At 42.1% G+C, this 130,023-nt stretch overlaps 3 long non-coding RNA genes across 7 annotated transcripts; 2 read left to right on the top strand and 1 right to left on the bottom strand.

Moving 5' to 3' along the window:
• Positions 1–9,732: 9,732 nt before the first annotated feature.
• On the bottom strand, positions 9,733–117,959 carry LOC140458557 (uncharacterized). 2 transcript variants are annotated; one of them, XR_011953534.1, is made up of 5 exons: positions 117,853–117,959; positions 111,998–112,104; positions 106,370–106,495; positions 99,863–99,978; positions 92,621–93,345 (listed from the first exon to the last, which is right to left on the bottom strand). It is a non-coding gene; the product is annotated as an uncharacterized lncRNA (long non-coding RNA). The 2 variants fall into 2 exon arrangements; XR_011953535.1 differs by lacking the exons at positions 92,621–93,345; positions 99,863–99,978; positions 106,370–106,495 and adding exons at positions 9,733–10,199; positions 15,669–15,762.
• Positions 25,894–43,740, top strand: LOC140458556 (uncharacterized). Of its 2 annotated transcripts, XR_011953533.1 has the most exons (7): positions 25,894–26,016; positions 26,968–27,085; positions 33,018–33,102; positions 33,185–33,319; positions 40,448–40,540; positions 41,605–41,703; positions 42,255–43,740. It is a non-coding gene; the product is annotated as an uncharacterized lncRNA (long non-coding RNA). The 2 variants fall into 2 exon arrangements; XR_011953532.1 differs by lacking the exons at positions 40,448–40,540; positions 41,605–41,703; positions 42,255–43,740 and having other exon boundaries at positions 33,185–34,943.
• A 571-nt stretch (positions 117,960–118,530) lies between the features above and the next one.
• Positions 118,531–127,574, top strand: LOC140458555 (uncharacterized). Of its 3 annotated transcripts, none has more exons than XR_011953529.1 (4): positions 118,531–118,648; positions 119,598–119,715; positions 125,649–125,733; positions 125,816–127,574. It is a non-coding gene; the product is annotated as an uncharacterized lncRNA (long non-coding RNA). The 3 variants fall into 3 exon arrangements; XR_011953531.1 differs by having other exon boundaries at positions 118,547–118,601; XR_011953530.1 differs by having other exon boundaries at positions 118,550–118,614.
• The last annotated feature ends 2,449 nt before the right edge of the window (positions 127,575–130,023 follow it).

Genomic DNA, 130,023 nt, shown 5'->3' with positions numbered 1-130,023 from the left:
AAATAGCAAATGCACTTAGAGTTATAGAATCCTACAGCAGAGACAGGCCATTTGGCCCAAACTGGCCCATGCCGACCAGAATGTTCATCCACGCTAACCCCATTTCCCTGCATTTGGCCCATTTGCTTCTGACCCTCTCCTATCCATGTATTTGTCCAAATGTCTTTTACCTGTTGAGAGTGTTCCTGCCTGAACCACTTCCACTGCCAGCTCATTCCATATACATACCACCTTTCTGTAGAACAGTTGCCCCTCAGTTTCCCATGTATTCTTTCTCCTCTAACTTTAATCTGATGCCCTCCAATCCTCGAGTCCCTGGGAAAAAGACCGAGTGCATTCACCTTACCCATGCCTCTCATGGTTTTATACACTTCTATAAAATATTCCCCCTCGGTTTCCTCTGCTCTAAACAAAAAAGTCCTCGCTTGTCCAACCTCTCCCTGTACCTCAGACCCCTGAGACCTGGCATCATCCTTGTAAATTTCTTCTTCACCTTTCCAGTTGAATAACTTAAACTGACACTGCATTCATCACATTTCCCGTGTTTCCCTACGGCGCTGGAACCGATGTGACAACACCAATGGATTACAATCAATGATTGATAATTCACTCCATTACAACAATCCCATTTTCATAGCTTTTTCCATGATGTAGGAATCCTTTTGTCTTTCTGGTTTCATGGTTAATTGTCTTCATACAAAACCAATCTGTGGCTTACCTGTTCCAGGGAGATGTGCCATGATTGTTTATACTTACAAAAACCAATGAAATCTCTCTCCACAGTCCCCACGCTAACAGTACTTTTTTCCAGTCACACGGACATTTGAAATATTCGCCCATGGACAGAATGAACACCTTTCCATCCAGATGATAAGGCCAATGATATTCAGATCGGCACGGATCCAGTAACATGAAGGTCAATTTGAATTTCTCAATCCTCTATAACAGAGAAAACAGAAAGTGCTGGAGATCCTCAGCAGGTCTGGCAGCATCTGAAATGGTGACAGATGCAGGAAACATTGCAGCCTTGAAGAAGTGTTGAGATGATCACACCAGGCAACTGTGCTTGATGACCGGTATGGATAAGGTGGGGACAGGGATCCCTTTCTGGAAGGGCCTTGGTGAGACCACAGCTGGAGTACTGTATACACCTTTGTTCCCCTTTTCCAAGGAAGGATCTCTCAATAACCAGGAGAGTGTAAAGGAGGATCACCAGATGAGTCCTGGGATGTGAAGATAGTTAAGGACTGCAGATGCTGGAAGTCAGAGTCTGTACAATGTGGACCTGGGGAGGTGCAGCAGGTCAGGCAGCATCAGAGGAGCAGGAAGGTTGATGTTTTGGATCCGGACCCTTTGTCAGTCTTGATAAATAGCCCTGACCCGAAACGTCACCTTTCCAGCCCCATCGTATTCATGCTGGTCATCAAGCACCTATTTATGCTTGTCCCACGTTCTGGGACTCAGCGTGTAACTGATATTGTCCTGCTTGGTGTGATCATCTAAACACTTCTTCAAGGCTGCAATGTTTCCTGCATCTGTCACCATTTCAGATGCTGCCTGACCTGCTGAGGATCTCCAGCACTTTTTGTTATTTTTGCAGATTTCCACCATTTTGCTGAAGCACAGAGTCATAGACATGTATACAGCTCCATATTTTGTTGACTCACATTCCCGGGATGTCAGGACTGATGGCTGAAGAGGGACTCAATCTTCGTTTAATCCTCCTTTCCTTTGGCTTTCTGAGCCACTAACTACATCACTAATATTCTACCCCCCATTCCCTGTCCTGAATCTGACCCATCTAAGCCTACACTTTCGTTCCCATCCCCCTGCCAGACTAGTTACAAACTCACCAATAGAACTGGCAAAAGCCCCCACCAGATTTGTCTCAGCTCTGCCCAGGGGTAACCGGTCAGGCTGGTATAGGTCCCACTCAGAAACAGTCCCAGTGCCTGAAGAATCAAAACCCTTCTCTGGTACACCATTTCCCCAGCCACACATCCAGCTGATCTACCTTCTCATTCCTGCTCTCATTAGCACATGGCACTGGGAGTAAGTCTGACATTATTACATTTCAGGAGCTACATTTTAATGCATCTCTGCTCTCCCTATGTCCAGCTTTCAGGCCCTCATCCCTCTGTTTAGCGATGTCCTTGGTATCTGTGTGTTGCACGACCACGGCCTGTTTACCCTCCAGCTCCAGAATATCCTGCAGCTGCTCCATGATATCACGGATCTTGGCACCAGGGAGATTACATACCATCCTCGATTCATGTCTGTGGGCACAGAAGTGCCTGGCTGTACCCCTGATTATTGAATCCCCTGTCACTATAGCCCTGCCACTCTCATGCCTCTTGTTCTGATCAGCAGAGCTCTCTGTGGTGTCATGAACCTGGCTGATGCTGATTTCCCGAGAAGCCACCCCACCCATTCCCGCCCTTACAGAATCCCAAGTGGTATACAGTAACTGTATGAGAAGGGGATAACAACGGGGGACTCCTGTACTCACTTCCTGAGCCTTTCTGCCTGTGTAACCCCCACCTGCAGGGTGACTAACTCACTAAACGTGCTGTCCATAACATTCTCAGTATTGCAGATGCTCCACATTGAGTCCACTCTCAGCTCCAGCTCTGAAAAGCAGTTTCCCAGTAGCTGCAGATGGGAACCTTTCCTGCACAAATAGCCATCAGGGACACTGGAAGCGGCCCTTATTTCCCACATTGTGCAAGAGGAGCACACCACAGGTCTGAGGGCTCCTGTCACAACGTCTCTCTACATTTATCTAGTTACTCCTATTAAGAGAATTTAAATGAGTGAGTAACCTTCCTTCACTTCAAACATGTCCATTATAATAACAAAAAAACATCTTTACTTCAGCTGATATGTCATACTTTAAAAACTTAAATACTCCACAGGTATCACTGACAAATTGGCTATTCCCATTGGGACTGTGAATTTCTGAAAGGCCTGAACTAAAACTCAGTTTCAGCTTCACCTTCTCCCTGTCTCACCTCACTATTTACACCCAACTCCAAAACACTCTCATTGAGCCAAGCAGCACTAACAGTGCAGCCCTGTCATTTTCATTGTCTGCTCACACTTACTCTTCTCTCAGCCTCCTGTACTGTTCTAATGCTTCTCAATGGGAGCTCAGGACCAGCACGGCATCTTTCAATTCAGCCCTTTGTAACCCTAGAGTCAAAATGGACTTTAGCAGTTTCTAAACGATCAGACAGTTGTCAGAATCTGGAACGTTCCACCTGAAATGGTGCTGGAATTTGAGTCCACGAGAAATTTGCAGAGAATTGGAAGTAGGGAGTTTACAGATTAACATTACAAAGTGGATAATTGAGACGAAATCTGACAGTTCCTGCAAAAAGATGAGGTGTAATTTGGATAAATCTGTGCTCTCTCTCAGGCCAATACCTCCTTCCACAGCTACAGGGCCAAGAATTGAACACATACCCCAAGGGTGATCCAACCATGAACTTGAACATCGTTCTGCTTGTGGTTGACAAAAATATTGAGGATATTTTCCCACAGACAGAACAAACTTTTCCCACAGTTAAATCCCAATGATATTCAGATCCTGATGACTCCGCTGACTGTAGAAACTTGTTTATTGAGATCCCTGTCTCAATTATCCTCAATTAATATCGTATAAACTGAATTCACAAAACAAAGCTCACAGTCACTGCAAGCTGAATAGTGAAGACAAACACTTCTCTTGCTATGTGTTTGATGTGTAAATGCTCCTCTTCAAATCACCCCGCCCCCACCCAGGAAGAGGACACGTGCATGCTCCTTGCTGTACCTTGCCCCAAATAAAGATGGTGGCTATAACCCAGGGCCTCTCACTGCCTGAGGCCCAAGCCATCTTCCCCTTTGCTGCAAACGTGGGACCAAGAGTTTCTAATTCAGACTAACGACCTGCCCAGAGTGGAACTAAACCCTCCCAGTCTACACTGATACATTTCATCTGGTTTCTGCTGCCACTCTCCCCTTTCCACCTCCTGCACACACCATGGGTTATCGCGGGTCCAGTGACCCTTCCTCAGAACCGATGACAGCTGGGAAAATTAGAATCCCTTCAGGAAACAGGCCCTTTGGCCCAACAATTCCACACCCACCCTCCGAAGTTTATCCCACCCAGACCCATTCTCCTTTTCTATTACTCTCCATTTCCCCGAACTAATACACATCCCTGAACACTACGGGAAACTTAGCTGGGCCAATTCACCTCACCTACAGATCTTTGGACTAAAGGAGATAGGGGTTAAAGAGTAAATAATAGGTGGGGACAGAGCCCAAAGAGACACAGGAACATTTGGAAAGATAAAGGAGTGGGAAGGTGGAAAGCTGTTAATGGAGGAGACAGGAACCTTCTAGCATCTCAGTGACGGTGGTGGAAATGGTGGCTGATGATCTACATTGTGCCTGCAAAAAAGACCTTGAGCTTCCAGTTGCCTGCTCTTTAACACACAAGACTGTTCCCTGTCCAACATCTCTGTCTCATGCTTACTGCAGTCCTCCAGTGAAGTTTGATGCAAGCTGGAAGAACACTTCAGAACATACCAAATGGCTTCCTATTTCAAGCACTGCAATTTCCCCTCACATGTGGTCAACAATGCCCTCCAGTGTATCTCCTCCACTTCCCACACCACTGCCCTTGAACCCCACCCCTCCAAATGCAACAAAGATGGAATCCCACCATCCTCACCTTCCATCCATATACAACACATCATCCTCTGCTTTTTCCACCATCAGATCCAACCACCTGAGATATATTTCCCTCCCCAACCCTTTCAGCATTCCACAGAGACCATACCTTCTGTGACTTCCACGTTAGATCCACGGTCCCCACCAACCCACCCTCCACTCCAAGCACCTTCGCTTGCCACTGCAAGAGGTGGAAAACCTGTGCCCACACCTTCCCCTCACCTCCATCCAAGGCACCACTTGATCCTCCTACATCCAGCAGAGATTTCCCTGCCCACCCAAACACCTCACCTATTGTGTCCCTTGCTCTCAGGACGCCAAATTGTGGAATATTTCAGGGAACATTTCTGGGACACATGCACCAACCAACCCCACTGCCCTGTGGCCGACCACTTCGGCTACCCCCCACCCCATCCGCCACCACCCTGCCAAGGACATGCAAGCCCTCCATCCCAAATCCGAGCCACCCGACACCTGGAGGAAGAACACCTCATCTTCCACCTTGGGAACTTTCAACCACACAGCATCAAGGTTTCCTCATCTCCCACTCCCCCAACTTATCTCAGATTAAATCCTCCAACTCGGCACTGGCCTCTTGAACAGTCCCACCTTCCCATCTTCCTTCCCAATTTTCCATTCCACCCTCTCACCACGACCCTCCATCTACAACCAACTATTGCCTCTCTAGCTCCCTTCCCCCCAACCCCAAACACCCCTCCCTATTTATCTCTCAGCCGTATTCCACCACCCACATTTCTGATGAAGTGCTGACATGCCCAATACGTCAACTCTCCTGCTCCTTGGATGCTGCCTGATCTGCTGTGCTTTTCCAGAGCCACACTGTAACACAAGCTGGAAGAACAACACCTCATCTCCCACTCAGGGACCCTGCAACCCTCTGGCTTCAACATCAAATTCAATAATTTTAGGTCCTGAACTCTCCCATATCCTAGTGTCTTTGCCCCCTACCCCACATACCTGGCCTTGTTATTACGTAGCCTGCCATTACACACTACCTATGGTTAGCCACTAACAGTCCCCATAAACATCTATTCACCCTCCCCCCGTCAGATCGTTATTCACTCCTTTGTCCAAATGCTCTTATCTCTCTCTTTGGCCTCTATCCCCACTTATCATTTACTCCTTAACCCCTACCTTCTGCATAAAAACAGACTTTTTTTTCTCAGTAACATCAGTTCCTGAGGAAGTATCACTGGATCGAAAATGCGAACTGATTTCTTTTCACAGATACTGCCAGATCTGCTGAGCTTTTCCAGCACCTTCTGGTAGTTGTGGGTGATTTACAGCATCCGCAGTTCTTTTGGTTCTAATTTACCCGGAGTATCTAATTCAGGTCCAGCAGACTGAAACAGTGTTTATCAACCTTCCCAGTCCACACTAACTCCATCTCTCTCCCAGTATCTGCTGTCTCTCCCACTCCTTCACATTCAGTCCCCCCTCACAGTGACACTGCGCCTGCAAAGCTGATGGTCATGTGTTGGCCTGCTGGACCCACCCCTCATTCACTCCCATTGGCTGGAGGATCATGACACCTCTCCTATTGGTCTGAAGCTGTGACAATCAGCCAGGCCCCATTGTGACCTGAGTGGTGGGATCCTCCCAGGTGCATCAGAGGCTGAGGGGTGACCTCATAGAGGTTTATAAAACCATGAGGGGCCTGGGTAGGATAAATAGACAAGGTCATTTCCCTGGGGTCGGGGAGTCCAGACTGAGAGGGTGTAGGTTTAAGATGAGAGGGGAAGAATTTAAAATGGATCGGATGTGCAATTTTCTTTCCCCCACTGAGGTTGGTGCGTGTATGGAATCTTCTGCCGGGAAGTGGAGGATGTTGGTACAATTAAACCATTTGGCATTTGGATGGGTATATGAATAGGAAGGGTGTAGACTGATATGTGCCAAGTGTTGGCAAATGGGTATAGATTAGGTTGGCATATTGGTCAGCATGGACCAGTTTAAACAAAGGGTTTATTTTCATGCTGTACATCCCTACGGCTCTGCCCTGTGATGAGCTTCATCATTCACAGTGAATGAGTCAGTATCACAGAGCACAGGGACTGGAGGCTATTCAGCCCATTGGGGCTGTACTCTCTCCCTCTGGAGATGGTCCCAGTCAGTCCCAACTCACCTCCCATTTGGACAGAGCCCTCCAAATCCTTCCTTAAAAATGTTAAATTTCAAATTTGTTTTGACAATAACTACGGAATCTGCATCCAGCTGTCGGTCAAACTGTTCCAGATGCTCAGAACTTACTGAGTAAAATAATCTTCACATTTTTCTTTGCATTATTTGCCAGTTACCTGAAAATAGTTACTCAAAATTGTGACGTTAAAAATTTCTCACTCTGTCTCTCTGTAAATGAAATACCCTGGAATCAAATCAACTCCTGGTCGAAATCACTGCTTATCCTTCTCAGCTCCAAGGAGAATTGTCTGACCTGCTAACTCTCCATAAAAGAGAAATCTAAATTTTAATTTATTAGTGCCAGAGATGTACAGCACAGAAACAGACCCTTCAGTCCAACTTGTCCATGCCGACTAGATATCCTAAATTAATCTCGTCCCATAATCCAGCACTTGGCCCATAGCCTTCTAAACCTTTCCCAATCACATATCCAATGAGATTCCTTTTAAATGTTGTAACTGTACTGGCCTCCACACTTTCTCTGGCAGCTCATTCCATACACATACTACATTCAGCTTGAAACTTTGCCCTTAATATCCCTTTTCAATCTTTTCCCTCACGCCTGTGTTTTCTAGTTTTGGACTCACCTAAACAGGAATAAGACCCTGGCTGTTTACCCTATCCATGCCCCTAACGATTTTATCAATCTCTATGGTCACCTCTCAGCATCCGATTCTCCAGTGAAAACAGCCTCAGTCTATTCAGCCTCTCCCTATAGCTCAATCCCTCAACCCTGGCAACATCTTTGCATCTTTTCTGAATCCTTTCAAGTTTCACAATATCATTCCGAGAGCGGGAGACCAGGACTGAAAGCAGAATTCCAGAAGTGGCTGAATGAGTGTCCTGTACAGCCGCAAAATGGTGTCACAACTCCTGTACTCAATGCACAGACCAATAAAGGCAAGTACACCAAACACTTTCTTCACTACCCTGCCTATCTATGATTCCACTTTCAAGGAACTATGAACCTGCACTCCAAGATCTCTTTGTTCAGCAACACTCCCCAGGACCTTCCCATTACGTGTAAAAATCCTGCCCTGATTTGCTTTTCCAAAATGAAGAGCCTCACATTTATCTAAATTAAGCTGCATCTTCCACCCCTCAGCCCATTTGATCGGAGTCTCATTGTACTCTCAGGTAACTCTGCTGTCCATTGCACCTCCAATTTTGGTGTCTATTGTAAGCCTGCTAACCATAGCTCCTATATTCACATAGAAATCATTTATATAAGTGGCAAAAAGCAGTGGACCCACTACCCAGCCTGACAGCATATTGCTCATCACAGGCTTCCAGTACAAAAAGCACCCTCCACTATGACACTGACTGCTCAGCAAGGTTAGAGCTCATGGCATACAGGGAGATCTAATCATTTGGATACAGAACTGGCTCAAAGGCAGAAGACAGAGGGTGGTGATGGAGGGTTGCTTTTTAGACTGGAGGTCTGTGAGTAGTGGAGTGTCACAAGGATCAGTGCTGGATCCACTACATTTCGTCATTTATATCAATTACTTGGATGTGAACATCGGAGGTATTGTTAATGAGAAGACACCAAACCTGGAGGTGTAGTGGACAGTGAAAAAGATTACCTCAGAGTACAATGGGATCTTGATCAGATGGGTAAATGGGTTGAGGAGTGGCATTTTGGGAAAGCAAATCTTAGCAGGACTTATACACTGAATGGTAAGGTCCTGAGGGATGTGACTGAACAAAGAGACCTTGGAGTGTAGGTAGATAGGATAGCGAAGGCGACATTTGGTATGCTTTCCTTTATTGGACAAAATATTGAGTACAGGAGTTGTGAGGTCATGTTGCGGCTGTACAGGACATTGGTTAGGCCACTTTTGGAACGTTGCGTACAAATCTGGTCTCCTTCCTATTGGAAGGATGTTGTGAAACTTGAAAGGGTTCAGAAAAAATTTACAAGAACGATGCCAGGGTTGGAGGATTTGAGCTAGGCTGGGGGTTGAATAGAGGTTGAATAGATTGGGGCTGTTTTCCCTGCAGCGTCAGAGGCTGAGAAGTGATCTTATCTATGTATATAAAAACATGAGGTGGATGGATAGGATAAATAGACAAAGTCTTTTCCCTGGCATCGGGGATCCCAGCACTAGAGGGCATAGGTTTATGGTATGAGGGGAAAGACTTTAAAAGAGAATTGAGAGGCAACGTTTTCACACAGAGGGTGGTACGTGTATGGAATGCGCTGCCAGAGGAAGTGGTGGAGGCCATTACGATTACAACATTTAAAAGGCACCTTCATGTGTATATGAATAGGAAGGATATGGGCCGGGTGCTGACAGGGGGGACTAGATTGCATTGGGATATCTGATCAGCATGTACTGGTCGGACTGACGGGTCTCTGTTTCTGTGTTGACCTTCCAGCCAATTCTGTATCCAAACAGCTAGTTCCGCCAGAATTCTATGGTATTGAACCTGCTAACCAGTGTGTTGTGTGAAACCTTGTGTCTTTCTCAAGTCCAAGTTACTGATTTCAATGCACAAAGCCATGCTGACTCTCCCTAATTATTTCTTGCTTTTTCAATGACATGTAAATCCTGTCCCGGAGAATCCTTCCAACAACTTCTCTGCCACTGACTTCAGGCTCACCGGTCTATAGTTCCCTGGCTTTTCCTTACCACCTTTCTCAAATAATGGCACCCATCTTCCAGCACCTCACCTGTGGCGATCGATGATACAACTATTGCAGTGAGGGGCCCAGCAAAAGCTTCCCTATTTACCCACAAAGTTCTGGGATAAACCTGATCAGATTCAGGGATTTATCCACCCTTATGCATTTTAAGACATCCAGTACCACCTCCTCTGTAATATGTACACTTGCCAAGTTATCACTATTTATTTCTCCAACTTCTCTAACTTTCATATCCTCTTTCAGTAAAAACTGACATGAAAGAATTACAGAATCTCTCCCACCTCCTGCTGTTCCATAGACAGACTTGTTGATCTTTGAGGGTCGCTATTCTCTGCCTAGTTATTCTTTTGTCTTTAGTGTGTTTGTAGAATCTCTTTGGATTCTCCTTAAACCTATTTCCCAAAGCTATCTCATGTCCCCTTTTTTGCCTCCTGGTTTTCCGCAAGTATACTCCTACTGCCCTTGTAGTCCTCTAGGGATTCACACAAACACAGTGGGGTCTGTACCTGCCATATCCTTCATTTTCTTGACCAGAGCCTCAATCTTACAGGTCATGCAGCATTCTCGACGCCTACCAGCCTTGGCCTTAACAGGAACATACTGTCTGTGTAGTCTCATTGTCGCAGGCCTATGGAGGCAATGGCAGATGAGGACAGAGAAACAATCATTATCAGTAAAGAGGGAGTGTTGGGAAAGCTAACAACTCATCCTTATCTTTATAATTCCTCTCTAGCCTCAGAACTATCACTATCTCTGGTATCAAAGACATCTCAATCTCTGCAACATCCTCCAATCTCTAATCTCCTGCAGTCTCAACACACTATCTTTAATCTTGTCCACCCTCACAAATCTCTGTGATGTGCCTTTCTTTAATTCCAGCCTTCAGGATAACCCATTTTTATTTCAGATTCCTGCACCCAGAGCTCCACAATGTCCCGCTTAACCTCTGTCACATTTTCCTCCAAAAAACATTAATCAATCACGTATCATCTATTCTCATATCACCTTCTCTGACCTGGTTTCTATTGTGGCTTGTCATATTCCTATATTACGCGTCTGTGGTCTACAGGACGGAAAACGGTTTTGTGGTCCATTGGGTTTATGCTGTAAAGAAATCTCCCAGATGACTATTTTAATCCCATTTTCCAGCACAGAGCACATAGACCTGTCAGCCTTGGCCTTGCATGTGTGTTCCTAAATAGATTTTAAATGCCTTCAGGATTTCTGTCTCTCACTCTTCCAGACAGTGAGGTTTAGTGCAACTGTTGCTCTATGCTATCACCCACAGGGTTCAGAGCAGCTAAGTCTGTGCGAACCACAGATCGCCCACACATTGTGAAGGATGGCAGGGTCCCTGAGACAGGGCACAGGAGATTGACCAGGATGGTTCAAGGAATGGGGGATTTTAGTTGCAGAATTTGTGGGGCTTTTTTAACATTAATTGTTCACGTGACATGTGTGTTGCTAATGCACATCAAGAACAACCATCCGTAATTAATGGACTCTCCTTTTCAACTTCTCCCCTTGGCTGTGCTGTGGTAATATTCAGGTTAACCACTACCAGACATCTCTCTCTAATGAGAGAGCAGTCCTGTGGTCGGGTAGGACAATGCTGACTTGATCTTTTACACAGCGATGCCACTGTGCCTCGAGGGTGGGGAAAGGGAATGCTGAAGGTGGTGGATGGGAAACCACTCAGGTACAGTACTTTATCCTGGAGGATGTTCACTTTCTTTAATATTGTTGGGGGGGGGGGGTGCACTGATGCAGGCAAGTGGAGAATGTTCCAACACAATCCTGATGTGTACCTGATAGAGAGCAAACAGACATTGGGAAATCAGCGGTTTGGAAAGACTGAATGTGTTCTCCTTGTAGCAAAGGAAATTTGGGGAGCTGTGACAAAAGTTTACAAAAGTTACATATTATAATAATAAACCTTACACCCATCAGCTCATTATACAAGGATTACAGGACACATGTTGAAGATATGGGAAGATCTATTGAGAGGATGGTTTGATTCAAAGGAGAACTTTTATTCAGCAAATGGTATTGATCTGGAACACAATACTCTCACACAATATGAATATCCAGGGCCTGATGTATTGAGTAATTCTGTCAGTTTGGCGTTACAATGACTGAGATTACCATCTGAATATCTGCCCGTAATACAAATTTATAAAATCCGTCACTGTCAGTTCAAGTTTGAAACGCATACACTCCCCTCCTCCTGGCCCAGGAGGACTGTACACATTACCCCTGGTGGAGGTCAGCAGGCACTTCAAGGGCAAATCTATGTGGGTTTCCATGAGTTTCCACCTTGGGACTTCATGTGACTGAACATGGGATAGAATGTCCCAAGATTCAATGAGTTATAGAGAGCAGGATTTGCTTCCTTTTCTTTCCTTTCCTTCCATTCTGCCGCTGTGTCTCCTCAATAAGACGTGGGGTGTGAAAGGCTCATGCACCTTGATGGGCAAGATGTCTCCATTCTCACCAATGGGCAACAAGCTCCTCCCAGTCATGAAACAGAGTATCCCTGAAAGATAGCAACTGTGTATGCTTCCCACTGCCCAGTGCTCACAGTACATGTTTCGAATAATGAGGGGGGAAATCTCCTAGAAAAGGCATAACAGGAAAGTTCCAAAAGGATTATAAACAGTTTACAGAGAGATATTCACAGGAAACCTGGGCAACAAGTTGGCAAATAGAGTATAACTTGGGATAAACTGTAGAAAGCTGCACCAAAGGGACTGGGGGAAAATGAGCAGGAAACACAGAAAGCGAGCACACAATTACAACAGGGAATCAGGAAAGGGAATGGAATGCTGTCCCTTATTTCAAAGTGTTTGCAATATAAGAGTTTGGAGTATATACCTTAGGGCAACTAAACAAATGGCAAGTGAGACCACATCTGGAGTAACGTGAACAGATTTGGTCACTTTAGTTCATGAAATAGTGCAGTTTATTGGAGGCATTTCAGAGAAGATCCATTGGGATGATCCCTGTTTTGAAGGGATTATCCTGTAAGCAAAGGCTGAATAAGTTGGGAATATACTCACTGGACTTTGGAAGAATGAGAGGTGATCTCTTTGAAACATACAGGATTCTGTCAAGGTTTGACAGGGTAAATATGGAGAGGATGTGTCCCATTACGGGTGAGTCTTGAACCAGATTCTGGGTCAGTCGTGGAATCAAGGGTTCTCTTTCAGATTTGTCAAGTTAAAGGCAACACCGACACAGGTTAGGGTTTCAGTAGCAATGGAGCTGGGGTGAGAAGGAGACAAGCAACGTTTGAGATTGAAATTCCTGGTGTTTGTGATTGTGTGGATGTCTGATCAGAAGGTCACCTTGGGGTCAGATATGAAAGCAATATTGTGAAGAATGTAGTTCTGCCTCAGACACTTCCCAGTGAGAGGGAGGGACACAGCAGGAAGGGAAATGAATTTGGAATAACAACTGAAGGCAATGGGTTTAACAATTGCAGTGTTTCATTGGAGTGAATTGCAGCTAATCGAAGCGTGGTAAGCAGTTTGATAACTGAGTAATAGTGGAGTAATGGAGAGGGATGATGGGGAGGGAGAGCCGGGCATTGCCAGTGTACATGTGAAACCTAACAGTGCTTTTGGGCGATGTTACCTCCTGGCAGTATGTAGATGAGAAACAGGATGAACCAAGGACAGATCCTGGAGGGACACCAAATACAATTAATTCAGAAAGGAAAGAGAGAGAGTGGAGACGGAGCAGGATTTTCCAATGATGGTGAGGTCAAATATTAGGTTTTAGCAGAATGGGAGAGAAGGACATAACCAGAAAAGACAGACAGACAGATCATGGAACAAGATCTGTGAATTGCAAGGTTGGATTGGGGGGGGGGGGGGGGGCGGTGACAAGCAGGAGGATCAGACAGATTTGGAATGTCCATAATTTAGCTACACTAGGGTAAATGGTCAAGATGACCTCTAATAAGGCTTGACAAGAGACTCGAGGAAATGCAAGTTTAGGACTAAAATGAGGAGCATCCTTGTGAGGCAGTTTGGCTCGGTGGGCTAGTGGAGAGGGAGGGAAGAAGCAGAGGCAGCTGATCGGATTGTCTCAATATTATGGACAGAGAAACTCCATGTGCTCCTCACTCGTTGTTGGAAGGGAGGATGGAGGAGACAGGATAATGGACAGTGTTTTTATTTCCAAAACAATAAACAAAGCCTGTGATAGTGATTCTAAAAATAAGTGAACAAACCTGTCGTATTTATCATTTATCAAGAATATTAAAATATACAACTGAAGTTCAGGTTTGAATCCCAAATTGGTAGAGGGTGGCTCTGAATTCAAGAAAAAAATACCTGGAATGAAGAAACTACTGTTTGCCATGGAACCATTGTCAATGGCAGAAAAACATCCCCAATGTCCTTGAGGGAAAGAAACCCGATAGTAGGCCCATCAAATCACTCATTGTATTAATCACTGCACAGTCTCAGCAAAGGAATGAAACTGGATGGACCACATTACATCTACCAATGCACTTGCAAATACAACCACACAATCAGCCCTCTTGACCCTGCAACTTCTGCCTCACTGTGGGCCAACAACAGCAGCAGAACTGTACTCCAGCCCAATCTGAAATCTCATGGCCTGATATCCCACACTTGACCATTAACATCAAGCCAGGGGAATCAACCCTGGTTCAATGGTGAATGCAGGAGGGCATGCCAGGAGCAGTACCAGGCATACCTAAAAATGAGGTGCCAACCTGGTGCAGCTACCAAACCTGCAAGCCAAACAGCACAAGCAACACCAAATAGAACCAACAGATTAGATCGGAGTTCTGCAGTTCTGCCACACCTAGTCAAGAATAGTGATGGACAATAAAACAACTCACTGGAGGAAGCATCACAGATATCCCCACCCTTACCGATGGAGGGGTCTCACACATTCATGCAACAGATAAGAGGACAGCATTAGCAGCGATTTTCAGCCAGCAGTGCCAAGTGGATGAGCCTTCTCCATTGGTCCCTGACATCACAGATATGGATCGACTTGGTTGAAAACTCATTTCAAATCAGATCAAGAAATGGATGAGTAATGTAAAGGCTAGGGGCCCTGCCAATATTCTGGCAATAATACTGTTGGCTGTGCTCCAGAACCTGCTGCCCAACAAGACAAGTACTGCTCCAGCACTGGCACCTACCGACTTTGTGGAATATTGCTCAGGGATGTTCAACACAACAACACAGGGCAGATCCAACTCAGCCAATTCCCCTCCATCAGTCCACACTCGCTCAGCAGTGAGGTGATGGAAGGTGTCATCAACAGTGCTGTCAAGCACCTGCTCAGCAATAACCTGCTCAGTGATGCCCAGTTTGGGTTCTGCCAGGGCAACTCAGTTCCTGAGCTTGTTACAGACTTGATTCACAAACTGACAAACAGCTGAATGAGGTGAGGATGACAGGCCAGACCCCCTCCAAGTCCACTATTTCGACTTCAGTGATATCACCTGACCTCACCACAGTCTCAGCTCATTTGCTGAAACTCTCATTCATTCCTTTTGTTAACTCAAGATCTCATTGTCTAAACCCACTCCTGGCCAGCATCCCACATTCACCCTCCCGATAATCTCAAGAATATTGAAAACTCTACTGCCAAAGTGCTCACTTGTACCAAAACCTGCTGATCAATCAAAATACTCCCATTTATAAGCAACAACAATTTACTTTCGCACCTTTGAATTAATTCCTGGCTGTAATCATTCCTATCTCCCTGCACCACACACCTTTTCATATCTCAATAACTCATTTTAGTTCAGACTCTCAATGATGTGTTTATTTTTGAGTTCACCTGTGTGACTGTTTCTATAGACTCCAAGGGAACATGGTCTGGAATCCCCACTCTAACCCACTAAGATCTACTTTCTTCCTTTAAGGCATTCTTGAAAAACTGCTTATTTGGCAATGGTTGTGGTCACTGGACACAATATTCTCCATCTGTAGCCTTATGTCAAAACTTCTCAATAATATTTTTGTGAAATTAAAACTATGATGATTTGTACAGATATCTTCTACTCTTCAATATCACTGAGTGAATAATCTGTAATGTCTCTTACCCAACCACCTTCACCATACAAACTGCAGCAGTACAAGGAAGTCAAACATCACCCTCTCCACAGGCAACAAGGCTTTGGCATTGATCACTGGCTTCTGTGGAAGGAGAAATACACAGTTGATGTTTCATGGAGTGCAATATGAATTACAGGGAATGAAAATGGTGCAGAACTTGACTGTCAGAAATTGAAGGAAAATGCACTCGCTTATTGGAAAAAAGAATTCTTGACTGTCTAAGATATTGTGGAAAAAATAACCTGATAATGGAACAGCATACGATCAGGAACCGGCAGCAGTGGACAATTCATTTACATTCCTGAAGAAGGGCTTATGCCCGAAACGTTGATACTCCTGCTCCTCGGATGCTGCCTGGCCTGCTGTGTTTTTCCAGCTCTACATTTTTCAATTCATTTACAAAACAGCTGTGAAAGTAATAGTAAAATACTATACAGAGCAAAACTACACCCATGAGAGACTGAGGAAGCTAGATAAGGAACAAGTGGACAGAGAACCCAGAGGTGAATCAGAGCAGAGTTCACTTTTATGATCCCACAGTCAAAGATGTCGAGCACAGAAACAGACTTCTTCGGTCCAACCTATGCCAACCAGATATCCAAATCTAATCTACCTAAATTAAATCCTTTTTGCCACTCCTCAGCCCATTGGCCCCATCTGATCAATATCCCACTGTACTCTGAGATAACCTTCTTCATTGCCCACAATACCTCCAATTTTGGTGTCACCTGCAAGCTTATTAATTATACGGCCTCTATTCACATCCAAATCATTTAAAAGAATGATGAAACAAATCCAGAAAAAAGTCCATTTCTCTGGGTTTGAATGTGCTCTGTGTAAATCCTGCCCTATGACTCAGGGAAAGCTGCACGTACATCCCTCTGAACTTTGCCCCCTACAAAGCTGGCGGCCGCGCACGTGTCCAGTGAATCATTGCCCCGAATAAAGATGGCGGCGCTCACTCGGGCCGATTACTCAACGAGGCATATTCCCGTTTGCTGCAAAAACTGGACTGTAAGGTTCAAAGTTGTATCTTCCGATGTGTACCAAATGATTGTAAAACCTCTCAGACCACACCAACACCATTTCCCTCCCGCTTCCTGCTGTTTATTTCTTTCCTTACCGACATCCCCAACATTTGCGCCCACCGCGAGGATGATCACGTGGTATAGTCTAGTCCCGCCCTCATTCACTGATTGGCCGGAGGACCAACTGCCGCCAAGTCCTCCAGGTCCGCCCCTGCCTTTTCATTGGTCCACCACTGACACCAATCACTTCGGTCCAACCGGTTTTTGCCAACCAGTTATCCTAACCTAATCTATCTAAATTAAATCCTATCTGCCTGTCCTCAGCCCATTGGCCCATCTGATCAATATCCCATTGTATTCTGAGATAACCTTCTTCATTGTCCTCAATACCAACTGTTGGCTGGAGCTTGCGCACTGCTTCGTGGCTTTTGTTGCTGTTTCTCAGTTACAAGAGTGAGGGACAAAGTTAAAAATCACACAACCACCTGATGAAGGACCAGCAAAGTAGTGCTTCCAAATAAACCTGTTGGACTATAACCTGGTGTTCTGTGAATTTTAATTTTGTCCATCCTAATCCAACACCAGCATCTACAAGTCACGAGTGAGGGAGGAATGCATAACATAAGAACAAAAGATCTTGGAAAAGGAGAAGGCCGTCCTGCGCTTCGAGCCTGCTCTAACATTTGATAAGATTATGGCTGATCATTTTGTGGATGCAGAACCATTTACCCACGTTCTCACCATATTCCTTAATTAGTTATTTCCTTTTTAAAAAAAACTAACTTAGCTTTAAAAACGTTCATTGAACTAGCATCAACTACTTCCCTGGGCAATGCACTCCATCGAGGTCAAGACATTCCTTCTCAATTCACTCCTAAATTTGCTGCCTCTAATCTTATGCTGATGCCCTCTTGTCCTGGCTTCATCTGCCAGTGGAAACATCCTCTCTACTTCTATTTTATGCATTCCATTCATTATTTTATATATTTCCCATTCTTCTGAATTCCAATGAATATAATCCCAATCTACTCCGTCTCTGTTAAACCGAACCCCTCACCTCCGGAATCAACATAGTTAATCTCCTCTGCACCCCATCTAGTGCCAGTACATCCTTGAGCACGTAAGGAGGTAAAAACTGCATGCAGTACTCCAGGTGTGGCCTCACCAGCACCCATTATAGCGAGAACATAACCTCTGCTTTTAAACACAATCCCTTCAGCAATGAAGGACAAAATTCCATTTGCCTTCTGAATTGATTGTTACACCTGGTGACCCACCCTCCTGCAGAAGAATATTCAGGTGCCTCTGCATAGCAAATAATGTAACTTTTTTTAAAATTCAAGTAATCATCTTTTTATTAATGTTACTCCAACCAAAGAGTATGACTTTACATTTATAAAAATAATATTCCACTTACCAAACCATTGCCCACTAACTCAATGTATCTATGTTCCTCTGCAAAGTTTCCCAGTCCTCTGCACACTTTCTCCTGCTACTCTTCTTAGTCTCATATGCAAACTTTGACACCCGACATGTGGTCCCCAACTCCAAATCATCTGTATCAATTCTAAATAATTGCAGTCCCAACACTGATCCTAGAGGCACACTACTAGTTACTGATTGCCAGCCAGAATAAGGCTTATTTATCCCCACTCTTTGCTTCCTGTTAGTCAACCAAATCTTCTATCCATGCTAATACTCTATCCCATGCACCCTTATATAATGCAACAGCCACTTGCATGGCACCTTGTTGAAGGCCTTTTGGAAATCAAGGTACACCGCGTCCACTGGGTCCCCGTTGTCCACCTTGCTTGAAATGTCTTCTTAGAATTCCAAACGATTTGTCAAGCATGACCTGCCCTTCATGAATCCATGCTCTGTCTGCCCAATGGGACAATTTCTATCGAGATTCCCTGCTATTTCTTCCCTGATAATAGATCAACGCATCTTTCCAACTGCAGAGAATAAGGTAACTGGCGTAGAATTCCCTATCTTTTGTCCACCGCCTTTTCTTATAGTCCTTCCTTTTCACTGAAATATGCCTTTGCTGAGCACTTCCTAAAATGTCTTTGAAAATCTTTCACTGCTCATCAACTGTCCCACCATAAAATCTTTGTTTTCAGTCTACTTTATCCAGGTTCTCCCTCATTCTATTTTCCCCGTGTTCAAACACAGGACCAAGATATTAAATTTTATCTTCACACTTTCCAGATGTACTCTAAATTCAACCATACAGTGATCACTTCTTGCAAGAGGATCCCTAGCTCTGAGGTCATTAATTATTCCTGTCTCATTGCACGGGGGCCAGATCTTGGATAGCTTGCTCCTTGTCGGTTACATTTCATACTGTTCAAAAAACTATCATGGATACACTTAATGTATTCCTCAAGGCTACCCTGACTGAGCTGGTTTGACCAATCTACATGTAGATTAAAATCACCCATGATAATAGCCGTACCATTTTTACAGGCATTAGTTATTTCTTTGTATATTGCCCATCCCATTGTGATGTTATTATTTAGCCTACACACTGTGCCTATCAGTGACTTTCTTGTTAGAATTTTGAAAGCATCATTCCTGTTTCTCCTAATGTACAGCAATAACAACAACTACTTGCTTTATATGGAATCTTTCATAATGGCAAATCTCCTAAGGTGTTTCATGGATGATCAAAACATTGATTAAGGAGGATGATTTTAAAATACATCTTAACGGAGGATAGAGACGGTTAGGGAGGGTTTTCCACAGACTTCTGCCCTTGACAGCTCCAATTGTGGAGTGATGCAGGTGGGGTGGGATGGGATGGGTTGAAAAGGGAACGTGCAAAGGGGAAATGGAGGAGCGTAGGCAGTGCATAAGGTCTTAAGGATAGAGGAGGTTCCAGACTGAGTCTGTCTGTCATAGAAAGTATGGCTGCCTCATGGAATTTGAAGCACCGCAATGGGCCCATGCATGTCATGTTAGTCAAGGATAGTATAACGGTGGCTGAGAGAACATTTGGGGAGGACTTGTCTACTGAATTAGTGTGGGCTGAGATTAGAAACAGGAGAGGGGAGGTCACACTGCTTGGAGTTTTTATAGGCCACCACAGAGTTCCAGGGAGGGGGAAGAGAGGATTAGCAAAATTACTCTGGGTCAGAGTGAAAGTAACATGGTGGTCATTATGGGGGACTTTAACTTCCCCAACATTGACTGGAAATTCTATAATTCTAGTACGTCGGATGGATCAGTTTTTGTCCAATGTGTACAGGAGGGTTTCCTGACACAGTATGTCAAAGGGCCGACAAGAGGGAATGCCACATTGGATCTGGTGCTTGGTCATGAACCGGACTAGGTGTTTGATTTAGTTGTAGGTGAGCACTTTGGAGAGAGTGATCATAATTCAGTTATGTTTAGTTTAGCGATGAAAAGGGATAGGTATATGCCACAGGTGAAGACTTATCAATGGGGCAGTGGCAATTATAATGCGATTCTGCAAGAATTAGGATGCAGAGGATGGAGTCGCGAAATGCAGTGGATGCAGACAATGGAAATGTGGAGCTGGTTTAAGGAACAGATATTACGTGTCCTTGATAGGTATGTCCCTGTCAGGCAGGGAGGAAGGGATAAGGTAAGGGAACCGTGGTTTACCACAGAAATTGCATCTCTTGTTACGAAGAAGTAGGAGGCTTATGTGTTGATGACACAAATGGTACAGATGAGGCGATGGAGACTTACAGATCAGATAGGAAGGATTTCAAGAGAGTTAAGAAGAGCAAAGAGAGGACACGAGCAGTCTTTTGCGAATAGAATAAAGGAGTACCCTAAAGCTTTCTATAGGTATTTGAGGAATAAAGGATAGGGTAGGAATAAGGCCAATCAAAGACAGAAGTGGGAAGTGGAGTGTGGACACTGTGGAAATCGGAGAGGTGCTAAACAAACATATCTCATTGGTTTTCACTCAGGAAAATTAGAATATTGTAGATAATAATGAGGTAGAAGATGTGAGACTAGAAAGGACCGAGGTTAGTTACGAACATGTGTTATCAATTCTAGAAGGATTAAAGTAGACAAGTCCCCTGGGCTGGATGGGATTTATCCGTAGATTGTCTGGGAAACTAGGGAGAAGATAGCAAAGGCTTCGGCTTTGATATTGATTTGTCATTGCCTACAAGTTCAGTACCAGAGGACTGGGTGATTGCAAATGTTATGCCCTTGATCAAGAAGGGCAGTAGAGATGACCCAGGTAATTATATACCAGTGAGCCTTACTTCTGTTGTAGGAATGGTTTTGGAAAGGATTATAAGAGACACTATTTGTAATCATCTGGCAAACAACAATATGATTTCAGATCATCAATATGGTTTCGTCAAGGGCAGGTCGTGTCTCACAAACCTTATTGAGTTTTTCGAGAAGCACAGAGTCATAGACATGTAAACAGCTCCATATTTTGTTGACTCACATTCCTGGGATGTCAGGACTGATGGCTGAACAGGGACTCAATCTTTGTTTAATCCTCCTTTCCTTTGGCTTTCTGAGCCGCTGACTACATCACAAATATTATACCTCCCATTCCCAGTCCTGAATCTGACCCATATAAGCCTACACTTTAGTTCCCATTCCCCTGCCAGACTAGTTACAAACTCACCAACAGAACTGGTAAAATCCCCCATCAAATTTGTCTCAGCTCTGCCCGGGGTGACCGGTCAGGCTGGTACAGGTCCCACCCCGAAACAGTCCCAGTGCCTGAAGAATCAAAACCCTTCTCTAATACACCATTTCCCCAGCCACACATCCAGCTGATCTACTTTCTCATTCCTGCTCTCATTAGCACATGGCACTGGGAGTACGTCTGACATTATTACATTTCAGGAGCTACATTTTAATGCATCTCTGCTCTCCCCATGTCCAGCTTTCAGGCCCTCATCCCTCTGTTTAGCGATATCGTTGGTATCTGTGTGTTGCACCACCACGGCCTGTTTACCCTCCAGCTCCAGAATGTCCTGCAGCCACTCCATGATATCATGGATCTTGGCACCAGGGAGATTACATACCATCCTGGATTCATGTCTGTGGGCACAGAAGTGCCTGGCTGTACCCCTGATTATTGAATCCCCTGTCACTATAGCCCTGCCACTCTCATTCCTCTTGTTCTGAGCAGAGCTCTCTGTGGTGTCATGAACCTGGCTGATGCTGATTTCCCGAGAAGCCACCCCACCCATTCCCGCCCTTCCAGAATCCCAAGTGGTAGACAGTATCTGTATGAGAAGGGGATAACAACGGGGGACTCTTGTACTCACTTCCTGAGCCTTTTACTCGATCTGATGGTCACCCATTCCCTTTCTGCCTGTGTAACCCCCATCTGCAGTGTGACTAACTCACTAAACGTGCTGTCCATAACATTCTCAGTATTGCAGATGCTCCACAGTGAGTCCACTCTCAGCTCCAGCTCTGAAAAGCAGTTTCCCAGTAGCTGCAGATGGGAACCCTTGCTGCACAAATAGCCGTCAGGGACACAGGAAGCGGCCCTTATTTCCCACATTGTGCAAGAGGAGCACACCACAGGTCTGAGGGCTCCTGTCACAACATCTCTCTACATTCATCTAGTTACTCCCATTAAGAGAATTTAAATGAGTGAGTAACCTTCCTTCACTTCAAACATGTCCATTCTAATAACAAAAAAACATCTTTACTTAAGCTGATATGTCATTCTTTAAAAACTTAAATACTCCACAGGTATCACTGACAAATTGGCTATTCCCATTGGGACTGTGAATTTCTGAAAGGCCTGAACTAAAACAGAGTTTCAGCTTCACCTTCTCCCTGTCTCACCTCACTATTTACACCCAACTCCAAAACACACTCATTGAGCCAAGCAGCACTCACAGTGCAGCCCTGTCATTTTCATTGTCTGCTCACACCTACACTGTACTGTTCCAATGCACCTCAATGGGAGCTCAGGACCAGCATTGCATCTATCAATTCAGCCCTTTGTAACCCCAGAGTCAAAATGGACTTCAGCAGTTTCTGAATGAACAGAAAGTTGTCAGAATCTGGAACGTTCCACCTGAAATGGTGCTGGAATTTGAGTCCACGAAAAATTTACAGAAAATTGGAAGTAGGGAGTTTACAGATTAACATTACAAAGTGGATGATTGAGACTAAATCTGACAGTTCCTGCAAAAAGACGAGGTGTAATTTGGATTAATCTGTGCTCTCTCTCAGGCCAATACCTCCTTCCACAGCTGCAGGGCCAAGAATTGAACACATACCCCAAGGGTGATCCAACCATGAACTTGAACATCTTTCTGCTTTTGGCTTGACAAAAATATTGAAGATATTTTCCCACACAGAACAGACAAACCTTTCTCGTTCCACAGTGAAATGCCAATGATATTCAGATCCCGATGACTCCGCTGACTGTAGAAACTTGTTTATTGAGATCCCTGTCTCAATTATTCTCAATTAATATCCTATAAAATGAATTCACAAAACAAAGCTCACAGTCAGTGCAAGATGAATAGTGAAGGCAAACACTTCTCTTGGTATGTGTTTGATGTGTAAATGCTCCTCTTCAAATCACCCCGCCCCCACCCAGGAAGAGGACACGTGCATGCTCCTTGCTGTACCTTGCCCCAAATAAAGATGGTGGCTATAACCCAGGACCTCTCACTGCCTGAGGCCCAAGCCATCTTCCCCTTTGCTGCAAACGTGGGACCAAGAGTTTCTAATTCAGACTAACGACCTGCCCAGAGTGGAACTAAACCCTCCCAGTCAACACTGATACATTTCATCTGGTTTCTGCTGCCACTCTCCCCTTTCCGCCTCCTGCACACACCATGGGTTATCGCGGGTCCAGTGACCCTTCCTCAGAACCGATGACAGCTGGGAAAATTAGAATCCCTTCAGGAAACAGGCCCTTTGGCCCAACAATTCCACACCCACTCTCCGAAGTTTATCCCACCCAGACCCATTCTCCTATTCTATTACTCTCCATTTCCCCCGAACTAATGCACATCCCCGAACACTACGGGAAACTTAGCTGGGCCAATTCACCTCACCTACAGATCATTGGACTACAGGAGATAAGGGTTAAAGAGTAAATAATAGGTGGGGACAGAGCCCAAAGAGACACAGGAACATTTGGAAAGATAAAGGAGTGGGAAGGTGGAAAGCTGTTAATGGAGGAGACAGGAACCTTCTCGCATCTCAGTGGCGGTGGTGGAAATGGTGGCTGATGATCTACATTGTGCCTGCAAAAAAGACCCTGAGCTTCCAGTTGCCTGCTCTTTAACACACAAGACAGTTCCCTGTCCAACATCTCTGTCTCATGCTTACTGCAGTGTTCCAGTTAAGCTTGATGCAAGCTGGAAGAACACTTCAGAACATACCAAGTGGCTTCCTATTTCAAGGACTGCAATTTCCCCTCACATGTGGTCAACAATGCCCTCCAGTGTATCTCCTCCACTTCCCACAGCACTGCCCTTGAACCCCACCCCTCCAAATGCAACAAAGATGGAATCCCACCATCCTCACCTTCCACCCATATACAATGCATCATCCTCTGCTCTGTCCACCATCAGATCCAACCACCTGAGATATATTTCCCTCCCCACCCCTTTCAGCATTCCACAGAGACCATACCTTCTGTGACTTCCACGTTAGATCCACGGTCCCCACCAACCCACCCTCCACTCCTAGGGTGAAGACATTAGTGTGTATAAGGGGGCATATCTACAAATTGAGGGATGATAGATTTAAGACAGATGTCAGAGGCAGGTTCTTTACTCAGAGTGGTTAGGACATGGAATCCACTACCTACTAATGTAGTTAACTCAGCCACGTTAGTGAGATTTAAACAATCCTTTAGATAAGCACATGGGTGATTTCAGGATAGTGTAGGGGGATGAGCTGAGAATAGTTCATAGGTTGGCGCAACATCAAGGACCAAAGGGCCTATTCTGCACTGTATTGTTCTCTGACTATTGTGCTACAAGAGATTTTTACTGTCTTAAACAGAGTGATGGATCTTGTATTGTGGGCTTACGAAGTGTCACTGATCTCTACCAAACATGTACGAGGTAGAGAATGCTACCTGACCTGCTGCGCTTTTCCAGCAACACATTTTTCAGCTCTGATCTCCAGCATCTGCAGTCCTCACTTTCTCCATGTACGAAGTAGAGCCACGACAATAATAAGAGGCTGCAACAGGAGGGGGACAGGTAGCTCCATACAAAACCCGACTCCTTCTCAACAGTTTTCACCACAAAAACTGAGCGCCTTCCAGAAAAGCACCTCTATAGCCCACAACATTTTGCCCCCACAATCGTGGTATCTGGCTGTGCACTAAGAGGCGTGCAAGAGTCTGTACTGGGACCCTGATACGCTTGGTAAAGAGTCAAATCATCTGAGCATTGAGAGCCCCACCACATTGCATGCATTTTCTATTGTTTTCTCTCTGTTCCTGACTTCCCTTGTTTTTCTTAATGAACCTGGTAAAAGTTGTTATTACACACACCTGCACAAGCTGTGAATTGAACCCAGGCCCCTCGGTCCAAGATTCGGGATATTTTCACCGCGTCACAAAACATCGACTCGAACTTCCTTTGTCCCTTGCCTGCTAAGTCACGCCTGAATCAACTCTGCAATTGGGAGGAAGGGGCGGAACAGGAAGACCGAGTAGCGGCTGGTTCTCCAACCAGAGTGAGTGAGGAGAGGGGCCAAAGCATTCTCGGGAGTGAACGCTTCAAGATTGGTCAGAGAGCAAACTATTTTGCAGGATTGATCATTCTCACAACATAGTGGAGCATTAAACCTCTCTTATAAATCAATGTGAGATTTTAAGAAATACTGTAGTTGAAATGTAAATCTGATAACGTACATATTTCCAATCGATTTACATAACTCGAGTAAGAAACTTCTTTTCAAGCTCCCAGAACGACTGGTAATTTGCATACCTGGCCGTTATGGTTGATTTGGACCGGACAATCTATTTGACTGTTAGACATCTCCATGACTATAACTCGACAAAACAATTGTTAATGAATAATATTTTACCCATCAGTCTGTGCAGTTATGAATATTCTCTCTCAATTCAATGATAACCTCAGACGCACGCGTGGTTTGGTGTCTATGCAGAGCATGCGCAGTATCACATTGGTCAGGACAGAGAGAAATGGAGCTGCTTTCTCCGGCAGCGGCTGCGATCGGCTCCAGAGAGCGGTGCTCAGAGCCGGTGTGTGGGAGCATCGCCGGGAGAAAGGAGCGGAGAGAATTCACAAGTCCCGGATAAAGGTTAAAAAAATCGAAAAAGTCCCTCCAGGCCCAGGTAAAGAGGTGGCGGTCTCTGATCAGAGAAGTGGTCCAGGGTCACGGCCGCCATTTGTTTGAGGGAAGAGTGAGGATGGTCAGGGCCGCCATCTTGAGAAGGTCAGGGTGCAGGAGGGCGGGGTTATCGGGGTCTGTAGAACAATCAGAGGAAAGGGAAGGCCCATTGTTATTGATTAATTCCACGAACACAGCTTCACTGGGCGGTCCCACAGGAATATCCTCTCTCAGTCCTGCTGGGATGTTTCACCCAATCAGAACCAGCAGCTCTCCTCCTCTCTCAGCTCCCCTTCTGTCCTTCCTGCAGCATCTGTCCCCTGGAACATTGAGCTGCCTGTCCTGTCCCTCCCTCAGCTGTTGTTTCTGTAATACCTGTGATATCCCAGTCCCATCTTAGATTACTTCACTAAAGACAGGAATGCACCCGATGGATTTTTCTTATCATCAGCAATTGTTTAATACTCACTTACCTGTTTTTAATTAAATCTTTTTTGAAGCATTTCATTCACATTCAATCATTTGCAATGGCGGGATTTAAAACTGTCCAGAGAACTTTTGCTGAGTTTCTGGATAAATTGCTTCACAATAATGCCCCTAGGCCATAACTTCGTCTGCTCACAGTTTGCACATCCCAGTACAACATGAATCAAAACCCTTTCTTTGTGCACAATTATTTGATGCTGAACTCTGGTGATGTCACTCAGTATCTCTCCTTGTGCGGTCCCTCACTGTGTGGGTCTAATTGCTGCCTCTGTCAGCGTCTCTCACTCTCGCAGCTACTCCAGATCCTGAGCCAACAGAATTCTCCACTCCAGAGAGATGAGGCAGTACAGGCCAGGAATGGAGACTGGGATTTTCCAGATCTCTGTGGGGCTCAGTGCCATTTTACATGTGTAACCCTCACAAGCATCAGTCTAATTTCCCATTCTGCCTATTTCTGTGTCTTCTACAGGTACTTGAAGGAGTTATTGACTCAATAGACCTGCCAACTGCTGGTTGGGAAGATGTTTGGTCAGCCAGAGAGAAAAAGGTCAGGGAGGTCAGGAGCCTTATATAAATCCTGCCACCAGGTAAGATTACACACAGTGCACAGAGCAAAGAGCAATGAGAGGGCTCCAAACATCAGCTAACAGGCCATGACATCGATATAGTGCTGGAGGGGGAGCAGACTCGCCTCAGGCTCAATCACCACTTCTACTTTAAGTTTTATTGTACTGAGATCGCATCGGGAGTTCCCAGTTTTCAATCCAGGCGTGTGCTGTTTTGTTGAGCACCAGGACAACAGAGGGGAAAACAGGCCTGCAATGAGAGAGTGGTAATGCTGCCTGGGATCTTTCTGTTAACTATTCCCACTCCAACATTGTATCTATGGCTCATCTTGTGGACCAATGTCTTCAATCATTCTAACTCCTATAACAGTTCCTATCTCTGTCTTCTCCTCCCCTCTCACCAATTATTTCACATATTTGAAACCTCCAGTCCAGATGACCATCCGTATCGCTGTAACTTGCTTCAGTCTCTACAACATGCCTTGTCTCGATAGTCTCCTCCTCCAACAACTGAAGACATTGGGTCTGTTTCTGTGCTGCATTACTCTTTGTTTGATGTTTCCTAAATGGAATGAGTTGCATTTGCCTGTGTTTGGCCCATACCCCTTCCAGTCTTCTCCTCTCCATGTACCTGACCAAGTGTCATTTCCATGTTGTAATTGTACTTGATTTCACCATTTCCTCTGGCAGTCCGCTCCATCTATGCACCGTCCTCTGTGGAAAATGTTGCCCCTCAGCTCCCTCTTTAAATCCTTGCTCTCTCACCACATGTTTATGGCTCTAGATTTGGACTCACCTACCCTTCGCAATGCACCTTACTTAAGCCCTACATTGTTTCATACACCTTTATAAGGTCAACCCGTGGCCTCCTCTGCCCAGGAGAAATACTGACGACAATGTTACAAATATCTCCAACTCATGTACTCAATGTTCTGGCCACTGATGACAAGTGTGCCAAATGCTGCTTTCCCCTCCCTGTCCCCCTGTGATGCCACTTCCAAGGAACAATGTAACTGCACCCCTTGATCTCCCTCTGTTCGACAACACTGCGCAGGTCCCTACCATTAACTGCTTTAATCCTCCCTGGTTTGTCTGAACTAAATCGAACGCCTGAATTAAATTTCATCTTTCATTCCTTGGCCCACTGGCCCAGTTGATTAACATCCCCTTCGATAACTATATTGCCTGCCCACTCTTCCACTAATCTTGGTATCCACAAACATACTAACAGGGACTCCTATATTTTCACTCAGATTGTTTATGTAAGTGGTGCACAACAGTGGCCCCAGCACCAATCCTTAGAGCACACTGCTGGTCAGAGGCCCCAGTCTGAACAACAACCCTCTCCCCCCACCCTCTGTCTCCCACTTTCATCCCATTTTGTATCCAGTTGGCTAGCTCTCCCTGATCCCTTGTGACTTAACCTTACTAACCAATGTATCATGCTACACCCTGACCAAGGGTTGCTGAAGCCAGAAACAACGTCTGTTGCTCTGCCTTCATCTATCTTCAAGTCAAATTTGTGAGGCATGTTTTCCTATGCACAAAGCCATACTGGCTGCCGTAATCAGTCCTTGTCGTTCCAAATACCACCTACCTCTCAGAATGACCTCCAACAACTGACGCACCCTGATGTCTGGCTCATCAGTCTGTAGTTTCCTGGCTTCCTCTTGCAGCCTTTGTTAATTAATGACACAACATTATAATCATAGTCAGAGAGTCAGACCACACTGTTCGGTCAATGCTAACCATACTCGAAAACTGATCTTGTCCCACCTGCCTGTACCTTGATCCTATCCCTTCAAACCTTTCCTATTCATGTATTAATCCTAATGTCTTTTAAACATTGTAATTGTCCCCACATTCACCCCTTCCTTGGGAAGTTCAGTCCACACACAATCTACTCTCTGTGTAACAATGTGACCCTCATGACTTTTTTTTTAAATGTCTCTCCTCTTACACTTAAAAATGTAGCTTCTAGTCTTGAAACTCCCCTGTCCTTGGGAAAAAACCAGCTCCCATTAACTCTATCTATTCCCCTCATTATTTTATAAACTTCTACGAGGTCATCTGTCAACATTCAGGTTTCAATGAAAAAAATATCAACCTATTCAGCCTTTCTTTAGAACTGAAAACTTCCATAACCAGCCACATTCCAGTAAATCTCATCTGAACCCTTTCGAGCTTAATAATATCCTTCTGATAACTGGGCGACCTGAACTGAACACAGTATTCCAGAAGAGGACTCACCAATGGCCTGTATAATCTCAATGAGACTTCCCAACTCCTATATCCAAAGTAATGAAAGCAAGTGTGGCAAGTCCCTTTTTAACCATCCTGTCTCCATGTTGCAAACTTCAAAGAATTATGTACCTATACCTCGAGGTCCCTCTGTTCTACAACACGACTGAAGGTCCTACCATTAATTGTATAGGCCCTGCCTGTGTTTGTTGTACCAAATGCATTCCCTCGCATTATACAGATTGAACTCCATCGACAGTTTTTCAGCCATTCACGCATTTCATCAGGATCCCTTTGTAATCTCAGAAAACCTTCTTCACTGTCCACAATGCCACCCTCCAGTCTACCTGCCTATCACACATGGTACAAATATCTCTGCTAGGGGCCCTACAATTTCTTCACCAGCTTCCCATAATGTCCTGAGATACATTTAATCAGGGCCTGGGGATTTATCTACCTTTGTGGTTTAAAACCTCCAGCACCTCCTCTTCGATAATGTGGACTCATTTCAAGATATTGAGTTATAGAGATGTACAGCACGGAAACAGGCCCTTCAGACCAACTCCTGCATGATGTATCTAGTCACATTTGCCAGAATTTTGCCAATATCCCTCTAAATCCTTTTTATTCATATACCCATCATATAAAATGTATTTCTATCAGCCTCCACTATTTCCACTGGCAGTTTATTCCATAGACTCTGCCGGAACCAGTTTTCCTTTAGGTCCCTTCGAAACGTTCCCCTCGCACTTTAAAGCTATGCCCTGTCGGTTTGGAAACCCCCAGCCTGGGAAAAAGACCTTGTCTATTGACCCTATCGATGACCATCATGATTTTAAATACCTTTATCGGTTAACTCCTCAACCTCCCATGTTCAAGTGAAAACAGCCCCAGCTTATTCAGGCTTTTCCCTGAAGAGCAAACCCTTCAACCCTGGCAGCATCCTTGTTCATTTCTTCCGAACCTTTCATGTTCCATAACATCCTCCCGATGGCATTGAGACCAGAATTGCACACAGTATTCTAATAGTAGTTCAGACAAACATGGTTTAGTCCCCCGAGCGCCCCAGTCTTTATTCACACTAAGTTCCAAAGTGAAATATTTGTTTCGGATCCTGTAGTTGACTACATTGTTGGCTTCATTGATCATTATGGATAACTGTTTTGTCCCTCACTCTTCTTTTGCTCTTAATACACTTATAGAATCTCTTTCAATTCTCCTTAACTTTCTCTGCCGAAGCTATCTTATGTTCCGTCTTTACGTTCCTGATTTCCATCCTAAGAGTATTTCTACAGCCCCGATGCTCCTGAAGGGATTCACTTGAGTCAGCCAGTTATGTGTCCCCCTGTTTTCTTGACCAGAGCCTCGAAACTCAGCCAGTATTTCTTAATTCAGTCAGCATTGAGCTGCACACTAACAGGAACACGCTGGTGCTGAACGCTCCTTTTATCTTGATTGTAAAATATTCCTATTTGCCAGACTTGCCTTTACCTGCAAATAGCCTCCCAGATCTACTTTTAAAATTTATGTCTAATACTATCTTGCTCCATGGTATAACTTGAACTTGTGGACCAAGCCTGTCCTTTTCCATTGCTATTTTCAAACTAATACAATTGTGGTGACTTTCCAAAGTGCTCCCCCACTAACACCTCAGTCCCATTCCCGACCTTGTTTCCCAAGGGGAGGTCAGGTTTAGCCCCATTCTCCAGTTGGGCCACTTACATAATGACTGTGTACCTGTGCTGACATCTTCAGACATCCAGGGACTTGCCCACCAAGGTCCCTGTGTTCCTCAGTTCTCCAGGAGGACCTACCATTCATGACGTATACTGTTCGCTTACGAGACTCCCCACAGTGCATTACCTCACAGTGATCAGAAGTAAACACTGTCTGCCATTACTCTGCTCAGTTTATCACCTGATCGATATCAGACTGCAGCCTGAGACCATCCCCCTCACTGTGGACAACACCCTCACTTTTCATGTCATCGATAAACCTACTAATGATTCCTTCTGCTTTCATATCCGAGATATTAATCCGAGATGGTTCCTGCACAGATCCCTGTTGTACATCCACTGGACAAAGGCTTCCAATCGTAAAAACAATCCTCCACCCATTGTGGATACAATTTATCAACTTGCCTTGGATCCCATGGGATCTTCCCTTTTGGACCAGCCTTCCATGTGGGACCTTGTCAAAGACCTTAATGAACTCCATGTAAACCACATCATCTGCATTGCCCTCATCAAAATCAGAGGACAGTCCTCAAGCAAATCCATACAGACAATTCCTAATATATTCCTGTCCTTTCGAATGTTGATTCATCATGTTCCTCAGAATTGTTTCCAATAATTTCCCTCCCCCTCCTATCAGACTATCTGCTGTGTAATTACCTGGCCTATCCCTGCTGCTCTTGATCAAAGGAATCACATTAGCGATCCTCCAGTCATTCAGCACTTCAGCTGTGGCCAGTAAAGTATTAAATATATCCGCCAGGGCCCCAGCAATCTGCTCCATTACCTCCCATAGCAGCTTGGGATATATTTGATTGTTACTGGGGATTTCTCCACCTTTTTGCCTGTGAAAATATTTAATGCCTCCTCCTCATTGATCTTAACATGTTCCTGAACCTCACCATCCCTGGCTTCAATGTCTTTCTCCTGTGTGAATACAGATAGGAAGGATTCATTGAAGACCTCACCTTCTTCCTCTGGCTCCATGCACTGATTGCCCATTTGGTTTCTAACAGGCCCCACTGCTTCGTTGGGAATTCTCTTACTCTAACTGTACTTATTAAGTACCTTGTGGCTTATCCTTAACATTATTAGCTAAGGATATTTTGTGACCGTTGTTTGCCTGTTCATTTTTAAGGACTACAACCACCACCCCCAGCATCCACCCCATTCCCCCTGCCCCACACACTCTAGACTTTTGAATGGCTTCGTCTGTTTTTATTGCTCTGTATTTTCTTTCTCAAACTCACAATATCACTTGATCAGTATTTGCTAAATGTGCTGTTTAAGCCATTCACTCCTCGCAAAACACATTTGCTCTGAATTCTCACTGCATCACATTTAACATCTCCCGTGTTCCAAATAGAGACTCCAACAAGTGTAGTTCCTTGCAGTCGAGGCTTGCCAGTCTAATGATAACGTTGAATGACAGTGATAATCTAATGATTAATGGCCTCCCCAAGTTTAGATACTTAGCTTCTGCATTACCCTTATCTTTTTCCATAATGTCTTTGAAGCTAACAGTTATGGTCTCTGTGCTCAAAAAAGCTCCTCATCTCTGTCATCTTGTCCAGAACCTACAGCCCACCCTGTCTCTAGCATTCTCGAGTCCTTACCAACCTCCCCATCTGTGCACCTTCCTCCAGCCTGGAGAGCACATGATATCACTGTAACCCTCTCCAGTCTTCACACCACTCATTCATTCACCTGTTTACAATAGTGGAATTTGAACATGGCTGAGTTTCTGGATAAATAGCACAGCGATAATACCACCAGACCATCACTTCACCTTCTCACAGGTTTCCCATCCCTGAGCACTGACACCAGAAGCAAAATGAATCAAAACCCCTTCTTTCTACACAATGGTTTGTTATGAAATCTTCCTGCGCTCTGCTGATATCACTGAGTATCTCTCCATTTGGTATTCCTCACTGTGAGGGTTTAATTGCTGCCTCTGTCAGTGTCTCTCACTCTTCCAGCTACTCCAGATCCTGAGCCAACAGAATCCATCTCTCCAGAGAGATGAAGCAGCACAGACCAGAGATGGAGATTGGGATTTTTCAGGTCAGTATGGCAATTATTACCATTCTGCATGTGTTTCCATCACCCTAATTTCAGAGACTGTCTATTTCTCTGTCTCCTGTAGGTATTTAGGAAGTTCCCGACTCAATAGACTTCCCAATTGCTGGGTGTCTCATCCATCACCTCATTGAAGATGGTTGGTCAGCCAGAGCGACAAAGGGCAGGGAGATCTGGAGCATTCAATAAATCCTGCAGTGAGGTAAGATCACTCACAGTGCACAGAGCAGAGAGCAATGAGATATCTCCAAACATCGGCTAACAAGACATGACACAGATACAGTGCTGGAGGGAGAGCACAGTACAGACACACCTCAGGCTCAATCACCACCCCCACTGTATGTTTTGTTGCACTGAGACAGCATCGAGAGTTCCCAGTTTTCAATCCAGGCCTGTGCTGCCTTGGTGAGCATCTGGACAACAGAGGGGAAAGCAGGCCTCCCACGAGAGGCTTGTAACCGTGACCAGTTGAAAGAGTCCTTGCTAACTCTACAACCCTCAATATTGCTAACTTCATCCAGTCTCGACAACCGAGCAGAAAGCAATGAGAAGGCTCCAAACCTCTGTTAACAAGACATGACATCGATACAGTTCTGGAGGGGGAGTACAGAATATCCCCACCTCATGCACAATCACCACCCTGGCTTTAAGTTCTGTTGTACTAAGACTTGCTACTCTCCAACGCTGCATCTACGGCATGTCTTGTGGACCAGTGTCTTCAATAATTTGTAACTCCTATAACAGATCCTATGTCTGTAACCTCCTCCTATCCCAATCGTCCCTCCACATATTTGAAATGTACTGCATTCCAGACTACCATCCCTGTCGCTGTAACTTGCTTCAGTGTCTACAACATGCCTTATCTAAGTAATCTCCTCCTCCAATCACTGGAGACAGAGTCATACAGCACGGAAACCGTTCCTTTGATTCAAATAGTCCATAATGACCAGAGACCCTGAACGATTCAAGTTTCCCTGCATTTGACCCAAATCCCTTCAAAGCTTCTCCTCTCCATGTACCTGCCCAAATGTCTTTTGCATGTTGTTATTGTACTTTGCTCTACCACTTCTTCTGGAAGCTCATTCCATACCTGCACCATCCTATGTGTGGAAAATGTTCTCCTCCAATCCCTTTTACGTCTTTCTTCGCTCCTTTCATATTTATTCCCTCTAGAACATAGAATGTGGCAGCGCAGTACAGGCTCTTTGACTCTCGATGTTGCGCCAAGCTGTGGAACAAATTTGAAGCCCAAGTAGCTGACACTATTCCATTCTCATCCATATGACTATCCAATGACTATTTAACTGCCTTTCAGGTTAGCAGATCTACTCCTGTAGCTGGCAGACCTGAGGAGAGTCAATACAGTGTGTGAATAATCCTGGGACCTGAGAATGGTCAGTACAGTGTGTGAATACTCACGTGGCCTGAGAATATCAATACTGTGTTGCCTGTGATTGCCCCAATGATGTGTGAACAATCCAGTGGCCTGAGGATGGTCAATAATGTGTGAATACCCCTGTGGCCTGAGGATAGTCAATGCTGAGTGTTAGTTATCCTTTGGCCTGAGGATTGTGAACATAGATTGTGAAAAATCCTGCGGCCTGAGAATTTCAGTACTGTGTGTAAATAATCCCGTCTCCTGAGAATGGCTAATATTGTGTTTGAATGATTCTTTCCTGAGGATGGTCAATACTGTGTGCGAATAATCCTGGGAACTGAGAATGCACAATACTGTGTGTGAATATTACTGTGGCCTGAGGATGGTCAATGCTGTTTGTAAATAATCCTATGGTCTGAGAATGGTCAATATAGCGTGTGAAAAATCCTGCGGCCTGAGAACTTCAATACTGTGTGTAAATAATCCTGTAGGCTCAGGATACTTAATACTGTGTGTGAATTAATCTTATTGAGTGAAGATGGTCAATACTGTGTTTGAATAATTCTCTCTTGAGGATGGTCAATACTGTATGTGAATAATCCTGGGAACTGAGGTTCGTCAGTACTATGTGTGAATATTATAGTGGCTGAGGACAGTCAATGCTGTTCGTGAGTAATCCTGTGGCCTGAGGAAGGTCAATACTGTGCGTGAATAATCCTGAGGCCTGAGAATGTTCTATTCTGTGTGTAAATAAACCTGTGGCCTGAGGATGGTAAATACTGTGTGCTAATAATCCGGTGTCCTGAGGATGATCAATACTATTAGTGGGCAGCACATTGGCACAGTGGTTAGCACCAGAGACCCAGGTTCAATTCCCACCTCAGGCGACTGACAGTATGGAGTTTGCACTTTCTCCCCGTGTCTGCGTGGGTTTCCTCCGGATGCTCCGGTTTCCTCTCACAGTCCAAGGATGTGCAGGTCAGGTGAATTGGCCATGCTAAATTGTTCATTGGTGTTAGGTGTAGGGGTATGGGTGGGTTGCGCTTCGGCGGGTCGGTGTGGACCTGTTGGACCGAAGGGCCTGTTTCCACACTGTAATGTAATCGAATCTAAATGTTTATGAATAATTCTTTGGCCTGAGAATATTCAATACTGTGTGTGATTAATGCTGCAGCCTGAAAATGGTAGGTACTGGTGTGTGAATAATCCTGTGGCCAGAGGATTGGAAATACTATATGAATATTCCTGTGGCCTGAGGACAGTCAATACTGTGTGTGAATAGTCCAGTGATCTGGGAATGGGAAATAATATGTGTGAATAATCCTATATCCTGAGGATGGTCAATACTGTGTTTGAATAATTCTCTCTTGAGGATGGTCAATACTGTATGTGAATCATCCTGGGAACTGAGGTTCGTCAGTACTATGTGTGAATATTATAGTGGCTGAGGACGGTCAATGCTGTTCGTGAATAATCCTGTGGCCTGAGGATGGTCAATACTGTGTCTGACTAATCCTGTAGTCACTGAAGTGTTGTTTTTTTGATTAGCAACTGGTTGATCCTCTCCCTCATATGTCCCTCCACATTGCTGCAAACCCCTCCAGCTGCAGCAATCCGTACTGGCTTTGTAACACTGTTCAGGCCCTGATGACTCTCTGTAACACTCTCAGCACATTCGTCTCTCCCTGATCGTGTCATGTCATTAAACGCTGACAATGATTCCCCTTCCCACAGCCCTCCCCCTGCTTGCAGACCCTTTGCAATCTCTTTAAAACTTACTCCTAAAACACACTCTCACTTTAGGATTTTAAGTACTTTTTGGTGACCTTCTCCACCTCATAATCTAATATGATCCATTTTGTTCTGAGTGAGGGACCGGTGGGAATTTCTTGCTGAGGATTTGTCTGTTTCAATGAAATGTTCTTTTGTTGAGTGTTTTACACTGTTCTTTCAAACGTTTTCCACTGTCCATTTACAGACACATATTTCAGTCTGTTGAGTCTGTTAACCTTGGTCAGTTCTACTGTCAAACTTATGTGATTGGCTATTTTTGTTTCTAGTTGTAGCTTGGCCTTTCTGTGATTCACTGAAATGCTTTAAATTAATTTAAATTGCACTTTATCGCAATTTCCCAGAGGATCTCTCCAGGTGACTTGACTCATTCACTAAGTTTCATCTCACAACTATTTACCTGAGATAGTTACATCCCTAGCCAGTTGCACAGTGTGTTATTCAAAGAAACACTGAAAAAAATCTCTTTACTCCCCTTCCAATATCACACTTATCTGTGTGATTGTCCCAGATGATGCGAATATTGAACTTTCCCAAAATTATCACAATACATTTGTTTAAAAAATTCCAATGAATTCATGTGCAATGCAGTGATGAGCAATGAAATGCTGTTCTGTGGCTAAAACTGTTCTGCTGCTTGTGTCCTTGGCAAGTACTGGCCAGAATTTGACTACTGGCTGACTCTACTTCATGATCTGAGGCCAAATGATTTCTCTGTAATGCCGTTGTTATCCATTATTGTTAGGATTGCCCATTTCGCCTGAGTTTCTGCAAGGTTGTGGATCATTGAATATTTATGTTCCATCTTTTGTTCGCCCGGAAACCATGTCTCCCTGGTGTCGAAATCTCTTTTAACTTTGGGTCACAAATCCATCGACCTTATTGATGAGACTTTGTCCATTCCAAAACGAAATTGCTCTTTCCCACAACTTTCTGTCAAAAACCGATTCACTGTTGTGCGACTTGAGTTAAACTTTGTCACATCCTGTCCCTTTCTGCTTGTCTTCAGCCACATTCCCATGCTGTTCCTATGCGTCACCTTTTCTCTTTGGATTTGGAAAGCTCCTTTCACCTGAACCCTGCATCCTCTCTGTCAGTTTAAAGCCCTGTCCATAAACCTACCAACATTATTGGCCAGGACACTGGTCCCAGCACAGTTCCAGTGGGACCATCCTAATGGATTATTTATTAAATCAGGTATGGGATGTGGGTGTCTCTGGCTGACCAGCCTTTCTTGCCCAATCCTAGCTGCCCTTGAACTGAGTAGCTTGCTCAGCCATTTCAGAGGGTAATCGAGAGGCAAACACTTTGCTGTGAGTATGTCGTGCAGACCACGAGAGGATGGGCAGATGTCTTTCTAAAAGGACAAATGTTTGGATATTTTGTACATCAGCAATGGTTTTATACTTATTTATGGATTATTATTATTTCAAAAACTATTGATTTCAAATGTCTCCATTTCAGATGGTGGGATTCAAATCGATAGAGACGGCTCAGTGGTTAGCACTGCTGCCTCACAGCACCAGGTACCCGGGTTCGATTCCAGCCATGGGCGACTGTGTGGAGTTTGTGCATTCTCCCCGTGTCTGAGCGGGTTTCCTCCACAATCCAAAGATGTGCAGGGCAGGTGAATTGGCCATTCGAAATTGTCCATAATATTAGTTACATTAGTTAGGGGGAATAGGTCTGTGTAAGTTACTCTTTGGAGGGTCAGTATGGACTTGTTTGGCCGAAGGGCCTGTTTCCGTACTGTAGGGATTCTGATATATTGGGCAGCAGCTGCTGTCAATCACCCAGACTCCTGTATGATCGGGAGCAAGTGCTGTAGGAGGGGAGACCAGTGCACGGGTGCAGTGCTGACCAATTGTAGGAGTATGCACAGTATAGGTCAGTGCCTGGGAAGGAGGCTGCGGGTGTGAGGGATTAATCTGTCATTAATCTGTCATAGGAGTGGGGGGATTGGTTTGGATTTCAGTTCACAGAAGAGAGAAATTGTGAGACTGAGGTTTAAAGCTTTGGGGGAAACAAGGAAACTACAGTTTAATACTACAATTGTCTTATGAATTTCCATTCTGTATTAACAGTAGTAACTTGTGTGCTCTGTTGTATGGTACTGAAAGGGTGGATTTGTGAATGAGAAATTCAAATTGAACTTCATGTTCAGATCTGATAGTTACTTGATCCGTGCCGATCTGAATATCATTGGCCTTTTCATCTGGAAGGAAAGGTGTGCATTCTGTCCGTGGGCGAATATTTCAAATCTCAATGTGACTGGGAAAGTACTGAGACACAGCCAAGTCCGTGTCAGTGTGGTGAGTGTGGAGAGAGATTTCATTTGTTTTTGGAAGTCTGGAAAATCATGGCACATTTCCCAGGAACAATGAAGCCACAACTTTGCTTTTAGAAGGACAAGTCTTTAATTAACCATACAACCAGAAAGACACAAGGATACCTGCACCATGGGAAACACTATGAAAACGGGATTGTTGTAAAGGAGTTCATTCTCGATCATGGATTGTAATCCATTGGCATTGTCACGTCGGTTCCAGCGCCGCGGGGAAATACTGGAAATATGATGAATGTAATGTAGGTTTCAGTTATTAAACTGTAAAAAGTGCAGAACAATTTACAAGAATGTTGCCAGGGCTCAGGGGTCTGAGTTACAGAGAGAGGTTGGACAAGTGAGGATTTTATGTTAAGAGCAGAGGAAACTGAGGGGGTTCTTTTCTAGAAGTGTATAAGACCATGAGAGGCATGGATAAGGTGAATGCACTCAGTCTTTTTCCCAGGAACTCAAGGATTGGACGGCTTGATTGGATCAGTTTAAGGTTAGAGGAGAAAGAATTAAAGGGAAGCTGAGGGGCAACTGTTTTACACAGAGGGTGGTATATATTTGGAATGAGCTGCCAGGGGAAGTGGTTCAGGCAGGAACACTCACAACAGGTAAAAGACATTTGGACAAATACATGGATAGGAAAGGGTCAGAAGCAAATGGGCCAAGTGCAGGGAAATGGGGTTAGTGTGGATGGACATTCTGGTCGGCATGGGCCAAAGGGCCTGTCTCTGCTGTAGGATTCTATAACTCTAAGTGCATTTGCTATTTCTCCCACTAACTCTGTTGGTGTCCTGGGATATATTCCATCAGGGCAATGAGACTTGTGTACCTTTAACTCCATTAGCTTGTTTCTTTCATGATAATGGTTATTATCTAGGTCTTCACCCTCCTTAGTCTCCTTATCAATTACTGGCATGTTCTACGTTTCCTCCACTGTGAAGTCTGACTGCTGAACCCTGCAGGATAGGAATAACGAGGCACAGAAGTCTGAGGGGTCTTCTTTGAGTCTTTATTGATGAAACATGGCAGTAACAAAGATAGTGTACATGCAAAACACCTCCAGGCAGCATCAGGTAACTCCCCGCCTGTCCGATGTAAAGCTCCCATTCTTATACCTTTGTGGTTTGGGACTTTGAATAGAGACTGTCTCTCAGTATTCTCTCCATGGCAACAGCAGTTAGAAAGACCCCCCCCCCTCCCTGTGGCTCCCTCAATTATCTGACAGGCACTTCAGTTTCAGTGGGGCTGTCTGTCAGGATTCTGATGTGGAGGAGCCGGTATTGGGGTGGGGTGGACAAAGTTATAAATCACACAACAGGTTATAATCCAACAGGTTTATTTGGCAGTACAAGCTTTTGGAATGTGCTGTGATTTTTAACTTGATCAGGATAATCTCTATGGTAACAGTTAAGTGCTTCAACAACTACAGAGGCCATATGTTCCCCACATAATAGGTTCCCCTCTAGCAGTGTAAACAGCTATTCCAGCCCTGGGGATAGCTACTCATCGCTTTTCTCCCCCAATCCCATCTCGCTTTCTGTTGATCTTTAAAGGTTTTCTAATCTCCTAGTTTCTCCTTGGTCTTTGCCAAATTTGTATGCTTTCTATTTCAGTTTGATAGACTCCCTTATTTCCTGAGCCACCCACGGCAGATTACTCCTTTTCCTACAGTCCTTCCTTTTCCCTGATATATACTTTTGCTGAGCACTTCGAAAAATTGCTTTATATTCCCCCACTGTGCGTCAACTTTCCCACCATAAAGTCTTTGTTTCCAGTCTACATTAGCCAACTCCTGCCTCATCCTATTGTCGTCTCCTTTGTTTAAGCACTGGATCTTGGGATTGGATCTAATCTTCCAGCTTTCCATCTGTGTTCTAAGTTCAACCAGACTGATCAGAAGTCTTTTATCAGATTACGAGGTGAGACGATGTTTCCTGGGTGTTTTGGTTTTCATTGTCAGAGACCTTGGCTTTGTAATAAAGTCCAGAATAGATATTCACAACAGAGTATTCTGGACGCTGTGAATGTACGACACAGTATAAAACCATAAATCACTGTCTCCCCTCAGTTTAAAATTCCAAAATCATTATCTTCTACACGCTTACTCACTACCTAAGTTTGGAACGCTAAACCACCTGACTATCCTGCTGTTTCTGAAAATCTCCTTTGGTGAAGGTGGTGATTTTTGGATTCAGCTTTCCAGTTATTACCGTAAGAAGATAAGCCCTGGACACAGGAGAGGCAATGCAGCCCTTCGAACCAGCTCCACCATTTAATACGGTGATGATTGAGCTCACCTCGGTCTCAGCTGGATTTTCACGCCTGCTCTGTCTCACCCTTCAACCCATTGCAAATTCAACATCTGTATCTCTTCATTAAATTGGGTCACTGTCCTGGCATCCACCGCATTTTCAATAGGAAATTCCACAGATTCACAACACATTGAGATAGGTACATTCTTCCTCATGAGATTAGAATAGAGTCCCTATAGTGCAGAAACAGGGTATTCATCCATCGATTCCACACCAACCCTATGATGAGCATCCCATTCAGACCCACCCATTCCCTGTAACACTGCATTTCCCATGGCTAATTGTCTCACCAGCACGTGCATAGCCACTGTCAGCAATTTAGCATAGGCAATCCATCTAACCTGCGCATCTTTGGACTGTGTGAGGAAACTGGAGAACTGGACAAAACCATGTAAACATGGGGAGAATGTGTAAACTCCACACAGTCGCCTAAGGTCCCTGACACTGTGAGGCAGTAGCGCTCGCCACTGAACCACCTCTGCTTAAAACCTACTGGGCCTTATTAACCTCCCTATCCCCCAATTGGCTGAATCTATGTTCCTTACGTCAGAAATCAGGTTGTCTAATCGGATGTCTCAGTAAATCCCAGTGACAGCCCACATGTCCCGTGTGTCTGAATGGGGATCCGATACACAACATCCTCCACCCCACCCTTTTCATTCACATTCCAGAGACAGGGCTCCAGTGGCTGCATGAGGACTGCAACTCCCAAATTCCGAGGCAGGGACCACACGTGGGGAAACCTGGCACTGCACAAGTACAGAATGTGGGTGAGTTTTGGAGTATGTGCTTTGGGGTAACTAGTGGAAAGTATTTCACATTCTGTGTGGAGGAGGAACGTATTTGCTTGTAGTATTGATCTGTTGGAGGGTCAAAGTGTCACCACACCCACAGGGACCAAGTTCCATCCCCAACTTGTCATAACACTGGAATCGACCAATGAGAAACAAAGAAGGATCTGACCCATTCTCCCAGACTGAAGGTTCCTCTTCTGTCCAGGATCTGCCACCTCCCTTTCTGTTTCCTTTTGTTTCATTCTGCTGTTACATTATTGACTTGCAGCAACTGAAGGGAAAGAAAGTGAACCTAGAAAGGGTGCAGAGTCTAACCAGGGACAGGAAGTGGTGGCATAGACCTGTTTATCAACAACTCCATGAGAATGGGGAGGGTGTACATTAGGGGTAGTAGAGTCAGAATGGTGAGAGAGAGTAAGTGGGCTGGAGGGTTACAGCTTTGGGGGAAGGAAGAGGAAAAAGATATTCCCAGAGAAACTAGAATTGTCTGTTCTGAATTTCTAATCTGTACATATTCCTTTATACAGGGTGCTAGATGGTGAAGATTTGCAGACTGAAATCTCAAAATCATGTGCAGATCATGATTAAGTTAAACAACATTTTGAAGAACTAAAGATAGAGAATCACTGGGCTAAAATCCTGCAACACTCTCCCTCCCAGCATTGTCGGTCTCTCTGCGCCAAATGGACTGTGAATGGTACAAGACAGCAGCTCACTACCATCTTCTCAAGGGGAGCGAGAGATGGGGAATAAATGCTGACTGAGCCAGTGATGCCCATATCCTGGAAACGGTTTCTATCTCTAGTTGCTGAAACCCAGTTGATGTTACTGCAGGATGATGAGGGATGCTGAGTGCATCCTCTAGGAGGCAGCACCATCACATTACCCCACCGACACCCACACAGTAACACAACAACATCACTGGAACAAAAGGCAGTGAAGCCCAAGGAAGACTTAGATATAGTTCTTTGAGGTAAAATCATGAAAGGGGATTGGAACACAGCAGGAACAGGAGACTGAGCTGGATGGTCAGCTGTTTCCCATTGAATGGTGGAGCAGGATTGAAAGGCCGAATGGCCTCCTGCTGCTATCTCCCAGGTATGTAAATAGCCATGGAGCCCGGGTAGGAAGAAGTGGGCAGGGATTCTCCAGGAGATTGCACTTCCACATCAGTTTTCAGTGAGGGATGGTTTGATGGATTTTATTTAACATTTGTCTTTAACACAAGGTTTGTGAATTTGGTTTTAAAATATTGCAGCTATTTATTCCACAATAAATAAAACTAAAAGAAAAGAAATGAAACTAACAGTTTTTTAAAATTTCAAACTCCTTGTAAAACAAAATCCCGTCTATTCCCGGACACCATCACTTTCCAGTTACTCAAACTGCAGGGAAATATTCCCTCCCTGTTTGAACCTGTTGGTTTGATTTAACTGCTTTTCAGTTCTCCTTCTGTGAGCTGTGAAGTGGTTCCCCCCCATTTCTCCTACCCAGAAGTGTTATCTCTCACAGCTGAGCAACCTTCCCATGTTCATCATTACACCATTTTGGGTTTTTGTTAATATATAATCACCAGCAGTGAACCACCCGTGTAACCAATTGAATATTTACAAACAAGGCCCATTACGGGCAAAGCAAACCCTTACAAATGACAGAATGGGAAGGGACCAAATCAAAGTAGAGTTAGGGGTGAGGGGACAGCAGTGGAGGTAAAGCACTGTATCCCCTGCGGTGCCCACCTCTATCTAAAGACATCGAGAACATTGATACATACCACATGCTCCTTCTCCAAGGACACCCTGCTTTAACACCCTGGCAGGAGAGCATTGGCCCATCAAACCCCACCAACCATCCAAAGAGGATCCCACCTGGAGCACTCCATCCCTGTTACACTGCATTTCCCATGGCTGATCCACTGAGTCTGCACAATCCTGGACACTGTGGACAATTTCGCACAATTGATCCACCGAACCCACAAATATTTGAACTGTGGGGGGAAACCAGAGCACCTGGAGGGGGCCCACACTATCGTGGGGAGAATGTGGGAACTGCACACAGGCTGTTGAACAAGGATGGTCTCCAACTTTGTACCTGATGCTGTGAAGCAGCCGTGCTACAGTCACAATTTAAATCAAAACAGAATGATCCCTGCTCATTGTCACATTGCTGTTTGCGGAGACTTACTGCCCAGACAGACATTCTGAGATTCAGAAAGAGATAATATAACTTGTCAACTCCAGCCGAGTTAGTATGATTGACAACAACATCAATACTCCAACAGTGTCATCAGACCTCGTACCTACTCTATCATTTACGATTTTTAACCCATGGGAAGTTTGTTACCACCTTCGATGACAGCCATAATGCTCTGACCATTTTGACGGAGCCAGTGAAAGTCAGTTCTAATAGTTATCAATGGATTCAATCTAAACAGGATGCCCCACATCAGGAAGTGCTCTGACACTCAATGCCTGTAAGTCAAGGTCATTTTCCTAAAACCACTCACGTCTGGTAATACCATTGAAGATATTTTATACAGTAACCTTTCAGTGTCAATTGCCAGTTCCAGTCCATGAAGCAGCCAGGAACATGCACCAGTGAATTGAATTCTAACAGCAGCATTGCCCTGGCAGGAGAGATTGAGGAGCTTGAAGCTGTCTTCTCTGGAGTATCGAAACATGAAACACTTCAATTGAACAAAAATCTTCAAGAGCTTGATAGGATAGGTACAGGAAGGATGTGCTCCTAGGCTGGTGTGCCTGGAATAAAATAAACACTAACTGCAGTTTCTTTATCCAATATCCCCTTTAGCTGCATAAATGTTTAATATTTATTTGCTGCTCTAATTACACTCCCAGTTTTAACTGCTGTCATGTTGATGACTATGCAAATGTATAAAATATAGTTTAATCCAGCCCAAAACCCCTCTCTGTACCTGTATTTCACTTGTGCTCACCGAGACACTCATTCAAACTGACCTCTTTATAAACCCTGCCCTGACATTTCCTTAGAGGGCTCAGAATGAAATATTCACTGAATTGTTACTGTGCAAAAGGAGGCTAATTGGCTGATCAGCTCTCCAAAGGATCGCCTCACTGAATGCCATTCTTCTCCCTTTACCCCATAAACCTTCCCATTCGTCCCCTTCCAATAACACCAGCGAGTTCCCAAGTAACCACGGAGATTGGATTTGTTTTGTTTGTTCATGGGATCATGGCATCACTTGCTGGGGCAGCATTTGTCATTCATTCTAACTGCCCAGGAGATGGTTCAGAGTCAACCACGTTATTCAGTGTCTCGATTCACATGTAGGCTGGACCAGGTCAGAATTAACAGTTTCTCAGACCCAATGACATGAAGAGTTTATTTATGGCCTATTATCTTATTTCTGAAATGATAATGAATAATTTTTGCAGTTCAATTAAAAGTGAAAGACCAAAATGTGTTTTATTCTGATTGAGCACTTCCTCCTATTTTCTCAGTTGTTAGTGACAGTCTCATTCCCCTCGCACCAGAACCTGTTCCAGAGAGTGTTACAGAAAAGGCAGAATGATCAGCTGCAGCTGGTCACCTGACCCATCACTGGATCCAAAGGTTCACTCTCCACAGACGCTGCCAGATCTGCTGATTTTTTTTCCCAGCAATTTCTATTTTTATTCCTGATTTCCCAGCATTTGCAGATGTTTCGTTTTTGAATATTGATCTTGTCTGTTGCAGAGGAGTTTATTGATGAGTTTGAAGAGTTTTGAACATTGCAACTTAAGGCACAAATCAGCCATAATCTATTGAATGGCAGAGCAGGATTGAAGGGCTGAATGGCCACCTCCTGTTCCAATGAAAGTGATCCATCTGCAGCTTGTGGTAACATTTCCCCTCAATGCTCACTTCACAGCCATGTCTAACACACTGTTACTGACTGAACAAACCTCCTGTGTTTGAACTAAACCTGCTCATGTTCAGTGGCTCCCTCTCCTGTCACCCGGGTTTAACTCTCATCATGGAATGCTGTCTTGTGTTACTGCGGGAATGCCCACAAGGACTCATCCTGGAGTCTGTTTCCCGTGGGATCCAAAAATCCCATTTATTTCCTTCTTCCTATTTCATTCTGGCATTGAACTCTCCGTTTCAATCCATTCTCCTGTCATGCTCTTCAACATGCCCATGGGGGTGGACTAGAGGCAGCTGGCATCTGAGATTGTGGGGGAGGCAGATTCAATCAGGGATTTGGGAAAACACTCAGACAATGACACATCCATCTGATTGTTGACTCAGACAGATAGGCAGAAAGAAAGATGCACATTTAGATAGCACCTTTGCCCCAGGTTATCAATGAAACATGCTTCAAACCCAATGATTTCAACCTCAAATCTCTGAAAACAGACACAAAGCTTCCTACTTGTACCAGGTTGTCTCTCAGCCTCCTCTTTTCGTAAGAAAAGAGTTTTAAGCTGTTAAGCCTTTCCTGGTGATTATAACCACTGTGTTTCTGTCAGATTTGTGACTGAACCTTTATTTTCCTGTTGTGAGTGATGCTAGTAACAGAAACAGTTCCTGACTTGTGACGGCTTTCAGTTGGAGTATTTATATTTACACATTCATTCCCACCCTCACATACAGCGTGAAATTGATGTAAAACAGAAGGAAAGGATTGCGTGAGCACCCACAGAAACACAAAGGCAGCATGTGTACCTGAGTTGAATGAACCTGGACTTAGGAAAATGTGACAATAATCACAACTAGTTAGAATTACAGAATCCCTTAGGCGCACAAAGAGACCATTCGGTCCATCGAGTCTGCAATGACCTGCTGTCCCACCCTACCTCCATAACCCCACATTTAGCATGGCTAACCTAACCTGCACACTCCAGGCCATGTTAGCACGGCCAATCCATCAAAACTGCACATCTGTGGGAGGGTCTCAATTTATGTCTAAGTGCTCAGAATTGTGGATGAAGGCTCAAAATACTTGACTCTAACGCAAATCCTCTTTTATTTCAAAATAAAATCTAGGGGAAACTGCAGCCAGAAACATTTCTGATTATCTCATGAGGAAGAGAATTCAAAACTCGTGCCACTGACTCAGGGGGCGCAATGCAGTCACAGAGGTCTGGGAATCATAAATGTAACAGGTTGTGGACAAGGTGGGGGTGAGACAAGGACAAAAAGACAGTCTGACGCATAGGGGAAGGCAGGAGAGATTAAACTGCAGAAATGGTCGTCCCTCAAGGCCACAGGGAATAAAGTTAGGGTTGGGAAAGAAACAAGGAAACAAGGTGTGCAGCTGTGAAAGATATACATTATAAAAACAGATTATAACAACATAGAGGGCAGAGTACACAGTCTGAAATTGTTGCTCTCATTGGTGAGTACAGAACGCTGTAAAGCCTGGGTAGTTCTATCACAGCCAACACATGCAGGATGGGCCACGTGGCCTCAATCTGTGCTGTAACTTGTTGATAAATTTATTCTGACATTTGGAATTCAGGTCGGATGATGTTCATAAATTCTCAAATTGGACCTGACTTTAATATTCTCGAGAAATGTCAAATAAATCGCAATGATCCCATTCTGCAAACGTTAGTCCATAGCCCTGCATGTTCCAGCATCTCAGTTACATCCATGTTCTTTTATTCTAATGTGATGCTGGTTACTGCCTCTGCCACCCCATCAATGAGTTCCTGCTCCCCACCATCTCCGAGTGAAATGAATTCTCCTCTATCCTTCTTTCTGAGAATTAGTTTCAATCTAAATCCCCCAGTTTCTGACCTCTCAGTTAATGAATAGCTCCTTCCTATCCACTTGATCTGGATTCCTCAGCATTTTATCACTTCAATTAAATCTCAGCACATCCTCCTTGGAAATCATCCCCAGCCTATCCAACCTTTCCTCACAGCAGAAATTTTCCAATTGTAGAAACATTCTGATCAATCTCCTCTGTAACCTCTCTGGTGAGATCACATTAACCCTGGAATAAGGGGATCAGAAGTGTGTGCAGTACTTTAACCGCAGTCAAACGAGTGTTCCTGACATTTCCTGTGTCACCTCAGTTTTCTTGTGGTTGTCGCTCACACATGAGTGTCCTGGTTTTCCACGTGGAACTGGATGTGCACTCCATGGGGCTGGGATTCCCTACCATGTGTTTATTTGTTAACTAATCCTAAATTAATTTCAGATTAAAACAAGATTAGCAGCTACCTACCAATCAACTTCTTCCATTATACTCAAGTCACCTTACTTTTTAAAATCTCTTTAAAAATATTACTATCTAAACATAACAGGCTTTAAGTTGCTGATAAAGTATTCAGATGTCTCCACTGTTATAATCACTTGAAGATTATCTTTACCTTCAGCTACATTTGGTGAATTGAAAACTGATTGTCAATATATGAATATCAAACGGACTTGAGTTTTATGATAATTCATCCAGTCTGATATTCTTGTTCGTTAATATCTTGAAGAGAACTATCCTCAGAACTCCAGCTGTGCTCTGACTTCATTCACAACTGGATGTGGCTGGACTGCAGATCTTAGATCTGTTCTGTTGTTTCCCGGATTGTTTTGCCTGTCTATCACTTGCTGCTTATGCTGTTTGGAACACAAGTAGTCCTCTTTGGGAACTTCATCAGGTTAACACCTCATTTTTTGGTATTCATGCTGCTGTTACTGGCATGCCCTCCTGAATTCTCTCAGTTGAATGAGGATTGATACTCTGGTTTGATGGTAAGAGGCAATTAGGGGAATATGCTGGGCCGTGATTCTGTAAATTTTGTTTGAGTACAATTCTACTGTTGTTGTTGGAATGAAAGAGGTAAACTCTTGCACTGTAAGCCATATATGCAAGAAGCTACATGCAGTATCATGAACACTGATAGGCCAAGACATGAAATACGAGCAACACTGTACAATGATGCAGGATCACAACTGCAGCAAGGGGAGATTAAGAGCCAACTTGACATAGGAGTTGGGAAAGAAGCAGCTGATCAGATTGTCTCATTCATAGTCACAAAGAGACTCTGTGAGATTATTGTACTGTTGGAGGTGTGGATGGAGGAGGTCGGGGAGATGGAGAGTCCTTCAAAAGAAACTAATCTGCCTGAGAGTTATGGAATCGACTTGATTGCCATGCATTTAATAGAAAGCTAATTGAAACTGTTTTTATCCCCAAAAGATAACAAGACAATAGAAACAAACCCCAGAATACATGGTTCAGAGATGGATGTCAATAGCCCATCAACATCCAACTCCTGCAATTATTCAGCAAACGTATGTGTGATTACCCTGTCCTGATGAACCAGAAAACCGCTGTTCACTCTGTGCAGATGGACAGTGATGTGGGGAAGGATTGGCCGAGCGGTATTGTCACGAGACAGTTAATCCAAAGCCCCAGATAACGTTCTGGAGACCTGGGTTCAAAGCCTGCTGCAGCACTTGGGGGAATTTGAATTCAATAAAAAAAGCTCTGGAATTTAAGAATCTAATGATGACCATTAATCGATTTTCAGAAAAAACCCATTTGGTTCAGTAATGCCCTTTCAGGAAGGAAGCTGCCATCCTTACCTGGTCTGGCCTACATTGTGACTTCAATGTGGCTGACTCTTACCTGCCCTCTGGGCAATTAGGGATGGGCAGTAAATGTTGCCGGGCCAGCGACACCCTCATCCTTTGAATGGATAAAGGAAAATAAAAGTCTCTACCCAGTGTGAATCTGTACATGTTCAACGATGTTGTGAACATTTCCAAAACTAAGTTCTCTATATGCAAAACTTTATGAACTGCCAAAACTATTATTCATTACTTGGTGTGAACAAGAGAAAAAAAATCCTTCAACTTGTGGTTATGAGTAAATTCACTGGTGTCTCAGCAGGATGGATGCCTGAGTGAATCCCTCCCCACCTCCCCCCACCCTTCCCCCCACACACACAGCAGGTGAACAGCTTCTCCCCAATCTGACTGGTTTGGCCAGTTTCCAGGTGGGATGGGTAAAGAATTCCCTTCTGGTATTCCCCACATTTCCAGAGTCGATCCCTGGTCGGGCTGCACTGGTGTTTTGCCATTTCAGATAAATACTGGCAGACTGTTACACACACCGTTAGTAACCGCCCCCCCCCCCCACCCCCCACCACCCCCAGAACCCAGTATAAAGCAGTAAACATTATCTCTTGCTGTGGAGGGACAGCCTGTATTGGTCTGAGTAGGAACACTGAGCAGATTTACCTCAATGACAATTTAATTGGTGACCAGAGCAAGTTAAGCAAGTCCAAATAAAATGCATTGTAGCACAGAAAGAGGCCCATTAAATCCAAACTGTCTCTCTGTAGCAGAATCCAACATTCTCATTCCCCATCCATCCCCCAGACTCTGCAATTTTATTTCCCTCAGATCTGGTATAATTGTTTTTATCAATCATTCATCTTCTCTGCCTGCACCACCATAATAGGCAGCATGTTCTGCATATTTCCAGCCAATACAGTCATCAGAAACACTTACTCATCTCCCACTGTCTCAAAACCTTACATCTGGTCTTAATTCTTGTGCTATCACCTATCAAATACAGATATTTTTGTCTGCTATATCTAGGTCTGTTATAATCTTATACAGCTTTATCAAAAATATATTCTACTTCTTCACTTCAAAGAAAATAGCAATTTCTTCAAATCAATCCAGTGACTGCATTTTCTTCATCAGTGAACTACTCCAGTAAGTCTGTACTCCACACCCTGAAGATCTCATATCCTTCCTTGTTAATGTCTGTTTTGTTCCACAAATCCAGATGACACAAGTTTTCTATACAACAGCAGCAGCTTTATTATCGGACAGCTGGCAAGAGTTTCAAAGCATCTCTAAAGTAGCCGAGTGTCTACTTGAACAGACTCACCTTCACGAATCTCTGCCTTACCCACAGAGACAGTATATTTAATAAGAATTAGACAAAGGCATATCAGTCACATGGGCGATTGCCATTACATAGTTTAAAGCTGGCAATTATGAACTTACAAAGCTTGATGAATGCCAATGTCCTGTGATAATGTGTGTTGAATTACAGAAACTGATTATCGTATTGTCCATGATTATGTGTTGATGGGAAGAGATTAAGGCAGAAGGGTTCTTCCTTCAGTAAATGGGGGATTCACTTACCTATGCTCATATGGAGGGGAGGTAAGACAATGGGAGCAGGAGGCTGTTTAACAGGGTTGTGCCCAGGACTCTCAGTCTTGTCTGGAAAGGGCAAATTGCTCTCTCTGGGGTTATGGTGGAATCCACATGTGTGGCTCCAAGAGGTTCTATTTCGCAGATACGGTCTGCCTCACCCCTACTGAGGTGTTCAGTCTGTATTGGAAGAGTACAGGCCTTGTACTCTTACAATACGGCAGGAAGACCTTTGGCAGGAGAATGTTTAACCCTTGAGTCACCAATGCATCCTGAAAGACAAGCAAAGTATGGAACTGGCCCCTTTGTGGTATTTTAACTTCCTCATCCTGACCAGGAATCTGTTGACCACAATTGGATGCAATGACTGACTGTGACCTAACTAGAACTTTGTCAATGATCAGCATCTTTTCCATGAGTATGTTATCATTCCCTCTATTAATGAAGCCCAGCATCCTATACGTTTACTCAAAACACTTTATGTTCTCTCTCCTTTAAGGATTTGTACACATTGTCCCCCATTCCTGCTGTCCTGCTCTCTGTGTCTGTGCCATTCAAATATATATTCCCTTTCTACATTGCTTCTCTCAAAATGCATCAACTTACTGTGTGTTCTAAAGAAGAGACATATTATACTCAAAATATTATCTCTCGCTCCACACATTCTCCCCCCTGGAAAACAGAACAGGACAGCACCGGAATAATCAGCTCACCATGTCTGTGTGAATCATGATGCCATTCCAAACTGATTCCATCTGCCTGTACATGATCCATATCCCTGCCAACCCTTGCCTGTTTATCTGACTGTCCAAATGTGTCTTAAACATTGTGATTGTTTCTACTTTTACCATCTCTCAAGCAAGTACATTCTAGTCACTGACCACCTCCTGCATAAGAAACTTGTCTGACACAATTCCCTTTTAACTTGCACAGATGCTGTTGAAAGTGCTCAGCAGGTCATGCAGCATCTGTGAAGAAAAATCCATTAAAGTTTCGGGTCCGGTCCCCCTTCCTCAGAAATGTTAACTAATTTCTCTTCACAGATGCTGCTAGAACTGCTGAGCTTTTTCAGAAACTTCTGTTTTTCTTTCTGGTTTACAACATCTGCTGTTCTTTCGGTTTTCATTTCCTTGAAACTTGCCCCCTCTCCCCTTAAATCTATGGCCTGTGGAATTGATAATTTCCACTTGGAAAAAGATTCAGATTATTCACTCTCTCTGTGCCTCTCGGATCACTCCACAGCCACTGACTTTCCAAAGACAACAATCCGAGATTTTCCAACCTCTCCCAATCCAGGCAACATCCTGGTAAACCCATTTCCACCCTCTCCAAAGCCTTCACATCCTCCTTATAATGCGGTGCTCAACACAGCACACAATACACAAAGGTGGCCTAATGACAGTTTTATATTCACTCCCCTGACAGAAGAAGGCAAGCCTGCCATCCACCTCCTTCACCACATTCAGGGAGCTGTGAACTTGCACCTGAAGATCCCTATGTATATCAATGCTGCTCAGGGCACTTCCTTTTAGTGTATACATTCCTCTTACAATGAGCTGCCCAAAACATCACGTCACACTTGTCTGAATTAAAATCTGTCTGCAATTTCTCTGCATAACCTTCAAACTGATCTCGTCCTTGATGTTTCCTTTGACAACATTCTTCACAATTCACAACTTCTTCACTTTGTGCCATCTACAAACTTGCTAATTAAATCGTTTACATTTTCAGGCTAATCATTTCTATGTATTACAAACACTAGATGTCCCAGCTCTGACCCTTGTGGAACAGAGGCACTGGTCACAGACCTCCAGCCACCAACATACCCCTGCACAACTGTTACTAGGAGAAATATCAAAGAGGAGCCTTGAGTTCTGTGCTGAGCAGCACGACCAATGTTTATTCAGAGCTCCTTACTAATGCAGGATGGAAGAGTTCCCTCTCTGGAATTCTGTGGCTCCCCCAGCCAGGTCCAGCATTTAGATGTGTTTCTTTCATACGTTCCACGAATATTTCCCCCCTGACCCGTTCTCCTGGGTTCGGGATGTCAGCTCGGATGTTTATGAGCTCCCTTTCCCAGTCTCTGATTCTCTGTCCGTCTGCAACTTCCCCTCTCAGCTCATGCAGTTGCTTTGTCAGTTCTTTCACAAATTGTTTCACTCTATCCCTGCCATTGTACATCTCCTGCCCTCCCACTACCATACCCTCTGGCAGCTGCATAGTCCAAATTCAAAGGGGGATTGCTCAGTTCCCTTTGCTGGGGTTGATGTCAGTTTCATTAGGATTGTGGGGAGTACCCTAACCCATCCCGGCCTGTCTCTGTCAGGGCCTTAGTCAGACTAGCTTTCAGTGTCTGCTTCATTCCTTCTACTGTCCCTGAGCTCTGGGGGTGGTATGTGAGATGGGATTTCTGCTCAGTACCAAACAGGCCACAGAGGTGCTTAACGTCATTTCCTGGAGCATGTGTCCCTTAGTCAGAATCTGCAGGGAAATGCTTCCGCCCACTGAGTAAACCTGTTTATTAAGAGCCAGCAGGATTTCCTTCCCTGGGATTGGGATGGGGGTGTATGTAAAATCCATCTGTAATTGTTCCCATGGGCCCCTGGATCCCTGCGACTGCCTCCATTTTATCCTGATTGTTTTCCCTGGCTCACACTGTGTACAGACTACACCCCTGTGACAAAATCTTCTTGTTCTAGAACACCCCTGTAGTTGATCATCCGATATTGCATTTTATCCTGCTCAATATGGGCCAGCACATGATATGTTTTTAATCATGTTTGTCTTATACAGTGGCACTGCTGGATCATCCTATGTCCTATTACTGCCCCACCCTTTTCCCATTCCTGTTTCTCCTGCTGTGGGACTGTTTCTGGAAATGTCTTCAAACTTTCCTTTCTCGCTTCTGTAGCTCCTGCCACTGCATCCTCCTCAAATGTCTGCCCTGTTTCAGTAAGTGTGCTCACCCATGCTCACCAACTACCCCGTTGGTGTGGGGTTTCTACTTTCCTGTGAGCTCTATTCTTCATTACTGCTGCTTCACTGGGAAAGTTGGCTGCTTCCACTAACTCTCTGACCTGTTCTTCATGCTCAATGTGGCCCCCAGACAGGGTGATATACCTTCACCGAGCCCAGTCATGAACTATACCAAAGGCATGCTGACTGTGTGCATTTTGCCTCCCTCACCCCTGGTTAATGTCTGCGCTTCTGCCAGGGCTCGTGATGGTTCTCTATTTCTGAATATTCCTCACAAAATTCCCACAAAAATTAAACAATCCTAAAGTTTGCCTGATCCCTTTACGGTGTGTGGGTAGATAATTTTATAATCATAGTTTTTGTTCCCGCTGGGACTGTTCCCTCTCCCTTCCTGATTTGATCTCCCCAATATGATGTCCCAGTTCCGTCTCTCCCTACCTTCCCAGTTGCACTCTCTGTGTGTTAATTTTAAGCCTGGCCTGGCTAACCTGATCCAATACTCTGTCTAATATCTGGGTATGTTCTTTCTCACTGCTTGAGGTGATGAGGTGTTGGTAAGATCAGTGTGACGAAATCCATCAAACACATATCAGTGGGATATGCTGGAATATTGTGGGATCCCTGAGGTAATAGTATCCTGGAGGCCTGTTCTCCTCGGTCTGTATACACCACTCTCTTCTGCCATTCCATGTCCACAGGTATTGACCCAGACTATTTCCAGCTTCTGTCAATCAATCACTGTCACAATTACTGCCTCCTTAGCCCCAGCTTTGATGAGATCCCGTTTGTGTGGGGAGTGAGAGGACCCTCGATCTCTACAGGGTCGATAGATAACAACCCACTTTCCTGTTTGATTTACGCACACCACTGAGTGGGTCCGAGCTATAACCCACCAGATTCTCTGACTGTCCCAGTCTCCCTCCAATGTAGCTACTCCGGAGAGGTTGTCTCTCCTTTTCTTTCTGTCCCAGTCCTGGCCGGAACATCCCCATGTTTAAATTCGGGTGTTGATGTCAATAGTTGCCATTTTAGAAAAAATAGGAGCAACTCCCAGAATGGTCCCTTCTTGAGTGTCACACCTCCATATCTGAATATATTTGGCATACTCCCGGTCTACATCGGGGCAGGTTTGCTTCATCCAGCTTCCTAGGTAACGTCTCCGACTGCTCTCATTTTAGTAATTGAGGGGGTGAGGGGTAAATCCTTATCGGTAACTGACAAAGATGCTCCGATGTTAGAATCATGTGAGTGTTGGCCCCTTAACAGCACGTCAATGAATATTCATGGGCTATGCATATACCTACGTGAACACAGGCCACTCACAATATGAACACCTATCTCCCTCTCTCTGCCTATGTTCCTTGTCTATGTGCCCTTTCCTGCTTCCCTTGTAACATTGTGGGTCTGATTACCCTCCCTGTACTGCAGCTATTCCCCTGTGTTTCTGTGTTTGCCTCAGCTCTCATGGCCCAGTTCAGAATGTGGTTAGAATTATCTCCCACTGAGAGTCCCATGTTTATAATTACAGTTAAATAGGGTCCCATGTCATCTTTTAAATGCATCAAACCGATTTCATCATCACATGTTAGGGTTTGGTAATTCCCCGTGGTCCTTACACACCTCAGACTTCCTCTCTGTATGATCCTCGATATTACCCTTGGGTCCCTGAGTCACCAAGGTTATTTTAGCCCATTCAGCCTGTCCCCTCCCCAGTGTGTCCCTGCAATATCTGTAAATGCCTGGCGCCATGGATCAGCTGTACTCTGGGGGGAACTGGCTCGCACCCCATCGTCTCATTGCAGGCACAGTTTCTGCTGTACACGTCAGGGCATCTTGGGCTGAGGGAGGGTCCGTACATCATCTTCGGTGAGACTGTGTACCTCTACTAATTCATCCATATTCTCCCAATAAGGCCCATTATTACCATTTCTCTATCAGGCTGGGTCTTCATTCACCAACATCTGTTATTCAGCGGGTGAACGGTTCAGGTTTGGTTTCTGTCAGTTCCCTTTGTTGCTCCCTGCTGTCTGCCAAATTGAGCTTTGATGCCCAGTGGTGCCATAGACACGGCCTTCTGGGCCTTATAGGGTGGTGGGTCATCCTACCCATTGTCGTCCCTCTGTCCATACGTGGGCGCTTTGTCATCTGACCCGTTCCAGTCAGTGTCACCATCCTCACTGCCTTCTGAGGAGAGCGGGGCACTCGGTACCTCCCCCTACTGTAACTACCACCTGGCCCTTTGGCTTTAAGGCCTCACGTCTGAGAGCCACCACCTTCACTTGTTCCTGTTTATCATAATAATGTAACACATCCTGTCATTCCTGGAATAAAACAGAACAAAATGTGAATTTGGTTTTACTTGAAATATTAATAATTTGACATTCACTTTACATATCTATCAAGGTGAAAATTCTACTGTGATTATTTAAGTGAATTTAACGTGATCATACAATGAAAACAACAGATAATCAACGACAATGAATGAACTGAATAATATGTGATATTTTGTACAAGTTCTTGCAATGAAAATTCAATTTTACTTAATGTTTGTCACCCATTACACCATGGGTACTTTTATTAGGGAATAAAGTAATAGAAGGATATCAGAGAAAATAAATAGACTTTAATTTTAGCTTCACTGCAATAATGAACCAAAACAATATTTGGAAATATGGTTGAACTACATAACAAAGTTTCCAGTGTCATTATTGACATGAAAACTATTTTAGTTTGCAAGTTGTTTTGCTCTAAGAATAATTGGAAATGAATTGTGATTTGGAATACACCATTTAAAATATATTTTGAAGAGAATAATCAGATACATTTTTTGGAGGAAATTAGGAATGGAAATAAATATATATTCATTGATATTAATAGTTTTAAAATGTTGAGAAGTTGACTGGGATTACTTTAATTGAGAGAAGGCTGCATGATTATAAAGACTAATTCACCATTTTCATTGCACTGTTGGTTTCACTAGAATCTGTTGTGGTCTAAGCTCTTGTTGTGTGCAATGGTCTGTCACTAATAGCTTAATTAACCTGGGAGTTCCTGATCAGGTTATCTTTGTCTGTAAGTCAGTCTGTAAGTGAGCAACACACCTCCTTTTGTGAGGGGAAATAAGTGGCAGTTCACACTGAGAATGGTTTCTCGCACACACCGTCTGCAGGGAAGGGTTTTTTCCAAAGATTTCCAATCTCTATCTACAAATCTGATTTGTCAGTTTGTGGAGGATTCAGCCCCTTTGTTCTGAGCTGTTTTTGTACAAGCAGTTGGTTCATTCTGGCTTTGGCAAGAATGTTGTTTACTCTTCCCTTTTACTGTGATTCTGCAGGTTCGCATATTCTGTGAGTCAATAATGTTCAGTAACTGAACATTGATTGATTTTGACTCTAACAGAGCAGTGGTCTTGTTTTCAGCTAAGTATTCACTTTCCATTTCCTGGTTGTATTGAATGTTCCAGAACCAGACTCTGAGCAATGTTTCCATTCACTTGTGTTGGATTCACTGACAGCCACGTGGTCAGTCAGTTTCAGCAGTTTGTATTCAATAATCATCTAGAATTATGAGTCTATTGATGAAATTATTCTCGATTGTCAGGAAACATCCAACTCGGTCACTGATGTCCTTTAGGGAATGAAGCTGCCATCCTTACCTGATCTAGTCTACATGTGACCCCTGACCCACAGCAATGTGGTTGACTCTTACCTGCCCTCTGGGTAATAAATGCTGCCCATAGCCAGTGGCACCGACATCCAGTGAATGAATTTTCAACAAAGCTCTTAGTCCTGTGTCATGTGAGAAAGAAGCAGAAGGTGAAGTTTCAGCCCCTCAAGTCCACTCCATCATTCAATAAGGCCAGGCCTGATCTATTAGTGATTTGTGTTCCATCTTCCCCCAACGTCCCTTAACAAGAACCTATCAACCTGTATCTTAAAATACTCAGTGAGCCCACCTTCTGGGGCAGAGAGTTCCAAAGTTGCACAGGCCTCTGAGAGGAAATAAATCTCCTCATCTCTGTCCTGAAAGGGTGAATCTAATTTTAAAGCAGTTCTCTCGAGAGTTCACGTATGACCCACAAGAGGAAACATCCTTTCCACCTCCTCCTTAACAAACCATTCAGGATCTTAGACACTTCAGTCATGTCACCCCTCACTCTCCCAAACTCCGTCTGAAACAAACCCAGCCTGTCCAACCGATCCACATTTTATTACTGTCACACCGGGTTGAAATGTTGTGTTGTGTTTATTATGCAGTGAATGTGTTGTCCCACTGTGTGGGGTCTAAGAGTCAACGTGAGTCATACTAGCTTTCCTGTCTCACTGTGTTACATATATCTTACATCACTGTGGTGATCCAATCCCTCCCTACCTCATATAACCAAAAAGAATGGCAGAGACAGATCAAGAAAAGTTGCTAGAAAATTTGTTGTCGCCGAAAAGGTACTTGGTCTGTTTGTAGAGATTGCATTGTAATTGAAGTAACCAGTTAATGAAAAGTTACTGACAAAATATTTTAAGCGGAGTTGCTGCTGGTGATGGAAATGCTTCTGGTTGGTATAAAAGAGGGCTGGGGTGAATACTGTACTGATGAGAAAGTTGAGCAAGGTAACCTTTTATCTTTGTCAATAAGAAGAGGCAGAGATTGCAGCTAGGACAGAGTTGGAGCTGTTTTGATCTTGCAGACATTATTTTAATATTTATTTGATGTGATTTGGTTGTCACTGGCTGGGCCCAGAATTTATTGCCTGTCCCTAGTTACCCTTGAGAAATTGGTGCTGAGCTGTCTTCTTGAACCGCTGCAGTCTACCTGCTGTGGGTTGACCCACAATACCATTGGGGTGGGGATTTCCAGGACATTCACCCACCCACAGTGAAGGAATGGCAATATATTCCCAAGTCAGTGTGGGTTAGTACCTTGGAGGGGAACTTGAAGGTAGTTGTATTTCCATCTAGCTGCTGTCTTTGTCCTTCGAGATGGAAGTGGCCATGGGTTCCTTGAATGTTGTTAGGGTTGCACTAATCCAGGCAAGTGGGGAGTATTCCATCACACTCCTGACTTGTGCCTGGTAGCTGTTGGGCAGGCTTTCAGGAGCCAGGAGTTGAATTACTCTTGTAGCCACTGTGTTTGTGTGGTGAGACCAATTCAGTTTCTGATCAATGATTATCCCCAGGATAATGTTGATAGTGGGTGTTCAGTAATGGTAACAGCATTGAATGTCAAGTGATGGTGGTTAGGTCATTTCTTATACGTGATGGTCGCAGCCTGCATTTGTGTGGGATGTATGTTACTTGCCCCTTGTCAACCCAAACCTGGATATTGTCCAGATCTTGTTGTTCTTGGGGTTGGACTGCTTCAGTACCTGAGGAGTTAATTGGTTAACAATGTTCAATAATTACAAAATTATTCAAATTCCTTTTTCTATCAAATGTCATGGACTGTATCTTGTGGCCACTCTGATATTAACTTTCATTGTCTCATAATTTTCTTCCTAATTCAGACGCAGATGTTTGAACATCGATCAGGATAAAATTAAATAATTTAAAAACATACGTTTCTACCTGTAAACTAATTGAATGAAATACATTACTTCTGTGTTTTCTGCATTTTGAGTAAAAGTCATTTCTTTTCAATCATTACTGGATGGCTCATTTATTGTCCTCAATCCATCAATCCAGCTGTTATATTTTAGTCTTCAGTTTACAGATCTTACTGATGTCTAATCAACATCAGAGCAAAGTGTTTTTAAAATGTTGAGTCAACTTATTTATTCTGATTACAACATTTATTATGAATTCATTATCCTTATAATAATTACAGAATAATTTGTTTGTCTTTTTAACATGTATAGTCAGATCCATATTTTAATTTAATCCATTGTTTCATTTAATCCATTGTAACAATACTATTGTATTCAGGTCAAGTATCCCACAATGGAACCAATGATTTTGCATCCAGCATGCTTTGAAAACTGACTTTTGCTCATTTGAATAATCACAGTAATCTCAGCCCTATAAATTCAGAGAACTGTAATTACTTTTCACTGCAATGATTGCTGTTCATGTCTACACACGGCACAGTCACATAGCAACATTAAATATCTCCTTCTTTTAAGTGCACTGATATATTTTCAAAAATCTGTGTGTTGCTAATATGTAACTATTGTTCAGTAAGGGGTATAAATGTGCAAAAATAGCTCAGTATGTGAACTGATGTGAATATATTGCAGTGTATAAACTCACAATCATTGTGAAAATCAATTTTTATTTTAACCATGGAAACATAGTTGAATTAATTCAATTATATTTCACTTTAATGCTCGCATTCATTGTATTTCTAATCACAATAAGAGTGAACTATTTCATGTGACACAATTATTTAAAATTCATGTCACTTTTTTATGGACACAAAAAAGAATTAATACCCGTTGTTTGCTTTCCTTTCCCCATCACAGTCAAGTTTGAATTGTAGAAAGTTAGACTGATACAGCACGGAAACAGGCCATTCAGCCCAACTTGGCATTCCGGCCAGGTTTCCGAAACTAAACTAGTCCCATTTTCCTGTGTTTGTCCCATATCCCTCTGGATGTTTTCTATCCACGTAACTGTCCGAAAGTCTTTTAGATGTTGTAATTGTACCAACCCCTGACTTTCCTGTCACAGCTCATCTCAATATGCCAAACACGCATTGTGAAAAGAGTTGCCCCTCAGATCCCTTTTAAAACTTTCCCCCTCGCCTTAATAACATTCATACTTAAATCAGTGACCTGAAGCAAATAAATTCAAGATATTGTGATCATTATAATCAACAACAGATGCAAGTTGAGAAAATGTTGGACTGAAAAGTAATTCAATTGACACTTAGATATTTTCTAATCAACTCTGAGGTGCTTTGACACATTTCTGTTTAAGGTAGGAATTGAACGCCTGCCTCATGGTCTATTGGTACAGACATTACCAGAGCCCTCCATAATGTTCCCGTGCAGGAAAGGCAGGACTATAATCACATACTTACTGTGGTTACTCACAGGGAAAACTGCTCAGATATTTATCGTGATAATTGGACTAGGATTATATTAGACACTTCCAGTGTGTAATGGATAAAAAGAATTCCTAATTTCTAATAATGATGGAATGAAGCGACAATAATCTTAAATAAATATAAGTCTCATGATAATCAAATAATTCAATATGTTTGAAGCAGTTATTTATATACATAAATTAACATTGACCTGCTTTGTAATGCACATGAATTGGAAATAAAGCATTCGCCATTCAAGGTGACTTCTCAGCGAAAGACAACTTTCCTCAGTTTCACAGAATTGTGATTTCTATGAATTCAAGATTTATTGTAAAAGAATAGATCAAACATTTGTTAATTCAGGTTTGTGTACACAAGAAACACATGAAATTTACATAATGTTTAATGTGAAAAATAGTTAGCTCTTTTATAATAATCAGAAATATAGAAATGTTAGCATTGAAGTGATATACAATCAGTACAAAAACGCAAAAAACTGTGGATGCTGGAACTCAGAAACAAAATCAGTAATTGCTGGAAACCAACACAGGAGGTCTGGCAGCATCTGTGGGAAGCATTCAGTGTTAATACTTTGGGGCCAGTGACCCTTCCTCAAAATGTATTTTTGCTCACAGCCAATTCAATCTAACTAAGCTTCCACACTGAAAATTATTTTGCTCAGATTAAGAGATTGCAGAGTGCAATATTGTTTGTCAGTTGATGTATTGAGCCATTGTTCCACATCGACAGCTGGATATATTGCATTTAAACATTGATTACCAGTTAGACATTAGCAATAATTAGTTTTAAAATGGCTGAAACCAAATTTAAGCTTGATAAGAAAATCCTTATTGCAATGTAATTGTGCAGTATATCTGAAAAAACTGAAATATTGAAGTGAAAAATAATTAGCCATCTCTTAATTGATAAGGCTGATTAATAATTCTTCCATTAATACGAGAATTCAAATGAAAGAGAATGAGATAGTTACTATGAGTGTTGGGTGAGAAAACTCTGGTTGATTGCAGGTGTGTTGACCTGAAAAGAATGTTAATATTTCATTGTGATACTGGCACTAAGAAATAATGGATTCAACTAAAATGTGAATCTCATGATGGTGTGAGAATTGAAATGACAATCAAATAATAATTAATGTTAGAAATCAACACTTAAAGTGATTCAATATATTCAAAGCAGTTTGTACTGGATATTCATTAAGATCAGTAAACTGAGAATTAAAATATTGGGTTAATTTAAAACAAAAATCACAACTTCAGAGATTATTCATCAGAATTGTTTTGTCATTAAAAAAACACATTTATTCAAGAAATTTCCCTCATTTTCTGTCTTTTTTCCACAGGGATCTGTACTGGAACCCTTCTGGTTACGATACAAATATATAGAAGTGACATGAATTAAAACCTAATTGGGTGAGTTAATAAGCTTGCAGATGATACAAAGTTCAGTGCAGTTATGAATAATATAGAAGGTTGTCAAAGAATGCAGCAGGAAAAAGATAAACTGCAGCTATGGCCAGAGAAATTAAAGGGAAAGCTTAATCCATACAAGTGTGAGGTGTCTCACTTTGGGAGCTCAAATATTAAGGAAATGTAGATAGTTAATGGCAGGATCCTGAACAGCTTTGTTGTTCAAAGGGATGTTGGCGTTCAAGACCATGGCTCCCTGAAAGTCTCCATGCAAGTAGAAAGCGTGGCAAATGGCATGCTTGCCTTTATTGGTCAGGGAACTGGTTACAAGAGTCAGGATATCATTTTGCAACTTTGTGAGACTTTGGTTAAGGCATACTTAAATTATTGTATTCACTTCTGTTCGCCACATTTCAGGAAGGGTATGGAGGCTTTGGAGATGGCACAGAGGGTGTTTACCAGGATGCTGCCTGGATTTGGAGAGGCTGCTTTTTTGTGGAGTGGTGGTGGCTGAGGGGAAGAATTGATTGAAGTCTGTGCAATCATGAGATACATTGGTAGGTTTGTCAGTCAGGAAGTTTCTCCCCAGAGTTGAACTGTCAAAACTATGAGGCATGAATTTAAGGTTGTGGGGGGAAGTTCAAGGGGCATGTGAGGGGCATTTACTTTTTACACAGGGAGTGGTAGGTGTCTGGAATGAACTTCAAGGCTTGGTGGTGGAGGCAGATACATGAAGGCTATTTAATGTTCATTTAGATAATTTGGACGGATATGGACCAAGGATAGGCAGAAGGGATGAGTTTCTTTTGCATTATGTTCAGCACAACGTTATGGGCCAAAGGACCCATTCCTGTGCTGCACAGATCTTTCAGAGAAAACTAATACCTCACTCATATGACATTTAATCTAATCAATATTTAGCCACTGGTGTTAGAAATAGGAAGAAAATAAGTAGAGAACGAACTTGACTATAATCTAAAGAAAGAGTCAATGACATTTACAGAGGCAACTTTTTGATTTTTTTTTGAATTATAGGATTAATAACTTTGGAGATGTGTTGAAAATGTTTGCAGTTACTGATGTGCTGAGCCAAAATTACCCTTTTTAAATTGAAGATTGGACTAGAAACCTGTTAGAAAATTTGATAATATTCAGTAAGGTGTGATGCGCATCATAATTTAATCCATTGATTATTACTGCCAATACTACAATAAAAACGGCAATGTGAAGTTTCTCATTAATATTCAGTTCACTGACAGCATATTAATAATTTAGTTATTGCTAATATCTAACCATTGATCAATCCAGTCAGGGATAGAATAGTGGAAATATGGCTCAGTACATCAACTGATGGAAAGATATTGCAGTGTTCACTCTGCCAATTATTGTGAATATCGATGTATATTTTGATTTGATTTGATTATATTTTTCTTCAACACAAAGATTTATTGTAATTCTGATCACAGTAAGATTATTTAAATTTGTGACTTTTTTGTAAACAAAAAAATAGAATTTACAGGTGTTTGCTCTTTCCTTTATCAATCAGAATACATTTGGAATTGTTGCAAGTTATACATTTTTGGAAGGAAGAGAAGATGTCTGCAGCTGAATAGTCACAGTGAATGACCTTTTCTTCTGATTCCGTCCGACTGCTAAACATTCTCATTATCTTTTTCTTTATAAGAAAAACTGCTTTAAACGTATTCAACAGTTGTATTTTTTATGAATTTACTATAAGCTCATGATATGTCGATTTATCTTTCTTCCAATTATTCTGACATTAATTTGTAAGTAAGAGCATATGTGCTTAGTACCATTATTATCGTGAATTACTAGTTCATTCTCAGTCCATTACACAGAAACAGTCTAATTAATTCCCAGCCCAATTATCGGAATGAACACTGGTTAATTTTCATTTGAGTAATCCCAATTGATTATAATCCCACCCTTCCTTGCTGGGACGATAATGAAAGGCACTTGTGTATCTCTAGTAGTGTCTCTCCTAAGAGACCAGATCACCTGATGCAGAGCAATAGCCTTTAAAGCTAGTGCTTATAAATAAACCTGTTGGACTATAACCTGGTGTCATGTGATTTTTAACTTTGTCCACCCTAGTCCAATACCGAGATCTCCAAATTATTGTTGCACAAAGGAATTTCGTAATTTTTAAAAGAAAATATGACTTTAATTAAGATCTTTAATACACGATTATTAATCCCTTCCTATATTCTTAAAATATAGTTGTAATTGAAAAAAAATGCTCACTGAACACAGCACACAAAGCTACACAAATGTCTTCCTGGTCATCTAATTACTGCTCCAGAGAAAAACCTGAGTAAGTATCTTATTGTTTCTGAGAACAAGAACCACAATAAACATTTGGTGAGCAGTTCCATCCAATAAATGCACTTGATTTCTTACATTTCACTTCAGTAATTGCACACGAAATATTTCACTAAAACCAATAACAATGCTTTATTACAAATGAGCGAGGACGCTTACGTCAGCATACATAGCAGATTTCCAATCCAGTTGAAGTATCGCAAAATAAAATGATGTATTTTGGCTTAGTACAACCAGTAGGTGAAAACGTTTTGAGCTTGCACCTTAAAAATCTTTATCTGCTTATTCAGAGAAAATAATGAAAGATGGCACTGTAAATTTATTTTGACTTTCACTCACGAAAATACTCATGTGAATCCCTTCTCATTTTCTTCCTAGTTCTGATACAAATGTTGAAATATTTATGGTAATAAAACTTTAGGAATAATAAGAGTGTTCTTTGCAAGAACGACATGAAGATGTTCAAGGTCCTCGAATTCCTGTTGAGTAGAATACCCTTCATAAGGGTCTTATTGTCTCGCGCCGATGTTTTTTGTGACTGGTGACTGATGCGTTTTCAAATCATGTGCACTGCAGAAGGATTATTTTAATTTTCAATTTGTTATTAGCAAAAAAACTGCTTTGAACATGTTGATTTACTTTTTTTACTCCGAAGTTATTTATCAATGTACAATCATCATAAAATTATGGAAGTTCCCTGTATCTTCCGTTCACTGTCATACGCACTTTCACTATCTACTTATTAACTTCCTACTTCTGACAGGAATGTCGAAACATTGGTCATGATCAAAAGTATATAAATTAAAAGAACGTCTCATGAAGCAAACCAATGGATGGTAACATATCATTCTTGTAATCCTGCATGTCTGACCCAAAAACAATTCTGCTGAATAATAACTGAATGGATCATTTTTGTGAATCCATAAAGCTTGCCATTATATTGTATTCCTCAGTTTATCGATCTTAATTAATATCCAATAATCATCACAGCAAAGTGCTCTTAGAATATTAAATCAATTTATTTTTTCAGATTATAATGTTATTTTTCCAGTCACTGCCATTACGATAATTGCACAATTATTGGAGTTAATCTTTCTATCAAATATAGTGAGAATCGCATTTTAATTGCATCAATTGTTTCTGAGTACGAACCCTACAATATATAAATCAATTTAATGTTCAGCTGAACGATCCCATAATGGAACCAATGACTTCACATTCAATGCCTCATTGTAAATATTTGATGATTGCTCATTTGAATGATCACGGTAACCTCAGCCTGAAGCGTTCAGAAAACTGTAATTACTTTTCATTAGAATAATTCCTGGTCATTTCTCCACATTGTTCAGTGAAATAATCAACTAAGATTTCTCAGTATTCTTAAATTAACTGATAGAATTTTGACAATCCAATTGCTGCTATTATCTGATCATTGTTCAATATAGTTCAGGGTATATCTGTGGAATTATGGCTCATGCATGAAATAATGTAAAGATTTGCAGTGTGTGTTGTAAATATCAATTTTTATTTTAACCCTAGCAAAAGTTGAATTGATTTAATTATGTTTCGCTTACACGTTAACATTTACTGTATTTATAAACACGATACAAGTTAATCATTTTTCATGGAACAAAATAATTTAAAATTCTTGTGACGTTTTGAAGTACAACAAAAGGAGCTAACATCTCTATTGTTCCATGAAATAGTCACAGTACATTTTGAACTTTGGGAATTTGAACATTTTGGGAAAGAAGGGAAGTTGTCTTCAGATGAATAGTCGTATTGTGTGACTAATTCATTTATTTTCCTATTCATTTATGTTGCAAAAGCATTTTAATTTTCTTGTCATTCTGTGAAAAATTGCTTTGAACATATGGAACTATTTTATTGATTTTTGTTCATCAGTGTACAATGATCAAATGATTAGGCTTTTTTCCCTATCATGGATCTTCATGAGATTCATATTTAATTAAAGTCATTATTGCTTTTTAACAACTTTACTGTAAATTACTAATTCATTTTGTCAGTTCATTACACACAGAAAATATGTAATTAATTCCCATACAAATTATTACAATAAACATCTGATTCGTTTTCATTTGTGTTGCCACAGTAAGCATGTGACTATGGTCCTACCCTTCCGGGGGTGGGGACATTATGAAGGATCCGTGTGGAGCTCTGACAGTGTCTCTACGACAAGATCAGGAGGAATGATTTCAATTCCCACCTTCAGCAGAGATGTGTAAGAGCAGCTCCAAATATTCATGAGAAAATACCTGGCATAGATTGAACTGTATTTAAAACCACATGAAATATACTTCAATCTGCTGTGCATTTCAATCATCACCATATCTACTACTTATTTTCTTCAGGTCACTAATAAAACGTATCATATCTGCTAATTCAACATTCCTTGAAAAAGTAATTGAAAATGTTGCATTCTTAAAGTTGGAAGAGTCTAAGAAATGATACTCACTGATTTTTTTTCCTCTGTTTGAAAGAACCTAGTTCAGACATTTCAAGCACATAAATCCTTATTCTCCAGTATTATAAAAATGAAAAAATAAACAGTCAAAATTCCTCTTCAGCAAAATAACCAAATGCAACTTCATATTATTCATTGGTCAGTTGATCACCTACAATTGTAACTAAATATTGCAATTCATCTAAATATTGTTATGTGCTTTGAACAAATTAAATTTCTTATCACTATTCATTCTTGAATTGTCAGGAATTTGTTTTTAATTTCCATCCACCAATTCATAATTCATAAGATTGATATGCTTTCAAAATATCGACGTGTTCATTTGAGCATTTAATTTGTCTCTCTCTCTCACTTATCTCACTTCATGCACGATAGCTTCAATGCATTTTGCGAAGTAACTCTACGAAACTTAAAAATTTTGTTGACTTTACTTCTTTTGTGTGCAAGAAAACAATGCAGGTACACCCATCTGTACTTTAGCTCAAATGACACTAAATTTTAAGTTATTGAAAAGACTACACTGGGGAAAAAAGAACAATTCTTCATCTCAAATATCACATTAAATGACACTTTTTCAAATCAATACAAAATGATTTGTATTTTAATTTCATTATAAGAAAAAAAACCTGCTTTGGAAATGTTCGAATCTGTTTCTTTTACTTCCAGCATTAGTTGTCAATGAACAATAATCACGTAATTATCAGTCATTTTGTGCAAAATAAATTTCTGTACCAAATGTCATTTATTTGACCTTTTGTTCACAATAGGACTCACTTTCCCGGTCTAATTATTTTCTTCCTTATTCTGACATAGATGTCTTAACATTTATCACGATAAAAATATAAAAAAAACAAACATGACTCAACAAAAAAACCCAATGTTGAACTGTGTCAATTGTTGCTGAGTATTTTTTAGAATTATTAAAGCGACTTTTTATATATTAATTTTCTGTTTATCAATCTTAATTATGACGCAATCGATGTCAGAGCAAAGTGCTTTCAAAATATTAAGTTAATTTATCTATCAATATTCTAGAAACAATTAACAATTACAATAATTACACAGCACTTTGTGCTTGTTACGAAGTCTAAGTTAATGTGTTATTAATATTTTCCATATTTCTTGTTGTAAATGCTACAATATAAAAACCTGTTTGGTCGGGCCAATACACCCAGAAAAGACCAATAACTGCCCTTGCGACATCCTTTGTAAATATCTGACTTTGGCTCATTTGAAAGATCACAGTCATCACAGTCATTGATATTCAGAGAACACCAGTTACTTTACACTGCAATATTTCTCTTCATTTCTGCACATTACTCAGTGGAATAGTAAGATGAGATACCTCATTCTTCTTAAATTTATTAATAGTAGTTTTAAAATCAATTTGTTGCTAATATCAAATAATTGTTCAATTTGGCAAAGGATGTAAGTGTGGAATTATGGTTCCATGTAATAACTATTGCAAGAACTTAGCAATGTAGAATCTCTCAATCATTCTGAATATTGCTTTTCATTTTAAACTTGGAAACACTTCTGAAATGATTTGATTGTAATTCACTTCAATGTTAACATTTATTGTGCTTCTAATCACAATAATAGTTGAATATTTTTCTTGTGCACAATTATTTAAATTCCGATGAATTTTTTTGAAGTACACAAAAAAAGGATTGACATCTTTCTTGTTTCATTAAACAATCACAGGAAATGGTGACTTCTTAGAAATCAGACATTTTCAGAAACCATGAAAGTTGTCTTCAGCTGAATAATAACATTGACTGACCAAGTCATCATTTTGTTCCAATTTACGTGTAGAACAAAAAAAAATTACGTTGCATTTTATAAAATGAGAAACTATTATGAACATGTAGAATGATTGTGTTCATTTTTATTTATCAATTTACAGTAATCACACAAATCTGTCAAGTTGTCATTCCACAAATTATCATAAAAATCATATTTAATTAAGACATCTGTTAACTCCCATCATCATTGTAAATTACTATTTAATTTTAAGTACATTACACACAGGATCCATCCATTTAATTCCAATCCTATTATCACAATGAACATCTGATTATTTTTCACTTGAGTAACCACAGTGAGCATGTGATTATAGACTTGCCCAGCCTGGTTGGGAACATTATGAAGGAATGTTATGCAGCTCTGATAGTATCTCGGTTACCAGACCAGGAGGCACAGTTTCAATTCCCATCTTGCACAGAGATGTGCCAGAGCAGCTCTGAATGTTGATTAGAAAATATCTAAGAATCAAATGAATTGCCTTTCAATTCAATATTAGATATGCTTCCATCTGTTGTTCATTCCAATAATCACAGTATTTGCAATTTATTTTCTTCAGGTCACTAATAGCAGAATGTATCTAATTCCACTCCATCAATACTCGTTGAAAAATATTCGAGAATATTGCAGTCATACAGATGAAATATACAAAGTAATGATATTAATTTATTTTCTTTTGTTCTGAAGAGCTGAGTTCAAACAGTACATAGAACTTGATGCTCCAGTGCTATAAAAATGAGGAGAAAAAATACATTTCTTGTTCAGTCAAATAAACAAATGCCAATTCTTTTTATTTATCATTTTTAAATTATTGATGTTTATGAATTGTGTGAAATTTGTTTTTCATTTTACACTCACCTATTTATATTGAATGTGAGATTAAACTGCTGTGAAAATATCCAAGTGCATTCATTTGAAATTTGACTTTGCATATTTATAACTGTGGGATATGTATAAAGCAGTGTTACTTCTGCAATCATAATTGTGTATTCAAGGGAAATGAACTCACACCAATGTATAATTGTTTCAGCCAAGAGCTGAGTTAACAAGAATGAAAACTATGTGAACGAAATATATTATTGCTTTTGAATTAGCTAAAATGTGCATATAAGAATGAAATGTGTCTGCAAATAATGGTAGATGTTATAGACCAATAGTTAAGGTGCTATGAGGGGAGGGGGGTGTAGGTTAAGCTAGATATGGCTGTACAAACAGTTACAAGCATCTGTTTCCCGCTTCAGCAGGAACAAAAAAAACACCATCAAAAGGTCATAAGGCTCGGTGTAAATAAAGAATAAAAAGAAATTATGCTGTGGTTAGCACGGAAACAGATGGCAGTGAAGAAGGATAAATAACAATAAGACCACAGAGGGAGGTGGTCAAATGGCCTTATGAGGCCAGAGGTAAACATTTTGTCAGGGATGAGGCTGGATGAGTTCAGAGATAAACCGCCGGTTTAGATTAGAAATAGTTGTAAACAGTGAAGGAGCAATGGGAGGAGGGAAGAGAAACGAATTACATAAATATTGTCTACTCGTTAAATTCAGTGTGTGTGTGTGCCTTGTGGACAGTGGACACCACACCCCTCTTGCAACAGCGTAATAAACGATACTACTGATTCAGGTCTTGTTCCGGACTGAAGTTATTGAAGTGACTGAACTTTGTTTCTCACAATCACTTATCTCATTTATTGCATGATGTCTGAAGTGTGTTTTGCTCAGCAATTATATTAACTATTTAAAAAGTCTAATCTTAAATAAGATCCTTAACACCCAATTACCAATCTATTCCTAATTCATGTAAATATCTCAATTTTCTTGATGTCAATGTCCACACAAAACAGTGCACATAAAGCGACACAAAGATATTCATCATCAGCTAATTACTGTTCAGTGGAATAACCTGAGTATCTTATTGTTCCTGAGACTAATGACAACAGTAAGCATTTGTTTACTAGTCCATGCAGTAAGTGCATTTGATATCTTATATTTCAGTTCAGTCATTAATGACAATTTATGTTGTTTAAACCAATAATTCTAATTTATCATGGATATTGACTGTAATACAATAACACTGGAAACATTTAAAAAAAATATTCTAACAATCTTTAAGCTCCTCTTCTGTTGTGTGTGTGCAAAAGATAATTCAAATTATAACCATTTTTGTTGCAAATTCAACAAACGCTACATTTTGAATTTATGAACTTCTTCCAGTTTTGCAAAAAGGTTAGTGTTCACTGTATGTCATATTAAAAGACTGCTTTTTCCAAACATGCATGCTACAAAATGATTATTGCTTTCATTGCATTGTAAGAAATGAAGTGTTGAATTTTTTGTTGTTTCAATTCCAACATTATTCATCGTTGTAGAATAATGACACAATTATTACAATCGCTTCATATACCACCCAGCAGTGACTTCATTGTTTATTTATTTTCATGATCTATTAATTCTCTTCCAAATTCTGACACTTTGATTATAATATTAATCAACGTACATCTCTACAAGGAATCCAGTGGAAAGAAATTCGCAATTTGTATATTGCATATATTTTTGAGTTCAGAAAAGAATTTTGTTCAATAATCACTGAATGTCTCATTTTTCTTTAATACATAAACCTAGCTACTATGTTTTATTCCTTAGTTCACTGATCTTAATAAATATTCAATCGACATCACAGTAAAGTGCTTTTGAAATATTGAATCATGTTAATTCTTCATATGTATTGCAGTGTACAATCTCTCAATCATTGTAACAATCAATATTTATTTTACCTGTTGAAACATAGTTGTATTAATGTAAATATATTTCACTTCAATGCTAACACTTAAGACTTAAGCATTTTTCATGCAACAAAATCCAATGAAAAAGCATCAGCATCTCTTTATTGTTTCATTAAACAATGACAATAAATTTAGAATTTTTGAAAATTAAACATTTTTAGAAAGAAGGAATGTTGTCTTCAGTTGAATGTTCGCATTGAATGACTTCTTCACAGTATCTGCTGTTTATTCTCTTTTTCGGATTCCCAAGAAAATAAATTAAATAGTTCTGCTGGTTCTAAATTCCTGAAAAATATTTGAGAATGTTGCGGTCTTAAAGGTAAAAAGCTAAGTGATCGTAAGTGATTAGTTTTTTTGTTCGAAAAGAGCTTGATTCAAACATTTCGGACATTCACATTGTTATTCTGCTGTGTTACAAGGGTGGAAAACAAGTCGCTTTCTTCATCTGTAAAGTAAACATATGCCACTTCCAATTATTCATTAGTCAGCTAATTACCTACATTTGTTATTTAAAAATGCAATTCATCTAAATATTGGAATGACCTTTGATCAAATTAAATTTCTAATTATTTTTCATTCGTGAATTGTTGGAGTTTTTTTTGTTTTCCATTCATCTATTCGTATTGAATGTAAATTTTACGTGCTTTGACAATAGCGGAGGGTGTTTATTTGAAATTTGTCTTTGCATACCTCTCACTGATTTTACTTATTGCATGTAGTTGCACAGTGGCTCAGTCATTAACAATGCTGCCTCACAGTGCCAGGGATCTCGGTTTGATCCCATCCTCGGTGACTGTCTTTGTGTACTTTACCCATTCTCCCCAAGCCTATGTGACTTTGCTGTGGTTTCCTCCAACAATCCAAAGACGTGCAGGTTAGGTGAGCTGGCCATGCTAAATTGCACATTGTGTTCAGGGATGTGTATGTTAGTCAGCAGTAAATGTCGAGGAATATGGTTGGGAAAGTGTTTGGATGGGTTATTCTTTGTAGGGTCATTTTTTTCAACGAAATGACCTGTTACCACACTGTGCTAACATGGATTCTACAATAGTTTAATTGCGTTTCTCTAAGCAATTCTAACTTTTTAAAAGTTGACTTTAGTTAATACCTTTAACACTTGATTATCAGTGTTCCTAAATCTTGCAAAATATCTCAATATTTTTTAAATCATTGCTCACACAAAACACTAAACACGAGGCCACACAAAGGTCTTCATGACCATCTAATTACTGTTCAGTGGAATAATCAGAATAACTATCTGATTGTTCCTGAGATCAATCCCCACTGCCACAGTAAGGATCTGGTTATCATTCCGTCCAATAAATGCAGAAGTTGTCCTCTGGTATTTCAGTTCAGTAATTACACACGATACTGGTTGTTCAAAGCAGTGGTTATTCTTTATTATGAATGGCAAAGGATTCTAACGGAAGAGGTGTTCATATGTCCTAATGTGTTGCATGATCACAAACAATTTTCAGTCCAAATATTGCACAAAAAAGTGTAAATTTGGTTTTGTTCAACTGCCAAGGCTAACAATTTCAGTTCATGTCCATTACAAATATTTGGAGAAAGTGAGGAAAGCAGATGCTGAAGATCAGAGTCAAGAATGTGGTGCTGGAATAGCACAGAATGTCAGGCAGCATCTGAGGAGCAGGAGAAACCATGTTTCAGGAATAAGCCTTCATCGGGAATGTCCGGCTCCATGGATGCTGCCTGGTCTGCTGTGCTTTTCCACCACCACACTTTCGACATAAAAAATATTTGCTTATTTGGAGAAAATACTCTCTGTTTCCTCTGTAATTTAAATTTACTGTGCTTTCTATTCACTCAAGTTCTCGTTTTAATAGCTCCTCGTTTTCTTCTTAATCTGATACAAATCTCAAAACTCTGGGCACAATAAAAGCGATATGAATTATAAATTAGCATCTGGACAAGAGAACCAATGAACAGCTACATAGACTTCTTGAACAACAAAGATATTAGAATGAAAAAGCAATGCCTTCCAAAAATATCTCTGTACGTCTGTATCCTTTTTCAATTCAATAATCCTGCAATTAGCTTATAATTGTCAGTTGATCTCTCTTAATGACTATCTAATCAATGTCATTGTAAACCACTGATAAAATTGAAACATTTTACTATTAAAATGCAAAGATTCATTCTCAATTCGTTATTACAACAATAAGTGAACCATATTTTATCTGTCTGCTAAGGTCAAGTGACCTGTGGCCCATAATTGAACATTCTAAATATTCCTACAGCTGGGGAAATCAGAGCTAAAAAGGTCAAACTAAAGGAAACAGTAGACAAAATGATCAGCTCCAGAAAACAGTGGAAATCCCGGTCAAAGAGCTCACAAAGGTTCGGTAGATCCTGTTACAACCAGACCAAGAGCTGTGTTTTGGAGTGGTTGAAGCAGACTTCCTGGCACCTTGACTTCCAGCCAGTGCCTGAGCATCAGACACCTCACTTGAGAATGACGACAAGTGAAGGGTGTTTGCACGAAACCCATTGAATGCTTAGAATCCAGAATTTTGGTAAAATGTTGTGAAACATTTCCCAGATCATGGAAATCTGCTCAACATTATTGAAATCAAAGTACTTGTAATGGTCTTCAAGATCACCTAATTACTGTTTGGTGAAAAACACTTTGTACGTACCTTATTGTTCTCAGGATGAATAATCATAGCAAACATCACAGTCTCACCAGATCCAAACATATGGAGGAGACACCTTATTATAATTTACACACTACATCTTTCCCAGACCCATGATGACACGTTTTGACTGAGAATACTACGTGTAACATGTATCAAGATGAAGCAAGTCCTGAATATAGGAATTTTTTTCTGATAGATTTCCAATCCAAAAAGTATGATAATAATGATATTGTGGTTCATTACATTGTCAACAGATCCCCATTAAGCATATTTATCCGTTTATTCAGAGACAATATTGAAACAAATACATTGATAAATGCTCTTGACTGTATGCTTCTGTGAAAATAAATCTTCCTTATTGACTTATTTTCATTATAATTGACTCAAATGTCTAAATATTGATGATATGAAAAATTGCATGAATTAAATACAATGCAGAATTTGTTCTTGTTATATATTATATTTCTCCAGAAGAAAAGTAGAGAAACCAAGTATAGAAATCTTGAAGATCTGAGAATTTTGAATGATAAACCATTTCTGATCAATGTTCACTGAATGTCTAATGTCTTTTCATGTCATCATGCCAGAATTTGCATTCTCAGCTGACAGATTAAGAAATATCTAGTCAACATCAGAGCAAATCCATTTGGAAATATTGAATCATTTACTTTGCCAAAGTTCTAAAATTAATTATCAATTCATTGTCATTCCAAAAATCACACAGTAATTCAGTTTAGGTTTTGTAACAAACATCGTTTGTTAATTGAATCCATTATTTCTTAGTGTCAATATTAAAAGAAGAATAATAGTTCTCTTATTCCAGGATAACACAAACACAAACTAATTAATGATTCCCTATCCAACACTCACAGATAATATCTGTTCCCTTCTCATTTGAACGTTCACAGAAATCATTGGATTAATATTCGTCCTTACATATTAAGAGACGTCTGATTATTTTACACTTGAATAAATGCTGTTCATTTTTACACATGACGGGCAGCTATATGAGATTTCTAATCATTTTTAACTTTGCTATGAAATGCTTTTAAGATTAATTATTGCTTATATCAAATATTTAAGAATTGATCAAATCCAGTATAATGAGCTTTAAGTGTGAAATTCAGGCTCAGTAACGTAAACGTATTGCATTGTACAGAAACCAATGGTAGCGAATGGTGATTTTTATTTCAATACTTTAATCTTAGTTGATTTGCTGTTCTGGGCATGGCCTGCCACCACCTGGAATAGAATGGTCCATATTGGCTCATACAAAATGCCTGACAATCAAAAACAGGCAGCCTACCTTAGAACTAAAATACAAGGTGTCGGGGGTGGTAAACTAGATTAACATTCTGCTCCAGCCTTAAATTAAAAGAAAGCACACTACCAATGGACCTACTCCAACGCCAGGACTACAGCATTCCAGACATTTCTTGATAACAGCATGCCGACATACAGACAAATGACCGATCCTGATCTTCATAAATGAAAGGATAATTGTCCCAGTAAATGAATAAACAGCAGCTGCAGGGTGCAGCCCAGTTAACTCACTAAGCAGCTATCATGACAACAGAAGAGTTCATTTGTCAGAAATAGTTATTATTTTACAGTTACTCAGAATATTAAACAAAGGTTCTAATTCCAGATTATTGAGTATAATAGGGGAAATTTGCAACATAAGTTTGATATATGTAACCAATGCTTCCTAAAAGCATTATAGAAAAGCATTTAGACAGAGATTTGAAGTTAGCTAGTTTTAGGAATTAACTTCACGGTATGATGTTGACTGCTCATTAATTATAAAGTCCTGACAGAAAGAGTAGCTGTATAATTTTACACAACATAACAAACTTTATAACACAAGTCATATTACTAATCTCATAGCAAGTAAGCTAAAATTAACTGTCTTTTCTATTTCTTTGTACATATATAATTAAGACAGTGAGCGATATGAGGAGTAATTGGCTTTGATAAAATAAAATATAATGAATAGCAGAACTCAAAATGTCCCAGCTGATAAGGTATCCCGAGAGGCCCGAGGAAGTTCAGGAATAACTTTGGAATCTAAGTCAATAAGATGCATGGAAAGATCCCAATAGGAATCTGGGGATGTCCATTAGAATGCCCATCTGCGATTATGTGTTTCAATTGGGTGGCTGGATGAGGAGGGAAGGGCTGTAATCACATTGCATGTGGCCATTGTGATGCAGAAAGTCCATAAAAATGCTGCTTTTTACTGTACATGTTACAGTGTGTTATGGATCTCCCTTCTGATATTGGCCTCGGGGGACGATCCCTTCATTAATTGATTGCTGCATGAGTAAACATCTTCCACATGCCTGAGTTCAGATTGCCTCCTGAGTCCTCATTCCCTGCCAGTGAAAACAATTCTACAGCTATGATGAGATTTCAATTCAACACATACATTTATTGTGTGTGAAATGATTACATTCAGAGCGATATAATTTTCATGATAAAATTGATTTACATTTACTTTTTTTGGTGTACAAGAAAACATTTCGATTATATCCATTTGTTCTTTCGTTCAACCAACACTAAGTTTTAAATTATTGTAAAGACTACAATGGGGGAAACGGGAACGAGTCTTCAGCTCAAATGTCATATGAAATGACTGTTTTCTTTTTTCAAACAAATTGCCCTACAAAATTATTTTTATTTTCATTTCATTATAAGAAAAAAATGGCTTGAAAATGTTGACAATTCTCCTTTTCCTCCCATATTGGATGTCAGTGAACAATAATCACACAATTATGAGAATTCCTTTCCGTATCAAATGTCAGTGACCCTGTGTTTTGTTCACAATAATAGTCACTTTCATGGCCTAATTATTTTCCTCCTAATTCTGAAATAAATATCAGAACATTTATTGTGGTAAAAATTACATCAACAAAATTGACATGACTCTTCAAAAAAACAATTGGAAGCATATAAATCTTGCATTGCCTGCATTTTTAAACAAAATCATTTTTTTCAATTGCGGCTGAATGATTTTTTCACATCATAGAGCTAAGTTTTATGCTTTAATTTTCAGTTTCTTAATCTTAATGAATATCCAATCAACATCAGAGCAAAGTGTTTTCAAAATATTAAGTCAATTTATCTGTCAGGATTCTAAAAGCAATTATCAATTACAATAATTGCACAGCAATTTAACATAGACTTGGTAAAAATGCAGGTTTTTAAAAAAAAAATGCCATTCATTATTTCATATTGTCAATGCTACTATATTAATACCTATTTGTTCAGGCCCATGCACATACCAAACGACCAATAATATCCCTTGCAATATTCTTTGTAAATGTCTGATTTTTGCTCAGGTGAAATATAACAATTATCTCAGCCTTTGAAATTCAGAGAGCTCCAATTACTTTTCCCTGCAATGTTACTCTTCATTTCTACATATTACTCAGTCTAATATCAAGCTGAGATATCTCATTATTCTCAAATTCACGAATATATATTTTTTAAATCCCTTTGTTGCTAATATATCTTATATCTAATAATTGTGCAATCCAGTAAGGGCTACAAATGTGGAATTATGCTTCTGTACAATAAATACTGAAAGGACATTGCAATGTATAATCTCTCAATCATTGTGAATATTGCATTTATTTTAAACTTTGAAACATCTTTGAATTGATTTGATTATAATTTATTTCGATGCTGACAAATACTGTATATCCAATCACAATATCAGTAGATTATTTGGAGGTATCATCGTCCATTCCAATAATCACAGTATCTGCTATATACTTTCTTCTGGTCACTCATAGCAAAGTGTATCTAATTCCACTCAATCAATATTCCTCAGAAAATATTTGAGAATGTTACAGTCATAAAGCTGAAATATACAAAGTCATGGGAGTCATTCATTTTCTATTGTTCTGTAGATCTTAGTTAAAACAGCACAGAATTTTATGCTCCAATGCTATAAATTTCTCAGTAAAATAAACAAATGCCACTTGCTATTATTTATCAATTTTTAATTATTGGTCAGTTTATGAATTGTGTGAGATTTGTTTTTAGCTTTCCAGTTATCTATTTATATTGAATGTGATATTGAAATGGTGTGAAAATATCAGGGTGTGTTCATTTGAAAGTTCAATTTGCATATCTCTCACTTATCCCGTTGATTGCATGGTGGTTTAAGAACATTTCAGTCAGCAATCCTCGAAAAAAATCAAAAACTGTCTGATTTTAAATCAGATCATTCACACCCAATTATCAATCTGTTCCTCATTCATGCAAATATCTCAATTGTATTGAACTTAATGTTCACACTAAACAATACACATAAAGCAACAGAAAGACTTCCATCACCATCTGATTATTGTTCAGTCGAATAACCTGAGGAAGTAATTTATTGCTCCTAAAACCAATGATAACAGTAAACATTTGTTTACTATTCCATGCAACAAGTGTAATTGATATCTTCGATTTCAGTTCAGTTGTTAAAGATGATTTATGTTGCTTAAAACAATGCTTCTACTTTATTACTTATATTGACTGTAATACAATCATGCAAACAACAAACGTTTGTCATTCTAAAAATCTTTAAGTTTACTTATTTTAAATTTGCGTCAAGAGATATTTCAAATTATAACCATTTTTGTTGTATAATTCAGCAAACCAAAGTTTTGAATTTGGGAAAATCTCCATTTTTGCAAAATGGAAGTAGTTTTCAATTTATATAACACAGTAAATGACTTTTTTTTTTCAAAATCACGCGCTCTGCAAAATGATTATTGGTTTCATTTAATTGTAAGAAAAGAACTGTTTTGAACATGTTGATTCTTTTTGTCTTTTCTATTCCAACATTATTCATCACTGTACAATAATGAACAATTATTATAATTCCTTTATGTACCAAATGTCATTGACTGCATCATTTGTTCATTTTCATGCTCACTTTCATTATCTATGAACTTTCTTCCAAATTCTGACACAAATGTCTGAACTCTGATCATAATATTAATCATCTCAATTAAAATAACATGTCTCTTTGATAAAACCATTTGATAGAAATTCATATTTCTTGTGTTACCTTCATTTTTTAGTAAAGAAAGAAAAAATTTTTCTATAATCACTGAATGGCTCATTTTTTCTTCAATTCATTAAGGTAGTTACTACATTTTATTCCACAATTTACCAATTTTAATAAATATCCAATCAACATAACAGCAAAGTATTTTTGAAATATTGAATCATATTAATTGCTTGTATAACATTATCAAGTCATTGTCATGATAATAATTGTGCAATTATTTAAGAAAGTGTTTTGAACAAGTAAAGCGAGACTCACATTTTAATTTAACCAATTGTTTCTGAGTACCAACACTGCAATATGAAATGTTATTTTCAGGTCAAGTTTCCCACAATGGATCCAAGGACTTCCGATCCAACATTAATTATGAATGTCTAATGTTTGCTTATTTGAATGATCTCTGTAATCACAGACTTTAAATTCACAGACCTGCAATTATTTTTCATTGCAATAATTCCTGTTTGTTTGCACATATTCCTCAGTCACATAGCAAAACGAAATTTCTCATTATTTCTAAATTCATTGATCGAATTTTATAATTCATTTGTTGCTCATACCTAATAATTATTCAATCCAGTACATGCTGTGAATGTGGAATTATGGCTCTTTACATGAATAACTAATATAGTGTGCAATCTCTCATTCATTGTTTACATTAATTCTTATTTTACCCGCAGAAACATAATTGAATTCAGTTAAATATATTTCACTTTGATGCGAACATTTACTGTATTTCTAATCATCATAAGATTTAAGTATTTTTCATGACACAAAATCATGTAAAATTCCTGCGTTTTGTTCAGTCAAATGAAAAAGAATTAACATTTCTGTATTGTTTCATTAAACAATGACAATGGATTTTGAATTTTTCAAAGCTGAGCATTTTTGCAAAGAAGGGATGTTGTCTTCAGCTGAACATTCACATTGAATGACAAATTCACAGTATCTGCTGTTTATTCTCTTCGAGTTCCCAAGCAACCAAATTAATTAATTCTGCTGGTTCTAAATTCCTGGAAAGTATTTGATATTGTTGCAGTCTTAAAGATGAAGAAGTCAATGTGAATTTACTGATTTTTTTTATTGGAAACACCTTAATTCAAACATTTCAGGCACATAAATTGCTATTCTGCAGTGTTACAAAGATGAAAAGCAAATCAATTTCATCATCAGTGAAGTAAACGAATGTCACTTCCCGTTATTCATTAGTTAGCAAATTCCCAAATTTGTAATTAAACAATGAAATTCACCTGAATATTGTTGTGCCCTTTGATCAAATTAATTTTCAAATTATTGTTCATTCGTGATTTGTCAGGGATTTCTATTTTTTGTTTTCCATTCAGCTATTCATATTGAATGTAAGATTGGTACGCTTTGGCAACATCAGAGTGTTCATTTGAAATTTGACTTTGCACATCTCTCACTTATCTCACTTCTTGTATGGGGGCTGGGCATTGAGAACAGAGGATCAGTAAAGTAATTGAGAATATTTGAGTCTTAAGGATGAAGAAGTCGATGTGATTGTACTGTTTTTTTTAGCTCATTCCCAAATTTGTTGATAAACAATGCAATTCACCTGAATATTGTTGTGTCCTTTGATCATATTAATTTTCTAATTATTGTTCATTCATGATTTGTCAGGGGTTTTTATTTTGCACATCTCTCACTTGTTTCACTTCTTGGATGGGGGCTGGGCATTGAGAACAGAGGATCAGTGGTTAGCACTTGTGAGTACATTGTTATGCACTTGGGTTTGATTCCATCCTCGGCCACATGTTTGCGTGGAGTTTGCATGTTCTGGTTTTCTCCCACAATCCAAAGATGCGCAGATTAGGTAAATTGGCCATGCTAAGCTGCACAGTCTGTTCAGGGATGTGTAGGTTAGATACATTAGACAGTGATAAATTTCCAGTAATCTGAAAGCAGAATGCTGCTGAGTGGATTATTCTTTGGAATGTCAGTGTAGACTTGTTGGGCCAAATGGCCTGTTTCCACACAGTAGGGATTCCATATAATTAGAATTGTGTTTCGCTAAACAAAACTGACAATTTTTTAAAAATGTTGCCTTTAAAACTTATCTTTAACAGGCAATTGTCAATCTTGTAAAATATCTCAATGTTACTGAAATCAATGTTCAAACAAAACACTGCACATAAAGCCACACAAATATCTTCATGACCATCTAATTACTGTTCAGTGGAATAATCACAGTAAATATCTTACTGTTCCTGAGATCAATCAACACTATCACAGTAAGGATCTGGTTATCATTCCCTCCAATAAATGCAATCATTGTCCTCTGGTATTTCAGTTCAGTAGTTATACAAAATACTGGCTATTCAAAGCATGGTTATTCTTTATTATGAATGACCAAGAATTCTAACGGCAAGAGATGTTATTCGATCTGATTTGTTGCATGTTCTCAAACAGGTTTTCACTATAAATATTGCAAAAAAAAGTGCTAATTTGGTCTTGTTCAACTGCTGATGCGAACATATTCAGTTTGTGTTCATTAAACCTATTTGGAGAAAGTGAGGAAAGCTGCAGCATTGGAAAATGGCAGGCACATCCAAAGAGCAGGTGTATCAACCTGTCGGGCATTAGGCCATCATCAGAAAAGATTCCTGATGAAGGGCTCATGCCCAAAATGTTGATTCTGCTTCTCCTCGAATGCTGCCTGACCTGCTGTGCTTTTCCGGCACCTCGCTCTTTTGACATTAGAAATGTTTGACTGAATATTCAGAGATAATACTAAAAGTTGCCTCTGTCAATTTAATTTACTGTGCTTTCTATTCACTGAAGTTATCATGTTAATTGCTCCTCCTTTTCTTCTTAAATCTGATACAAATTTCAAAATACAGAACACATTAAAATTCACATGAATTATAAATTTGATTTCTCGACAAGAAAACCAGTGGAAGGCGATATAGAATTCTTGAACAGCCTACACATTTGAATGAAAAAGCAATTTCTTCCAAAATATGTTTGGACGCCTGCATCTTTCTTTCAATTCAATAATCCTGCAAATAGTTTATAACTGTCAGTTGATCTCTCTGAATGAGTACCTAATCAATGTCAATGTAAATAACTGAAACATTAACAACAGATTGATAACTGGGTGTTAAAGACCTAATTTGAAGTGAACAAATGTTTGGAATTTACTTGAATTCCACCAGGAAACATTCTTGAATCATAATACAAGAAATGAGATATGTGAGAGATGTGCAAACCTTATTTTTAAACGAATAAACTCCAATATTTTCAAAGCATTTCAACCTTACGGTCAAAATGAACAGGTGAATGGAAAAGTAAAAACAAGTTTCTGACAATTCATAAACTGAACAACAATTACAAATTCACTTTGATCAAAGGACAGAGTAATATTTAGCTGAATCACAACATTTAGTTACAAAGTAGGCAAACAGCTGACTGACAAGTAATAGGTGATAGCATTTGTTAGTTTACTGAAGAAGCTATCAACTTTATTTCCAATTTATAGCACAAGATAATAATGTTTAATGTGTTTCAATTGTTTCGACTTGCCCCTTTGCAACAAAAAAAGATCAATCTAATTACTTAGACATCGCAATCTTGAATTCTGCAACATTTTCAAATATTCTACAGGAACTTATAAGCGACAGAAATAGATACAGGTATCCCCACTATCCGAAAGTAGAGCGTTATTATGAAACCTTTCATAAACTGAAAAGGCGTAAATCGAAGAAGCATTAATTTATATGGGAAACATCTCCCCCTTTTTTTATAAAAGTGAAAATCCTCTTCATATTTCTTTCAGTTAGAGAAAACAGGGACTTTTGTAAATAAGTCTTTTGTAAAAGCAAAGTGGCTAAAGCAAATTTTCCAACACATATTTCTTTGTAACCTGACTCAAATAAGTATCAGATTTTGTGATTATTGATATAATAGATAAAAGCAGATCTAATGTTGGATTAAAAAGTAATTCAGTCTGTGCTTAGGTACTCTCTAATCAACATTCAGATAGCTCTTGGTATATTTCTGTTGAAGGTGTGATTTGAAACATTCCCTCGGGTCTAGTAATAGAGGGACTACCACAGATCCACAAGCTCCTTTCATAATGTTCCCACTCAGGACGGGCAGGACTGCAATATTGTGTTTCATGTGGTTTCTCAAATGAAAACTAATCAGCTGTTTATTGTTGTAATTTGAATGGGAATTAATTAGGTAGTTTCTGTGTGTAATGGACTGGAACTTAAGCAATATTTTACAATAACAATAAAATAAATGAATGTTACTCTTAAATAAACAGGAATCTCATGACAATTCTTTGAAAGACAAATTGACAAAACTGCGTGATCATTGTACTTTGATTTAAAAATGCATCAGTCATTCAATGTGAATATTCAGCTGAAGATAATTTCCCTTCCTTTCAACAATGTACAACTTCCACTATTTCAAAATGAACAGTCATTGAAAAAGGAAGGAACAAGCAGATGATAATTCTATTTTCTGCACATAAACGTGCGATGAATTTTATGTAGGTTTTATATATGTAAAAATGAAACTCTTATTGTGGTTCAAAATACAATAAACGTTAGCTTGAAGTGAAACATAATCAAATCAATTCAACTGTGTTTTCTCAGTTAAAATACAGTTCAATATTCAAAGTAATCGAGTGATTGTACACTGCATTATCTTTACATTAATTCAGTGCTAAGGCGTAATTCCACATTTATACCCCTTATAGTGAAGCAAGCTTGTGCCAGGAGTCAGAGGTGGTAGGGGAGGTTCTTAATAAGTACTTTGCTTCAGTATTCACGAGTGAGTGGGACGTTGTTCTTTGTGAGGACAGCATGAAACCGGCTGATATGGTGGAACAGGTCGATGTTAACTCTGAGAATGTGCTGAAAATATTGAAAAGTCATGGGGTTAGATAAGTCCCCTCGGCCAGAAAGGATATAATATAAGTTGTTACAGGAAGGGAGGCAAGGGATTACTGTGTTTTGGCGATGATCTTTGCAACCTCACTGTCCACTGGAGTCATACCAGATGATTGGAGGGTGGCAAATTATTCTTATTCAAGAAAGGCAATTGAGATAATCCTGGGAATCATTGATGAGTCAGTCTTATAACAGTTGTGGGCAAATTATTGGACAGCATTCTGAGAGACAGGATTTATGATTATTTGGAAAAGTAGACATTGATTAGAGATGGTCAGCATGGCTTTGTGAGTGGCAGGTTATGCCTCACAAGCCTTATTGAATTATTTGAGGATGTGACAAGCACACTGGTGAGGACAGAGTAGTGGATGTGGTGTATATGGATTTTAGCAAGGTGTTTGATAAGGTTCCCCATGGTAGGCTCATTTAGAAAGTAATAAGGTATGGGATACAGGAAAACCTGCCTGGTTAGATAATAAATTTGCTGGCCCATAGAAGACAGGGTGAGATTACATAGATAGATTTCAGCTTGGAGCACGGTGACCAATGGTGTTCTGAAGGGATTAGTTCTGGGACTTCTGCTCTTTTGTGATTTTTACAAATGACTTGGATGATGAAGTGGAAGGGTGAGTTAGGAGGTTTGCCAATGACACGAGGGTTGGTGGAGTCGTGGATAGTGTGGAGGACTTTTGTAGGTTGCTAGAGGACATTGACAGGATGCAGAGCTGGGCTGAGAAGTGGCAGATGGAGTTCAACCTGGGAAAATATGAAGTTATTCATTTTTGAAATTCAAATTTGAATGCATATTTTGAGATTAAATGCAGGATTCTTGACAATGTGGAAGAACAGTGGGATGGTGGGGTTCACGTCCATAGATCCCTCATAACTGACATCCGGTGGCACAGTGGTTAGCACTGCTGCCTCACAGCACAAGAGACCCGGGTTCATTTCCCGCCTCAGGCGACGGACTGTGTGGAGTTTGCACGTTCTCCCCGTGTCTGCGTGGGTTTCCTCCGGGTGCTCCGGTTTCCTCCCACAGTCCAAATATGTGCACGTCAGGTGAATTGGCCATGCTAAATTGCCCATAGTGTTAGGTAAGGGGTAAATGTTGGGGTATGGGTGGGTTGTGCTTTGGCGGGTCGGTGTGGACTTGTTGGGCCGAAGGGCCTGTTTCCACACTGTAAGTAATCTAAAAAAAAGGTGATAGGGTTATTAAGACGGTGCATGGTGTGTTGGCTTTCATTAGCAGGGAGATTGAGTTTAAGAGCCATGAGGTTATGTTGTACCTCTATGGATCCCTGGTGAGACTACACTTGGAATATTGTGTTTGGTTCTGATCACCTCATTACACATTGGATGCGGATGCTTTAGTGAAGGTGTAGATGAGATTTATCAAGATGTTGCCTGGACTGGAAGGCATGTCTTATGAAGAAAGGTTGAGGGAGCTGGGGCTTTGATCATTGCAGTGAAAGAGGATGAGAGTTTACTTGACAGCTTTGTGTAGAGATGATGAGAGGCATAGACAGAGTGGATAATGAAAGACTTTTCCCCACAAATGGCATAATTTTAAGGTGAATGGGGGAAGTTGTGGGGAGATGTCAGAGATAGTTTCTTTATAGATAGTGGTGGGTGTGTGGAATGCACTGCCAGTGGTGGTAGTAGATTCAGATCCATCAGGGACATCTAAGCGTCTCTTGGATAGGCACATGAATGATAGTAAATGAAGGGCATGTTGGTTAGTTTGATCTTAGAGGAGGATAAAAGGTCGGAACAACATCGTGGCCAAAGGGCCTGTACTGTGCTGTACTGTTCTATATTCTATGGACGGAAATGAACATTTATATATTAGCAACACATAGATTTTCAAAATTGTATGAGCATACTTACGAATAATGATAAATTTCATCTTGCTATTTGACTGTGCTATCTGCAAAAATGAACAGGAATTGTTGTAGGGAAAAGTAATTAGGTTTTTCTAAATTTATAAGGCTGGGATAACACAGATCATTCAAATGAGCAAAAGTCATATTTTTAACAGTGCGTGTTGCATCAGAAATAATGGATTCTTTTGTAGGTGTGTGATTGGAAGTAAAATGGATTTTTATATTACTGTTTAGGTACTAGGGAAGATTGGATTAAATTCAAATATAAACTTCACTGTGGTTGTTAGCAAGATAAACTAAACTATATAATAATTATTGTCATGCAAATTCTTTAATAACTACTGTTAGAATCCTGAAAAAAGGATATACTGACTGTTTGAAAAATGGTACAATAAATTAAATTGTGAACCTCAGTATACTTGTTACCCAGACCAATTATTATGCAATTATTGTAATGGTAATGACTTAATAACTAATGCTAAAACCTAAACAGATACATTGGTTCAATACTTTGTAAGCATGTTGCTCTGAAATTGATTGGATCTTTATTAAGATCGGTAAACTGAGGGATCAATTATAATAGCTCGTTTGATAGAATTGAAGGGAAAAAAATGTGGGTGTTTATTGAACAGGATTGTTTTTGTTTAAAAATGCAGTTGATGCAAGAATAATATATTTTCCTCCATTGGTTTTCTTGTAGAGACATGTTCTTTTAAAAAAATTGTCATGATTCAATGTTGTGTCACTTGTGTCAGAGTCGGCAAAATGGAGAGTGAGGGAGAAATAAATTTTTAAAAAGGAGAAATGAAAGGAACTGGCGAGCAGAGGAGCTCCAACTGTAGTGTCTCACCCTGCTAACATCTTATTGGGTGAGCTGGAACGCAGGCTAGTCAAGCAACAAGCTGACACAGTCATACGCACAGAATCATAGCTTACAATGACTGAGACACCATCGTCACCATCCCTGTATGCCCTTTCCCACCGGCAGGACATGGATGTAACTGAAATGCTGGAACATGCAGGGTAAAGGACTAAGATCTGCAGAATGTGATCAATGTGATTTATTTGACACTCCTCCAGAATATTAAACTCCAGTCCAATTTGAAAAGTTACTAGCGTCATCAGACTTTAACTACAAATGTCAGAAAAACAATTATCAGAAGGTTACAGCACAGATCGAGCCCACTTGGCCAATCCTGAGTATGTGTTGGCTGTAAACTCCCCAGGCTTTACAGCTTTTTGTACTCACAATTGAGAGCAACAATTTCAGACTGTACTCTGCCTTCTATGCTTTTATAATCTGTTTTTAACATATTTCTCTGACAGCTGTACACCTTGTTTCCTTGTTCCTTTCCCAGCCCTAACTCCATTCCCTGTGGCCTTGCGGGATGACCATTTCTGCTGTTTCATCTCTCCTGCCTTCCCCCGTGTGACAGACTGTCTTTATGTCCTTGTCTCACTCCCACCTTGCTCACAACCTGTTACATTTCTGATGGTTCCCAGATCTCTGTAACTTTCACTGCGCCCCCTGGGTCAATGGCGTGAGTTTTGAGTTCTCTTCCTCCTGAGATAATCAGAAATCTTTCCGGTTGCAGTTTCCCCCAGATTTTATTTTGAAAAGCAGAGCACTTGTGTCAGAGTCAAATATTTGTGAGCCTTCATCCACAATTCCGAGTGTTTGGATGTAATTTGTGACCCTCCCACAGATGTGTAACGTTACTGGATTGGCTATGCTAACATGGCCGCAGTGTGCAATTTATGTGGGTTGGGCTAGCCATGGTTAATGTGGGGTTATGGGGGTAGGGTGGGTGAGCAGGTCATTGCAGACACTATGGGCTGAATAGACTCTGTCTGCACCTATGGGATTCTGTGATTCTAACTAGTTGTGATTGTTGTCCCATTTTCCTCATGCCAGGTTCATTCAACTCAGATACATATGATTCTGTGGGTGCTCACTCACTCCTTCCCTTCAGTTTTACATCAATTTCACACTGTGAGGGTGGGAATGGATTTGTAAATATAAATACTCCAACCGAAACCCCTCACAGGTCAGGAACTGTTTCTGCTTCTTTTATCACTCACAAGGAACAGGAAAATAAAGGTTCAGTCACAAAGCTTACAGGAACATAGCGGTTAGAATCACCAGAAAAGGCTGAACAGCTCAAAACGCTTTTTTCAATAAAAGAGGAGGCTCAGAGACAGCCTGGGACAAGTAGAAAATTTTGTGTCTGTGTTTTCAGAGATTTGAGGTTGCAATCATTGGATTGGAAGCATGTTTCATTGCCCCAGATCATCAAAGGTGAATTTTAATGTGCATCTTTCTGTCTGTCTGAATTAACACTCAGATGGACAGGTCAATGTCTGAGTGTCTTACCAAATCCCTGATTGAATCTGCCTCCCCCACAAACTCAGGTGCCCCACCACTCACTGGGTCATGGAGAAACTCTGCCCTTACAATGAGAACCATTTTTGCTGTCACCTCTCCTCGTGCTTCTGTCTAATCCCCACTTCCCTTCATTAAATCCCAGCTGCCCCTCATCCACCCACATGGACATGTTGAAGAGCATGACAGGAGAATGGATTGAAACTGAGAGTTCAATCGCCAGAATGAAAGAGGAAGAAGGAAATAAATGGTGATTGCGGATCCCAGGGGATACAGACTCCAGGATTGGTTGCTGTGGTTCTGTTCGCCAAGCTGGGAATTTGTCTTGCAAACGTTTCGTCCCCTGTCTAGGTGACATCCTCAGTGCTTGGGAGCCTCCTGTGAAGCGCTTCTGTGCCGTTTCCTCCGGCATTTATAGTGGCCTGTCTCTGCCGCTTCCAGCTGTCAGTTCGAGCTGTCCGCTGTAGTGGCTGGTATATTGGGTCCAGGTCGATTTGTTTGTTGATAGAGGCATAGCACTCATCCACAGACTCTAGGAATTCCCTGGCTGTTCTCTGTTTGGCTTGTCCTATAATAATAGTGTTGTCCCAGTCGAATTCATGTTGTTTGTCATCTGTGTGTGGGGCTACTAAGGATAGCTGGTCGTGTCGTTTCGTGGATAGTTGGTGTTCATGGATACGGATCATTAACTGTCTTCCTGTTTGTCCTATGTAGTGTTTTGTGCTGTCCTTGCATGGGATTTTGTACACTACATGTGTTTTGTGCAGTCCTTGCATGCAAAACCATACATAGGACAAACAGGAAGACAGCTAACAATCCGTATCCATGAACACCAACTAGCCACGAAATGACACGACCAGCTATCCTTAGTAGCCACACACACAGATGACAAACAACATGAATTCGACTGGGACAGCACTATTATTATAGGACAAGCCAAACAGAGAACAGCCAGGGAATTCCTAGAGGCATGGCACTCATCCACAGACTCTATCAACAAACACATCGACCTGGACCCAATATACCGGCCACTACAGCGGACAGCTCGAACTGACAAGCAGAAGCGGCAGAGACAGGCCACTATAAATGCCGGAGGAAACGGCACAGAAGCGATTCACAGGAGGCTCCCAAGCACTGAGGATGTCACCTAGACAGGGGACGAAACGTTTGCAAGACAAATTCCCAGCTTGGCGAACAGAACCACAACAACGAGCACCCGAGCTACAAATCTTCTCCCAAACTTTGAACATCCAGGATTAGTCCTTGTGGGCATTCCTGCAGTAATACAAGACAGCATTCCATGTTGAGAGTTAAACCCGGGTGACAGGAGAGGGAGCCACTGAACATGAGCAGGTTTAGTTCAAACACAGGAGGTTTGTTCAGTCAGTAACAGTGTGTTAGACATGGAGGTGAAGTGAGCAGTGAGGGGAAATGTTACCACAAGCTGCAGATGGATCACTTTCATTGGAACAGGAGGAGGCCATTCAGCCCCTCAACCCTGCTCTGCCATTCATGATGATCATAGCTGATGTGTGACCTAATGTACAACTTTCAAAACCGTCTAATTTCATCAATAAACTGCTCTGAAACACACAAGATGAGTATTGGAAAACTAAACATCTGCAAATGCTGGGAAATCAGAAATTGCTAGAAAAATTCAGTAGGCCTGGCAGCATCTGTGGAGAGTGAACCTTTCGTGTCCAGTGACCATTCTGTTGTTTCTGTAACGAGGGGAATGCGATTGTCAATAACAAACGAGAAAACAAGAGGACATACTCAATTAGAATTAGGAATTCATTTACCCCTCCCAGCGGGACAGTCACCGACACAGTCACACTGCGGAGAGGCCGTTCACCTGCCCACGTATGGGAAGGGATTTACACGATCTTACAATCTGCTGAGGCACCAGAGATGGCACAGTGGATTTAGACCCTTCACCTGCTCCATGTGTGAGAAAGGATTCAATCAAATCTCTCACCTGCGGAGACATCAGTGCATTCCCATCGGGGAGAGGCCATTCACCTGCTCAGTGTGTGGGAAAGGATTCACTCAGTCCTCTGACCTTCTTAAACACCAGCGAGCTCACTCTGGGGAAAAGATCATTCACTTGTTCCCAGTGTGGGGGGAGTTTCACTCAAATGCAGCACCTGTGGAATCCCCAGTAAGCTCACACAGGGGGAGAGGACATTCAGATGGTCAGTGTGGGAGAGGGGATTCAGTGATTCATCCCTCCTGCTGAGACCCCAGTGAGTCCACACAGGGGGAGAGGACATTCAGATGGTCAGTGTGGGAGAGGGGATTCAGTGATTCATCCTGACTCCCTGAGTCCCCAGTGAGCCCACACAGGGGGAGGGGCCATTCAGATGGTCAGTGTGGGAGAGGGGATTCAGTGATTCATCCTGCCCCCCTGAGACCCCAGTGAGCCCACACACGGGGAGAGGACATTCAGATGGTCAGTGTGGGAGAGAGGATTCAGTGATTCATCCTGACCCCCTGAGACCCCAGTGAGCCCACACAGGGGGAGAGGACATTCAGATGGTCAGTGTGGGAGAAGGGATTCAGTGATTCATCCTCCCCCTGAGACTCCAGCGGGTTCACACTGGGTAGGAGCTGTTCACCCCTCTGTGTGACAAGGGATTTGCTGCGTCTTCAACATGATTGAGAGCCCAGTGAGTGCTCACAGGAAAGTGGTCATCCCCCTGCTCCGTGTGGACTGCAGGACTCTGATTCTGATGTTACTGTTCAGAGTCAGGAGTGGACCTTGTACATGATGACACTGTTGGAGTATTGATGTTGTTGTTAATCACATTAACTGGGCTGGAGGTGACTGAACTTACATTGCCACTTTCTGAACCTCAGGATGTCTCTCTGGGCAGTAAGTCTCCACAAACAGCAATGTGACAAGGAGCAAGGATCATCTGTTTTGATTTAAATTGTGATTGTAGCACGGCTGCTTCACAGCATCAGGCACAAGGTTGGAGTCCAGCCTTGTCCAACGCCCTGCGTGAAGTTCCCACATTCTCCCCATAATAGTAATAGTGTGGGTCCCCTCCAGGTGCTCTGGTTTCCTCCCACAGTCCAAAGATGTGCAGGTTAGGTGGATCAGTCGTGCTAACTTGTCCACAGTATCCAGGAACGTGCAGACTAGGTGGATTAGCCATGGGGAATGCAGTGTTACAGTGATAGAGTGCTCTGGGAGTGATGTGCTTCGGATGATCGGTGGGGTTTGATGGGCCAAGGCTCTCCTTCCACACTGTAGGGATTTTATTCTATGATTGAGGATAAAGGCTACACAGCAGGGTGTCCTTGGAGAAGGAGCATGTGGTGTGCATCAATGCTCTTGATGACTTTAGATAGAGGTGGGCACCGTAGGGGATACAGTACTTTATCTCCACAGCTGCCCTCTCCCCACAACTCTACTTTGATTTAGTCCCTTCTCACTCTGTCCCTTGTAATGGTTTGCTTGGCCCGTAATGGGCTTTGTTTGAAAATATTCAATTGGTTACACAAATGGTTTACTGCTGGTGATGATATGTCTAGATTAGAGTGGTGCTGGAAAAGCACAGCAGGTCAGGGGGGAGCTGGAAAATCAACGTTTTGGCGAAAGGCCTTTTCCAGCACCACCCTAATCTAGGCTCTGGTTTCCAGCATCTGCAGTCCTCACTTTTGCACTGCTGGAGATTATAGGTTAATCAAAAGCAAAATGGCGTAATGATAATTTTGATGGTGGGAAGGTTGCTGTGCTCACATTTCTGGGTCAGAGAAATGGGGAAAAAGAACACTTCACAGCTCACAGAACGAGAACTGAAAAGCAGTTAAATCAAACCAAAGGTTCAGACAGGGAGGGAATATTTCCCTGGAGTTTGAGTAGCTGGAAAGTGATAGTGTCTGGGAATAGACAGGATTGTGTTTTACAGAGGTTGAAAGCTTTAAAACTGTTATATTCAGACAGTTTACGTTATTTTCTTTAATTTTATTTGCTGTGCAAAAAGCTTTTGCAACATTTTAAAGACAAATTTACAAACCTTGTGTTAAAGATAAATGGTAAATAAAATCCATCAAACCATCCCTCACTGAAAACTGTTGTGGAAATGCAATCTCCTGGAGAATCCCTGCCCCCTTCTTCCTACCCGGGCTCCATGACTATATACATACCTGGGAGATAGCAGCAGGAGGCCATTCGGCCTTTCAATCCTGCTCCACCATTCAATGGGAAACAGCTGACCATCCAGCTCAATCTCCTGTTCCTGCTGTGTTCCAATCCCCTTTCGTGACTTTACCTTGAAGAACTATATCTAAGTCCTCATTTAGCTTCACTGCCTTTTGTTCCAGTGGCGTTGCGATGTTACTGTGTGGGTGTAGGCAGAGGTAATGTGATGGTGCTGCCTCCTGGAAGATGCACTCAGCATCCCTCATCATCCTGCAGGAACATTAATTGGGTTTCAGCAACTCGAGATAGAAACCGTTTCCAGGATATGGGCATCACTGGCTCAGCCAGCATTTATTCCCCATCTCTCGCTCCCCTTGAGAAGATGGTAGTGAGCTGCTGTCTTGTACCATTCACAGTCCTTTTGGCCCAGATAGACCGACAATGCTGTGAGGAGAGTGTTGCAGGATTTTAGCCGAGTGATTCTCCATCTTTGGTTCATCAAATGCTGGTTAACTTAATCACGATCTGCACGTGATTTTGAGATTTCAGTCTGCAAATCTTCACTATCTCACACCCTGTATAAAGGAATATGTACAGATTAGAAATTCAGAACAGACAATTCTAGTTTCTCTGGAATATCTTTTTCCCCTTTCTCCCCCCAAAGCTGTAACCCTCCAGCCCACTTACTCTCTCCCACCATTCTGACTCTACTACCCCCTAATGTACACCCTCCCCATTCTCATGGAGTTGTTGATAAACAGATCCATGCCACCACTTCCCGTCCCTGGTTAGACTCTGCACCCTTTCTGGGTTCACTTCCTTTCCCTTCAGTTGCTGCAAGTCAATAATGTAACAGCAGAATGAAACAGACGGAAACAGAAAGGGAGGTGGCAGATCCTGGACAGAAGAGGAACCTTCAGTCTGGGACAATGGATCACATCCTTCTTTGTTTCTCATTGGTCGATTCCAGTGTTATGACAAGTTGCGAATGGAACTTGGTCCCATCTGGGCGTAGTGTCACTTTGACCCCCCCAACAGATCAATACTATAGACAGATGCGTCCCTTCTCCAGCCAATCACAGTGTGAAATGCTTTCCGCGAGTTACCCGAAAGAACATGCTTCAAAACCCGCCCACATTCTGTACATGTACAGTGCTGGGTTTCCCCACACACGTGTGGTCCCTGCCTCAGGGCTTGTGGGAGATGTAGTCCCCATGAAGCCTCTGGAGACCTGTCCCTGGAAAGTGAAAGAAAGTGTGGGCTGGAGGGTGTTGTGTATCGGATATCCATTCAGACACACAGGACATGTGGGCTGTCACTGGGATTTACCGAGACATCCACTTAGACACCCGGACTTCTGACGTAAGGAATATACATTCAGCCAATTGCGGAGTGGGGAGGTTAATAATGGGGAGCAGATTTTAAGCAGAGGTGGCTCAGTGGCTCGCACTGCTGCCTCACAGCGTCAGGGACCCGGGTTTGATTCCAGCGTTAGGCAACTGTGTGGAGTTTACACATTCTCCCCATGTCTGCATGGTTTTGTTCGGTGCTCCAGTTTCCTCCCACAGTCCAAAGATGTACAGGTTAGGTGGATTGGTCATGCCAAATTGCTCACAGGGTCCATGCATGTGCTGGTTAGGCAATTAGCCATGGGAAATGCAGGGTTACAGGGAATGGGTGGGTCTGAATGGGATGCTCATCATAGGGTTGGTGTGGAGTCGATGGATGAATACCCTGTTTCTGCACTATAGGGACTCTATTCAATTCTCATGAAGAAGAATGTACTTGTCTCAATGTGTTGTGAATCTGTGGAATTCCCTATTCAAAATGCGGTGGATGCCAGGACAATGAGCCAATTTAATGAAGAGATACAGATTTTTAATTTGCAATGAGTTGAAGCGTGAGAGAGAGCAGGCGGGAAAATCCAGCTGAGACCGAGGTGAGCTCAATCATCATGGTATTAAATGGTGGAGCTGGTTCAAAGGGCTGCATTGCCTCTCCTGTGCCCAGGGCTTATCTTACGGTAATAACTGGAAAGAGGAATCCAAAACTCACCATCTTCACCAAAGGAGATTTTCAGAAACAACAGGATAGTCAGGTGGATTAGCGTTCCAAACTTAGGTAGTGAGGAAGCGTGTAGGAGATAATGATTTTGCAATTTTAAACTGAGGGGAGACAGTGATTTATGGTTTTAGACTGTGTAGTACATTCACAGCGTCCAGAATACTCTGTTGTGAATATCTATTCTGGACTTTATTACAAAGCCAAGGTCGCTGACAATGAAACCCAAAACACTCAGGAAACATTGCCTCCCCTCGTAATCTGATAAAAAGACTTGTCATTAATCTGGTTGAATTTAGAACACAGATGGAAAGCAGGAAGATTAAATCCAATCCCAAGATACTGTGCTTCAACAAAGGAGACTACAATAGGAGGAGGCAGGAGTTGGCGAATGCAGAGTGGAAGCAAAGACTTTACTGTGGGACAGTTGACAGAAAGTGGAGGAATATCAAAGTAATTTTTCAAATTTCTCAGCAAAAGTATATATCAGTGAAAAGGAAGGACTGTAGGAAAAGGAGTAATCTGCCATGTCTAAGGAAATAAGGGAGTCTATCAAATTGAAGTAGAAGGCATACAAATTGGCAAAGACCAAGGAGAAATTTGGAGATTGGAAAAACTTTAAAGACCAACAGAAAGCGAGATGGAATTGGGATAAAAAGTGATGAGTAGCTATCCCCAGGGACAGAATAGCAGTTTACCCTGCTAGAGGGAAACCTATTGTGTGGGGAAAATATGGACTCTGTAATTGTTGAAGCACAATTGTTACCATAGAGATAATCCTGATCAAGTTAAAAATCACAGCACACTCCAAAAGCTTGTACTTCCAAATAAACCTGTTGGACTATAACCTGGTGTTGCGTGATTTTTAACTTTGTCCACCCCACCCCAACCCCAGCTCCTGCACATCAGAATCCAATAAACAGCCCCACTGAAACTGAAGCACCTGTCAGGTACTTGAGGGAGCCACAGGGCCGTGGGGGAGGGGTATGTGGTTTAAGAACAAAGTGTTGAACTGAACTAGACTTTCTAACTGCCGTTGCCATGGAGATAATACTGAGAGACAGTCTCTATTCAAGGTCCCAAACCACAAAGGTTTAAGAATGGGAGTGGCACATCGGACAGGCGGGGAGTTACCTGATGCTGCCTGGAGGTGTTTTGCATGTACACTATCCAGGTAACTGCCGTGTCTCATCAATAAAGACTCAAAGAAGACCTCTCAGAGTTCTGTGCCCAGTTATTCCTATCCAGCAGGGTTCAGGAATATGAGTACACAGCAGTCAGTCTTCACAGTGGAGGATACGAAGAGCATGGCAGTAATTGATAAGGAGAATGAGGAAGGCGAGGACCAAGAAACAACCATTATCACGAAAGAGTTAGAGCTGGGTAAACAAGTCTCATTGCCCTGATGGAATACATCCCAGGATACCAACAGAGTTAGGGGGAGAAATAGCAAATGCACTTACAGTTATAGAATCCTACAGCAGAGTCAGGCCCTTTGGCCCAAAATGGCCCATGTCAATCAGAATGCCCATCCACACTAACCCCATTTCCCCACACTTGGCCCATCTGCTTCTGAAACTTTCCTATCCATGTATTTGTCCAAATGTCTTTTACGTGTTGTTAATATACCCACCTCAACCACTTCCACTGGCAGCTCATTCCATATACATATCACCTTTGTGTAGAACAGTTGCCCCTCAGGTTCCCATGTATTCTTTCTCCTCTAACTTTAACCTGATGCCCTCCAATCCTTGAGTCCCTGCGAAAAAGACCGAGTGCATTCACCTTACCCATGCCTCTCATGGTCTTATACACTTCTATAAAATATTCCGCCGCAGTTTCTTCTGCTCTAAACAAAAAAAAGTCCTCACTTATCCAACCTCTCCCTGTACCTCAGACCCCTGAACCCTGGCATCATCCTTGTAAATTTCTTCTTCACCTTTCCAGTTGAATAACTGAAACCTACACTGCACTCATCACATTTCCAGTGTTTCCTCACGGCACTGGAACCGATGTGACAACACCAATGGATTACAATCAATGATTGATAACTCACTCCATTACAACAATCCCATTTTCATAGCTTTTTCCATGATGCAGGAATCCTTTAGTCTTTCTGGTTTCATGACTAATTGTCCTCATACAAAACCAATCCGTGGCTTGACTGTTCCAGGGAAACGTGCCATGATTTTTTTAGACTTTCAAAAACCAAGTCCCCACGCTAACATGGACTTGGCTGTGTCTCAGTAATGTTTCCAGTCACACTGAGATTTGAAATATTCACCCACGGACAAAATGCAAACCTTTCCTTCCAGATGAAAAGGCCAATGATATTCAGATCAGCACGGATCAAGTAACATGAAGTTCAATTTGAATTTCTCAACTGCAAATCCCCCCTTTCAACACTCTACAGCAGAGAAAACAAAGTGCTGGAGATCCTCAGCAGGTCTGGCAGCATCTGAAATGGGGACAGATGCAGGAAACATTGCAGCCTTGAAGAAGTGTTTAGATGATCACACCAGGCCCGTGCGCTTGATGACCATTATTGATAAGGTGGGGACAGGGATCCCTTTCTGGAAGGGCCTTGGTGAGACCACACCTGGAGTACTGTTTACACCTTTGTTCCCCTTTTCCAAACAAGGCTCTCCTGGTAATTGAAAGAGAGTAAAGGAGGATCACCAGATGAGTCCTGGGATGTGAAGATAGTTAAGGACTGCAGATGCTGGAAGTCAGAGTCTGTACAATGTGGACCTGGGGAGGTGCAGCAGGTCAGGCAGCATCAGAGGAGCAGGAAGGTTGATGTTTTGGGTCAGGACCCTTTGTCAGTCTTGAGAAATAGCCCTGACCTGAAACGTCAACTTTCCAGCCCCATCGTATTCATGCTGGTCATCAAGCACCTATTTATTCTAGTCCCACGTTCTGGCACTCAGCGTGTAACCGATATTGTAGTGCATGGTGTGATCATCTAAACACTTCTTCAAGGCTGCAATGTTTCCTGCATCTGTCACCATTTCAGATGCTGACAGACTTGCTGAGGATCTCCAGCGCTTTTTGATTTTATTGTGGATTTCCACCATTTTCCTGAAGCACATAGAGTCATCGACATGTACACAGCTCCATATTTTGTTGACTCACATTCCTGGGATGTCAGGACTGATGGCTGAACAGGGACTCGATCTTAGTTTAATCCTCCTTTCCTTTGGCTTTCTGAGCTGCTAACTACATCACTAATATTCTACCTCCCATTCCCTGTCCTGAATCTGACCCTCTAAGCCTACACTTCAGTTCCGATCCCCCTGCTAGACTAGTTACAAGCTCACCAACAGAACTGGCAAAAGCCCCCAACCAGATTTGTCTCAGCTCTGCCCAGGGGTAACCGGTCAGGCTGGTATAGGTCCCACCTAACCCAGAAACAGTCCCAGTGCCTGAAGAATCAAAACCCTTCTCTGGTACACCATTTCCCCAGCCACACATCCAGCTGATCTGCCTTCTCATTCCTGCTCTCATTAGCACATGGCACTGGGAGTAAGTCTGACATTATTACACTTCAGGAGCTACATTTTAATGCATGTCTACTCTCCCTATGTCCAGCCTTCAAGCCCTCATCCCTCTGTTTAGCGATGTCCTTGGTATCTGTGTGTTGCACGACCACGGCCTGTTTACCCTCCAGCTCCAGAATGTCCTGCAGCCACTCCATGATATCATGGATCTTGGCACCAGGGAGATTACATACCATCCTGGATTCATGTCTGTGGGCACAGAAGTGCCTGGCTGTACCCTGATTATTGAATCCCCTGCCACTCTCATTCCTCTTGTTGTGATCAGCAGAGCTCTCTGTGGTGTCATGAACCTGGCTGATGCTGATTTGCCGAGGAGCCACCCCACCCATTCCCGCCCTTACAGAATCCCAAGTGATATACAGTATCTGTATGAGAAGGGGATAACAACGGGGGACTCCTGTACTCACTTCCTGAGCCTTTTACTAGATCTGATGGTCACCCATTCCCTTTCTGCCTGTGTAACCCTCACCTGCAGTGTGACTAACTCACTAAACGTGCTGTCCATAACATTCTCAGTATTGCAGATGCTCCACAGTGAGTCCACTCACAGCTCCAGCTCTGAAAAGCAGTTTCCCAGTAGCTGCAGATGGGAACCCTTGCTGCACACATAGCTGTCAGGGACACTGGAAGCGGCCCTTATTTCCCACATTGTGCAAGAGGAGCACACCACGGGTCTGAGGGCTCCCGTCACAATGTCTCTCTACATTCATCTAGTTACTCCTATTAAGAGAATTTAAATGAGTGAGTAACCTTCCTTCACTTCAAACATGTCCATTATAATAACAAAAAAAATCTTTACTTAAGCTGATATGTCATACTTTAAAAACTTAAATACTCCACAGGTATCACTGACAAATTGGCAATTCCCATTGGGAATGTGAATTTCTGAAAGGCCTGAACTAAAACAGAGTTTCAGCTTCACCTTCTCCCCGTCTCACCTCACTATTTACACCCAACTCCAAAACACTCTCATTGAGCCAAGCAGCCCTCATAGTGCAGCCCTGTCATTTTCATTGTCTGCTCACACCTACACTGTATTGTTCCAATGCACCTCAATGGGAGCTCAGACCAGCATTGCATCTTTCAATTCAGCCCTTTGTAACCCCAGAGTCAAAATGGACTTCAGCAGTTTCTGAATGAACAGACAGTTGTCAGAATCTGGAACGTTCCACCTGAAATGGTGCTGGAATTTGAGTCCACGAGAAATTTGCAGAGAATTGGAAGTAGGGAGTTTACAGATTAACATTATAAAGTGGATGATTGAGACTAAATCTGACAGTTCCTGCAAAAAGACAAGGTGTAATTTGGATAAGTCTGTGTTCTCTCTCAGGCCAATACCTCCTTCCGCAGCTACAGGGCCAAGAATTGAACACATACCCCAAGGGTGATCCAACCATGGACTTGAACATCGTTCTGCTTTTGGCTTGACAAAAATATTGAAGATATTTTCCCACATACAGAACAGACAAACCTTTCTCGTTCCACAGTTAAATGCCAATGATATTCAGATCCCGATGACTCCGCTGACTGTAGAAACTTGTTTATTGAGATCCCAGTCTCAATTATCCTCAATTAATATCCTATAAACTGAATTCACAAAACAAAGCTCAGTCAGTGCAAGATGAATAGTGAAGACAAACACTTCTCTTGGTATGTGTTTGATGTGTAAATGCTCCTCTTCAAATCACCCCGCCCCCACCCAGGAAGAAGACATGTTCATGCTCCTTGCTGTACCTTGCCCCAAATAAAGATGGTGGCCATAACCCAGGACCTCTCACTGCCTGAGGTCCAAGCCATCTTCCCCTTTGCTGCAAACTTGGGACCAAGAGTTTCTAATTCAGACGAACGACCTGCCCAGAGTGTAACTAAACCCTCCCAGTCTACACTGATACATTTCATCTGGTTTCTGCTGCCACTCTCCCCTTTCCGCCTCCTGCACACACCATGGGTTATCGCGGGTCCAGTGACCCTTCCTCAGAACCGATGACAGCTGGGAAAATTAGAATCCCTTCAGGAAACAGGCCCTTTGGCCCAACAATTCCACACCAACCCTCCGAAGTTTATCCCACCCAGACCCATTCTCCTATTCTATTACTCTCCATTTCCCCCGAACTAATGCACATCCCCGAACACTACGGGAAACTTAGCTGGGCCAATTCACCGAACCTACAGATCTTTGGACTACAGGAGATAGGGGTTAAAGAGTAAATAATAGGTGGGGACAGAGCCCAAAGAGACACAGGAACATTTGGAAAGATAAAGGAGTGGGAAGGTGGAAAGCTGTTAATGGAGGAGACAGGAACCTTCTAGAATCTCAGTGGCGGTGGTGGAAATGGTGGCTGATGATCTACATTGTGCCTGAAAAAAAGACCCTGAGCTTCCAGTTACCTGCTCTTTAACACACAAGCCTGTTCCCTGTCCAACATCTCTGTCTCATGCATACTGCAGTGTTCCAGTGAAGTTTGATGCAAGCTGGAAGAACACTTCAGAACATACCAAATGGCTTCCTATTTCAAGGACTGCAATTTCCCCTCACATGTGGTCAACAATGCCCTCCAGTGTATCTCCTCCACTTCCCACAGCACTGCCCTTGAACCCCACCCCTCCAAATGCAACAAAGATGGAATCCCACCATCCTCACCTTCCATCCATATACAACACATCATCCTCTGCTCTGTCCACCATCAGATCCAACCACCTGAGATATATTTCCCTCCCCACCCCTTTCAGCATTCCACAGAGACCATACCTTCTGTGACTTCCACGTTAGATCCACACTCCCCACCAGGCACCTTCGCTTGCCACTGCAAGAAGATGAAAACCTGTGCCCACACCTTCCCCTCACCTCCATCCAAGGCATCACTTGATCCTCCTACATCCAGCAGAGATTTCCCTGCCCACCCAAACACCTCACCTATTGTGTCCCTTGCTCTCAGGACGCCAAATTGTGGAATATTTCAGGGAACATTTCTGGGACACATGCTCCAACCAACCCCACTGCCCTGTGGCCGACCACTTCGGCTACCCCCCACCCCATCCGCCACCACGCTGCCAAGGACATGCAAGCCCTCCATCCCAAATCCGAGCCACCCGACACCTGGAGGAAGAACACCTCATCTTCCACCTTGGGAACTTTCAACCACACAGCATCAAGGTTTCCTCATCTCCCCTCCCACAACTTACCTCAGATTCAACCCTCCAACTCGGCACTGGCCTCTTGAACAGTCCCACCTTCCCATCTTCCTTCCCAATTATCCATTCCACCCTCTCACCACGACCCTCCATCTACAACCAACTATTGCCACCCTAGCTCCCTTCCCCCAAACCCAAACACCCCTCCCTATTTATCTCTCAGCCATATTCCACCACCCACATTTCTGATGAAGTGCTGACATGCCCAATACGTCAACTCTCCTGCTCCTTGGATGCTGCCTGATCTGCTGTGCTTTTCCAGAGCCACACTGTAACACAAGCTGGAAGAACAACACCTCATCTCCCACTCGGGGACCCTGCAATCCTCTGGCTTCAACATCAAATTCAATAATTTTAGGTCCTGAACTCTCCCACGTCCTAGTGTCTTTGCCCCCTACCCCACATACCAGGCCTTGTTATTACGTAGCCTGCCATTACACACTACCTATGGTTAGCCACTAACAGTCCCCATAAACAGCTATTCACCCTTACCCCGTCAGATCGTTATTCACTCCTTTGTCCAACTGCTCTTATCTCTCTCTTTGGACTCTATCCCCACTTATCATTTACTCCTTAACCCCTACCTTCTGCATAAAAACAGACATTTTTTTCTCAGTAACATCAGTCCCTGAGGAAGCATCACTGGATCGAAAATGCGAACTGATTTCTTTTCACAGATGCTGCCAGATCTGCTGAGCTTTTCCAGCACCTTCTGGTTGTTGTGGGTGATTTACAGCATCTGAAGTTCTTTTGGTTCTAATTTACCCGGAGTATCTAATTCAGGTCCAGCAGACTGAAACAGCGTTTATCAACCTTCCCAGTCCACACTAAGTCCATCTCTCTCCCAGTATCTGCTGTCTCTCCCACTCCTTCACATTCAGTCCCCCCTCACAGTGACACTGCGCTTGCAAAGCTGATGGTCATGTGTTGGCCTGCTGGACCCACCCCTCATTCACTCCCATTGGCTGGAGGATCATGACACCTCTCCTATTGGTCTGAAGCTGTGTCAATCAGCCAAGCCCCATTGTGACCAGAGTGGTGGGATCCTCCCAGGTGCATCAGAGGCTGAGGGGTGACCTCATAGAGGTTTATAAAACCATGAGGGGCCTGGGTAGGATAAATAGACAAGGTCATTTCCCTGGGGTCGGGGAGTCGAGAATGAGAGGGCATAGGTTTAAGATGAGAGGGGAAGAATTTAAAATGGATCGGAGGGGCAATTTTCTTTCCCCCACTGAGGTTGGTGCATGTATGGAATCTTCTGTCGGGAAGTGGAGGATGTTGGTACAATTAAACCATTTGGCATTTGGATGGGTATATGAATAGGAAGGGTGTAGACTGATATGTGCCAAGTGTTGGCAAATGGGTATAGATTAGGTTGGCATATTGGTCAGCATGGACCAGTTTAAACAAAGGGTTTATTTTCATGCTGTACATCCCTACGGCTCTGCCCTGTGATGAGCTTCATCATTCACAGTGAATGAGTCCGTATCACATAGCACAGGGGCTGGACGCTATTCTGCCCATTGGGGCTGTACTCTCTCCCTCTGGGGATGGTCCCAGTCAGTCCCAACTCACCTCCCATTTGGACAGAGCCCTCCAAATCCTTCCTTAAAAATGTTAAATTTCAAATTTGTTTTGACAATAACTACGGAATCTGCATCCAGCTGTCGGTCAAACTGTTCCAGATGCTCAGAACTTACTGAGTAAAATAATCTTCACATTTTTCTTTGCATTATTTGCCAGTTACCTGAAAATAGTTACTAAAAATTGTGACGTTAAAAATTTCTCGCTCTGTCTCTCTGTAAATGAAATACCCTGGAAACAAATAAACTCCTGGTCGAAATCACTGCTTATCCTTCTCAGCTCCAAGGAGAATTGTCTGACCTGCTAACTCTCCATAAAAGAGAAATCTAAATTTTAATTTATTAGTGCCAGAGAAATGTACAGCACAGAAACAGACCCTTCAGTCCAACTTGTCCATGCCGACTAGATATCTTAAATTAATCTCGTCCCATAATCCAGCACTTGGCCCATAACCTTCTAAACCTTTCCCAATCACATATCCAATGAGATGCCTTTTAAATGTTGTAACTGTACCGGCCTCACACTTTCTCTGGCAGCTCATTCCATACACATACTACGTTCAGCTTGAAACTTTGCCCTTAATATCCCTTTTCAATCTTTTCCCTCACGCCTGTGCTTTCTAGTTTTGGACTCACCTAAACAGGAATAAGACCCTGGCTGTTTACCCTATCCATGCCCCTAACGATTTTCTCAAACTCTATGGTCACCTCTCAGCATCCGATTCTTTAGTGAAAACAGCCTCAGTCTATTCAGGCTCTCCCTATATCTCAATCCCTCAACCCTGGCAACATCTTTGCATCTTTTCTGAATCCTTTCAAGTTTCACAATATCATTCCGAGAGCGGGCGACCAGGACTGAAAGCAGAATTCCAGAAGTGGCTGAATGAGTATCCTGTACAGCCGCAAAATGGTGTCACAACTCCTGTACTCAATGCACAGACCAATAAAGGCAAGTACACCAAACACTTTCTTCACTACCTTGCCTATCTATGATTCCACTTTCAAGGAACTATGAACTTGCACTCCAAGATCTCTTTGTTCAGCAACACTCCCCAGGACCTTCCCATTACGTGTAAAAATCCTGCCCTGATTTGCTTTTCCAAAATGAAGAGCCTCACATTTATCTAAATTAAGCTGCATCTGCCACCCCTCAGCCCATTTGATCGGAGTCTCATTGTACTTTCAGGTAACTCTGCTGTCCATTGCACCTCCAATTTTGGTGTCTATTGTAAACCTACTAACCATAGCTCCTATATTCACATAGAAATCATTTATATAAATGGCAAAAAGCAGTGGACCCAGTACCCAGCCTGACAGCATATTGCTCATCACAGGATTCCAGTACAAAAAGCACCCTCCACTATGACACTGACTGCTCAGCAAGGTTAGAGCTCATGGCATACAGGGAGATCTAACCATTTGGATACAGAACTGGCTCAAAGGCAGAAGACAGAGGGTGGTGATGGAGGGTTGCTTTTCAGACTGGAGGCCTGTGAGTAGTGGAGTGTCACAAGGATCAGTGCTGGATCCACTACATTTCGTCATTTATATCAATTACTTGGATGTGAACATCGGAGGTATTGTCAATGAGAAGACACCAAATCTGGAGGTGTAGTGGACAGTGAAAAAGATTACCTCAGAGTACAATGGGATCTTGATCAGATGGGTAAATGGGTTGAGGAGTGGCATTTTGGGAAAGCAAATCTTAGCAGGACTTATACACTTAATGGTAAGGTTCTGAGGGATGTGACTGAACAAAGAGACCTTGGAGTGCAGGTAGATAGGATAGTGAAGGCGACATTTGGTATGCTTTCCTTTATCCGACAAAATATTGAGTACAGGAGTTGTGAGGTCATGTTGCGGCTGTACAGGACATTGGTTAGGCCACTTTTGGAACGTTGCGTACAAATCTGGTCTCCTTCCTATTGGAAGGATGTTGTGAAACTGGAAAGGGTTCAGAAAAAATTTACAAGAACGATGCCAGGGTTGGAGGATTTGAGCTAGGCTGGGGGTTGAATAGAGGTTGAATAGATTAGGGCTGTTTTCCCTGCAGCGTCAGAGGCTGAGAAGTGATCTTATCTATGTATATAAAAACATGAGGTGGATGGATAGGATAAATAGACAAAGTCTTTTCCCTGGCATCGGGGATCCCAGCACGAGAGGGCATAGGTTTATGGTATGAGGGGAAAGACTTTAAAGAGAATTGAGAGGCAACGTTTTCACACAGAGGGTGGTATGTGTATGGAATGAGCTGCCAGAGGAAGTGGTGGAGGCCATTACGATTACAACATTTAAAAGGCACCTTCATGTGTATATGAATAGGAAGGATATGGGCCGGGTGCTGACAGGGGGGACTAGATTGCTTTGGGATATCTGATCAGCATGTCCTGGTCGGACTGACGGGTCTCTGTTTCTGTGTTGACCTTCCAGCCAATTCCGTATCCAAACAGCTAGTTCCGCCAGAATTCTATGGTACTGAACCTGCTAACCAGTGTGTTATGTGAAACCTTGTGTCTTTCTCAAGTCCAAGTTAATGATTTCAATGCACAAAGCCATGCTGACTCTCCCTAATAATTTCTTGCTTTTTCAATGACATGTAAATCCTGTCCCGGAGAATCCTTCCAACAACTTCTCTGCCACTGACTTCAGGCTCACCGGTCTATAGTTCCCTGGCTTTTCCTTACCACCTTTCTCAAATAATGGCACCCATCTTCCAGCACCTCACCTGTGGCGATCGATGATACAAATATCGCAGCGAGGGGCTCAGCAAAAGCTTCCCTAATTACCCACAAAATTCTGGGATACACCTGATCAGATTCCAGGGATTTATCCACCTTTATGCATTTTAAGACATCCAGTACCACCTCCTCTGTAATATGTACACTTGCCAAGTTATCACTATTTATTTCTCCAACATCTCTAACTTCCATATCCCCTTTCAGTAAAAACTGACATGAAAGAATTACAGAATCTCTCCCACCTCCTGCTGTTCCATAGACAGTCTTGTTGATCTTCGAGGGTCACTATTCTCTGCCTAGTTATTCTTTTGTCTTTAGTGTATTTGTAGAATCTCTTTGGATTCTCTTTAAACCTATTTCCCAAAGCTATCTCATGTCCCCTTTTTTGCCTCCTGGTTTCCCACGAGTATACTCCTACTGCCCTTATAGTCCTCTAGGGATTCACACAAACACAGTGGTCTGTACCTGCCATATCCTTCCTTCATTTTCTTGACCAGAGCCTCAATTTCTCAGGTCATGCAGCATTCTCGACGCCTCCCAGCCTTGGCCTTAACAGGAACATACTGTCTGCGTACTCTCATTGTCACAGGCCTATGGAGGCAATGGCAGATGAGGACAGAGAAACAATCATTATCAGTAAAGAGGTCGGGTTGGGAAAGGGAACAACTCATCCTTATCTCTATAATTCCTCTCGAGCCTCAGAACTATCACTATCTCTGGTATCAAAGACATCTCAATCTCTGCAAAATCCTCCAACCACTAATCTCCTCAAGTCTCAACACACTTTCTATCTTTAATCTTGTCCACCCTCTCAAATCTCTGTGATGTGCCTTTCTTTAATTCCAGCCTTCAGGATAACCCATTTTTATTTCAGATTCCTGCACCCAGAGCTCCACAATGTCCCACTTAACCTCTGTCACATTTTCCTCCAAAAAACATTAATCAATCACGTATCATCTATTCTCATATCACCTTCTCTGACCTGGTTTCTATTGTGGCTGGTCATTTTCCTATATTACGCGTCTGTGGTCGACATGACAGAAAACGGTTTTGTGGTCCATTGGATTTATGCTGGAAAGAAATCTCTCAGCTAACTATTTTAATCCCATTTTCCAACACAGAGCCCATAGACCTGTCAGCCTTGGCCTTGCAAGTGTGTTCCGAAATAGATTTTAAATGCCTTCAGGATTTCTGTCTCTCACTCTCTTCCAGACAGAGAGGTTTAGTGCAACTGTTGCTCGATGCTATCACCCACAGGGTTCAGAGCAGCTAGGTCTGTGTGAACCACAGATCGCCCACACATTGTTGAATGATGGCAGGGTCCCGGAGACGGGGCACAGGAGATTTACCAGGATGGTTCAAATAATGGGGGATTTTAGTTGCAGAATGTGTGGGGCTTTTTTAACATTAATTGTTCACGTGACATGTGTGTTGCTAATACACATCAAGAATAACCATCTGCAATTAATGGACTCTCATTTTCAACCTCTCCCCTTGCCTGTGCTGTGGTAATATTCAGGTTAACCACTACCAGACATCTCTCTCTAATGAGAGAGCAGTCCTAAGGTCGGGTAGGACAATGCTGACTTCATCTTTTACACAGTGATGCCACTGTGCCTCGAGGGTGGGGAAAGGGAATGCTGAAGGTGGTGGATGGGAAACCACTCAGGTACAGTACTTTATCCTGTAGGATGTTCACTTTCTTTAATATTGTTGGGGGGGGTGGGGTGGTGCACTGATGCAGGCAAGTGGAGAATGTTCCAACACAACCCTGATGTGTACCTTATAGAGAGCAAACAGACATTGGGGAATCAGGGGTTTGGGGAAACTGAGTGTGTTCTCCTTGTAGCAAAGGAAATTTGGGGAGTTGTGACAAAGCGGTTTACAAAAGTTACACACTATAATAAACTTTAGACCCTTCAGCTCAATATACAAGGATTACAGGACACATGTTGAAGATTTGGGAAGATCTATTGAGAGGATGGTTTGATTCAAAGGAGAACTTTTATTCAGCAAATGGTATTGATCTAGAACACAATACTCTCACACAATATGAATATCCAGGGCCTGATGTATTGAGTAATTCTGTCACAGTTTGGCGTTACAACGACTGAGATTACCATCTGAATATCTGTCTGTAATACAAGTTTATAAAATCCGTCACTGTCAGTTCAAGTTTGAAACTCATACAATTCCCTCCTCCTGGCACAGGAGGACTGTACACATTACCCCTGGCGGAGGTTAGCAGGCACTTCAAGGGCAAATCTATGTAGGTTTCTATGAGTTTCCACCTTGGGACTTCATGTGACTGAACATGGGACAGAATGTTCCAAGATTCAGTCAGATATGGAGAGCAGGATTTGCTTCCTTTTCTTTCCTTCCATTCTGCCGCTGTGCCTCATCAATAAGACATGGGGTGTGAAAGGCTCATGCACCTCGATGGGCAAGTTGTCTCCATTCTGACCAATGGGCAACAAGCTCCTCCCGGTCATGAAACAGAGTATCCCTGAAAGATAGCAACTGCGCATGCTTCCCACTGCCCAGTGCTCCCAGGACATGTTTCGAATAATGAGGGGGGGGGAAGTCTTTTAGAAAAGGCATAACAGGAAAGTTCCAAAAGGATTATAAACAGATTACAGAGAGATATTCACAGGAAACCTGGGCAACAAGTTGGCAAATGGAGTATAACTCGGGATAAACTGTAGAAAGCTGCACCACAAAGGGACTGGGGGAAAATGAGCAGGAAACACAGAAAGCGAGCACACAGTTACAGCATGGAATCAGGAAAGGGAATGGAATGCTGTCCCTTATTTCAAAGAGTTTGCAATATAAGAGTTTGGAGTATATACCTTAGGGCAACTAAACAAATTGCAAGTGAGACCACATCTGGAGTAACGTGAACAGATTTGGTCACTTTAGTTCATGAAATAGAGCAGTTTATTGGAGGCATTTCAGAGAAGATCCATTGGGATGATCCCTGTTTTGAAGGGATTATCCTGTAAGCAAAGGCTGAATAAGTTGGGAATATTCTTCCAAAGTCCACTGAGTATGAGAGGTGATCTCTTTGAAACATACAGGATTCTGTCAAGGTTTGACAGGGTAAATATGGAGAGGATGTGTCCCATTACGGGTGAGTCTTGAACCAGATTCTGGGTCAGTCGTGGAATCAAGGGTTCTCTTTCAGATTTGTCAAGTTTAAGGCAATACCGACACAGGTTAGGGTTTCAGTAGCAATGGAGCTGGGGTGAGGAGGAGACAAGCAACGTTTTAGAAATTGGAATTTGTGGTGTTTGTGATTGTGTAGATGTCTGATCAGATGGTCACCTTGGGGTCAGATATGAGAGCAATATTGTGAAGAGTGTAGTTCTGCCTCAGACACTTCCCAGTGAGAGGGAGGGACACAGCAGTAAGGGAAATGAATTTGGAATAACAACTGAAGGCAATGGGTTTAACAATTACAGTGTTTCATTGGAGTGAATTGCAGCTAATTGAAGCGTGGCAAGCAGTTTGATAACTGAGTAATAGTAGAGTAATGGAGAGGGATGATGGGGAGGGAGAGCTGGGCATTGCCAGTGTACATGGGAAACCTAACACAGTGCTTTTGGGCGATGTTACCTCCTGGCAGTGTGTAGGTGAGAAACAGGAGGGACCAAGGATAGATCCTGGAGGGACACCAAATACAATGAATTCAGAAAGGAAAGAGAGAGAGTGGAGACGGAGCAGGATTTTCCAATGATGGTGAGGTCAAATATTAGGTTTTAGCAGAATGGGAGAGAAGGACATATCCAGAAAAGACAGACAGATCATGGAACAAGATCTGTGAATTGCAAGGTTGGATTGGGAGGGGGGGGGGGGGGGGGGGGGGGCGGGGGGAGCGGTGACAAGCAGGAGGATTAGACAGATTTGGAATGTCCATGATTTAGCTACACTAGGGTAAATGGTCAAGATGACCTCTAATAAGGCTTGACAAGAGACTCGAGGAAATGCAAGTTTAGGACTAAAATGAGGAGCATCCTTGTGAGGCAGTTTGGCTCGGTGGGCTAGTGGAGAGGGAGGGAAGAAGCAGAGGCAGCTGATCGGATTGTCTCAATATTATGGACAGAGAAACTCCATGTGCTCCTCACTCTTGTTGTTGGAGGGGAGGATGGAGGAGACAGGATAATGGACAGTGTTTTTATTTCCAAAACAATAAACAAAGCCTGTGATAGTGATTCTAAAAATAAGTGAACAAACCTGTCGTATTTATCATTTATCAAGAATATTAAAATATACAACTGAAGTTCAGGTTTGAATCCCAAATTGGTAGAGGGTGGCTCTGAATTCAAGAAAAAAATACCTGGAATGAAGAAACTACTGTTTGCCATGGAACCATTGTCAATGGCAGAAAAACATCCTCAATGTCCTTGAGGGAAAGAAACCCGATAGTAGGCCCATCAAATCACTCATTGTATTAATCACTGCACAGTCTCAGCAAAGGAATGAAACTGGATGGACCACATTACATCTACCAATGCACTTGCAAATACAACCACACAATCAGCCCTCTTGACCCTGCAACTTCTGCCTCACTGTGGGCCAACAACAGCAGCAGAACTGTACTCCAGCCCAATCTGAAATCTCATGGCCTGATATCCCACACTTGACCATTAACATCAAGCCAGGGGAATCAACCGTGGTTCAATGGTGAATGCAGGAGGGCATGCCAGGAGCAGTACCAGGCATACCTAAAAATGAGGTGCCAACCTGGTGCAGCTACCAAACCTGCAAGCCAAACAGCACAAGCAACACCAAATAGAACCAACAGATTAGATCGGAGTTCTGCAGTTCTGCCACACCTAGTCAAGAATAGTGATGGACAATTAAACAACTCACTGGAGGAAGCATCACAGATATCCCCACCCTTACCGATGGAGGGGTCTCACACATTCATGCACCAGATAAGAGGACAGCATTAGCAGCGATTTTCAGCCAGCAGTGCCAAGTGGATGAGCCTTCTCCATTGGTCCCTGACATCACAGATATGGATCGACTTGGTTGAAAACTCATTTCAAATCAGATCAAGAAATGGATGAGTAATGTAAAGGCTCGGGGCCCTGCCAATATTCTGGCAATAATACTGTTGGCTGTGCTCCAGAACCTGCTGCCCAACAAGACAAGTACTGCTCCAGCACTGGCACCTACCGACTTTGTGGAATATTGCTCAGGGATGTTCAACACAACAACACAGGGCAGATCCAACTCAGCCAATTCCCCTCTATCAGTCCACACTCGCTCAGCAGTGAGGTGATGGAAAGGGTCATCAACAGTGCTGTCAAGCAACTGCTCAGCAGTAACCTGCTCAGCGATGCCCAGTTTGGGTTCTGCCAGGGCCACTCAGTTCCTGAGCTTGTTACAGACTTGATTCACAAACTGACAAACAGCTGAATGAGGTGAGGATGACAGGCCAGACCCCCTCCAAGTCCACTATTTCGACTTCAGTGATATCACCTGACCTCACCACAGTCTCAGCTCATTTGCTGAAACTCTCATTCATTCCTTTTGTTAACTCAAGATCTCATTGTCTAAACCCACTCCTGGCCAGCATCCCACATTCACCCTCCCGATAATCTCAAGAATATTGAAAACTCTACTGCCAAAGTGCTCACTTGTACCAAAACCTGCTGATCAATCAAAATACTCCCATTTATAAGCAACAACAATTTACTTTCGCACCTTTGAATTAATTCCTGGCTGTAATCATTCCTATCTCCCTGCACCACACACCTTTTCATATCTCAATAACTCATTTTAGTTCAGACTCTCAATGATGTGTTTATTTTTGAGTTCACCTGTGTGACTGTTTCTATAGACTCCAAGGGAACATGGTCTGGAATCCCCACTCTAACCCACTAAGATCTACTTTCTTCCTTTAAGGCATTCTTGAAAAACTGCTTATTTGGCAATGGTTGTGGTCACTGGACACAATATTCTCCATCTGTAGCCTTATGTCAAAACTTCTCAATAATATTTTTGTGAAATTAAAACTATGATGATTTGTACAGATATCTTCTACTCTTCAATATCACTGAGTGAATAATCTGTAATGTCTCTTACCCAACCACGTTGGAGGCGCACCTTCACCATACAAATTGCAGCAGTACAAGGAAGTCAAACATCACCCTCTCCACAGGCAACAAGGCTTTGGCATTGATCACTGGTTTCTGTGGAAGGAGAAATACACAGTTGATGTTTCATGGAGTGCAATATGAATTACAGGGAATGAAAATGGTGCAGAACTTGACTGTCAGAAATTGAAGGAAAATGCACTCGCTTATTGGAAAAAAGAATTCTTGACTGTCTAAGATATTGTGGAAAAAATAACCTGATAATGGAACAGCATACGATCAGGAACCGGCAGCAGTGGACAATTCATTTACATTCCTGAAGAAGGGCTTATGCCCGAAACGTTGATACTCCTGCTCCTCGGATGCTGCCTGGCCTGCTGTGTTTTTCCAGCTCTACATTTTTTAATTCATTTACAAAACAGCTGTGAAAGTAATAGTAAAATACTATACAGAGCAAAACTACACCCATGAGAGACTGAGGAAGCTAGATAAGGAACAAGTGGACAGAGAACCCAGAGGTGAATCAGAGCAGAGTTCACTTTTATGATCCCACAGTCAAAGATGTCGAGCACAGAAACAGACTTCTTCGGTCCAACCTATGCCAACCAGATATCCTAACCTAATCTACCTAAATTAAATCCTTTTTGCCACTCCTCAGCCCATTGGCCCATCTGATCAATATCCCACTGTACTCTGAGATAACCTTCTTCATTGCCCACAATACCTCCAATTTTGGTGTCACCTGCAAGCTTATTAATTATACGGCCTCTATTCACATCCAAATCATTTAAAAGAATGATGAAACAAATCCAGAAAAAAGTCCATTTCTCTGGGTTTGAATGTGCTCTGTGTAAATCCTGCCCTATGACTCTTTTTACCAGGGAAAGCTGCACATACATCCCTCTGAACTTTGCCCCCTACAAAGCTGGCGGCCGCGCACGTGTCCAGTGAATCATTGCCCCGAATAAAGATGGCGGCGCTCACTCGGGCCGATTACTCAACGAGGCATATTCCCGTTTGCTGCAAAAACTGGACTGTAAGGTTCAAAGTTGTATCTTCCGATGTGTACCAAATGATTGTAAAACCTCTCAGACCATACCAACACCATTTCCCTCCCGCTTCCTGCTGTTTATTTCTTTCCTTACCGACATCCCCAACATTTGCGCCCACCGCGAGGATGATCACGTGGTATAGTCTAGTCCCGCCCCCATTCACTGATTGGCCGGAGGACCAACTGCCGCCAAGTCCTCCCGGTCCTCCCCTGCCTTTCCATTGGTCCGCCGCTGACATCAATCACTTCTTCGGTCCAACCGGTTTTTGCCAACCAGTTATCCTAACCTAATCTATGTAAATTAAATCCTATCTGCCTGTCCTCAGCCCATTGGCCCATCTGATCAATATCCCACCGTACTCTGAGATAACCTTCTTCATTGTCCACAATACCAACTGTTGGCTGGAGCTTGCGCACTGCTTCGTGGCTTTTGTTGCTGTTTCTCAGTTACAAGAGTGAGGGACAAAGTTAAAAATCACACACCCACCTGATGAAGGACCAGCAAAGTAGTGCTTCCAAATAAACCTGTTGGACTATAACCTGGTGTTCTGTGAATTTTAATTTTGTCCATCCTAATCCAACACCAGCATCTACAAGTCACGAGTGAGGGAGGAATGCATAACATAAGAACAAAAGATCTTGGAAAAGGAGAAGGCCGTCCTGCGCTTCGAGCCTGCTCTACCATTCGATAAGATTATGGCTGATCATTTTGTGGATGCAGAACCATTTACCCACGTTCTCACCATATTCCTTAATTAGTTATTTCCTTTTAAAAAAAAACTAACTTAGCTTTAAAAACGTTCATTGAACTAGCATCAACTACTTCCCTGGGCAATGCACTCCATCGAGGTCAAGACATTCCTTCTCAATTCACTCCTAAATTTGCTGCCTCTAATCTTATGCTGATGCCCTCTTGTCCTGGCTTCATCTGCCAGTGGAAACATCCTCTCTACTTCTATTTTATGCATTCCATTCATTATTTTATATATTTCCCATTCTTCTGAATTCCAATGAATATAATCCCAATCTACTCCGTCTCTGTTAAGCCAAACCCCTCACCTCCGGAATCAACATAGTTAATCTCTTCTGCACCCCCTCTAGTGCCAGTACATCCTTGAGCACGTAAGGAGGTAAAAACTGCATGCAGTACTCCAGGTGTGGCCTCACCAGCACCCATTATAGCGAGAACATAATCTCTGCTTTTAAACACAATCCCTTCAGCAATGAAGGACAAAATTCCATTTGCCTTCTGAATTGATTGTTACACCTGGTGACCCACCCTCCTGCAGAAGAATATTCAGGTGCCTCTGCATAGCAAATAATGTAACTTTTTTTAAAATTCAAGTAATCATCTTTTTATTAATGTTACTCCAACCAAAGAGTATGACTTTACATTTATAAAAATAATATTCCACTTACCAAACCATTGCCCACTCACTCAATGTATCTATGTTCCTCTGCAAAGTTTCCCAGTCCTCTGCACACTTTCTCCTGCTACTCATCTTAGTCTCATATGCAAACTTTGACACCCGACATGTGGTCCCCAACTCCAAATCATCTGTATCAATTCGAAATAATTGCAGTCCCAACACTGATCCTAGAGGCACACTACTAGTTACTGATTGCCAGCCAGAATAAGGCTTATTTATCCCCACTCTTTGCTTCCTGTTAGTCAACCAAATCTTCTATCCATGCTAATACTGTATCCCATGCACCCTTATATAATGCAACAGCCACTTGCATGGCACCTTGTTGAAGGCCTTTTGGAAATCAAGGTACACCGCGTCCACTGGGTCCCTGTTGTCCACCTTGCTTGAAATGTCTTCTTAGAATTCCAAACGATTTGTCAAGCATGACCTGCCCTTCATGAATCCATGCTCTGTCTGCCCAATGGGACAATTTCTATCGAGATTCCCTGCTATTTCTTCCCTGATAATAGATCAACGCATCTTTCCAACTACAGAGAATAAGGTAACTGGCGTAGAATTCCCTATCTTTTGTCCACCGCCTTTTCTTATAGTCCTTCCTTTTCACTGAAATATGCCTTTGCTGAGCACTTCCTAAAATGTCTTTGAAAATCTTTCACTGCTCATCAACTGTCCCACCATAAAATCTTTGTTTTCAGTCTACTTTATCCAGGTTCTCCCTCATTCTATTTTCCCCGTGTTCAAACACAGGACCAAGATATTAAATTTTATCTTCACACTTTCCAGATGTACTCTAAATTCAACCATACAGTGATCACTTCTTGCAAGAGGATCCCTAACTCTGAGGTCATTAATTATTCCTGTCTCATTGCACGGGGGCCAGATCTTGGATAGCTTGCTCCTTGTCGGTTACATTTCATACTGTTCAAAAAACTATCATGGATACACTTAATGAACTCCTCAAGGCTACCCTGACTGAGCTGGTTTGACCAATCTACATGTAGATTAAAATCACCCATGATAATAGCCGTACCATTTTTACAGGCATTAGTTATTTCTTTGTATATTGCCCATCCCATTGTGATGTTATTATTTAGCCTACACACTGTGCCTATCAGTGACTTTCTTGTTAGAATTTTGAAAGCATCATTCCTGTTTCTCCTAATGTACAGCAATAACAACAACTACTTGCTTTATATGGAATCTTTCACAACGGCAAATCTCCTAAGGTGCTTCATGGATGATCAAAACATTGATTGAGGAGAATGATTTTAAAATACATCGTAACGGAGGAGAGAGAAGGTTAGGGAGGGTATTCCACAGACTTCTGCTCTTGACAGCTCCAATTGTGGAGTGATGCAGGTGGGGTGGGTTGAAAAGGGAACGTGCAAAGGTGACATGGAGGAGCATAGGCAGTGCATAAGGTCTTAAGGATAGAGGAGGTTCCAGACTAAGTCTGTCTGTCATAGACAGTATGGCTGCCTCATGGAATTTGAAGCACCGTAATGGGCCCATGCATGTTATGTTAGTCAAGGATAGTATAACGGTGGCTGAGAGAACATTTGATGAGGACTTGTCTACTGAATTAGTGTGGGCTGAGGTTAGAAACAAGAGAGGGGAGGTCACACTGCTTGGATTTTTTATAGGCCACCACAGAGTTCCAGGGAGGGGGAAGAGAGGATTAGCAAAATTACTCTGGGTAGGAGTGAAAGTAACATGGTGGTCATTATGGGGGACTTTAACTTCCCCAACATTGACTGGAAATTCTATAATTCTAGTACGTCGGATGGATCAGTTTTTGTCCAATGTGTACAGGAGGGTTTCCTGACACAGTATGTCAAAGGGCCGACAAGAGGGGAGGCCACATTGGATCTGGTGCTTGGTCATGAACCGGACTAGGTGTTTGATTTAGTTGTAGGTGAGCACTTTGGAGAGAGTGATCATAATTCAGTTATGTTTAGTTTGGCGATGAAAAGGGATAGGTACATGCCACAGGTGAAGACTTATCGATGGGGCAGTGGCAATTATAATGCGATTCAGCAAGAATTAGGATGCATAGGATGGAGTAGTGAAATGCAGTGGATGCAGACAATGGAAATGTGGAGCTGGTTTAAGGAACAGACATTGCGTGTCCTTGACAGGTATGTCCCTGTCAGGCAGGGAGGAAGTGATAAGGTAAGGAAACTGTGGTTTACCACAGAAATTGCATCTCTTGTTAAGAAGAAGTAGGAGGCTTATGTTTTGATGAGGCAAATGGTACAGATGAGGCGATGGAGACTTACAGATCAGCTAGGAAGGCTTTAAAGAGGGTTAAGAAGAACAAAGAGAGGACATGAGCAGTCTTTAGCGAACAGAATAAAGGAGAACCCTCAAGCTTTCTATAGGTATGTGAGGAATAAAGGATAGGGTAGGAATCGGGCCAATCAAAGACAGAAGTGGGAAGTTGAGTGTGGACACTGGAAATTGGAGAAGTGCGAAATGAATATTTCTCATTCGTTTTCACTCAGGAAAATTAGAATATTGTAGATAATAATGAGGTAGAAGATGTTAGACTAGAAAGAATAGAGGTTAGTTTCGAACAGGTGTTATCAATTCTAGAAGGATTGAATGTAGACAAGTCCCCTGGGCTAGATGGGATTTATCCGTAGATTGTCTGGGAAGCTAGGGAGAAGATTATCAAAGCCAAAATCTTTGCTTTGAGCTGTCATTGCCTACAAGTTCAGTAACAGAGGACTGGATGATTGCAAATGTTATGCCCTTGATCAAGAAGGGAAGTAGAGATGACCCAGGTAATTATATACCAGTGACCCTTACTTCTGTTGTAGGAAATGTTTTGGAAAGGATTATAAGAGACACTATTTGTAATCATCTGGCAAACAACAATATGATTTCAAATCGTCAATATGGTTTTGTCAAGGGCAGGTCGTGTCTCACAAATCTCATTGAGTTTTTTGAGATGGTGACCAAGCATATAGATGAAGGTAGGGCAGTTGACGTGGCAGTCCTCACTTTCTCCATGTACGAAGTAGAGCCACGACAATAATAAGAGGCTGCAACAGGAGGGGGACAGGTAGCTCCATACAAAACCCGACTCCTTCTGAACAGTTTTCACCACAAAAACTGAGCGCCTTCCAGAAAAGCACCTCTATAGCCCACAACATTTTGCCCCCACAATCGTGGTATCTGGCTGTGCACTAAGAGGCGTGCAAGAGTCTGTACTGGGACCCTGATACGCTTGGTAAAGAGTCAAATCATCTGAGCATTGAGAGCCCCACCACATTGCATGCATTTTCTATTGTTTTCTCTCTGTTCCTGACTTCCCTTGTTTTTCTTAATGAACCTGGTAAAAGTTGTTATTACACACACCTGCACAAGCTGTGAATTGAACCCAGGCCCCTCGGTCCAAGATTCGGGATATTTTCACCACATCACAAAACATCGACTCGAACTTCCTTTGTCCCTTGCCTGCTAAGTCACGCCTGAATCAACTCTGTAATTGGGAGGAAGGGGCGGAACAGGAGGACCGAGTAGGGGCCGGTCCTCCAACCAGAGTGAGTGAGGAGAGGGGCCAAAGCATTCTCGGGAGTGAACGCTTCAAGATTGGTCAGAGAGCAAACTATTTTGCAGGATTGATCATTCTCACTACATAGTGGAGCATTAAATCTCTCTTATAAATCAATGTGAGATTTTAAGAAATACTGTAGTTGAAATGTAAATCTGATAACGTACATATTTCCAATCGATTTACATAACTCGAGTAAGAAACTTCTTTTCAAGCTCCCAGAACGACTGGTAATTTGCATACCTGGCCGTTATGGTTGATTTGGACCGGACAATCTATTTGACTGTTAGACATCTCTATGACTATAACTCGACAAAACAATTGTTAATGAATAATATTTTACCCATCAGTCTGTGCAGTTATGAATATTCTCTCTCAATTCAATGATAACCTCAGACGCACGCGTGGTTTGGTTTCAATACAGAGCATGCGCAGTGTCACATTGGTCAGGACAGAGAGAAATGGAGCTGCTTTCTCCGGCAGCGGCTGCGATCGGCTTCAGAGCCGGTGTGTGGGAGCATCGCCGGGAGAAAGGAGCGGAGAGAATTCACAAGTCCCGGATAAAGGTTAAAAAAATCGAAAAAGTCCCTCCAGGCCCAGGTAAAGAGGTGGCGGTCTCTGATCAGAGAAGTGGTCCAGGGTCACGGCCGCCATTTGTTTGAGGGAAGAGTGAGGATGGTCAGGGCCGCCATCTTGAGAAGGTCAAGGTGCAGGGGGGCGGGGTTATCGGGGTCTGTAGAACAATCAGAGGAAAGGGAAGCCCCATTGTTATTGATTAATTCCACGAACACAGCTTCACTGGGCGATCCCACAGGAATATCCTCTCTCAGTCCTGCTGGGATGTTTCACCCCATCAGAACCAGCAGCTCTCCTCCTCTCTCAGCTCCCCTTCTGTCCTTCCTGCAGCATCTGTCCCCTGGAACATTGAGCTGCCTGTCCTGTCCCTCCCTCAGCTGTTGTTTCTGTAAAACCTGTGATATCCCAGTCCCATTTTAGATTACTTCACTAAAGACAGGAATGCACCCGATGGATTTTTCTTATCATCAGCAATTGTTTAATACTCACTTACCTGTTTTTAATTAAATCTTTTTTGAAGCATTTCATTCACATTCAATCATTTGCAATGGCGGGATTTAAAACTGTCCAGAGAACTTTTGCTGAGTTTCTGGATAAATTGCTTCACAATAATGCCCCTAGGCCATAACTTCGTCTGCTCACAGGTTGCACATCCCAGTACAACATGAATCAAAACCCTTTCTTTGTGCACAATTATTTGATGCTGAACTCTGGTGATGTCACTCAGTATCTCTCCTTGTGCGGTCCCTCACTGTGGGTCTAATTGCTGCCTCTGTCAGCGTCTCTCACTCTTGCAGCTACTCCAGATCCTGAGCCAACAGAATTCTCCACTCCAGAGAGATGAGGCAGTACAGGCCAGGAATGGAGACTGGGATTTTCCAGATCTCTGTGGGGCTCAGTGCCATTTTACATGTGTAACCCTCACAAGCATCAGTCTAATTTCCCATTCTGCCTATTTCTGTGTCTTCTACAGGTACTTGAAGGAGTTACTGACTCAATAGACCTGCCAACTGCTGGTTGGGAAGATGTTTGGTCAGCCAGAGAGAAAAAGGTCAGGGAGGTCAGGAGCCTTATATAAATCCTGCCACCAGGTAAGATTACACACAGTGCACAGAGCAAAGAGCAATGAGAGGGCTCCAAACATCAGCTAACAGGCCATGACATAGATATAGTGCTGGAGGGGGAGCAGACTCGCCTCAGGCTCAATCACCACTTCTACTTTAAGTTTTATTGTACTGAGATCGCATCGGGAGTTCCCAGTTTTCAATCCAGGCGTGTGCTGTCTTGTTGAGCACCAGGACAACAGAGGGGAAAACAGGCCTGCAATGAGAGAGTGGTAATGCTGCCTGGGATCTTTCTGTTAACTATTCCCTCTCCAACATTGTATCTATGGCTCATCTTGTGGACCAGTGTCTTCAATCATTCTAACTCCTATAACAGTTCCTATCTCTGTCTTCTCCTCCCCTCTCACCAATTATTTCACATATTTGAAACCTCCAGTCCAGATGACCATCCGTATCGCTGTAACTTGCTTCAGTCTCTACAACATGCCTTGTCTCGATAGTCTCCTCCTCCAACAACTGGAGACATAGGGTCTGTTTCTGTGCTGCATGACTCTTTGTTTGATGTTTCCTAAATGGAATCAGTTGCATTTGCCTGTGTTTGGCCCATATCCCTTCCAATCTTCTCCTTTCCATGTACCTGACCAAGTGTCATTTCCATGTTGTAATTGTACTTGATTTCACTATTTCCTCTGGCAGTCCGCTCCATCTATGCACCATCCTCTGTGGAAAATGTTGCCCCTCAGCTCCCTCTTTAAATCCTTGCTCTCTCACCACATGTTTATGGCTCTAGATTTGGACTCACCTACCCTTCGCAATGCACCTTACTTAAGCCCTACATTGTTTCATACACCTTTATCAGGTCAACCCGTGGCCTCCTCTGCCCAGGAGAAATATTGACGACAATGTTACAAATATCTCCAACTCATGTACTCAATGTTCTGGCCACTGATGACAAGTGTGCCAAATGCTGCTTTCCCCTCCCTGTCCCCCTGTGATGCCACTTCCAAGGAACAATGTAACTGCACCCCTTGATCTCCCTCTGTTCGACAACACTGCGCAGGTCCCTACCATTAACTGTTTTAATCCTCCCTGGTTTGTCTGAACTAAATCGAACACCTGAATTAAATTTCATCTTTCATTCCTTGGCCCACTGGCCCAGTTGATTAACATCCCCTTCGATAACTATATTCCCTGCCCACTCTTCCACTAATCTTGGTATCCACAAACATACTAACAGGGACTCCTATATTTTCACTCAGATTATTTATGTAAGTGGTGCACAACAGTGGCCCCAGCACCAATCCTTACAGCACACTGCTGGTCAGAGGCCCCAGTCTGAACAACAACCCTCTCCCACCACCCTCTGTCTCCCACTGTCATCCCATTTTGTATCCAGTTGGCTAGCTCTCCCTGATCCCTTGTGACTTAACCTTACTAACCAATGTATCATGGTACACCCTGACCAAGGGTTGCTGAAGCCAGAAACAACGTCTGTTGCTCTGCCTTCATCTATCTTCAAGTCAAATTTGTGAGGCATGTTTTCCCATGCACAAAGCCATACTGGCTGCCGTAATCAGTCCTTGTCGTTCCAAATACCACCTACCTCTCAGAATGACCTCCAACAACTGACGCACCCTGATGTCTGGCTCATCAGTCTGTAGTTTCCTGGCTTCCTCTTGCAGCCTTTCTTAATTAATGACACAACATTATAATCATAGTCAGAGAGTCAGACCACACTGTTCGGTCAATGCTCACCATACTCGAAAACTGATCTTGTCCCACCTGCCTGTACCTTGATCCTATCCCTTCAAACCTTTCCTATTCATGTACTAATCCTAATGTCTTTTAAACATTGTAATTGTCCCCACATTCACCCCTTCCTTGGGAAGTTCAGTCCACACACAATCTACTCTCTGTGTAACAATGTGACCCTCATGACTTTTTTTTTAAATGTCTCTCCTCTTACACTTAAAAATGTAGCTTCTAGTCTTGAAACTCCCCTGTCCTTGGGAAAAAACCAGCTCCCATTAACTCTATCTATTCCCCTCATTATTTTATAAACTTCTACGAGGTCATCTGTCAACATTCAGGTTTCAATGAAAAAAATATCAACCTATTCAGCCTTTCTTTAGAACTGAAAACTTCCATAACCAGCCACATTCCAGTAAATCTCATCTGAACCCTTTCGAGCTTAATAATATCCTTCTGATAACTGGGCGACCTGAACTGAACACAGTATTCCAGAAGAGGACTCACCAATGGCCTGTATAATCTCAATGAGACTTCCCAACTCCTATATCCAAAGTAATGAAAGCAAGTGTGGCAAGTCCCTTTTTAACCATCCTGTCTCCATGTTGCAAACTTCAAAGAATTATGTACCTATACCTCGAGGTCCCTCTGTTCTACAACACGACTGAAGGTCCTACCATTAATTGTATAGGCCCTGCCTGTGTTTGTTGTACCAAATGCATTCCCTCGCATTATACAGATTGAACTCCATCGACAGTTTTTCAGCCATTCACGCATTTCATCAGGATCCCTTTGTAATCTCAGAAAACCTTCTTCACTGTCCACAATGCCACCCTCCAGTCTACCTGCCTATCACACATGGTACAGATATCTCTGCGAGGGGCCCTACAATTTCTTCACCAGCTTCCCATAATGTCCTGAGATACATTTAATCAGGGCCTGGGGATTTATCTACCTTTGTGGTTTAAAACCTCCAGCACCTCCTATTCTATAATGTGGACTCATTTCAAGATATTGAGTTATAGAGATGTACTGCACGGAAACAGATCCTTCAGACCAACTCCTGCATGATGTATCTAGTCACATTTGCCAGAATTTTGCCAATATCCCTCTAAATCCTTTTTATTCATATACCCATCATATAAAATGTATTTCTATCAGCCTCCACTATTTCCACTGGCAGTTTATTCCATAGACTCTGCCGGAACCAGTTTTCCTTTAGGTCCCTTCGAAACGTTCCTCTCGCACTTTAAAGCTATGCCCTGTCGGTTTGGAAACCCCCAGCCTGGGAAAAAGACCTTGTCTATTGACCCTATCGATGCCCATCATGATTTTAAACACCTTTTATCGGTTAACTCCTCAGCCTCCCATGTTCAAGTGAAAACAGCCCCAGCTTATTCAGGCTTTTCCCTGAAGAGCAAACCCTTCAACCCTGGCAGCATCCTTGTTCATTTCTTCCGAACCTTTCATGTTCCATAACATCCTCCCGATGGCATTGAGACCAGAATTGCACACAGTATTCTAATAGTAGTTCAGACAAACATGGTTTAGTCCCCCGAGTGCCCCAGTCTTTATCCACAGTAAGTTCCAAAGTGAAATATTTGTTTCGGATCCTGTAGTTGACTACATTGTTGGCTTCATTGATCATTATGGATACCTGTTTTGTCCCTCACTCTTCTTTTGCTCTTAATACACTTATAGAATCTCTTTCAATTCTCCTTAACTTTCTCTGCCGAAGCTATCTTATGTTCAGTCTTTACGTTCCTGATTTCCATCCTAAGAGTATTTCTACAGCCCCGATGCTCCTGAAGGGATTCACTTGAGTCAGCCAGTTATGTGCCCCCCTGTTTTCTTGACTAGAGCCTCGAAACTCAGCCAGTATTTCTTAATTCAGTCAGCATTGAGCTGCACACTAACAGGAACATGCTGGTGCTGAACGCTCCTTTTATCTTGATTGTAAAATATTCCTATTTGCCAGACTTGCCTTTACCTGCAAATAGCCTCCCAGATCTACTTTTAAAATTTATGTCTAATACTATCTTGCTCCATGGTATAACTTGAACTTGTGGACCAAGCCTGTCCTTTTCCATTGCTATTTTCAAACTAATACAATTGTGGTGACTTTCCAAAGTGCTCCCCCACTAACACCTCAGTCCCATTCCCGACCTTGTTTCCCAAGGGGAGGTCAGGTTTAGCCCCATTCTCCAGTTGGGCCACTTACATAATGACTGTGTACCTGTGCTGACATCTTCAGACATCCAGGGACTTGCCCACCAAGGTCCCTGTGTTCCTCAGTTCTCCAGGAGGACCTACCATTCATGACGTATACTGTTCGCTTACGAGACTCCCCACAGTGCATTACCTCACAGTGATCAGAAGTAAACACTGTCTGCCATTACTCTGCTCAGTTTATCACCTGATCGATATCAGACTGCAGCCTGAGACCATCCCCCTCACTGTGGACAACACCCTCACTTTTCATGTCATCGATAAACCTACTAATGATTCCTTCTGCTTTCATATCCGAGATATTAATCCGAGATGGTTCCTGCACAGATCCCTGTTGTACATCCACTGGACAAAGGCTTCCAATCGTAAAAACAATCCTCCACCAATTGTGGATACAATTTATCAACTTGCCTTGGATGCCATGGGCTCTTCCCTTTTGGACCAGCCTTCCATGTGGGACCTTGTCAAAGACCTTAATGAACTCCATGTAACCCACATCATCTGCATTGCCCTCATCAAAATCAGAGGACAGTCCTCAAGCAAATCCATACAGACAATTCCTAATATATTCCTGTCCTTTCGAATGTTGATTCATCATGTTCCTCAGAATTGTTCCCAATAATTTCCCTCCCCCTCCTATCAGACTATCTGCTGTGTAATTACCTGGCCTATCCCTGCTGCTCTTGGTCAAAGGAATCACATTAGCGATCCTCCAGTCATTCAGCACTTCAGCTGTGGCCAGTAAAGTATTAAATATATCCGCCAGGGCCCCAGCAATCTGCTCCATTACCTCCCATAGCAGCTTGGGATATATTTGATTGTTACTGGGGATTTCTCCACCTTTTTGCCTGTGAAAATATTTAATCCCTCCTCCTCATTGATCTTAACATGTTCCTGAACCTCACCATCCCTGGCTTCAATGTCTTTCTCCTGTGTGAATACAGATGGGAAGGATTCATTGAAGACCTCACCTTCTTCCTCTGGCTCCATGCACTGATTGCCCATTTGGTTTCTAACAGGCCCCACTGCTTCGTTGGGAATTCTCTTACTCTAACTGTACTTATTAAGTACCTTGTGGCTTATCCTTAACATTATTAGCTAAGGATATTTTATGACCGTTGTTTGCCTGTTCATTTTTAAGGACTACAACCACCACCCCCAGCATCCACCCCATTCCCCCTGCCCCACACACTCTAGACTTTTGAATGGCTTCGTCTGTTTTCATTGCTCTGTATTTTCTTTCTCAAACTCACAATATCACTTGATCAGTATTTGCTAAATGTGCTGTTTAAGCCATTCACTCCTCGCAAAACACATTTGCTCTGAATTCTCACTGCATCACATTTAACATCTCCCGTGTTCCAAATAGAGACTCCAACAAGTGTAGTTCCTTGCAGTCGAGGCTTGCCAGTCTAATGATAACGTTGAATGACAGTGATAATCTAATGATTAATGGCCTCCCCAAGTTTAGATACTTAGCTTCTGCATTACCCTTATCTTTTTCCATAATGTCTTTGAAGCTAACAGTTATGGTCTCTGTGCTCAAAAAAGCTCTTCATCTCTGTCATCTTGTCCAGAACCTGCAGCCCACCCTGTCTCTAACATTCTCGAGTCCTTACCAACCTCCCCATCTGTGCACCTTCCTCCAGCCTGGAGAGCACATGATATCACTGTAACCCTCTCCAGTCTTCACACCACTCATTCATTCTCCTATTTACAATAGTGGAATTTGAACATGGCTGAGTTTCTGGATAAATAGCACAGCGATAATACCACCAGACCATCACTTCACCTTCTCACAGGTTTCCCATCCCTGAGCACTGACACCAGAAGCAAAATGAATCAAAACCCCTTCTTTCTACACAATGGTTTGTTATGAAATCTTCCTGCGCTCTGCTGATATCACTGAGTATCTCTCCATTTGGTATTCCTCACTGTGAGGGTTTAATTGCTGCCTCTGTCAGTGTCTCTCACTCTTCCAGCTACTCCAGATCCTGAGCCAACAGAATCCATCTCTCCAGAGAGATGAAGCAGCACAGACCAGAGATGGAGATTGGGATTTTTCAGGTCAGTATGGCAATTATTACCATTCTGCATGTGTTTCCATCACCCTAATTTCAGAGACTGTCTATTTCTCTGTCTCCTGTAGGTATTTAGGAAGTTCCCGACTCAATAGACTTCCCAATTGCTGGGTGTCTCATCCATCACCTCATTGAAGATGGTTGGTCAGCCAGAGCGACAAAGGGCAGGGAGATCTGGAGCATTCAATAAATCCTGCAGTGAAGTAAGATCACTCACAGTGCACAGAGCAGAGAGCAATGAGATATCTCCAAACATCGGCTAACAAGACATGACACAGATACAGTGCTGGAGGGAGAGCACAGTACAGACACACCTCAGGCTCAATCACCACCCCCACTGTATGTTTTGTTGCACTGAGACAGCATCGAGAGTTCCCAGTTTTCAATCCAGGCCTGTGCTGCCTTGGTGAGCATCTGGACAACAGAGGGGAAAGCAGGCCTCCCACGAGAGGCTTGTAACCGTGACCAGTCGAAAGAGTCCTTGCTAACTCTACAACCCTCAATATTGCTAACTTCATCCAGTCTCGACAACCGAGCAGAAAGCAATGAGAAGGCTCCAAACCTCTGTTAACAAGACATGACATCGATACAGTTCTGGAGGGGGAGTACAGAATATCCCCACCTCATGCACAATCACCACCCTGGCTTTAAGTTCTGTTGTACTAAGACTTGCTACTCTCCAACGCTGCATCTACGGCATGTCTTGTGGACCAGTGTCTTCAATAATTTGTAACTCCTATAACAGATCCTATGTCTGTAACCTCCTCCTATCCCAATCATCCCTCCACATATTTGAAATGTACTGCATTCCAGACTACCATCCCTGTCGCTGTAACTTGCTTCAGTGTCTACAACATGCCTTATCTAAGTAATCTCCTCCTCCAATCACTGGAGACAGAGTCATACAGCACGGAAACCGTTCCTTTGATTCAAATAGTCCATAATGACCAGAGACCCTGAACGATTCAAGTTTCCCTGCATTTGACCCAAATCCCTTCAAAGCTTCTCCTCTCCATGTACCTGCCCAAATGTCTTTTGCATGTTGTTATTGTACTTTGCTCTACCACTTCTTCTGGAAGCTCATTCCATACCTGCACCATCCTATGTGTGGAAAATGTTCTCCTCCAATCCCTTTTACGTCTTTCTTCGCTCCTTTCATATTTATTCCCTCTAGAACATAGAATGTGGCAGCGCAGTACAGGCTCTTTGACTCTCGATGTTGCGCCAAGCTGTGGAACAAATTTGAAGCCCAAGTAGCTGACACTATTCCATTCTCATCCATATGACTATCCAATGACTATTTAACTGCCTTTCAGGTTAGCAGATCTACTCCTGTAGCTGGCAGACCTGAGGAGAGTCAATACAGTGTGTGAATAATCCTGGGACCTGAGAATGGTCAGTACAGTGTGTGAATATTCACGTGGCCTGAGAATATCAATACTGTGTCGCCTGTGATTGCCCCAATGATGTGTGAACAATCCAGTGGCCTGAGGATGGTCAATAATGTGTGAATACCCCTGTGGCCTGAGGATAGTCAATGCTGAGTGTTAGTTATCCTTTGGCCTGAGGATTGTGAACATAGATTGTGAAAAATCCTGCGGCCTGAGAATTTCAGTACTGTGTGTAAATAATCCCGTCTCCTGAGAATGGCTAATATTGTGTTTGAATGATTCTTTCCTGAGGATGGTCAATACTGTGTGCGAATAATCCTGGGAACTGAGAATGCACAATACTGTGTGTGAATATTACTGTGGCCTGAGGATGGTCAATGCTGTTTGTAAATAATCCTATGGTCTGAGAATGGTCAATATAGCGTGTGAAAAATCCTGCGGCCTGAGAACTTCAATACTGTGTGTAAATAATCCTGTAGGCTCAGGATACTTAATACTGTGTGTGAATTAATCTTATTGAGTGAAGATGGTCAATACTGTGTTTGAATAATTCTCTCTTGAGGATGGTCAATACTGTATGTGAATAATCCTGGGAACTGAGGTTCGTCAGTACTATGTGTGAATATTATAGTGGCTGAGGACAGTCAATGCTGTTCGTGAGTAATCCTGTGGCCTGAGGAAGGTCAATACTGTGCGTGAATAATCCTGAGGCCTGAGAATATTCTATTCTGTGTGTAAATAAACCTGTGGCCTGAGGATGGTAAATACTGTGTGCTAATAATCCGGTGTCCTGAGGATGATCAATACTATTAGTGGGCAGCACATTGGCACAGTGGTTAGCACCAGAGACCCAGGTTCAATTCCCACCTCAGGCGACTGACAGTATGGAGTTTGCACTTTCTCCCCGTGTCTGCGTGGGTTTCCTCCGGATGCTCCGGTTTCCTCTCACAGTCCAAGGATGTGCAGGTCAGGTGAATTGGCCATGCTAAATTGTTCATTGGTGTTAGGTGTAGGGGTATGGGTGGGTTGCGCTTCGGCGGGTCGGTGTGGACCTGTTGGACCGAAGGGCCTGTTTCCACACTGTAATGTAATCGAATCTAAATGTTTGTGATTAATTCTTTGGCCTGAGAATATTCAATACTGTGTGTGATTAATGCTGCAGTCTGAAAATGGTCGGTACTGTGTGTGAATAATCCTGTGGCCTGAGAATATTCAACACTGTTTGTGAATAATCCTGTGGCCAGAGGATTGGAAATACTATATGAATATTCCTGTGGCCTGAGGACAGTCAATACTGTGTGTGAATAGTCTAGTGATCTGGGAATGGGAAATAATATGTGTGAATAATCCTATATCCTGAGGATGGTCAATACTGTGTTTGAATAATTCTCTCTTGAGGATGGTCAATACTGTATGTGAATAATCCTGGGAACTGAGGTTCGTCAGTACTATGTGTGAATATTATAGTGGCTGAGGACGGTCAATGCTGTTCGTGAATAATCCTGTGGCCTGAGGATGGTCAATACTGTGTCTGACTAATCCTGTAGTCACTGAAGTGTTGTTTTTTTGATTAGCAACTGGTTGATCCTCTCCCTCATATGTCCCTCCACATTGCTGCAAACCCCTCCAGCTGCAGCAATCCGTACTGGCTTTGTAACACTGTTCAGGCCCTGATGACTCTCTGTAACACTCTCAGCACATTCGTCTCTCCCTGATCGTGTCATGTCATTAAACGCTGACAATGATTCCCCTTCCCACAGCCCTCCCCCTGCTTGCAGACCCTTTGCAATCTCTTTAAAACTAACTCCTAAAACACACTCTCACTTTAGGATTTTAAGTACTTTTTGGTGACCTTCTCCACCTCATAATCTAATATGATCCATTTTGTTCTGAGTGAGGGACCGGTGGGAATTTCTTGCTGAGGATTTGTCTGTTTCAATGAAATGTTCTTTTGTTGAGTGTTTTACTCTGTTCTTTCAAACGTTTTCCACTGTCCATTTACAGACACATATTTCAGTCCGTTGAGCCTGTTAACCTTGGTCAGTTCTACTGTCAAACTTATGTGATTGGCTATTTTTGTTTCTAGTTGTAGCTTGGCCTTTCTGTGATTCACTGAAATGCTTTAAATTAATTTAAATTGCACTTTATCGCAATTTCCCAGAGGATCTCTCCAGGTCACGTGACTCATTCACTAAGTTTCATCTCACAACCATTTACCTGAGATAGTTACATCCCTAGCCAGTTGCACAGTGTGTTATTCAAAGAAACACTGAAAAAAATCTCTTTACTCCCCTTCCAATATCACACTTATCTGTGTGATTGTCCCAGATGATGCGAATATTGAACTTTCCCAAAATTATCACAATACATTTGTTTAAAAAATTCCAATGAATTCCTGTGAAATGCAGTGATGAGCAATGAAATGCTGTTCTGTGGCTAAAACTGTTCTGCTGCTTGTGTCCTTGGCAAGTACTGGCCAGAATTTGACTACTGGCTGACTCTACTTCATGATCTGAGGCCAAATGATTTCTCTGTAATGCCGTTGTTATCCATTATTGTTAGGATTACCCATTTCGCCTGAGTTTCTGCAAGGTTGTGGATCATTGAATATTTATGTTCCATCTTTTGTTCGCCCGGAAACCATGTCTCCCTGGTGTCGAAATCTCTTTTAACTTTGGGTCACAAATCCATCGACCTTATTGATGAGACTTTGTCCATTCCAAAACAAAATTGCTCTTTCCCACAACTTTCTGTCAAAAACCGATTCACTGTTGTGCGACTTGAGTTAAACTTTGTCACATCCTGTCCCTTTCTGCTTGTCTTCAGCCACATTCCCATGCTGTTCCTATGCGTCACCTTTTCTCTTTGGATTTGGAAAGCTCCTT

Source organism: Chiloscyllium punctatum, chromosome 33 (genome assembly GCF_047496795.1).
Source record: "Chiloscyllium punctatum isolate Juve2018m chromosome 33, sChiPun1.3, whole genome shotgun sequence".
Lineage (NCBI taxonomy): Eukaryota > Metazoa > Chordata > Chondrichthyes > Orectolobiformes > Hemiscylliidae > Chiloscyllium > Chiloscyllium punctatum.
This window is presented reverse-complemented; position numbering and strand designations above follow the sequence as displayed.